At 38.2% G+C, this 144,179-nt stretch overlaps 1 protein-coding gene and 1 non-coding gene across 3 annotated transcripts; one reads left to right on the forward strand and one right to left on the reverse strand.

The window, feature by feature from the left end:
- Positions 1-4,444: 4,444 nt before the first annotated feature.
- Positions 4,445-74,042, reverse strand: ZMAT1 (zinc finger matrin-type 1). Of its 2 annotated transcripts, XM_037822514.1 has the most exons (6): positions 73,826-74,042; positions 46,535-46,641; positions 33,429-33,603; positions 22,028-22,132; positions 7,810-7,909; positions 4,445-6,654 (listed from the first exon to the last, which is right to left on the reverse strand). In XM_037822514.1, exons 1-6 carry the CDS (start codon positions 73,887-73,889, stop codon positions 5,346-5,348), a joined length of 1,860 nt encoding a protein of 619 aa, XP_037678442.1. In that variant the 5' UTR covers positions 73,890-74,042; the 3' UTR covers positions 4,445-5,345. The 2 variants fall into 2 exon arrangements, with proteins under 2 accessions (XP_037678442.1, XP_037678443.1); XM_037822515.1 differs by lacking the exon at positions 22,028-22,132.
- On the forward strand, positions 54,653-54,756 carry LOC119523871. Its single transcript, XR_005214680.1, has one exon. It is a non-coding gene; the product is annotated as a U6 spliceosomal RNA (small nuclear RNA).
- Positions 74,043-144,179: the final 70,137 nt, after the last annotated feature.

A 144,179-nucleotide genomic window follows, 5' to 3' on the forward strand; every position in this document is an offset into this window, starting at 1 on the left:
TCACCTGATTAGTTACTCTCAGACATACCTTAATTCTGCCCTTGCCTTGGGCAGTGCTGAAACCTGAGATTTCCTGCAGCTCTAATGAGCTATTGAAAAGTAAAAACACATAAAGAAATGGAGAGAAAGAAAAGAAAAAAGAAACCCTTTTCAGAGCCAGACCCCAGCTCGCTGGGTTTGCCAATTAAGAGCCGGAGTTGGTACCCATTTCTATGTGCCCCTTTTTCTTGGGGCCCAAGCTTTTCCAGTATTTTGAGCTCCTCCAACTCCAAAAGTCTCTGTTTTTTGTTGTTGTTGTTAGCCTCACCTCCTTTCTGCCATGGCGAAACCTCCTGGAACCTTTTGCGCTTGCTCTTATCTGTGCTTGGAGCTTTTATTCAGCAGTTGGAGCCTGGCTGAGCCACCCTCCTTGCTCCCAGCAGACTGCTTCTTTTTCCTGCAGGGAAGAATCTCCAAGGCAGCCTGCCATGCCACTGGCAGAGGGGCACAAGCCTCCATGGCTGGGTAGACTCACAATTCCTTGCTGTAATCTCAGGCATTCCACCCATTCCAGCCTGGTATACAATGTGTGTCAAGTCACAGAAAGTCCCCCAAACAGATGTTCCAGATAGTTCCTGGCTATTTACCAGCTTCCCTAGAGGAGTAACTAAATTATACCCCTCACCAAGCTGCCATCTTGCCCTGCCCTCAGAATGGCCTTTTGAAGACTCAATTATGGTGCCAACTAAGTGGCAATAACTTTCAGGGCTGGGGCAATGTTCTCCAGGAGGCTGGGAATGCTCTAAGTCAGCATCCACTTTGTGGTGCTGTTTCTCCCACAGCCAGGATTCACAGTCCAGGAGTCAAGGGGTTTCAATGGGAGCAGCACCATTATTTCCCCTAGAAATCCACTAGAAAAGTTTTGCTTCCTGTCCTTGCAACCTTAAGCTCTGCTGGTTTACAGATCTTAGTTCCAAAAGGAGTAGTGCTTCCAAGAGGAAACATACCAATTATTCCACTGAACTGGAAGACTGCCACCTGGCCACCTTAGGCTTCTCATGCCTCTGAATCAACAGGGAAAGAAGAGGATTATTGTACTGGCTGGGGTGATTGATCCTATCAAGAGGAAATAGGACTGCAACTATGCAATGGAGGTAAAGAAGAGTTTGCCTGGAATACAGGAGATCTCCTAGGGCATCTCTTAATATCATGCCCTGTGATTAAAGTCAATGGAAAAATGCAATAACCCAATCCAGGAAGGGCTTCCAATGGCCAAGAAACTTCAGGAATGAAGGTTTGGGTCAGCTGACCAAAGAACCATGGCCAGCTGAGGTGCTTGATGAGGGTAAAAAGAACATGGTATGGGTAGTGGAAGATAGTGATAGATATGAACTACGACCATGTGACCAGTTACAGAAACAAGGATGGTAATGGTATGAATATTTCTTCCTTGTTCTGTGATGAATATGTTTGTATATGTACATAAAGCAAATGATTTTTCTTTCCTATCTTATTCCCTTATCATATGACATAAGTTGCATTGTTCATGTTGTAGTAGTAAGTTATAAGGTATCAAGTTCAAGAGTGAATATTACCAAAGGACTCACACACTCAGGACAGTTGAGTATTGTTAGGTGAAAAATATGTCTTGTTTTTTATTTGGAGATTTAATATGACTTAAGGTGATGTGTATAGCTGCTAAGTTGACAAGGGGTGGACTGTGATATTTAGGTTCATGTGTCAAGTTGGCCAGGCTGTCTGGTTAATCAAGCATTAGCCTGTTACTATGAGGACATTTCATGGACTTAAATGATCAGTATGTTGATTTCATTTATGGCTGATTACATCTACAGTCAACTAAGGAGAATGTCGTCAGCAATGAGATGTCAGTTGAAGGCTTTAAAAGAAGTGACAATTTCAGCAGTCAGAAGAGAGAATTTTCATCTCTACTTCAGCCAGCTTCTACTGGGGAATTCATCAAAAACTTTCATTGGAGTTGCCAGCTTGCTGCCTGCTCTATGGAATTTGGAGTCGTGCATCCCCACAGTTGCATGACACTTTTATAAACTCTCATAATATTGACAGATATCTCCTGTTGTTTCTATTTCCCTAGAGAATTCTAATACAACAGCTAATAGGAAATTCCTTCTCTTCACAGCCCTCACTCTTGCGACTCCTCATCCTGCCACCCAGAGGAAATTAGCTTCCCAAACAAGTAACCATTTTCCTGCTTCTGTATCTTTGTCTATTGTGGTCCCTTTGCTAGGAACACACTTCCTGTTCCTTCTTTACTTTCTTTATAGAACTCACCCTTCTGCAGACTTTTGTTTAGCTGTCACTTCCTTTGGGAAGCCTTTCCTCAGTGTCCTTCTCCCATCCCATTAAGTTACTCACTGCTAGTATCCACAGCACCCTTCATCACTACTATTGTAGCATTCATCACAATTGCATTGTAATTGCCTATTTATTTGGTCCATTTCCTTGTAGGAAGTGAGCTGTTTGTAGAACAGAATCTATGCTCTTCATTTTCTTAAATCAGTTTTCTTCTTGACATAATGCTGGCAGTCAGCTTTTAATATTTATCCAATACATGCAATATAACAAGGAAGTCAATTCCACTTTTTCTGTAGCTCTAATTTTTGAAAATTATTTTCCAAATTCAGCCAAAATTTTTCTCCTCATATCTTCTACTCATATCAAGATATATCTCGGAAGCAAGTTGTTATTAACTTATTTATTCTGAATAATGTCTTCTATGCATTTGCTTAATATCATATATGATTTTTATGAGAATATTAGTCTTTCAAGCCAAGCATATAATAAAAACCCCAATATTGTTTTCACATATATCTTAATGTCTCCTCAAATCTGTTTTTGTATTGTTTTCCACACTCAAATGGAGGATTTAATATTTATACTATTAATTTTCATCTTACTATATTTGACATTCAAATCCAAAATAGATCCTTTGGCTCCTGTATATATATTTAAATATCCTGATTTATACTCTTTTAAATATCCTGACTTACACTCTTACCCCCAAGTGCTCCCTGAAGGATTATCAGAGGAAGAAGTTGGGAGCAAAGCAGATATGCCAAAGTAGAGCTCCTGTCCCTCACTGTAGCTTCAACTGAGTAATTACCCTCTCTGGTTAAGATAAAATTTATTTTCAGCAAAATAAAATTCTGTCCTAAAATTTTTGAAAACTCTTTTAGAGCAGAGCACTAGTGACTTTCCCAAGGCTGTAATCAATACTACACCCTTATGCCTCCTATGCCTCCTTATCCCCTACCCATATCACCCTATTTAAATAGTTTTAATCTTGAAAATTTCCATGAGTTATGCCGTATATATTAAAGTTGTGTGCTGATAATTTTAATGAATCTCTGTGTTTAAATTATTTTAGAAAGATCACAGGAATTTGGTATCTTATGGTATCATATTCTTATGATACATAGGTTTGCATTTTCTTCCAAGCCTTAAACATAAAATGGACTTCTGCAACATAATTTATCAATTCTTAAAATGCTGACAATCTAATTGAACTTGACTTGCACTTTCTGTGAAAAAATGTGCATTTTGAGGGGGTATTCAGAAGAGACAAAATTTATTATTTTTGTGGTTGATAGCTGGCAACCTAACTTGCTCTAACCTGGTTCTTTTTTTCCCCTCTTCATCAATATATCAGATGTGTTAAAAAGAGGGGAAGTGATATCATGGGCTTCTACAAAATAATCTTATAACAGCATTCTTATGGAAGAAAAGTTTATTTGGGAACTATCTAATTCTCTTTGGTACTAGTTATTCAATCAAGTATGAACCCAATGAATCATATTATGCTTTAGCTCTTATTTACCATTTTATCTAAATTTCAAAGAAAAAACAACTATTAAATGTCTTGTCAAAACACATATATGTGACCATCTATGTTTATTTACTTTTAAAATAAGATTAATACATCAAGGGGATACTTTCGGTTATTTTTCCTATTCTTGGTGACACCATGTTATATTCTATTTCCACAATGTCACATTGTAACTTGATGGCACAACTGAGAAGAGAACCCAGGGATTTGGATTTCCAGACCATTACTCTTCCTACTATACCATAGTGATACTCAAATGCTTATAGGAGGTGCTTATCAAGAAAGGGGAGCACCAGAGTAAAAAATTGGTCAGGATGAAACAATTTAAAGGTAATACATCCTCATGGCCCTCTACCACTTATGAATTATTCCTTCTTCAGCTTCTCCTAGTTAGTAGGTCATATTTTTCTAACATAAAACTGGGCCCAAGACTGAATATCAGCTTCTATTAAGCAAGATGTAGAAGATATGAAATTATTACAACTTTATAGTATGATCTTCCCAGAGGTCCTAAGTACAAATTGCTTAATTACTGCCCCTCTAACTCCACAAATAAAATCATCTCTGAATGGGAAATGATCATTTACATAAAACAGTATGTAGAAATTAAAATACTTTAATATGAACAATTCAGAATATAGACTGATTTTATCAGTACTTTTGAAAGCTTTTAAAAACTATATATCTAAACTTATTGTAAGTTGTTTCATTTTCACTTTCAGAACTAGAAAATACAAAAATACACTGAAAATTATATTTAACAAAGAAAAAAATCAGTCTAAATTGCTCCATACATTTTCTTTGGACAAAACCAAGAAACATAAACAAACACACAACAACAAACAATAAAACACCAACACCAAAACAAATCCAAACAAGGAATGAAGTGTGCGATGCCTGGGAATTCTCCCATTTAAAATAAATGATCTCCCAACAGTAAATAATTCACTATCACACCAATTTGATGAATAGAGGTAGAGACACTCTTATTAAGGGAAATTACATTATATGTAAGAAACATGTGATTTTTCTTTTTTTCTTTTTTTAGAAAATGAGAAAAAGTAATTTCCAAGTTGGTGAAAAAGCATAATGAATATTTTCACTTCACTTCATTTTTGTTAGAAGTTAAAGTATCTGTCCACCTGGGAAAATTCAAATAACATGAATTTCCTGAAACCAAACTAATAACCTATTTCTTCAATTCAATCCTGGAGGAACAGAGCTAAACAGTTCAAAATTGAAGAATAGTTTCATCCCAAAGCATTGACTCTTCCATCTTTTCATCAGCAGGTTTTATTCTCTCATTTCTGTGTCTATGCTCTTCTTTTTCAGAGGCTAGGTTTAGACTTTTTATTTCTTCTTTTAATGCTTACATTTTCCTAAGTGATATTGATTGTATCACTTCTTTTCTTTGTCATATGCTCATCTTTGTCTAAATCCATATCCTTAAAAATTAACTGATTTCTTCAATTCATCCTTAGGGTAAACAAAACTAAAAAGTTCAAACTCCAAGAATAGATTCATCCCAAAGCATTTCCTCTTCTGTCTTTTCTTCAACTGGTTTCTTTTTCTCTTTTCTGTGCTTACGTTCTTCTTTCTCAGAGGCTACATCCCGGCTTTTTTTCTTCTTCCGATGCTTAAGCTTTCCTGAACCAAACCTGACTTTATCCACCTCTCTTTTCCTTTGTTGGATGCTTCTGTCTTTGTCTAAATCCATATCCTCATAACTCTTTTTCCTTTTATGCTTGGACTGCTCCTTTTCTGGCTTTTCTTCACCCTCCTCCAGATGTCTCCTTCTCTTCTGATGTCTCCGTTTATGACCTGCTTGATGATCACTGGTATTGTTTTTGGAGGAGAGGTGCTTATAAACTTCAGCTTCTACACCGTATAGATCAGAATTATTTTCTTGCTGACTAAGGCTCAGGGGTACTGGTTTTTCTGAGAAATAGTCTCTGGTGAGTTGACAGTAGTGCATAGAGTCTAGCTTCTGTTTGCTGTCATGAGCTGGTAAGAAATGAGGTAACTGGTTTTCCACTGCTTGTGAAATATTGTATGGTCCTGGGTAGGTCTGGAAAGTCTCGAATGGGAGTCTTTGCTCAAACATTCTATATCTGGGCCTGAAATCAACCATTTCTCTGTACCCATGGGTTTCCATAGTGCTATCTCCCATCTTTCTGAAACAAGTCTTTGGCTCTAGTCCTCTGGCTTTCTGCACTTTGATGTAATCTTCTAGTTCATCTTGAAAAGGGTCATATGTTCTCTTTGAATGAACTGGTAACCAATGAGGTAACTGTTTTTCCCCTGGTGAAGTACTATATGGTCCTTGGTGGGTATGGGAAGTCTCAGACATGAATCTTTGCTCAAACATTCTATTTCTAGGTCCAGAATCAACAACTTCTCTACACCCATGGGTTTCCACAGAGTTTTCTCCCATCTTTCTGAAACAAGTCTTTGGCTCTAGTCCTCTGGCTTTCTGTACTTTGATGTAATCTTCCAGTTCATCTTGGAAAGAGTCATATGTCCTTTTTGTATGAGCAGGTAAGCAATGAGGTAACTGGTATTCCACTGCTTGTGAAGTACTGTATTGTCCTGGGTAAGTCTGGAAAGTCTCAAACATTCTTTGTCTGGGTCCAAAATTGACCACTTCTCTATATCCATGGGTTTCCAAGGAGCTCTCTTCCATATTTCTGTAACAAGTCTTTTGTTCTAATCCTCTGGCTTTCTTCACTTTGATGTAATCTTCACTTTCATCTTGGAAAGAGTCTTGTTTGTTCTTTGAATTTTTCACTAGATTAATATTAAGGGATTCTCTGCAAAGAAGATGGCAGAAAGATCTTGTTACTAGATTATTATATTTGGAATATTGTCTTTGCTTTCAAAAAATTTAGCCTCAAAAACCAAAACAAAAAAAGCCCAAATTTTAAAAGCTCACCTCAATATAAAAAGTATAAATCAATGACTTTTTATGATAAAAACAATCACCAGGGATACTCAAATATCTCTTAGACACCTCACAAGTTTTACAGAAACTTTCTTAGGACTGGGATTAAAGGAAGGATGGGTACTTAAATTGTAGTACTAAAATTGCAAGGCATGTTGGGATGTGTAATGCCCTGATAGATGGTCTGATCAGAATGTCATTTTATTTTTAAGTTTTGATTAGTTAGTTCCTTGTAAGATAGCTATTTGTTCTAGAACCCTGAGATATTTTTTAAAAGTCTAAATGAAGGTTAATTGGTTGAGTCAGACAATTTAGTTCCCAAGTGTTCAAACTCAAATAGTATAACATTTTACTAGAATAAAATAATGTAACAGAAATAGTATGTTTTGATTTAAAAAGGAACAAAGCAAATGCACCATTGTTAAATCCCTTTTTGTTCTGCTACCTGACTTACCCAGTGCCCAATTGTCCATTCATTCCTCCCCTCCTTAAAATAATAGAAAAGAATGAACCAAACATTAATTGAGCTCCTATTATGTGCTGGGCCAGTTACCTTACACATTATTTCATTTCATTGTGATACCCTCAAAACAGAATTGTCTAAAGTTACATACTTGGTAGAAAGATGGATCTGATCTTCCAATCCAGATCTAACAGCAAGACATCCATTCTCAACCACTATACCTCACTGGAAAAATTGTGATCTGACCACTGAATCACTGGATTAAAACCAGGGATTCTCTGAATTTGTATGGTTAGTCTTAAAGCACCCCTTTAACAGCCTTCCAAAGAAAGACAATGCTGTCTGGTTAGAAAGACAAGTTAGCCAGCTGTGTCAGTACACTATCATGGCTAGGGAGCTCCCTGTGGAATGATAAAATGTTTTATGTTACAAGTACCACCAAACATATCCAGGATCAACTCATAAGAAAATGAATGCCTAAAAGTTTGCAAAATACACGCAGGGGCATTGACGGAGTCCCTGGTCTTTCATGTTATAAGAACATTTGGCAAAAATACTTACTTAATTTGATGTTCATTTCCTTGCATATGGGATTGGAACATTTCTAAAGATGTAAAGGTGATACTACAAATATGGCAAATGTAGGGTCTCATACTAAATGCTGAAAAAACAGAGAGTTGAAGTTAAGGTCAGTATGGATAAACTTATAATCACATAATGTTAGAACTGGACAGGAATTTATTAGAGATCATCTACTCAAACATTTCCAACTTACAGAGAGGGCCCAGTGAGTTCAAACAACTTGGCAAAAGTCACAGCCAGTTGGCAGTAGAGTTAGCCTCTCAGAGCCCATGTCTCTTAATTTAAAGCCTAGAATTCTTTCCACTACACCACACTGCTTCTCTAGCCCTGATCTCTTTCCTAAGAAACTGCTATCTGCCTGCTTCATGTTGCTATATGTTTGTCCAGCAAGCACCTCAAATTTAACACACCCAACCAACTTTTGTCCCTTAATCCCACAACCAACCTCTTCTTTGTGCCTAATTCTCTTTCCAACCAACCAAAACCTGAATATTAAAGACAAATAAAAGCAAATGTTTACTGTCTTACCTAAAATCAGCATACTGTATTGGTTTACCAAAAGTAATTTCCACAGACATGTGGTTTTAGAAAGGAGAGAGACTGAGATGCATTATCAGGAAAAAAGCTGAAAGCAAAATTCTAAAACAAAACTACTGGTTACCACTTTTATAAAGTCAAGAACTATAGATTAGGAACTGTATACCAGCTAACTCCCTATTCTGCTCCTGAGGGAGAACTGGAAGCAAAGGATAGTTTTTATTTTCTTAATCTCACCATTCTTCCACTTTCTCTTTGGACAGAAAAGGCAAGTTACTAAATTTGGTAAGCCTAATATAAAAATGATCCCTCCCTAAGGAAGAGGAAATAAATTGGTGAGGAGACTTTAGGGACAACCAAGGTCATCTTCTTTTAAATCAGACGGCAACCTAATCATTTAAAGCATGATAAATTAATCATTACCAGGTATACTGGTCTTGGTCAAGTAAAGACTATTCACAGAAAGAGAAGACTACTGTACAGGGGAAAGAAAAATTCTGATTCTGAAGAACATGAGGAGTCTGCTCACCAGTGATATATACTCTATTGTGGACTCAGGAGAGCTCATCAGGTTTAGCAAAAATCTGTATGATTTCTCAAAACTATCCTTTCTTTCTGTCTTCTAATTTCATGCTCACTAAGTCACCTTCTGATTGTAATTTTATTTCCCACATTCTTTGATACCAAGAAGAGAATTCCCTAGGTGATATGAAACAAAACAAAACCTGGGAAATGAAAACATATATCTCTTCCTCCTGTAAATCAATACCAGAATGACAATATGTTCACTTAAACTAAAATGTCTCCCAGACTTCTCTGATAAGAATCAACTGGGGTATTGGTTTAAAATATAGATTTCCATACTCCTCCCTGGAGAACTTGATTCTCTGTTTCTGGAAAAGGACCAGGGGATTTGCAGTTTAACAAATATCCCAGGTGATTATTATTGGGGAATTTGGAGGAAATATACTACGGGACATACCTTTTTAGTTCCTGGGTTATTTATCAGCCTCTTTCAAACTTGTTTGTGGTTAGTGAATCTCTAATTTGAGGCTGATAGATTCTTACAATTCTAGACATCCTGAAAACCTAAGTTGATTAAACCTAGACTGTGCATCCTCACAAGAACCATTTTCAAGGAAATAATCACTAACCTTATTTTACAGGTTTGGAAATTGGGGCTCAAAAGAACTTGGTGAATACTATACGTGTTGGGGCACCCAAGTTATGCAAGAGAAACAGGAGTCCTTGTTTCCCCTAGATTAATGGTTTTCAATGTTGGTTACAAAAGTGAATCATGTGGGGAACTTTAAAAATATTCATGTTTTGTTTCCACATCAGACCAATTAAGTCAGAAGCTCTAGGGATGGAGCCAGGCTTTGGTATTTCTTGAAAGCTTTCCAGATGATTTTACTGTGCAGCCATACATTTTGGAGCACAGTCCTAGATTATAGAGCCAGTGACCTTCATTATGATTATAAACTTAGATTATAGTTCAGAGGTTTTAAATGATGAAATTTGCCTCAGGTTTATAATTTTAAAGCATATTGTGTTCTCCCCAGTTCCTCCTTTCTTTCTCCATAATGACATCAGAAATAAGATTCTATTATAGACAATATTTGATTTGGAGGAGCTGCAGATCATGTATGAAAGAGCAAGGGGCAGTTCCAGAACTGTGGTCTGATTATTTATTACCTTGGCTCTTGTCTTTTTCATGCAGTGATGTTTTTGATCTTTGTCTAGGATACAGATATCTCAGAAAATAATACATACTGCCCAGAAGGTCAAAATTTCTGGTATAATTCTCCTGGAACCTGCCTCTACTATGTTTCTCTGTCCCTTCATTCTCCCATCTCAGAGACTGTTCGTTGGCTCTATCCAGCTTCACTGCTCTCAGCTCTGTTAAAATTCTTTTTTTTTCTGAGTTCTCCCAGAAATTGAGGCTTCTTTGCATCTTGTACCTTTCATAGTTTTCCAAAACTTAACACTTGTGGGCACACTCTTATCCTAATCAACAGCCCTATCTCATAACTCCCGGGATTAACGTTCTTAGTTTTCAAAGCATGAATAGGAAAAATGCATGCATGTCGAACACTATTTTTTAATCTTCGTTCCACATCAGAATCACTTGGGGAGTTAAAAAAAGAGAAAACAAAACATTAATGCCTAGGTCCCAGAGATTTTAATTTAACTGACTTAAAGATGGCCTGAGCATTGGAATTTCTAAAATCTCCCTGCATGATTCTAACGTGTAGTCAAGGTTGAGAACCATTGTTCTAATATCTTCAATGAAATAATCAATTGAGAGCTATATGTAAGTAAAAATGCAAAAATGTAAGTAACATGGAATTTATCTTATGAAGAATAATAGAAAGCATCCAATTTACATGTTTTTAAATTATGAAAGAATAAAAACATTTCTAAAAAATAACATTTGTTGAGGACAGGTACTGCATATCTTATTTCATTTCATCCTCATTCAATCCTGAGAAATACCACTGTTTTCATTTTATACCTGAGAAATGTGAGGTGCAACTGAGCAAGTGTCTTCAAACATATCTCCAAACCTATGCATATCCCTCTACACCACACTGCTTCTCAATAAACAGCCAACACGAATTGAGAAAAAGCTATGAACTCATTATCATATAAAGCACTGAGAAGGATAGTTCAGAATAAAATATAATCTCTTATCAGAAAGAAACTATTTCAGTTGAGGGGCAATAATTGAATACAGTTGTCAATGCACAGTAAAGCTTACAGGAATTAGAGAAAGGGAAGAAAATCAAGAGCCAGAGCAGTGACAGAAGTTGTGATGGATCTTTGAGGCCAGGAAAGATTTGAATTGTATAGAAAGTAGATTAGAATATCCTAAGGGATAAAAACAATATCAGTTATGGAAGAGACAGAAATGAATAAGAAATGCTGAGTTCAAAATCTCTTCAACAAACACTGAGCACATACATGGCACCAAATATCATGCCCACAGATCCAGTCTGGGGAAAAAAGATACATGAACAGAGGATTTCAATCTCATTTGGTGAAAGGTAAGAGAGATATGCATCACAAAGAAGCAGAGAAACTTAGGCCAATATGGGGGTCTGGAGAAGGCTACAGGAATTGCTGATGATTTAGCTAAACTTGGAAGGAAGATAAATGGTTAACTTGTTGGGGATCCAAGATGGCAGATTAGAAGAGACAGAGCAAAATTCTCCTCTGTGAAAAACACTAGATAAATGACAGAGTGCTCCAGAACAGCAGTTCCAGAGTACCACTGACTTGGCAGGGACTTCTATATCCATAGTGAGTGCGTACTCAGAGAAACCAAGAGGCTGCATTTAAGATGGATGAGTGTCCAGCCCAGAACATGGCCAGGGAATGGACAGCTGAAGATGGCTGATGGCACAGAGGGGAGTAGCCTTCCATGCCCTGAGCACCTCCTCAGTACCTGGGGTGATACCCTTCACAAATCTGTGCCAAGAGCCCCTGTGCCAAGAAGTGGCCATTGGAAGAGGCAGATGATTGTGAAAGGGGGTGGCTTTTCATGCCCAAGGCAGCCATCATTGCAGCTGGCTGGGAGACAACCCTTCATATCCCTGTGGCCAAGAGCTTCCCTAAGGGAAATTCTGGATTTGGCAGGCTTGTGATGGCATTCACTCTCCCTCCATGGAAGCCAGCAGTGTGCACAGTCTAGAGTCAGGGGTGCTGCAGGGAAGTGCCAGGAGCCCTCCCACAATCCCAGGGACTCACGTGTGCAAGGCAGAAAGGGGCTGTGGGGCATTTGAGCAGGAAGGTGATATGCACAGCTCTGCAGCCCCAGAGTACTCCACCTGCAGCCCTGGGAATGGATGGGATCACTGTGTCCTGGAGCAAACTCCCTACCAAACTGCACAGGGCACAGCCCCCACCCACAGGGCTGGCAGTCCCCAGTGTGCATGGAAAATTGGTGGACTGATTGGACTTCCACATGGTTTGGACCCCTACACAGTACACAGACAAAGTTGGGGAGAACTGGCTTGAGGATAAGAGGTGGCTTGGGAGCACCATCTGCTGGTAGATCAGGGAAAGTGCACTCCACCAAGCTGTAGTTCTGTCAAATTATAGATAAATGTTCAAATAATCCAGCATATCCAAAAAAAAAAAAAAAACCTTATCAAGATAAGGAAATGCCAAGAGGCCAAAACCAGAAAATTATAAAGCATATGAAGAAACCAGAATACATGGACAACACAAGTGTCCAAATTAAAAAGCCAGAGGAGACACAGAACTTGGAGCAATTAATCCAATTAATTAATTAATTAATCTGAGATTAGCTCTGCCCTCAGCACCCCACAGGTCCCTGCAGCTCGGATGAACAAAATTCTCAGTTTCCTTCAATCATCAGAAATGGATGTACACACAAACATCAACATTATGGCTCAGGATATAAAGGACATGAAGAAGACCCTAGAAGAGCATAAAGAAGAATTTTCAAGAGAAAATAAAAAAATAGCAGATCTGATGGCAATAAAAGATACTGTTGATCAAATTAAAAATATTCTTGAGACACATAACACCAGATTTGAAGAGGTAGAGGAATGAATTAGTGAGGATAGGATGATTGAAAGTGAAAGGAAAAAAGAAGGAATAGTGAAAAAAATTGAAAAATTTGAAATGGATCTCACAGAAATGATGGACAACATGAAGTGCACAAATCTAAGAATCACTGGTGTTCCAGAAGGGTAAGAGAAGAGTAAAGTGCCAAGAAGAGTATTCAAAGACATTGTTCGGGAAAACTTCCCAACCCTTCCAAATGCATAAATATGCAAATCAAAGATGCCCAACAAACTCCAAATAGAATAAATCCAAATAAACCCACTCTAAGACATATTCTGATCACACTGTCAAATGCTGAAGAGAAGGAGAAAGTTCTGAAAACAGCAAGACAGAAGCGATTCACCACATACAAGGGAAACAACATAAGACTAAGTACTGACTACTCAGTGAGCACCATGGAGGCAAGAAGGCAGTGGTATCACATATTTAAGATTATAAAAGAGAAAAATTGACATCCAAGAATACTTTATCCAGCAAAACTCTCTTTCAAAATTGAGGGAGAGCTTAAAATTTTCACAGACAATGTTGAGAGAATTTGTTAACAAGAGGCCTGCACTATAAGAAATACTAAAGGAAGCTCTACCAGCTGAGAGAAAAAGAAAGGAGACAGGAGTCTGGAAAAGGGTACAGAACTGAAGAGTTTTAGTAGGGGTACCTTAAAGGAAATATAGAGAGGGGAAAAATACATCTGACAAATAAAAACCAATGGAAAAGATGGCTGATTCAAGAACTGATTTCACAGTAATAATACTGAATGTGAATAGATTAAACTACCCAATTAAAAGATACAAATTGGCAGAACGGATTAAAAAATAGGAACCATCAGTATGTTGTTTACAAGAGACTTATCTTAGACCAGTGACACAAAGATATTAAAAGTGAAAGGATGGAAAAAATATTCCATGTAAGCCACAGCCAAAAGAAAGCAGGGGTAGCAATCCCAATTTCAGATAAAACAGACTTTAAATGCAAGGATGTCATAAGAGAAAAAGGACTATACACACACACACACACACACACACACACACACACACACACACGGGACAATTCACCAAGAAGAAATAACAATCATAAATGTTTATGCACCCAATCAAGGTGCTCCAAAGTATGTGAGACAAACATTAGCAAAACTGAAGGAAGCAATAGATGTTTCCACAATAATTGTTGAAGATGTCAATACATCAGTGTGCCAGTTTGAATGTATTGTGTCCCCCGAATGCCATTATCTTTGTGGTCTTGTGGGACAGACGTTTTGGTGCTGGTTAGATTTGCTTGGAATGTGCCCCACCCAGCTGTGGGTGGTGACTTTGGTGGGATACTCCCATGGAGGTGTGATCCCACCCATTCAGGGTGGGCCTTGATCAGTGGAGCCATATAAAACATGCTGACTCAAAGAGACTGAACGGAGTGCAGCTGTGAGTGACGTTTTGAAGAAGAGCAAGCTTGCTAGAGAGGAATGTCCTGGGAGAAAGCCATTTTGAAACCAGAACTTTGGAGCAGACGCCAGCCACATGCCTTCCCAGCTAACAGAGGTTTTCCGGACGCCATTTGCCATCCTCCAGTGAAGGTACCTGATTACTGATGTGTTACCTTGGACACTTTATGGCCTTAAGACTGTAACTGTATAGCCAAATAAACCCCCTTTTTATAAAAGCCAGCCCATCTCTGGTGTTTTGCATTCTGCAGCATTAGCAAACTAGAACAGATTTTGGTACCAGGAGTGGGGTGCTTTTGCTGTTGAGTTAGCAAATACCAAACATGTTGGAACGGCTTTTCAAATGGATAAGGGGAAGATTCTGGAAGAATTGTGAGGAGCTTGATAGAAAAGGCCAAAACTGCTTTAACGAGGCTGTTTGTGGAAATATGGACTCTAAAGATACTTCTGATGAGGCCTTGAACAGAGATGATCAATGTGTTGCTGTGAACTGGAAGAAAGGCGATCCTTGTTTTAAAGTGGCAGAGAATTTGGCAAAATTGAGTCCTGGTGTCAGATGGAAGGAAGAATTTAAAAGTGATAACCTGGAATACTTAGTTGAGGAGATCTCCAGACTACATGTGGAGGATATACCCTGGCTTCTCCTTGCAGCTTATAGTAAAATGCGAGTGGAGAGAGATAAACTTAGGACTGAACTCTTGGGTTCAAAGAAACCAGAAGCTGATGGCTTGGAAAATTACGAGCTTCCAGGGGGTGGAATCCCAGAAGCTACAGCCCAACGTGAGGATGTAACCAAACATGGAACCCAGCCACCATTTCAGTACAAGCCAAGATTGGAGATGGAATTATCCAGAAAGGATTTGTGGAAACTCCTATTGTCTGATGGCTTTGACCCCTGTGTGCTTCATGCAAAGCCAACAGAATTTTTGCGAGAACTTTATAGACAGAGCCGCTGCCAGTCTGGACTGGAGGAGACAGACAAGGAACAAATTGCAGGACAAATTTCTTCAAAGACAGAGCCATGGAGGTTGAGGTCTGGAGTCAAGAGGCCTTGGGCTGGGAGAGTGGAGCAGCCCACACTCATGGAAAGGGTGAGTTTGCCCCGGAGGTCGAGGGTGGGCATTCCACCTCGATGCTCTGGAAGAGTTTTGCCACCCGAGGTCCCAAAGAGGGTGGAGCACATTCCCAGGGAATTGGGGAGAGCCTGGCTGCCACCACACTGTTCTGAAGGGGTTGAGCGTGTGCCCCAGAGATGGAAGGGAATCCGGGAGCTACCCCGATGTTTGAGGAGGGTGGGGCCGAGAATATGGTCTCCCCAATGTGTGGGTATGTTGGAGCACTCACCTAAGCGTTTGGAGAGGAAACGGCTGCTGAAAAGGCCCTTAGAAAGGGTTAGGCTCCCGCTCTCTCAAGCCCCAAGGATGCAACGTTGTTCTGTTAATGACTCTCAGACTTTGAAATCTAATGGAGTTTGTCCTGCAGGTTTTAAGAACTGTTTTGGTCCTGTTAACCCTGTTTTCCTTACGGCAATGGGAATGTTTATCCTATGAATGTCCCTCCTTTGTATATTGGAAGCATATAACTTGTTCTAAGTTCACAGATCCACAGCTAAGGAAAGATTGTGCCTTGGGACTGACCACGCCTAAATTGATTTTGATGGGATTTTGTGCTTAACTATTGTTACTGAAATGGTTTAAGTTTTTGTGATATTGTGATGAAATGAATGTATTTTGTATTTGGAAAGATAATGTCATTTTGGGGTCCAGGGGGTGGAATGTGCCAGTTTGAATGTATTGTGTCCCCCGAATGCCATTATCTTTGTGGTCTTGTGGGACAGATGTTTTGGTGCTGGTTAGATTTGCTTGGAATGTGCCCCACCCAGCTGTGGGTGGTGACTTTGGTGGGATACTCCCATGGAGGTGTGATCCCACCCATTCAGGGTGGGCCTTGATCAGTGGAGCCATATAAAACATGCTGACTCAAAGAGACTGAACGGAGTGCAGCTGTGAGTGACGTTTTGAAGAAGAGCAAGCTTGCTAGAGAGGAATGTCCTGGGAGAAAGCCATTTTGAAACCAGAACTTTGGAGCAGACGCCAGCCACGTGCCTTCCCAGCTAACAGAGGTTTTCCGGACGCCATTTGCCATCCTCCAGTGAAGGTACCTGATTACTGATGTGTTACCTTGGACACTTTATGGCCTTAAGACTGTAACTGTATAGCCAAATAAACCCCCTTTTTATAAAAGCCAGCCCATCTCTGGTGTTTTGCATTCTGCAGCATTAGCAAACTAGAACAGATTTTGTGCTTAACTATTGTTACTGAAATGGTTTAAGTTTTTGTGATATTGTGATGAAACGAATGTATTTTGTATTTGGAAAGATAACGTCATTTTGGGGTCCAGGGGGTGGAATGTGCCAGTTTGAATGTATTGTGTCCCCCGAATGCCATTATCTTTGTGGTCTTGTGTGGGGCAGAAGTTTTGGTGTTGGTTAGATTTGCTTGGAGTGTGCCCCACCCAGCTGTGGGAGATAATTTTGATGAGATGTTCCCATGGAGGTGTGGCCCCACCCATTCGGGGTGGGCCTTGATCAGTGGAGCCATATAAATTAGCTGGCTCAAGGAGAGGAAACGGAGTGCAGCTGTGAGTGACGTTTTGAAGAAGAGCAAGCTTGCTAGAGAGGAATGTCCTGGGAGAAAGCCATTTTGAAACCAGAACTTTGGAGAAGACGCCAGCCACGTGCCTTCCCAGCTAACAGAGGTTTTCCGGACACCATTTGCCATCCTCCAGTGAAGGTACCTGATTACTGATGTGTTACCTTGGACACTTTATGGCCTTAAGACTGTAACTGTATAGCCAAATAAACCCCCTTTTTATAAAAGCCAGTCCATCTCTGGTGTTTTGCATTCTGCAGCATTAGCAAACTAGAACAATCAGTCTCTCCTATAGATACATCAACCAGACAGAAGACCAATAAGGAAATTGAGAATGTAAACAATGTGATAAACAAATTAGACTAAAGAGACATATACAGAGCATTACATCCTAAATTACCATAATATATATTCTTCTCTAGTGCTCATGGAACTTTCTCCAACATAATCATAGGCTGGGGCAAAAAATAAGCCTCAATAAATTTAAAAAGTTTGAAACTGTTTAAAGCACATTCTCTGACCACAATGGAATGCAACTAGGAGTCAATAACCATCAAAGATCTAGAACATTCACAAATATGTGGAGGTTAAACAACACACTCCTAAACAATCAGTGGGTCAAGGAAGAAATTTCAAGAGAAAATGCTAAATATCTAGAGATGAATGAAAATGGGAACACAACAAATCAAAACTTATGGGATGCAGCGAAGGAGCTATTGAGGGGGAAATTTATAGCTCTAAATGCATATGTTAAAAAGGAAGAAAGAGTTAAAATGAATGAAATAAACAACTGAAGAAGTTAGAAGATGATAAGCAATCTTATCCTAAAGCAAGTAGAAGAAAAGAAATAACAAGGATTAAAGAAGAAATAAATGAAATGGAAAAAAAAAACAATAGAGAGAATAAATAAAACCAAAAGTTGGTTCTTTGAGAAGATCAACAAGATTGACAAACCCTTAGCTAGACTGAGAAAGTCAAAAAAGGGAGACCAAAATAAACAAAATAATAAATGAGAGGGGACATTACTGCAGATCCGGAAGAAATGTAAAAGATAAGAGGATACTATGAACAATGGGACTCCAACAAGTTAGATAATTTAGTGGAAATGGATAATTTCCTGGAAACACATGAACAACCTAGAATGACCTGAGAAGAAATAGAAGACCCCAACAAACCAATCACAAGCAAAGAGATCCAATCAGTCATCAAAAAGTTTCCTAGAAATAAAAGTCCAGGACCAGATGGCTTCACAGGGAAATTCTACAAAACTTTCCAAAAATAACTGACAACATTCCTACTTAAAATCTTTGAAAAAATCAAAGAAAATGGAACAGTACCTAACTCATTTATGAAGTCAATATCACTCTAATACAAAAATCAGATAAAGATGCTACAAGAAATGAAAACTACAGGCCAATCTCCCTAATGAATATAGATGCAAAAATTCTCAACAAAATACTTGTAAATCTTATCCAAAGACACATTAAAAGAATCATACAGCATGACCAAGTGGGGTTCACCCTGGGCATGCAAAGGTGGTTCAACATAAGAAAATCAATGTAATACAACACATTAACAAATCAAAAGGGAAAAATCAAATGATCATCTCAACAGATGTTGAAAAAGCATTTGACAAAATTCAGCATCCTGTTTTGATGAAAATCCAAAAGGTAGGAAGTGAAGGAAACATCCTGAATATGATAAAGAGCATATATGAAAAACCCACAGCCAGCATAGTACTCAATGATGAGAGACTGAAAGCCTTCCCTCTAAGATTAGGAATGAGACAAGGATGCCTACTGTCACGACTATTATTCAACATTGTGCTAGAAGTTCTATCCAGAGCAATCCAGCAATACAAAGAAATAAAAGGCATCCAAAATGGAAAGGAAGAGCAATCCAGCAATACAAAGAAATAAAAGGCATCCAAAATGGAAAGGAAGAAGTAACACTGTCATTATTTGCAGATGATATGATCTTATATTGGGAAAACCCTGAGAAATTGATGACACAGCTATCTGAGCTAATAAACAAATTCAGCAAAGTGGCAGGATACAAAACTAATCCACATAAGTCAGTAATGTTCCCATACAAAAGAGATGACCTAACTGAAGAGACACCCAAGGAAAAATTCCATTCTCAATAGCAACTAAAATATCAAGTACTTATGAATAACCTTAACCAGGGATGTAAAAGACTGCTACACAGAAAATTACATAACTTCACTAAAAGAAATAAAAGGGGACCTAAAGAGATGGAAAGATATTCCATGTTCATGGATAGGAAGGCTAAATAAACATCATTGTCAATCCTACACAAACCGATCTACAGATTCAATGCAATTCCAATCAAAATTCCAACAACCTACTTGGCAGACTTGGAAAAGGTAGTTATCAAATTTATTTGGAAGGAAAACAGGCCATGAATTGTTAAAAACCTTCTTAAAAAGAAAAACAAAGCGGGAGGACTTACATTTCCTGAATTTGATGCTTACTATAAAGCCACAGTAGTGAAAACAGCATGGCATCGGCACAAAGATAAACATATTGATCAATGGAATTGAACTGAGAATTTGGAAATAGACCCCCAGATCTACAGTTGACTGATTTTTGATAAGGCTCCCAAATCCACTGAACTGGGACACATGAGGCTGGGAGAATAGGATATCCATATCCAAAAGAATGAAAGAAGACCCCTAATTCACACCCTATACAAAAATTAACTCAAAGTGGGTCAAAGATCTCAGCATAAGAGGCGGTACCATGAAACTCCTAGAAGATAATGTAGGGAAACATCTTCAAGACCTTGTATTAGGAGGTCACTTCTTAGACCTTACACCCAAAGCACAAGCAATGAAAGAAAAAATAGATAAATAGGAACTCCTCAAAATTTCAAGCTTCTGTGCTGCGAAGGAATTTGTCAAAAAGATAAAGAGGCATCCAACTCCATGGGAGAAAATATTTGGAAATTGTGTATCTGATAAGACTGATATCTTGCATATATAAAGAAATCCTACAACTCAACAGCAGTAGTACAAACAGCCCAATTATAAAATGGGCAAAAGTTATGAAAAGACATTTCTCTGAAGAGGAAATACAAATGGCTAAAAAACACATGAAAAAATGTTCATCTTCACTAGCTATTAGGGAGATGCAAATCAAGACCACCATGAGATACCATCTCACACCAATGAGAATGGCTGCCATTAAACGAAGAGGAAACTACAAATGCTGGAGAGGATGTGGAGAATTTGGAACTCTTATTCATTGCTGGTGGGACTGTATAATGGTTCAGCCACTATGGGAAGCAGTTTGGCAGCTCCTCAGAAAACTAGATATCGCATTACCCTATGTGCCAGTTTGGATGTATTATGTCCCCCAAAATGCCATTATCTTTGATGCAATTTTGTGGGGGCAGATGAATTAGTGTTGATTAGGTTGGAAACTTGGCTTGAGTGTTTCCATAGAAATGTGACTCAACTGGGCGAGACTTCTGATTGGATAATTTCCATGGAGGTGTTACCCCATCCATTAAGGGTGGGTCTGAATTAAATCACTGGAGCCACATAAAAAACTGACAAACAAAAGGAACTCAGTGCAGCTGTGAGTGACATTTTGGAGAGCAGCTAAGAGTGACATTTTGGAGAGAACTGCAGCTAAGGGAGGACAAAACACCTCAAGCGCAACATTTTGGAGAACGCCATTTTGAAACACAACTTGGGAGCAAGTGGACGCCAGCCACATGCCTTCCGAGCCATCAAAGGTTTTCCAGATGCCAATGGCCATCCTTCAGTGAAGGTACCCTGTTGTTATACCTTACCTTGGACACTTTATGGTCTTAAGACTGTAACTTTGAAACCAAATAACCCCCCTTTACAAAGGCCAATCCATTTCTGGTATTTTGCACAGTGGCAGCATTAGCAAACCAGGATACCCTACGATCTAGCAATTTCACTTCTTGGTGTATACCCAGAAGATCTGAAAGCAGTGATGTGAACAGATATTTGCACACTGATGTTCATAGCGGCATAGTTCACGATTGCCAAGAGATGGAAACAATCCAAATGTCCTTCAACAGATGAGTGGAGAAATAAAATATGGTATATACACAGAATGGAATACTATGCAGCAGTAAAAGGAATGTGGTCTTGAAACATATGACAACATGGATGAACCTTGAAGACTTAATGCTGAGTGAAATAAGCCAGACACAAAAGGAGAGGTATTGTATATTACCACTAATGTGAAGTCTGTGAAAAACGTAAAATAAGTGTCTTCTAATGTAGAATACAGGGGACCTAGAGACAGTCAGAAGCTAGTGAAGGGGGAATGATAATCTAATATGTACAGATATGAAAATGAGGGTGATCTTAATGGCATGGGAATAGTCAGGTGTGACTATGGTTTGTTAATGGGATTGCAAGTATCAGTGATGTATTGAAGGCGAACATGTTTGTAAATGGTTGTTTAAAGGCATGTAACCCATAGAGTACCACCACAAACCTAAATAAGTGTTAGCATGATATACTTAAGGTATGACACTGGTGCAGAGCGTTAACAACAGTGGTATGGAAAAACTACCTATTATGTATTAAATACCAAATTTATTAGGAATATTTTACCAACTCTACACTAATACTACAGATGAATAACTAGCAGCTGATAAAAGCTCTGGGATGTATTATGTTATGATAATTGTTTAAAGTTAAGACTGATAATGATTGTACAACTAAGTGAAGATAATGTAGGAAACTGACTATCCTGGGATAGAGTATACATTAAGTGAAGTTAGGAAACCCACTACGTAATAAATCAAGCCCTCGACTTGAGGCTTGCTGTTGTGAAATTTAGGGTTATAAATAGGAGGCTGAGCCCTCCTCTAATTATGCCTAAGAGGCACCTCCAGGGAACCTCTTTTCTTGCTCAGATGTGGCTTTCTCTGTCTAAGCCCAACTCGGCAAATAAATTCATTAACCTACCTCCACTACGGGGTACATGACTCCCAGGGGTATGATTCTCCTTGGTGACGCAGAACATGATTCCCAGGAATGAGCCTGGCCCTGGCAGTGAGGGATTGAAAATGCCTACTTGACCAAAAGGGAGAAAAATAATGCTGAGGTCACAGTGGCTGAGAGATCCCAAATACTTTCAAGAGGCTATCCTGGAGATTTCTCTTATGCAAGCTCCAGCTAGACATACCGAATGGTCACAGTATGCCATGCCTTTACCAAAAGTAGTCCCCAAATACCTAGGTATGTACCTGAGACTCTATAAAAGATTCACTCAGTAAGTTTTATCTTTCATAAACTTAAATCCACCCCAGGGTTCATATACCAGACAAGTCCTAAAACTCAGAGGCATCGGCCTCTTTAAGATCAACAATCAGATGTAACCCGTTTCCCCATAAGGTTGACATACCCTTTCAATATGAACAAGTTAGGGTGCTCACTGCTTAGACACCCCTGAAGATGGAGAAAGAGATTACATGAGAGGAAGTGGTGGTAACAAACAAAATAAGATTTAACAAAGGTCTATGAATACTGAACATTTATATAACTATATATATATTTTTGGAATGGCTGGAAGGAGGTAAATGACATAGTGGAACTGTAACCTATAGCATCCTTTGGGATTTGCTCTACAGCTGTTCCTTGAATTGTGCCTTGAAGGTCTTCACCTTTCTTTGTATACCTTCTGTTGCATAATAGGGAAAGGACTGAGACTGTGGAACTGTAATTCATATCAGTTTTTGAAATTACCTGTATAACTTCTTGTTGAGCTGTACATTGAGAGTTAACGCCTTTCTGTATTTATGTTACATTTTATAATAATGAAAATGGCTGAAGTTATGGGACTCGGACCCATGACATTCTTTGAAATTTGCTAACTACTTGTGAAATCATTCTTTGAAGCTTATCACTGTTATGTATATGTGTTAAAGTTCACAATAAAAAAAATTTAACTTGATAAAAAGGGTTGAGAGGATCCCAGGCAGAGGAAATAGCATGAAAAACGCACAGAAGTGTTTACGAAACTTCTTACAACTTGGAAATATTGGAGAATTGAATACAAGAGGAGAGATGGGAGAGGGCAAAGGAGTTGGATTAAAGAGAGGCTTATATATTATGCTAAGGATCCTAGACTTTATTCTGTGAGTTGGGAAACCTTGAAGTGCTTTAAGCTGTAAGTGACATGGCCAATTGTGTGTTATAGATAGATTTCTCCTCTAGCTGCAATATGGAGTATGAATTTAAGAAGAGCAAGCCTGGAAGTAAGGAGACCACAGTTATGAGGCAACTATAATTGAGCAGGCAAGAGATAATGAAGGACATGAATGAGAAAAGTCATAGGAGGGATAGAGAGGAGTGGAGAGACTGGAGAAATATTTAGCTGTAAAACTGGAAGAACTTAGTGCCTTACTGAATATGTGGGATAAGAGAGAGGAAGGAATCTAGAGGAATCTAAAATAAGTCTAAGAATCCTGGTTTGGAAACTGGGTGGGGGTGGTCCTATTAACTGAAATTGGAACTTCAGAAAAAAGTGTTGTTTTAGAGGGTGGGGGAGTAAACAATAGTGAGTTTGATTTGGGATACACAGTATGAGGTATCTGTGGGAATTCCATGTAAATATTTCCAGCAGGCAGTTAGATATAGGCATTTGAAAGGCAGAAGAGAAGTCAGAGAGATTCTGGGGATGTAAATACATGGGGGTAGTTAAAACAATCACATTGAATAAGTTCTCCTGAGGACAACATATGGGTGGGCACAGGAATAGCAACATAATGATACAACCTTGGAGAGTGCCACCCTTTAAACTAAGGTGGAAGTGGAGGAGGAGCCCATGAAAATTCCATGAAGTAAAGGACACAGAGTTACAAGGATCAACAGGAGAGTGTAGTGTCATAGGAGCTAAGGAAGTATAGATTTTTAAAGCAGAATGATTGATGAATGTAGTTAAAAGTAGCAGAGAGGTCCAAGAGTGCAAGAACTGAATGACATCCACTGGATTTGGAAATTAGAGATCACTAGGACCCTGTGAGGAGCAGTTTCTGTGGAGGGTACAGTGGGGTGTGGAGGGCTGGAGGATGTGTGCCAACAAATGGCAGTAAGTTGAAAAGAAGTGAATTAAAAGTGAAGACAGTAAAGGAGGCAGGGCAAGATGGCGGCATAGAGAGGTGTGGAATTTAGTCAGTCCTCTAGAGCAACTAGTAAATAGCCAAGAACAACTAGTAAATACTCTGGAACAACTGTTGGGGGACATTCATGACTGTCCACACATCATAGACCAGCCTGGAATGGATGGAATGGCTCAGATCTCAGCATAAAAGGTGTAAGAAAAAACTGTGGAACCAGCACCCCTCTTCCTATGACAGGCTAAGCTGCAAAACTTAGCTGTGGGAGAAAGAAGCAGTCCCTATCGGAAGCAAGTGAATGTAGCTCAACCAAGCTCCAACCGCAGTTTTAACTAGCAAATGTGGACTGCTGAATACAAGCTACAAACACAGACAAACCCCTAACAAGCAGCAAGATACCCTGAGGTCTCTCCCAGTGGAGAGCAGGTGGGGCTGATGGAAAAAAAAAATACAGAGGCTTTTGGATATGGCTGAGCTTAGAATACTGTAAAATGGCTGCTTCCCAAGAAAAGGAGCAGAGAAGACCTGTACTATCTCTGGCCAACAGGTGTAACTGGGGGGCCAGGGACTGACTCTGAAAAGGGGCTCTCTCTCCTTTTTTTCCTCTCTCAATCTGAGTGGCTCACTGGAGAAAGCCTCAAGCATTTTCAGTTCTCCTGCATGCTGACCCAGGCAGGGGTGAAGTGAACAGAGTCAGAGAAACAAAGGAGTAATTCAAGTGCAGAAGATAACTCCCTAGGGGGTGTATCTTCCCTAAGAGGAGGTGGGGGGTGGTGGGGGGTGCCCAGCTCAAGTGGCTGCCCTCCCTGCAGAACTCAGACCAAGGGCCTGGGGAAAAACAAACAATCAAACCAGAAACAACTTAAGCATGGCTTGTGACACCCTCGGTCTCTGGCCAGAACTGGGTCCAATGTGAATTAAAGGGACCACACTGCTTTACACCAGTGGGGAGCGATGGGCTGACAGACGCCACCTGCTGGGCAGGTTAGGAAAAGCACATCTAGAGGCCTCACAGGAAAATCTGTCAATCTTCTAGGACACACCCTCAAGGAAACCTGATACTGAATATAGCACCCCCCCCCCCCAAGACCTGAGCCTGTTCTGGTCTGGGAAAATCTGATGGGGATAATCAAGGAAACCAGATGCCTAGACAACGGAAAACTACAAATCACACTAGGAAAAACAAAGATATGGCCCAGTCAAAGGAACAAACTTACACTTCTCCTGAGATATAGGAATTGAAACAACTAATTAAAGATCTTCAAGTAAATATGCTAAATAAATTCAAAAACCAGTTCAACCAGTTAAGGTAAAATACGGCAAAATAGATGAAGGATATAAAGAAAACACTGGGCAAAATTAAGGAAGAATTTGAAACTTTGAAAAAACAATGGGCAGAAACTATGGAAATGAAGGCCACAACACAAGAGATGAAAAATACAATGTAGACATACAACAGCAGATTTTCAGGCAGAAGAAAACATTCAGGAACTGGAGAACAACACACCTGAAATCTTACACACAAAAGAGCAGATAGGGAAAAGAATGGAAAACTATGAACAACGCCTCAGGGAACTGAAGGACAACATGAAGCACACGAATGTATGTGTCATGGGTGTCCCAGAAGAAGAGAAGGGAAAAGGGGCAGAAGCAATAATGGAGGAAATAATCACTGAAAATTTCCCATCTCTTACGAAAGACATAAAATTACAGATCCAAGAAGCCCAGCATACCCCAAACAGAATAGATCCAAATAGACCTAAGCCAAGACACTTAATAATCAGATTATCAAACGTCAAAGACAGAGAATCCTGAAAGCAGCAAGAGAAAAGCGAGCCATCACATACAAGGGAAGCTTGATAAGACTGTGAAGATTTCTCAGTAGAAACCCATGGAGGCAAGAAGGCAGTGGTGGGATATATTTACAATACCAAAAGAGATATCCACCAACCAAGAATTTTATATATGGCAAAACTGTCCTTCAAATATGAGGGAGAGTTTAAAATATTCTCCAACAGACAATGAGAGAGTTTGTGAACAAGATACCTGCTCTACAGGAAATACTAAAGGGAGTTACAGATAGATAGGAAAAGACAGAAGTGAGAGGTTTAGAGCACAATTTTGGGTGATGGTAGCACAATAATGTAAGTACACTGAACAAAGATGACTGTGAGCATGGTTGAAAGAGGAAGGTTAGCAGCATGTGGCACACCAGAAGGAAAGAAGGAAGATAAAGACTGGGACTGTATAACTTAGTGAAACCTAGAGTGGTCAACAGTTGTGATAAATGTACAAATATATTTTACATGAGGGAGAACAAATGAATGTCAACCTTGCAAGGAGTTTATAATGGGGTGCTATTGGGGAAAAAATAGAATCAATGCAAACTAGAGTCTATAGTTAACAGAAGCATTATATTATGCTTCCTTTAATGTAACAAAGGCAATATACCAAAGCTAAATGCCTGTAAGAGGGGGATATAAAGGAGCGGTATGGGATTCTTGGCATCGGTGATTTTCTCACTTTTTTATTGTACTTTATTTTAATTTTATATTTTGTTGCTTTTTAGTTGTCATTTTTTATTTCTTTTTCTCTTTCTTTTGTCCTTCTACTTTTTTTGACTCTTCCTCCTTCTTTGTGGAAGAAATGGAAGTGTTCTTATATAGATAGTGGTGGTGGTGGTGAATGCATAACTATGTGATTATACAGGGAACAATCGATTGTTAACTTAGGATGGAATGTATGGTGCGTGAACAAAGCCATCTTAAAAAAAACGGGTTGATGGATGAACCTTGAGGACATTATGTTGAGTGAAATAAGTCAGAAACAAAAGGACAAGTATTGTCTGATCTCACTGATATGAACTAATTATAATATGTAAACTCAGAGACATAAAATATAGGTTACCAGGATACAGAATGAGGCTAAAGAATGGGGAGTGGTTGCCTAATATGTGCAGAATGTTTAACTAGGTTGAACTTGAGCGTTTGGAAATGAACAGAAGTGATGGTAGCATGTTATTGTGAGAATAACTAACAGTGCTGAACGCCATGTGAATGTGGTGGAAAGGGGAAGTTTAGAGTCATGTACATCACCAGAAGGAAAGCTGGAGGTTAAAACATGGGAATGTATAACACAGTGAATCTTGTGGTAGACAATGTCCATGATTAACTGTACAAATATTAGAAATTTCTTTCATGAAGTAGAATAAATGTATGACATTATATGTAGAAATTAATAGAGGGGTATATGGAGAAAATGTACCTATTGCAAACTATGTACTACAGTTAGTAATATTTTAATATTCTGTCATCAACAGTAACAAATGTATTATACCAATACTATGAGTCAATAATGGAGGGGGGCCAATTAGGGATATGGAGGATTTGAGTTTTCTTTTTATTTCTTTTCTGGAGTAATGAAATGTTCTAAAATTGAAAAAAAATTAATTTTGGGGGTGAATGCACAACTGTATAATGGTACCGTGAACTGATTTTACATTTTGGATGATCCTATGTTATGTGAATAATCTCAATAAAATTAAATTTTTTAAAAAAAGTGAATACAGTAACACTTGCAAAAAATTTTGGCTGAGAAGGGAATTGGAGAATGTAGTAGCTAAAGGGGAACTCAAGATTAAAGGAGGATTTGGTTAAGGCAAGTTACTTGGTAATCTACATTTGATAGCCAAATATTTCTTGATGAAATAAGAAAGAAGCTTCTCTGATGAGTGTCAGAAGGGAGAATGTAGGGCAGGGGAAGAGAGTCTTGGAGACTCTCTTGGTGTAGGTTTAAAATCATTGCTGAAGGGAAAGTGTAGGAAAGGATTAAGTAGGGCTAAAGACCCAAATGAGGCTGTATTCCAATATTCTATAGAGGTACCCAATCTCCAGCCTTACTTAATTTTCCTTAGTAGCACCCAGTAACTTGGATGTAGAAGTAGAAAAGGTAGACCGTTGGATTGACTCAGGATTAAAATCTTGCTACTAGGGAGTGAGAGAATAATAAGGTATAAATAAAGCCTTCCAGAAGGTTGTTAGAGAGTTAAGGTGTGAGTTGATGGTAGTGGAAATGGAATGGAAGGGTACAGAAAGGAGAAACATGTCTAAAAATGTCTCAAAGATTCAGATTTGGGTGACTGAATAAATAATGTTCTACTGGAAAAGACAGAAATCTTGAGAAATTCAAGTTGATTTTAAAGAACATTATTAATTCAGTTTTAGATATATTGAGTACAGGTGAAGGTGAGACATCAAAGTGCAATAATGGGGCTAGATTTTAATGAAATAAACAAAACAAATACAATAAATAAAAATACATACATACTTTAAGTCCATATCATTATGGTAGCCATTCCTGTGGTAATAAGATCTGAGGCTGGATGAAGGACATGAAGAAAACAGTGAGAATGATGAAGAGAAAGAGATGAGCTATGGGGAGAAACATATAAAACAGATGGGAAGAAAGGCAGAGACAGAAAAAAGGGAGGAAATGGGTGAACAGTGAAATAAAGGTGTTATATGTTAATTTTTTTGTCTTACTACTTGCTTACTTGTATGTAATGTGGCTTCTGATGTTACCACTCTTTTTTGAAATTATCATTAGCTAATTTACCACTATTATAAATTCTCCAAATAATCTTTTTAACTAGACTTTTTAGTTGAAGGCTAGTGTAAAATTACCCTAATGACTGGATTAAATTATGTTGATGATCAGCCTTCCCCAACCTCCCCCCACCGAGATAAGAATTTCACCAAAATCCTCCTTCCCTTATTCTAATAGCCTTGAAATTTCAGATCAAAGTGCTAAAATAACTGCTCCTTCAGAAGTGACCAGAGTGCACAAACTTCTCATAGGTAAGTTCAAATTTACCTAATGCCATTAAACTAGAAGCCACTTATTTAAGATACTCTCAGCCCAGCAATAGCAAAAATACCCTAACAAGAGGAAGTTTGTCATTTCCACAAACATCTACTCCTATATCCAGAAACTCTACCACTTCTATTTCTCCACTTGTCTAAATCAAATCCCTTAAAATCTTAGCTAAAAACATAGATTTCTATGTAACCTTTTAGAATATGCTGAAAAACACTGAATAGGAAACTGAAATAATACACTCAGAGTAAGTACTCAATAAATAAAGATTAAGTAATAGTTCACTGATCCATATATTGAATAATCTTTGGTGACGAAGACCTACTCTATGCCATGTTCTATCCTCAGCCCTGGAAATATAGGTGTGTTAGATGAAGTTCCTTTCTTCAAAGACTTTACATTCTAATGAGAGAAAAAGACACATGGAGAGATAATTAGATATTCAGGTTAAGGAAGCACAGAAGATTAGCCTTGAAGGAAGAGAAAAGGCTTCCAGGGGAGAAATATATTAAAGAATAAGTAGGGGCTAGCCAGGAGAAAATGGGTATAGGACTATTCCAGGCAAAGTGGGTGGCATGAACCAGGGCAGAGGCAAGAAACTGGGTAATGGTTTCTGAAAACCATACGTAGTATGTAGGTACTGATCCACACAGATCATCACAGGAGGTAGCAGAGGTTAAGCCTGGAGAAGGTAGGCAGGGAATAGATAGCAGAGAGCTCAGGAGCTTGGATTTTATGCATAGAAAATTGAGAAACAATGAATGATTTTAAGCCTGGGAATGACAAAGATTTGCACTTTAGGCAAAATATCCTAGTGGTTACAATTAGCATGGATTTGGGGAAACAAAACTGGAGGCAGGGTGGGTAGTTAGGAGGCTGTGGCAATATTCTAGGACAATGCTTCTCAAAATTTATGGTGAGTATAAATCACCTATAGATCTTGTTAAATGTGCATTCTGATTCAGTAGGTCTGCAGTCAGGCCTGAGATTCTTTTTTTATTTCCTAATAATGCTCCCAGGTGATGCCAATGTTGCTGGTTCACAAACCTTACACTTCGAGTAGCAAAGCTATAGGAAACATGTTGAGGGCTTGAACTAGCGTGGGAGGAACAGGGCTGGAGATAAATAAGGGGACAGTAATAGACAGGAGTTAAAACAATCATGGCTTGGTGCTTCATTAGATATAAAGAGTGAAGAAGGTGCTGGTAGAGGATTCACAGTTAACTGCACGTTTCTAACTTGAACAATGGAGTGGATATTACTGCTGTCAACTAAGTTAAAGAATACTGGAAGGTAGAGTGGATTTGGAATGAGATAAAATTTTCCATTTCAGACAAACAACATTTGAAATGGTTATGAGACATCTAGGTAAAGCAGTCTAGCTGCCAATTGCATACGTGAGACTAAAGCTTGACAGAAAGGTCTTCTACATACAGAGGATAGATTAAACTAGGGAAACAGATTAGATTATATTTGTAAAGTGAGGAGAGCAGTGGGTCAAGAATGGAACCATGGGAATATGTATAATTAGGTAACAAATTTTAAAAAAGAGCCCACAAAGAAAACAGGAAATAAATAAGAAACACAGAAGAAGAACCAGAGTATAAAAAGTCACATAAGACAAAGAATAGAGCTTCAATGAGAGAGTAATGAACACTTTTCTACGAAGCAGAGGTCTATTATGGAAAGAACTGAAAAAACCAGTGAGTGGAGGAATAAAAGTGGGTAAAAGAGTATGAAAGGGTAATAAAGTACACTAGTAGTGAGAAGGTGCCTGTAGGGGGAAAAATTAAAAAAAATGGTTAGAAGAGCAAGTGGATTCCATCAGTCAGGGTAATTCTCTTTATTGTGTCCGAATTCTTGCCACTCTTTCTTACCTCCAAGCGCTTTGTTCATCCTATCTCTCTTTACACAGAATGTCCTTTCCACTTCTATCAATCTAATTCATACACTTACCCCATGAAAAAAAAATGACCAGTTTTTTTTTTTTCACTCCTCTGTTTACCTACATTCTGAAAGCAAAAATCTCTATTGTAGCCTCTTGCAATTAAGGGTTATTAAACCAACTGGCTTATACACTTGCTATTTGGGGGCAAAGGGTATATCTTCATTTGTATTCCCAAGAATGACCAGCTTAGCAACCAAAAGACACTTAAAACCATACTTAATGACCAAATGATATAACCATAAGACACTAATTTAGAATACTTTCTTATGTACCTATGATAACATGAAACCATAGGAATGCCTGTATTTGGTTCTAAAACAGGTGTTATCTAAACCTTTCTGGGTCTCATTTTCCAGAAAGCAAACAGATATAACTAGACAGACTCTAAAGTCCTTACTTACCTAAAATTCTATGACAACTTGAACACTACCAACCTTTTACTCAATATGAGTAAAATGTTATATAAATAAGCTAGTATGTTTTTCAAATGTATAAATTTCCTGTGAAGGAATTTGGGGGATATTTTCACTGTTTACCATTTGCATTTGATTCTGCTGGAAGAGGTTACCCTCCTATTTTGTCTATAAATTTATTTCTAGCTTCATTTCTTTTGTGTTTTTTCCCAACATACTCTTGTTGGGCCATTAATGGAATATTAAAAGAAGCAGAACAAAGCTTGCAAAATTTTTTGGATTATTTAAATCCAAAGCACTACTGGAAGAGGAAGGCACAGTCTTGTCTTTAATTGCACATGGAGGAGACTTGACAGGAAGGGGATTCAGGAAGGTTGACTCTGCAAAAGTGGTAAAAGGTACATCTGCTGTAATAGTCATTATAAGTGATTAACTTTTGTTCAGGTACTAGAGTTGCGATCATAATAAAGTATTAGGGAAATTTGGAATTCTTTAAAAACCTACTATCTTTGGACTTTTTCCACAAAGTACTGCTGGATAAAGGTATTCAAATTAAAAAGAATTTCCTTTTGTGAGAATGGAAATTTGAATACAAGTTTGTCATGAAGTTTCTCCAATAGAGATATGGGAAGGAAAGAATATTCAGGATCAGGCACTGCCTAATTATATTCATTTGAAGAATCAATAAAAGCATAAGAGCTGTCAGGATGATTTTCAAAACTAGTGAGGATAAAACAGATAGTACTAACTTCTAAGTTGGTGTCTTTCTTGAGTAGCATAGTAAGTTATCTATTCAGTCTAGATTTGTGATATTAATATCAGAATAAAATTTATGCAATTGTTTAAGGATATAAAGTTATATAGGGTTCTACAATTCCAGTTATTTCATAGCTCTTTCACTCTGAGCCCATATCAATGAATTTGGGGGACTGAAGATAAGGCTTTAAAAGATGCTTTTTTCTGGTAGGGCCCACTGATTCTGTCTCTCTTCAGAGTGATGGTTAGAAAAACACACAGAAAAATAAGAGAATATAATAAAGTTAAAAATAATTATGGTTTCATTTATTAAGAAAAAAAGTTTTAATGTTTCTTGTGGCATTGTCCTTGTTGAAAGACAAATGCCTCTATGAGTTGGAAATTAATGTTGGTAAATTTTCCATGAGAGGCATTACAACATTATTCTTAAAGTGTCAAACCTAATATGAATGTGGTAAATTATTTGATTCACAGGCATAATCACCCTATTCTTTGTTCTAGCACATAAGTTTTTCAAAGTATAGGTTGGATTATTCAGGGTATACTCTTCTATTTCAGGAAACTATGGATCAGATCTCTCATATGTAATGGTGCCCACATCACTGGAAGGAGGAAATAGGCAACATTTATATTTCTCTGTATCTTTGAGATCTAGCATAAAATAAGTATTTAATAACCAATGATTGACAATGATAGTAGTACCTTATCTGTATATTTACAGGGATAAAGGAATGGACTGTCAGGCTAGAAGGAGAGCAAGTAACACGTTTTTGTTTTTGTTTGTTTGGCCTATAGTTATAGTCAGAAAATGCTGCATTCATAACCATACTATGGGGAAAACATTGGACTGGACATACATGAGATAATATTTTGGAAAATGTTAAAGCAAAAAAGGAATGAGTTAGATTCCAAGGGGAAGAAGTAAGAAGGAGCTAAGATTTCATGATTTGATTCGAAACTGGCAGAGCTCAGGTTGCTTATTGCTATTTCTTTATAGCAGTATAGCAAATTACTTGCTTTTATCCGGATTTAATAAACTTAAAGGGAGAGGTCATAACATTTCTTAAAATTCAGCTAGCAATTATAATCTCCATATTAAATGACAAGGACATGAAAAGAGATCAACTGGGCAGAAAAATAATAATGAAGTTACTGTCCCAGATTGAATCCTCCCTAATAAAAATGGATGGCAGAATTGAAAAAAAAAATGAAAAATAGTTCCTATATTGAAGATAAAGAGGTGACCAGAACCTTACACTTATCTGGCTGAAATCCTGATGGAGATATTTGATCATATTCTTCCCTTAATTCTTTCAGCTTTCTAGCATGGACTTCTCCCACGTAGTGAGACTGAGCAACAGCTGGGGAACTAAAAATCTTATTGCAGAGATCACAAAAATTGTTTCTGTTCACTACTCCACTCATATGCACCTGAAATAAGAACAATCTTGTTAGAAAGATTCAGTAACTCAAAATTTAGAATTATGACATCAACATAGACCACACGCCTGAAAAGTCATAACATGCATCTTCATTTTCTTATCACACACTTCACTTTGTTCCCAATGCATTTGAAAATAAAATCTAACATTCTGAGCATGTTTTTCACTCTGAAAAAAGATATAACATGACTTTACTCAGTAACAAGAGTCACCTCGAATTTATATCTATCTGAATTTGAAGACAGCACTCATGAGTTTTAATATATTTGGTCTGTACCAAGCTTATGAAGAATTTCATATGCTTTCAAATCTACAATTTAGAATTCAATAACTTCTAGGCTCTTGTTTGTGGCAGCGACTTCTAGTTGCTGGCAAATATCAATTTTCTTGTTTTTCCTTAGGTTACAAATCTCGGGCAATGTACCCACCTAAAAGACTACATTTTCCAGCCTCCCTTTCAGCAAGATGTAGCTATATGACTAAATTCTGGACAATAAGAAGTAACCCAAAGTGTTGGGTGGAACTTCTGGGAAGAGTCTTTAAAAGGCTGGGTGGGGAGAGTGTTGCTTTTCTTCTTTCTTCCCTCCTGCTGTTGGAAATAAGATGCAAATGTCGGAGTTCCAACAGTTATCTTGGATCATGAGGGAACCTTGAGGATGGAAGCGAGTTCATCAGAGCAGATACACAGAAAATGTCTAGGTCCATGAAGATGTCATGGAGCTGTTATATCAACCTTGCATTGTCTACATCCCCAATTTTTTTTCATGAGGAATTGAACCCTCTTGCGTTTAAACTATATTAGAAACAATTTTTGAACAAATGCATAACCAAATATATAAGAAAAACCAAAATGTTGGTGTAGGGAGAAGGGAAGCTAACATTTCCTGAGCTTATACTTTGAGGCAATCACATTCTCATCACAGAATTTTAAATTATTAAATATATCCAGTATATAGAAAAGGACAGGAACTAATGTAACAGAAACTCATACTCACCACCCAGTTTTAACAGATGTTAACATTTTCCTATATTTCCTTCATATCTCATTTTTCAAAGAGGTCTGATTTTACAGATAGAGCTAAAGTCCTATGCCCTCATTCCCCAAATTGCTTCCTCCTCTCACCTTCACCACAGTAATCAATATCTTAAAGCTAGTGTATATATTTCCTTTCATGCATGTATTCTTTTACTAAATATGTATATAATCATAATCAGAATTACATACTATTGCCTTTTTTAAAACTTTACACAAATAGATGAATTCTACACATTATCCCTTTTCAACTTGCTTTTTTCTTACTCAACATTAGAAATATAAGATTTGTCTATATTGATACATTATAGTTCACTTATGCTAAGTGCTGAATAATATGCACCTCAATATGCTACCTTTTCTGTCCTCTATTGAGGTCAGTTATGTTTCTATTTCTCTTGCTATTAAAAGTATTGCTGAGAGTAAGGAGCTAAGATGGCGGCATAGAGAGGAGTGGAAGCCAGTTACTCTCCCTGGAGCAATTCATAAAGGACAGAAAAATTAGTAAATAACCTGGAATAACTGCGTGAAGACAAACGTGACCGTCCACTCATCATACACCAACCTGAATTGGGAGGAATGCCCGAGATCACAGCATAAAATCTGTAAGTAAAAACTGTGGGCCCGTGCTGAGAACAGAGAGCCCCTCCCTCACGGAAGCTTTGCGGTGCTAGAGAGCAGCAGTTTATTCTCTGAATAAGCGAGTGTACCTCAGCCCAACTCCAACTGGGGTTTTAATGTTAACTTCCCAATACAGACAGCGAATCCCCAATAAGCAGACAGAGGCTTTTGGTGACGACTGACCTTAGGAAAGTCAGGTGACATATCTGTCCCAGGATGGGGAGCACAGAGAATCAGGTGCTATCTCCGGCCGATGGGTGAATCTGGGGGCTCTCTGGCCCCTTCTATCTCTGTCATCCTGGGTGGCTCAGTGGAGAAAGCCTAAACTGTTTTTGGCTTGCAGTGCTCTGCAGTAGAGAAAGCCTCAGCCATTTTAAACTCACGGCACTCTGACCCAGACAAGGGTGGAGATAGCAGAGTCACAGAAACAAACTATTTATATGCAAATGACCTCTCTCTAAGGGGCATAGCTTCCCAAGAGGAAAGAGGAGAGGCCCAGATCTACTACCTGCCTTCCATTCAGAACCAGACCCCAGAGCCTGGGGGAGGAGAGCCGTGGGCCACACCCCCTTACACCAGCCCGTGACAGGCTGACAGGTGCACCTGCTGGGCAGAAAAGCACAGGGTGTGTCAATCCTCTAAGACATGCTATCAGGGAAACTGGATACTGAATATTTCCTCCTTCAGTGACCTGAGCATGTTCTTGTCTGGGAAAACCTGATTGGGGTGGCCTAGGAGTTCAGATTCCTAGGCAACAGAAAACTACAACCTACACTAAGAAAAACGAAGTTATGGCCCAGTCAAAGGAACAAACTTACACTTCAACTGAGATACAAGAATTTAAACAACTAATGCTAAATCAATTCAAAAAGTTAAGAGAAGATATGGCAAAAGAGATAAAGGCTATAAAGAAAACACTGGGCGTACATAAGGCAGAAATCAAAAGTTCAAAAAAACAACTGGCAGAATCTATGGAAATTAAAGGCACAAAACAAGAGACAAAAGACACAATGGAAACATACAACAGCAGATCTCAAGAGGCAGAAGAAAACACTCAGGAACTGGAGCACGAAACACCTGGAAGCCTACATGCAAAGGAGCAGATGGAGAAAAGAACAGAGAAATATGAACAACATCTCCAGGAACTTAAGGATGAAATGAAATACAAGAATGTCCATAGCATTGGTGTCCCAGATGGAGAAGAGAAGGGAAAAGGGGCAGAAGCAATAACAGAGGAAATAATCAATGAAAATTTCCCATCTCTTATGAAAGACATAAAATTACAGATCCAAGAAGCGCAGCATACTCCAAACAGAATAGATCTGAATAGGCCTATGCCAAGACACTTAATAATCAGATTATCAAATGTCAAAGACAACGTGAGAATCCTGAAAGCAGCAAGAGAAAAGCGATCCGTCACACTCAAAGGAAGCTTAATAAGACTATGTGCGAATCTCTCAGCAGAAACCATGGAGGCAAGAAGGAAGTGGTGTGATATATTTAAGATACTGAAAGAAAAAACCACCAGCCAAGAATCCTATATCCAGCAAAACTTTCCTTCAAATATGAGGGAGAGCTCAAAATATTTTCTGACAAACAGACAATGAGAGACTTTGTGAACAAGACACCTGCCTTACAGGAAATACTAAAGGGAGCACTACAGAGTGATAGAAGACAGGAGTGAGAGGTTTGGAACACAATTTTGGGAGATGGTAGCACAGCAATGTGAGTACACTGAACAAAGATAACTATGAATATGGTTGAGAGAGGAAGGTTAGGAGCATGTGGGACACCAGAAGAAAGAAGGAAAGACAAAGACTGGGACTGTGTAACTTGGTGAAACCTAGAGTGTTCAACAATTGTGATAAAACATACAAATATGTTCTTTCAAGAGGAAGAACAAGCAACTGTCAACCTTGCAAGGTGTTAAAAATGGGGAGGCATTTGGGGAGGGAGGCAATCAACATAAACTAGAGACTATAATTAACAGAAGCATTGTATTACGCTCCCTTTAATGTAACAAGGCAATATACCAAGGTAAAGGCAGAGAAGATGCGGGGATAGGGGAGGGGTGTGAGACACTTGACATTGATGGTATTGCCTGACTCTTTATTCTACTTTGATTTAAGGTTATCTTTCCTTTTGCTGCTTCCTAGCTGTCATGTTTGTTTTTTTTTTTTTCCTCTTTCTTTTTTCTTTTTCTTTTGCCTCTCTACCTTCTTTGACTCTTCCTCCTGCTTTGTGGAAGAAATGTAGATGCCCTTATTTAGATAGTGGTGAGGGTCATGAACACAGAAATATGTGACTGTACAGGTAACCATCGATTGTTTACTTAGGATGGAATGTATGGCATGGGAACAAAACCATCTTAAAAAAAAGGGGTTGATGATGAAAACTTGAGGGCAATAGACTGAGTAAAATAAGCCAGACACATAAGGACAAATATTATAGGGTCTCACTGATAGGAACTAATTATAATATATAAACTCATAGACATGAAATATAAGTTACCAAGATATAGAACAAGGCTAAAGAATGGGGAGCAGTTGCTTAGTATGAGCAGAATGTTCAACTAGGATGAACTTAAATGTTTGGAAATGAACAGAGGTGATGGTAGCACATTGTGAGAATAACAGTACTGAATGGTGCATGTATGAGGTGGAAAGGAGGAAGCTCAGAGTCATATATGTTACCAGAAAGCAAGTTGGAGGTTAAAAGATGGGAATGTATAAAACTGAATCCTATGGCGGGCAATCTCTGTGATTAACTGTACAAATATTAGAAATCTTTTTCATGAACCAGAACAAATGTATGACAATACAACAAGAAGTTAATAATGGAGGGATATATAGGGAAAAAATATATATCTATTGCAAACTATTTACTCCAGTTAGTAGTATTTCAATGTTCTTTCATAAGCAGTAACAAATGTACTATACCAATACTACGAGTCAACAATGGAGGGGGGTGGTTAGGGATAGGGGAGGATTTAAGTTTCCTTTTCTTTTTTTTTTTTCCAGTCCTTTGTCTTTATTTCTTGTCTGGAGTAATGAAAATGTTCTAAAAATTGAACAAAAATTAATTGTGGTGATGGATGCACAGCTGTATGAGGGTATCGGGGGCAATTGATTGTACACTTTGGATCTTTGGATACTTGTATGGTATGTGAACAATCACAATAAAAATTAAAATTAAAAAAAAGTATTGCTGCAATGAATATACTTAAACATATCTCCTAATATACATGCTCAAGAGTTTCTTCAAAGTTGGTAACTAGAAGTGGGATTTTTGGCTTATAGGATGTGTGGATTTTCAGCTTTACTAGGTATTATAAAATTGCTCTCCAAAATGTTGAACCAGTTTACATCTCCAAATGCCATACACGTGTCTCTCCATATTCTCCTAAAGTGTTGTAGCTTGTCTTTTCACTTTGTTTATGATGAATTTTTTTTATTGTGATGGTTCACATACCATACAATTATCCAAAGATCCAAAGTGTACTATCAATTGCCCCCGGTACCCTCATACTGCTGTGCATCCATCACTACAATTAATTTTTGTTCAATTTTTAGAACATTTTCATTACTCCAGAAAAGAAATAAAGACAAGGAAGAAGAAAAAAAAATGAAAAGGGAATTCAAATCCTCCCATATCCCTAACCAGCCTCCCTCCAATGCTGACTTGTAGTAATGGTATAGTACATTTGTTACTGTTTATGAAAGAACGTTGAAATACTACTAACTGTAGTATATAGTTTGCAATAGGTATATATTTTTTCCCTATATGTCCCTCTATTATTAACTTCTAGTTGTATTGTCATACATTTGTTCCAGTTCATGAAAGAGATTTCTAATATTTGTACAGTTACTCTCAGACATTGCCCACCACAAGGTTTACTGTTTATACATTCCCATCTTTTAACCTCCAACTTTCCTTCTGGTGACATACATGACTCTGAGCTTCCCCGTTCCACCACATTCACACACCATTCAGCACTGTTAGTTATTCTCACAACGTGTGCTACCATCACCTCTGTTCATTTCCAAACATTTAAGTTCATCCTAGCTGAACATTCTGCTCATATTAAGTAACCATTCCCATTCTTTAGCCTCGTTCTATATCTTGGTAACTTACATTTCATGTCTATGAATTTACATATTATAATTAGTTCCTATCAGTGAGACCCTGAAATATTTGTCCTTATGTGTCTGGCTTATTTCACTCAGTCTATTGCCCTCAAGGTTTTGTCATCAACCCATTTGTTTTAAGATGGTTTTGTTCACACACCATACATTCCATCCTAAGTAAACAATAGATGGTTCCCTATATAGTCACATATTTATGTGTTCACCACCCTCACCACTATCTCAATGAGGACATCTACATTTCTTCCACAAAGCAGGAGGAAGAGTCAAAGAAGGTAGAGAGGCAAAAGAAAAAGAAAAAAGAAAGAGGGAAAAAAAACATGACAGCTAGGAAGCAGCAAAAGGAAAGATAACCTTAGATCAAAGTAGAATAAGGAGTCAGACACCACCACCGACGCCAAGAGTCTCACACCCCTCCACTACGACCCCCTCTTAACTACATTTACCTTGGTATATTGCCTTTGTTACATTAAAGGAAGCATAAAACAATGCTTCTGTTAATTATACTCTCTCGTTTACATTGATTGTATTTTTCCCCCATACCTCCCTATTTTTAACAACATGCAAGGTTGACATTTGTTTGTTCTCAGTCGTGAAAAAACATATTTGTACATTTTATCACAATTGTTGAACACTCTAGGTTTCACTGAGTTATACAGTCGCAGTCTTCGTCTTTCCTCTTTTCTTCTGGTGTCCCATATGCTCCTAACCTTCCTCTTTCAACCATATTCACAGTTATCTTTGTTCAGTGTACTTACTTTGCTGTGCTATCATCACGCAAAATTGTTTTCCAAACCTCTCACTCCTGTCTTCTCCTATCTGTCTGTAGTGCTCCCTTTAGTATTCCCTGCAGGGCAGGTATCTTGTTCACAAACTCTCTCATTGTATGTTTGTCAAAGAATATTTAGAACTCTCCCTCATATCTGAAGGACAGTTTTGCCGGATATAGGATTCTTGGTTGGCGGTTTTTCTCTTTCAGTATCTTAAGTACATCACACCACTTCCTTCTTGCCTCCGTGGTTTCTGCTGAAAAATCCGCACATAGTCTTATTAAGCTCCCTTTTTTTGTGATGGATTGCTTTTCTCTTGCTACTTTCAGGATTCTCTCTTTGTCTTTGTCATTTGATAATCTGATTATTAAGTGTCTTGGCGCAGGATTATTCAGATCTATTCTGTTTGGAGTATGCTGCGCTTCTTGGATCTGTAATTTTATGTCTTTTGTAAGAGATGGGAAATTTTCATTGATTATTCCCTCTATTATTCCTTCTGCCCCTTTTTTCTTCTCTTTTCCTTCTGAGACACCAATGATACATACATTCTTGTACTTTGTTTTGTCCCTAAGTTCCCAAAGATGTTGCTCATATTTTTTCATTCTTTTCTTCATCTGATCCTTTGAGTGTAGGCTTTCAGGTGTTTTGTTCTCCGGTTCCTGAGTGTTTTCTTCTGCCTCTTGAGATCTGCTGTTGTATGTTTCCATTGTGTCTTTTGTCTCTTGTTTTGTGCCTTTAATTTCCATAGATTCTGCCAGTTGTTTTTTTGAACTTTTGATTTCTGCCTTATGTACACCCAGTGTTTTCTTTATAGCCTTTATCTCTTTTGCCATATCTTCTCTTAACTTTTTGAATTGATTTAGCATTAGTTGTTTAAATTCTTGTATCTCAGTTGAAGTGTAAGTTTGTTCCTTTGACTGGGCCATAACTTCGTTTTTCTTAGTGTAGGTTGTAGTTTTCTGTTGCCTAGGAATCTGAACTCCTAGGCCACCCCAATCAGGTTTTCCCAGACAAGAACATGCTCAGGTCACTGAAGGAGGAAATATTCAGTATCCAGTTTCCCTGATAGCATGTCTTAGAGGATTGACACACCCTGTGCTTTTCTGCCCAGCAGGTGCACCTGTAAGCCTGTCATGGGCTGGTGTAAGGGGGTGTGGCCCATGGCTCTCCTCCCCCAGGCTTTGGGGTCTGGTTCTGAATGGAAGGCAGGTAGTAGAGCTGGGCCTCTCCTCTTTCCTCTTGGGAAGCTATGCCCCTTAGAGAGAGGTCATTTGCATATAGTTTGTTTCTGTGACTCTGCTATCTCCACCCTTGTCTGGGTCAGAGTGCCGTGAGTTTAAAATGGCTGAGGCTTTCTCTACTGCAGAGCACTGCAAGCCAAAAATGGTTGAGGCTTTCTCTACTGAGCCACCCAGGATGACAGAGATAGAAAGGGACAGAAAGCCCCCAGATTCACCTGTCAGCCAGAGGTAGCACCCAATCCTTTGGGCTCCCCGTCCCGAGACACATACTGCCCCTGACTCTCCAAGGTCAGTCGTCACCAAAAGCTTCTATCTATTTGTTGGGGATTCGCTGTCTGTATTGAGCAGTTAACATTAAAGCCCAGTTGGAGCTGGGCTGAGGTATATTCGCTTGTTCAGAGAGTGATTCTCTCTAGCACCGTGAAGCTTCCATGAGGGAGACGCTCTCAGCTCAGGTCCACAGTTTTTACTTACAGATTTTATGCTGTGATCTTGGGCATTCCTCCCAATTCAGTTTGATGTATGATGAGTGGACAGTCATGTTTGTCTCCCTGAAGTTATTCCAGGTTATTTACTAGTTGTTTCTGTTGTTTATTAGTTGTTCCAGGGGGACTAACTAGCTTCCTCTCCTTTCTATGCCACCATCTTAGCTCCTCCGTATGGTGGATTTTTTGTCACATAAATTTGCCCTCACAGATATTGACTTATTTTAAGGCTATTGTAAAGAGTTGTATTTGTTGTAGATATAGGTGAATAGACCAATATAATAAAACAGAATAACATGTATGTTAGAGGAGCCACTACAAATAGCAGGGAAAAGATGGGCTGTCCAATAAATAATACTGGCACAACTGACTATCTATGAAAAAAAATGTTGTCACCACCCCCATATACAAAAATCAGTAACAGATGGATTAAATACTTTAATGTGAGAACTAAAACTTTTAAGAGATTTAGATGAAAAGAGGGAAGTATCTTTATGGCACAAGTATAGAGAATGGCTTCTTTAATACAAAAGAAGCATAAATACAAAGGGAAGTATTAACAAATATGATCTCATTAAAATTCAAAACTTCTGCAGCACTGTCATATATTACATGTACGGTAAATACTATACTGAGATAGTCTGGCAGTATGAACCTAGCTGTATAGGAAAGAAAAACAAATCACCATTTCAACTAGAATATTTAAATGGAAATGCTTCAAATCTATGGAAAGTCATGCATATTCTGATTTGGTGATTTAACAAGCTTAAGCCCCAAATTATAGATGTCATTGGAATTGAAATTTAAAATTATGCTAAGCACCTACATAATATAGTATTTTATAGCCATTAATATAGAGAACAGAAAAAGATTTAATCATGTGGCAAAATGTCTAGAATATGCTCTTATATGAAAAAACAAGTACAAAACAACATATATGATTCTCTTTTGTGAAAATGGGTATACGTGTTTGGAAAGCATATTGGAATCACATAAACAAAAGAGAAATTAAATGATAGTTGGCTATAAGTGGTAGAATTATGATTGATTTTTATTTTATTATATTTTGGGGCATTTTCCACACAGAGTAGTACTTTATAATCCCTCCAAAAGACTATTTGTAAAATTTAAATTTAAATGGAGCCAACCCCGGTTATTATAGGGCCACTTGATTGTCTGTATCTCTTTACTAATTCCAAATATTTGAGCTATGGGGTCTGAGGATGTACTAGGCATTCTCAAATATTTGATTTCGCTTAATTCTAACAATTATAGTAAGAGAGATTTTACTACCTCTGTCTTGGTTTCCCAGCTGCTAAAACAAAACCTTATAATGGTTTGGCTTAAACAATGGGAATTTATTGGCTCATGGTTTTGAGGCTAGAAGTCCAAAATCGAGGCATCAGCTTTCTCCCCCAAAACTGTGGTGCTCTGGGGTTGGCTGCCAGTGATCCTGGGTCCTTGACTTTTCTGTCACATGGCAATGCACATGTGGGTGCCTTCTTTCTCCTCTGGGTTCCACTGACTTCCAGCTTCTTCCTGCAGCTTTCTTTATGTATGTCTAAATTTCATTTTATTTAAAAAGGACTCCAGTAATGCGAATTGAAGCCCAACCTGATTCAGTTGGGCCACACCTTCACTGAAGTAACATCTTCAAGAGATCCTGCTTAAAATGGGCCCATGCTCACCAGAATGTAGACTAAGACCAAGAACATGTCCAAACTGTGGTAGAAAATTCCATCCACAACAGTCTGCCTTCTGGACCCCAAAAAGACATGTACTTCCCACATGCAAAACACAGTCATTCCATCAAAACATCTCAAAACCTTAAGCCATTTTACAACAATGTTAAATATAAAGTTTCATCAAAATCAGTTATGGCTGTGGTTGTCCTGGGGCAAAATTTCTCTGAATGATGGACCTGTGTAAACTGGGAAAAAGTTATCTGCTTCCAAAATTCAATGGTGGGACAGGCATAGGAAACATATTCCAATCCAGAAAAGAGAAATTGTAAAACTGTAAGGAAATCAGAGGTCCTGGGTCCCAAACAAGTCCAAAACCCAGAAGGGCAAACTCCATTAGATATCAAGGTCTGTAGCTTGATGCTTTATCCTCTGGTCCTGATGGAATGACAGCTTTGCCCCCAAGCACTTGCTCAGCAGCCATGCTTTCCCTGAACAAGGCTCCACCCTCTCTCACGAGCATCAAAATCAGGCCAGGGTCTCCGCAAACCTAGTGCATAGGCCCCACCATCTCCAAGCAATGGGGTGGTGGCACTCTCCATGAACACTCGAGTGCAAGGCCTGTCCACTCCAAGCATAAGGGCAGATGGCCTGCCTCCTCCAAGCGCAAGAGTAGACCCACACTTTCCACATATGTGGGTGGGCCTGCTCTCTTGGCCTGAGATCTCTTCAGTCCAGACTTTGCTTCCATAGTTCTGCCCTTGAACTTCCTTCAATTTGTCCCTTCTCTGTCTCTTTCAGTCCAGGCTGGCAGTGGTTCTGCTCATACAAATTTTGAAAAAAAGCTTGTTGGCTTTGCGTGCATTTTAAGGGGGTCCAAACCATGAGACAAAATAACTTTCCAAAGATCCTTCCTTGATAACTGCATTTCCAATCCTGACTTCCACTAAAATGGCTGAATACACGATCAGTGACACCATCTTTAGCAAACAGTTACTCAGTTAACCCTCATATGGAGCCCTGTCCTCTGGGGAGTAACTTGCTGAAAGCACAGGGAGGGCTGTGTTAGAGCTCCTTCTGGCCCTCATCTCACAGTACACTACCTGGATAAGTTGAAAATTTTCAAAATCATCAATTTATGTTTCCTTTGTGCTTAAGAGTTTAATTCTCAGCTATATCCTTTCTTCTCACATTTTACTATAAGCTGCAAGGAGAAACCAGGCTACACCTTCCACACTTAACTTGGGAATCACCTTGGCTAAACATCCTAGTTCATCGCTGACAAGTTCCACTTTCAGCATCAGAACACAATTTCATCAAGTTCTTTGCTATTTTAAAACAAGGACCGCCTTTCCTCCAGTTTCCAATAACATGGTCATCATTTCCTTCTAAGGCCTCAATGGAAGTATCTTTAATGTCCATATCTTTAAAGCAATCAAGAATCTGTTTTCTATCAAGTGCCTTGCAATTCTTCCCAATTCCATCCATTACCCCATTCCAAAGCTGTTTCCAAATTGTTAGGTATTTGTAATAGCAGCACCCCACTTTCTGGTACCAAAAACTGTCTTGGTTTCCTAGCTGCGAAAACAAATATACAATGGGTTGGCTTAAACAATGAGAATTTATTGGCTTACGGTTTTGAGGCTAGGAGAAGTCCAAAGTTCGAAACCTTAGCAAGGTGATGCTTTCTCCCAGAATACTGTGGCATTCTGGGGCTGGCTGCCGGCAATCCTTGGTCCTTGACTTTTCTGTCACATGGCAATGTATGTGACGGTGTCTTCATTCTCTTTGGAGTTCTGTTGATTTCCACTTCTTCCTGTGGCTTTCTCTAGGTCTGAATTTTATTTTGCTTATAAAGGACTCCATTAATCCAGATTAAATCCCAACTTGATTAAGTGGGGCTGCACCTTAATGAAGTAACATCTTTGAGAGATCCTATTCAAAATGGATCCACACTCAACAGAATGCAGATCAAGATAAAGAACATTTCTAAACTGGGGTACACAATCCAATCTACCATACCACCATATTGCAGGGTGAAGAAACATACTCGGGTGAAGTGACCGTCTAGTGTCATACAACTACTCAGTGGTGGAGTTAAGACTTGAATAGAGGTCCTCTTAATTGACAGTAAATATACTTTCTGCATCTGTAATTACAGCAATTTAATCTCAAATAACATAAAGACTATAATATGGTTATCAATAAGACTAGCAACGAGAAAACTAGATGAGGTGGTTAAAAATAGAGCTGGCATTATGTAGCAATTAAATAAATTCATCTAGTACTTTTGGTAACCCAGATACCAGATATGAAAGAGATATAATAACTCATCCAATGATGCAGAAATGTGTGAAGCAACACCAAAAGAAGGGAAAGAAGTCTGGATGTGAAATCAGAAGAAGTAAGTTTTAGAATTAGTCATGCCAATGACTAGACCCTCTGGGTCTGTTTTCTAATCTATAAACTAAGGGAGTAAGAATATTAAACATTCTGTCTTCTACTGCTAGATTTCTATGGTTCTGTGCCTAAAAACACGTGGCTACAGCAAATGTAAGGCTGATTCATATTGTTTTTACAGCCTTACTTGAAGACTGTGAGGTTCTACAACATCCATTGATTCACATTAATAGTTTCTTGCTCAAGCTTTATAATGACTCCCCTATATTTACTACAAGGGCGAAGGATACAGTGGCTTGATGGATACAAAGGTAGGCAGAATGGTGTGAAGAAAAAAAAAAAGCTTTGGCGTAAAAAAGACCCAAGTTTAAATATTAATTCCCCAAACTTAAGGTAGCAAGTTACTTTCCCTCTCTGAGCCAGTCTCCTGATCCATCGAAGGAAAATAATACCACCTTCTTCATAGGTTTACATAAGAATCAAGTAAGATGACACATATGAAGTTTACCTGCTTTAGGGTCCTCTTTCAAATTTTCAACCTACCTCATAATGTGAAATCCTTTGTGATTCAAACTGTAACACCACTCCACATACTTTACAAAAGTTTTCTGTAAAAAGTTCAACCTTTTCCTGTTCATTCCAAATGGCATCTATGAATGAAATAAAGGGAAACAAAGCAGTATATCACATTAATGAAAATTTAGAGGTAATATTTTCATTCTCCAACTACATATGATTTCATACACCACCTCAAATCTGAGTGCTTGTGAAGATACAGTAACAGCTTTTTGCTAATTGAGTATGGTAATTTAATATGTACACATTAAGTATGGCTCCAATGTCTTATATGGTAAGAGTTATTTATTTAGTATGCCAAGTTTAGGCAATACTATTCTAAAGGAAAAGTTATGGGGGCACCAGTAACTTTATGGGCTTCATGGAATGATGTGTGGCACCAATATTGAAAAGGCTCAAAGAAACCCAGCCTTGGTATTTTGTTTTACAGCAGATAATCCTAACAAGTGCATTGTTTTAGATTGTTACTGATCTCTAGCTATGGCTCCAACGTTACCTGAAAATCACATGAAACCACAAACCATCATTTCCTATGGTGAGAAAATATATTACATAGTTATACAAACACCAGTATGCTCACATGGCTAAAGAAGTCACACACAAGCCCTTCAAAGCTATAAAGTAATGTTCATATACTAACAACTAAAATTTTAGCTACAGTGTTTTCTCACTGTAATAAATAATCCATGTAAAACTATCTGCATTTACACCTGGGTCCACACTTCTATCTAAAAATTTTAATGGCTGAAAAGTATTCTGCTAAAATCTACTAGTTTATCTACACAATGTAAATAACAAAACCTCAAAATTTATTTGGTATTTGGTGATTTAACTGAATTAATTGAAACCACATACACTTTCATGGAGAGAAGCCAAGACATAGTTAATGAAAAACATGTTGTAGAACAACAAATATAATAAAATCAATCTCCAACACTAGCAAAAATTAAATACACACATGAATTTGTAAATGCATAAAAAATGTAAAGCAAACTAAGGGACGTGGGGCAAGTAAAGGAACAAGGGGAGAAAAGTTAACAGTTTACTCTCTGTACAATTCTGTCGTTTTAATTTTTATATAATGCTTGCATGACTTTCTAATTAAAATCATTACAGATATTTTATTTTAAAATTTATGTTGTACATCTTTATCTAACCTTAATTTAATGGACTAAAAAAGCTTACTTCAAAAATTACGGGTTCAAATAAGAATAACTGCAAATCAGAAATATGTCAGAAATGACTTGAGAACAGTCAAAAATGTATGTCTATAATATGTAATTTACCTTCTGAATTATTTTTAAGGTTGTTTTAAAATACATGATTTATATGTGACTCTAAAGTTAGAAATACAAAAAGGTTAACTAGAAAGTATTTTAGGACCTCCCTTGTTTCAGAATTGACTAATATGTGCAATAAGAGCATGGTGGTGTGATCCAGAATTTCCCATTAAAAAACTATAATAAGAATTAAATATCATTTGGTGGCAATATAACTTATTACAAAAGGAAAGTTTCTTAACTCAGCCTTTCACTATTGGTGTCCCAGATCATTTCCACTGAATCCATGAGGTTACTCATGTCCTCCATAGCTTTTCCTTTATAACAGTATTGCCTAGAATATTGCCTTTGACTCATTTCCTTAACAAGTTCTTCATCTGTTTTTCTTCTTTTTCTAAAGCAATGTTATTGAGATATATTCACATACCTTACAATCATCCAGTGTACAATAAATTGTTCACAGTATCATATAGTTGTACATTCATGATCACAATCAATTGTTTGAACATTTTCATTACTCCAAGAAATAAAAATGAAAATAAGAATAAAAATAGAAGTATGAAAGAACACCCAAAACATCTCATACTCCTTTCCCCGCCTAGTATTCATTTACTGTTTGTCCTCTTTTTTCCTATTCATCAGTCCATACACTGGATAAAGGGAGTGTGAGTCACAATCATACAGTCACACCATATAAGCTATATAGTTAGACCATCATCTTCAAGAATCAAGGCTACTGTGTTGCAGTTCAACAGTTTATTTCCTTCTAGCTATTCTAATACACTAATAACTAAAAAAGGATAGCTATAAAATGCATAAGAATAACCTCCAGAATGACCTCGACTCCATTTGAAATCTCTCAGCCACTCAAACTTTATTTTGTTTCATTTCTCTTCCCGCTTTTGGTCAAGAAGGCTTTCTCAATCCCACGATGCCAGGTCGAGGCTCATCCCTGGGAGTCCTGTCCAATTGTGTGTGTGTGTGTGTGTGTGTGTGTGTGTGTGTGTGTGGTGGGTCAGTGAGTTTACCTGCAGAGTTGGCTTAGAGAGAGAGGCCACATCTGAGTAATGAAAGAGGTTCTCTGGGGGTGACTCTTAGACACAATTATAATTAGACTTAGCCTCTCCTTTGCAGAAATAAGCTTCATAAGAGCAAACCCCAAGATCAGGGCTTGGCCTACTGCAATGGTAGTCCCAATGCTTGTGAGAATATCAGGAATTCCCCAGGTGAGGAAGTCTGATATTTCCAAATTTTCCCCAGTCCCTCAAGGGGGCTTTGCAAATACATTTTTATTCTCTGCCCAAATTACTCCGGGATGTATTGGGGCTTCATGCTAACCTGTACAAACAAACCAGCTCTTACCCCCTATTCAAGGTTCCATGTAATTACGGTGTTTGAATAAACTGACCATACAAATTAAACTATATAGCGTGCTACAGAAAATACAGGTTTTCTACCAAATAAACATCTCTTCTTTTGGTCTCACATAGGAGTTGAAGTTTTAAAACACACTCAGTATCATCCTCTTCCCTTTAGTCTGGCTTACTTTAGTCCTAACCAAGTCCTAGATTGTAAGCTGTAAGCTTTACTATAAGCCTTCCCCTGATAACCTATGTTCTCAGATTCAATTCTAAGAGTTTTCACACTACAGTTAGTCCATATTAGTAATGTGTTATAATGTTTATCTTTTTGATTCTGGCTTATTTCACTCAACATACTGTCCTCAAGGTCCATTCACCTAGCTGCATACCTCACAACTTCATTTCTTCTTGCCACTGCACAATATTCCATTGAATGTATACACCACAGTTCACCATTCCATTTATCGGTCAATGTACCCTTAGGTCACCTCCATTTGTTGCAAATTGTTAATACTGCTGCCATAAACACCAGTGTGCAATGTCCATTCATGTCCCTGCACTCAGTTGTTCCAAGTATATACCCAATAACAGGGTTGCAGGACCATATGGCACCCCCATAGTTAGCTTCCTGCGGAACCACCACACTGCCCTCCAGATGGGTGCACCATCCTACTTCCCTACCAACAGTTAATAGGTACATCCCTCTCTACACATTTTCTCCAGCACTTGTATCCTTCTGTTTATTTTTCAAACAGTTTTATTTACATACCATACAATCCATTTTAAGTAAACAATCAATGATTCCTGGTATAGTCACATAGTTATGCATTCACCTCCACAGCCTATATAAGGACATTTCCATTTCTTCCACAAAAAAAGAGGAAAAGGAGAAAAACATGCAGAATAAAAATATAAAGGTTAGAAGAAAAATAAAAATAAATTAAAATACAATGAAAAGGTCAGACAACACCACTACCAAAAGTCTCGTATCACTCCCTTATAAACTCCCACCTACACGTTTAGCTTTCATATATTGCCTTGGTTACAATTAATGGGCATATCTTACAATGTTACCAGTAACTATAGACTCTAGTTTGCATTGATTGTATTTTTTCCCTTGTTCCATCCAATTTTCAACACCTTGCAATGTTGACATTTATTTGTTCTCCCTCTTTTAAAAACGTTCTTATATTTGTACATTTAATCACCATCACTGACCCTTCCAGGTTTAACTAAGTTATACAATCCCAGTCTTTATCTTCTATCTTTCCTTCTGGTGTCATACATGCCCCATCTTCCACTTTCAACCATACTCACATTCATCTTTGTTCAGAGTATTTACAATATTTTGCAAGCATCACACAGTATTATGCTATACATTTCTGGATCCATACAATCAATCCTCTTTACCCTTATGTACTCCTTCAGCATCAAATGCCCAGTTTCTAACCTCTTTCTATCTCCTAATAATCTGTTTTATCACCTTTAACTCTAAAAATTTCACTCATCAATGTTAGTTTGTATTAATGAGTCCATAGAGTACCTATCCTTTTGTTTCTGGCTAATTTCACTCAACGTAATGTCTACTGTCTACTATTTTGACTTTGGGAATTTATATTTTATTTTATTTTATTATTTATTTTATTTTATTTTCCCTCTCTCTTTTTACTCTCATGATAGTCTTCATTTCTAATCTCTTCTCCAAACCACTCGCCTGTCTTTTCTTATCTGCTGGTAGTGCTCCCATTAGTGTTTCTTGTAGAGCAGGTCTCTTGCTCACAAACTCTGTATCTGTTTGCCTGAAAATAGTTTAAACTTTCTCTCATTTTTGAAGGACAGTTTTGCTGGATATAGAATTATTGGTTGGCAGTTTTTCTTTCAGTATCTTAAATATATCATGCCACTGCCTTCTAGCCTCCATGGTTGCTACCGAGAAATCCATACATAGTCTTATCAAGCTTTCTTTGTATATGATGGATCACTTTTCTCTTGCTGCTTTCAGGATTCTCTCTTTATCTTTGACATCTGATAATCTGATTATTAAGTGTCTTGGAGTGGGTCTATTTGGATCTATTCTGTTTGGGGTATGCTGCGCTTCTTGGATCTGCAATTTTATGTCTTTCATAAGAGATGGAAACTTTTCAGTGATTATTTCCTCCATTATTGTTTCTGTCCCTTTTCCCTTCCCTTCTCCTTCTGGGACACCCATGACACGTATTTTCATGTGCTTCATGTTGTCATTCAATTCTCTGAGACCCTGCTCATATTTTTCCATTATTTTCCCTATGTGTTCTTTTTTGTGGAGGATTTCAGATGTCCTGTCTTCTAGTTCCTGAATCCTTTATTCTGCCTCTTCAAATCTGCTGTTTTATGTCTCCACTGTGTTTTTTATCTCTTCTATTGTGCTTTTCATACCCTTAAGTTCTTCCAATTGTTTTTTTTTCACATTCAAATTCTTCTTTTTTTTCCAATGTCTTCTTTATGTCCTTCATCTCTTTCGCCATATCTTCCCTTAACTCGTCGATTAGACTTTTGAATTGATTTAATTTGTTTGAAGATCTTTAATTAGTTGTTTCAACTCCTGTATCTCATTTGAAGTGTAAGTTTGTTCCTTTGACTGGGCCATATCTTCGTCTTTTCTGGTGTCATTCATAATTTTTTCGTTATCTAGGTATCTCGTGTCCTTGATTACCCCAATCAGATTTTTGCAGACCAGATGGGCCCAGGTCTTAGGGAGAGGTATAATCAGCATCAGGTTTCTCTGAGGACGAAACCCAGAAGGTTGTCAGACTTTCCTGTGAGGCCTCTAGATGCTGTGCTTTTCCTATTCTGCCAAGCAGGTGGCCCTTGTCAGCCCACACTTCCCCGATGGCATAAAGAGGTGCATTGTCTTTGTCAGTAGACCCTGTCCCTGCCAGAGGCTGTGTCAGAAGCCAAGCTGAAGCTGTTTCTGGTTCTCCCCCTCCAGCAGGCCCTAGGGTCTGAGTTCTCTGAGGGATGGCATCCATTTGAGCTGGGTCCCACCTCCGTCTTTTCTTAGGGAAGATAAGCCCTTCAGGGATTTATCTCCGCCATTTGGCTTCTTCCTTTGTCTCTCTAACTATATAAGCTCCACCCTTGCCTGGGTCAATGCTGACAACTGAAAATGCCTGAGGCTTTCACTAATGAGCTACTTAGAATGAGAGAAGAAAAGGAAAAAAGGGACTCTCCTTTGCAAAGCCAGTCCCCAGCCCCCAAGTTACCAGTCAAGAACCAGAGTTGGTGCCCAGTTCTATGTGCCCCTTTTCTTGGCACACAGCCCTTTTTCAGTATTCTGAGCTCAGCCAACTCCAAAAGCCTCTGTTTTTATTTATGTATTTTTTTCTGTCAGCCCTGGATCCTCTGTGCCAGGAGAAACCTCCAGGTTCCTCTCCTACTTGCTCCTGGTTTATCTGTGCTTGTAGTTTGTATTCAGTAGTCCAAATTCATCAACTAAAACCACAGTTGGAGCTTGGTTGAGCTACCTTCCCTTCCTCCTAGTAGACTGCTGCTTTTCCTACAAGGTAGTGTTTCAGTTCGGCCTACTGTGCTGGTGGGGGAGGGGCGCCAGCTCCACAATTTGGGGAGCTTTACTTACAGTTCTTATGCTGCAATCTCAGTCATTCCAACCATTCCAGACTGGTGCACGATGTGTGTCCAGTCACAGATGTCTCCCAACAGTTGTTCCAGAGTATTTACTAGTTGTTTCTGGCTATATGCTAGTTGCTTCAGAGGACTAACTAAATTCCACACCTCCCTATGCCATCATCTTCCCCTGCTTCCTATTTTTCTTTATTAAATGGCATAATACTCCCAGTTTCAAAATATCAGCCACTCTTTCCCCCAACAAATCACTGATTCATGTTAATTCTAGCTTATAATATTCTTTCACATTTACCTTTGCCTTTTAATTCCCTGTAACACTACCCTAGTTCAGGCTCTCAATGCCTTTGGGCACTACTGAGCTTTGATATTAATTGAGCTTTGTTTCAAGGTACTGTGGTAGATACTTTTGAAGGAGATAGGAAAAAAGAATGAAAATTTGAGGGCTGTCAAACAAGAGAAGAGATTATCCCTTTCATCCTTAAAACAAATTTGCAAGGGAAGGGGCATTTTCTGCATTCTGAAGGTTAGGAATCTGGAATTGCAAAAAATCGAAATAACTGGGCATGTGTGTTTCTTGGTGGAGCTGGAACTTAAACTTTGTTTTATATTGATTCTTTCCATTATACATATATAAGTGAGCCATGCATGGGAAATGACAGAGTAAGTAAACAAGACACTTCCTAATCTCAAGGAATTTACAATTTAGTAAAGAGGATGAGATATAAATGAAAAGAACTATGATCTAAGACCAAAATGATGTAAGTGCTATAAGACATAAAAAGGTACCATTTCTTTCTATTGAGTAGTTTGAAGAAACCTTTGTAGAAGAGAACAGATTTTGAAGTAAGTTTTAAAAGATGTGCAAAATTAAGATTTAAAAGCAGTGGAATAAAGGTATTTCAAAGGAGGCAAGACTATGAAGGACAATGATGGAAAGGGAGAATGGGGCCAAATCATGATAGACTTGGTTTGGTCATTTGGATTTAACTCCATGTTCAACAGGAAAAGAGAAGAGATGTAAAATGGGGCTATCAGTTAGAAGTCAGTTGTAAGCAAGAGGTCCTGAGGCCTTAACCAGAAGAGTGGCAGTGAGAGCAGAAAGGAAGGGAAGAATATAAGAGGTTTATCTATCAAAATAAGAGGGTGGAAAAGTCTGAGTTTAGAACTTAGTATGAATACGATCTTCAGATCTACTACATTCAAGCTTAAGCATTGCTGTTCCTGATGCAAGAAGTTGAGGTGTGTGGGTATAATATAATGTATGTTTGATGCTCTGACTTCAGTATATCAAAAATTAAAATATGGACTTCCAGGGAAGATGGCAGAGTAGGGAGAACCAAGACTCAGTTCTCCCACAAAAAGAACTACTAAACAGGCAGGAACTGTCTGAAACAACTATTTTGAAATTCCAGAGGCCAGAACACTGCAGAGCCTCCAGGGAAAAGTGGAAGCAAGAGGAAGATAAGTTAAAGAACTCTAAATTGCTTTCACCACAGGCAGCTACAAGCGCCCATCCCCCATTATCACAACAGACTGCTGCAGGATCCAGTCCCTGGCTAGCTGCTGGTGACAGAAAGGGACTTAAAAATCGTAAACCCCAAGAAGAGGGGTGGGAGCAGCCAATCAGTGATTATGGCTTTTGATCAGTGAATTTGGATTGCTGGGTCCCAGTTCTGAGAGCAGCTATTGTTTCAACCTGCTTCAGACAAAGATGGTAGCCACCACTGCTTCAACCCCAACCAGACAAAGACAATGGCAGCCATCGTTTCAACTGTCCTCAGACAGGGGTGGAAGTGGTGGAGATTTAAAGATGCAGCACTGTGCTCCATTTGGCAGCACATATACTTAAATTGGAATTATACAGAGATTAGCATGGCCTCTGTGCAAGGATGACACACAAATTCGTAAAGCCTTCTATTATATAATATAAATATATTTTAACCAAAAGGGGGAAGAGAAATGAAACAAGGTAAAGTTTCAGAGGCTGAGAGATTACAAATGAAGTCAAGAGGTCATTCTGGAGGTTATTCTTATGCATTATATAGATAACGCTTTTTTAGTTTTTAGTGTACTAGAATAGCTAGAAGGAAATACCTGAAACTGTTGAACTGCAACAGTAGCCTTGTTTTTGAAGACAAGTGTATAAGTATACAGCTTATACAGTATGACCATGTGATTGCAGAAAACTCTGTGGCTCACAATCCCTTTATCCAATGTATGGACAGATGAGTAGAAAAACGGGGACAAATGAGTAGAAAAATAGGACAGATGAGTATGAATAATGGGGGGCGATGGGGGGAGATGGGCTGCTTTTAGGTGTTCTTTTTTACTTTGATTTTTATTCTTATTTTTATTATTTTTTTGGAGTATTGAAAATGTTCAAAGATTGAATGTGGTGATGAATGCACAATTATATGATACTGTGAACAACTGATTGTACACTTTGGATGGTTGTATGGTATGTGACTATATATCAATAAAATTTTAAGAAAAAAAGATGCAGCACTTCCTCAGGGTTGCAGAGGACAGTTAGCTGAAAGGCTGCATTTTCTGGGAAGGCCAGGAAAGCTCAGCTTTTGGAGCATTAGAGAAGCTTTTGGCACTCTTCCTGATCCCCTCTTCAGGGCACTCTGGAGTCAGTCTGCACCTCCTTCATGGATCCTTGGTCCTGTTTTGGCTGGGAAAGACTGACTTGGCAAAGTACTCTCCATTGTGCCCCTCCTCCCAGAATTTGCCCTCCAGGCAAAAGCAGCATGACACAATGAAAGGAGTATAAAAAACTTTAGATGCAGTAGACTGGGACAAAGCCCTGCCTGTGTCAAATACCAGAGAGAGGGAGGTCTGTCTCCTGGGAAACTAAGAGGAGAACAAACTGCTGTAAACAGGGAAAATCCAAAAACCCTAATAAACAAGAGCCTAGGACAAGATAGAGGCCCAGAAAAACAGGGAAAATCCTGCACAATGAAATTGCCTTCAGCAGAACTTCCTAATATGAGGGCTGAACCTGAAGAAAACCTCTATCTTATCAACAACTGGTTACACAACCAGGAAACAGACATCACAGGGAGTAAATCCTAGCATTAACATTTTTAAATATAAAATGCACAGTGTTCAACAAAAGAGTGCAATACAAACAATGGAATAGGAAATGATGACCCATCCAAAGGAAGAGGATAACAATACAGAAAATACCAACAAAGAAGACAAGAATGTGGACATACAAAACAAAGCCTTTAAAAAGGTGATCTTAAAAATGCCCAAGGACATGAAGGAAAGTACAATGAAAGAAATAAAGAATATCAGGAAATCAATGAACAAAGTAAGACTCTAAGTAAAGAGAAATTTTAAAAAGGAACAAAAGAATTACTGGAGTTGAAGACCACAGTAACTGAAATGAAAGGTGTTCAGAAGAAGAGTTACAAGAACAGATTGGAACTGGCAGAAGAAAGAATCAGTGAACCTGAAGATAAGACACCTGAAACAAGTCAGGCTGAGGATCAGAAAGGAAAAAGAATTATCAAAAGCAAAAATAGCCTAAGACAGCTATGGGACACAATTAAGCACACCAATATATGTATTATGGGAGACCTAGAAGGAGAAGAAAGAAAGGGGCAGAAGGAATAGTCAAAGAAATAATGATAGACTTATCAAACTCAGCAAAATACGTGAATATGCGCATCCCAGAAGCTCAGAGAACACCCAACAGGTTAAACATGAAGAATGCAAAAGACCAAGGAGAGAGTTCTGAATGCTGCAAGAGAAAAGCAAAGTGTTACATACAAAGGAGTCCCAATTAGATTGAGTTTGGATTTCTCATCAGAAACCATGGAGGCAAGAAGACAGTGAGTTGAAATACGTAAAGTAGTGAAGGAAAACAACTGCCTGTCAAGAATTTTAGATTCAGCAAGACTCTCTTTCAAAAATGAGGGAGAGATTAAGACATTCTCAGATAAACAAAAGCTGATGGACTTCATCATAACTAGACTGGCCCTACAAGCAATGTTAAAGGAAGTTCTTCAGATTGAAAGGAAAGGACACTAGACGTGGTTCAAAGCAGCATAAAGAAATAAAGACCTGTGATAAATCTGCAGTTAACCACATGGTAACCACAAAGAAAACAGACAAAAACTTCTCAGATAGAAGTGAGAAGGCACTCAAAATGGTACAACACAAAAAAGCAAATAAATACAAAGCAGGCATTAATGGAAGTGAGGGACAAGAAAAATTATATGGCTTACAAAGGCTAACTGCAAAATGACAGAAGAAAGTCCTGTATTATCAGTAGTGACTTTAAAAATAAATGGATTAAACTCTCCAGTCAAAAGGCAGAGATTAGAAAAATGGATTAAAAAAAAGCATGCCCCAACTATATGCTGCCTGCAAGAGACTCATCTTAAGGTCAAAGATACAAATACACTGAGGGTGAAAGGATGGAAAAAAATATACCATTATACCATGCAAGAAGAAACCAAAATAGAGCTGGGATAGCTATACTAATATTGGATAAAAGAGACTTTAAGTCAAAAACAGTTAAGAGGGACAAAGATGGGTATTAAATACAAATAAAGGGGATAATTCAACAGGGAGATTCAACAATTATAAACATTTATGCACCTAACAACAAAGCCCCAATACATATGAAGCAAATACTGCCAGGTTAGAAGGGAGACCTTGACGGTTCTACATTAATAGGAGATTTTAATACACCACTCTCAATAATTGCTAGAACATCTAGTCAGAAGATCAATAAAGAAATATAGGACTTGAATGATACACTAAACCAACTAGACCTAACAGACATATATAGAACACTGCACCAAACGAAAACGGAATACACATTCTTCTTGAGGGCACATGGATCATTCTACAGGATAGACCTGATGTCGTGTCACAAAACAAGCCCTCAATAAATTAAAAAATATTGAAATCATACAATGTATATTCTCTGACCACAACAGAATGAAGCTAGAAATCAATAACAGAGGGAGAAAGGGAAAATTCACAAATATGTGGAAACTAAACAACATACTCTTAAACAACCAATGGATTCCTCAGAAAATGAGAAGCAAAGTTAAGAAATATCTTGATGTCAATGAAAATGAAAATACAACATATCAAAATGTATCAGATGCAGTGAAGGCAGTGCTGAGAGGGAAATTTATAGCTCTCAAGCTTACATTAAAAAGAAGAAAGACTTCAAATCAGAGACCTGATCTCAAAACTGGAAGAACTGGAAAAAGAAGAGCAAATTAAACCCAAAGTGAGTGGGAAGAAGGAAAAAAAGAGAGGATATAAATAACAAAAAATCAGAAATGAAAAGGGGACAGTACTATTGACCACAGTGAATAAAAAAGACTACAATAGAATACTATGAAAAACTGTATGCCAATAAATTAGATAACCTAGATGAAATTGACAAATTCTTAGAAACACACAAACTACCTACTTTGTCTCAAGAAGAAAGAGAAAACCACAACAAACAAATTACTAGTAAAGAGATAGAATCAGTAATAAATAACCTCCCAGCTTTCAGTTCTTCTTGGTATATTCCTAGTAGTGGGATTGCTGAATCATATGGTAATTTTATACTTAGCTTTCTGAGGAACTGCCAAACTGTCTTCCACCACTGAACTATAAGAGGTGAATGTGGTTAAAAGGGGAAACTTTAGGATGTATATATTACTAGAATAAAAATTTAAAATAAAAATTAAAATTAAAAGATAAACAAAGGACTATACTACACAGTAGTAGAAGATGGACTATAGTTGATGGTACAAGTATAAGAAGGTTCTTCCATGAATTATAACAAATGTACGATACCAATACAAGGTGGTAATAATAGGGTGGCATATAGGAAAAATACACCTAATGTAAATTATGGATGATAGATAATAGTACAATTTTAATAATCTTTCAATTGTAATAAAGGTAAATTACTGTTAAAAATAGTACAATTATTAAAAATGCTATCATCAATTGTAACAAATCTTCCACACCAATTCAAGGTGTAGGGAGTGGGGTGGTATATGGGAAAACTGTATTTTATGCATGATTGTTTGTAAACCCACAATTTCTTTTATAAAACCACCACCACCACCACCACCTTACCAAAAAAAGAAAAGCCAAAGATCAGATGGCTTCACAGGGAAATTCTACCAAACATTCCAAGAAGACTCAACTCCAATTCTGCTTAAACTCTTCCAAAAAATGGAAGAGAAGGGAACACACCTTAACTCATTCCACAATGCCAATATCAACCTCATACCAAAGGCAGATAAAGATACCTCAAGAAAAGAAAACTACAGTTCAATATCTCTTATGAAAGTAGATGCAAAAATCCTCAACAATATACTAGCAAATCAAATCAAACAGCATATTAAAAGAATTATACACCATGATCAAGTGGGATTTATACCTGGTACACAAAGTTGATTCAACATAAGAAAATCCATTAATGTAATATACTGCCTTAAGATAATGAAGGAAAAAAACACATGATCATCTCAATTGATACAGAAAAAGCACTTGAAAAAACACAGCACCATTTCTTGATAAAAACACTATGAAGACAGGAATAGAAGGAAACTTCCTCAACATGATAAAGGGCAGCACTGCGCATTAACATTGCACTGGAAGTTCTTGCCAGAGCAATCAGGCAAGAAAAAAGAAATAAAAGGCATCCAAATAGGAAAGAAAGAGGTAGAACTTCCCCTATTTACAGATGATCTGAGCCTATATACAGAAAATCCTGGAAAACCCACAACAAAGCTCCTAGAGCTAATACATAAATTCAGCAAAGTGGTGGGGTACAAGATCAACCCCTAAAATCAGTATTGTTTCTATACACAAGGAATGAACAATCAGAACAAGAAATCAAGAAAAAAATTCCATTTACAACAGCAACTAGAAGAATCAAATGGCTAGGAATAAATCTAACCAAGGACGTAAAGGACTTGTAAACAGAAAACTACAGAATTGCTAAAAGCATTACACAAAACCTAAATAAATGGAAGGATATTCCGTGTTCATGGATTGGAGACTAAATATGGTTAAGATGACAATATAACCAAAGCAATTTGCAGATTAAATGCAATTCCAATAAAAATTCCAACAACCTTCTTTACAGAAATGGAAAAGCCAATCACCAAATGTAAGAAGGAAGAGAAAGGGGCTCTGAAAACTAAAGCCATCTTGAAAAATAAGAACTAAATTGGAGCTCTCACACTTCCCAAACTTAAAACTTATTACAAAGCCACAGTAATCAAAGCAGCATGGTACTGGCACAAGGACAGACATATAGAACAATGGAATTGAATTGAGAGTTCAGAAATGGAATCTCACATTTATGGTGAATTGATTTTTGACAAAGCAGCAAGGGTCACTCAATTGGGAAAGAATAGTCACTTCAACAAATGGTGCTGGGAAAACTGGATCTCCATTTGCAAGAAAATGGGGGACCCCCTACCTCACACTACATACAAAAATCAATGCAAAATGGATTAAAGACCTTAATATAAGAGCTAGAACTATCAAAGTCCTAGAAGAAAACATTGGGAAGCATCTTCAGGATCTTGTGTTGGGCAATGGTTTCTTAGACTTTACACCCAAAGCATAAGCACCAAAAGAAAAAATAGATAAATGAAACTTCATCAAAATTAAAAATCTTTGTGCCTCAAAGTAGTTTATTGTGAAAGTTAAACGACAATGGGAGAAAATATTAGAAAAACCACATATCTGATAAAAGTTTAATATCCTGAATATATAATCTTTCAAAACAACAAAAAGACAAACAACCCAAATAAAAAAAGGGAAAATACTTGAACAGACATCTCTCCAAAGAAGATATACAAATAGCCAGAAAGCACATGAAAAGATGCTCAACACCCCTAGCCATCAGGGAAATGCAAATCAAAAACATAATGAGATACCATTTCACACCCATTAAAATGGTTGCTATTTAAAAACCAGAAAATAACAAGTTTTAAGAGGATGCAGAGAAATACAAACACTCATTCATTGCTTGTGACAATGTAAAATGGAACAGCCACTGCAGGAAGACAGTTTGGCAGTTCCTTGGAAAGCTAAAGATAGAACTATCATATGACCTGGGAATCCCACTACTAGGTATATACCCAAAAGTATTGAAAGCAGGTTCTTGAACACTTATTTGCACATCGATGCTCATAGAAGCATTATTTACAATTGCCAAAAGATGGAAGTAACTCAAGTATCCATCAACCAATGAATGGATAAATGAAATGCTGTATATACATACAATGGAATATTATTCAGTCATGAAAAGGAATGAAGTTCTGATATATGTGACAACATGGATGAATCTTGAAGACATCTTGTTGAGTGAAATAAGCCAGACACAAAAGGACAAACATTGTATGATCTCACTGTTTTGAAATGGAAAGAATAAGCAAGCACATAGAATCTAGAATATAGGTTGCCAGAGGATTGGGGGCGAGGGGATAGGGAATGGGAAGTTAAGGTTTAGGATGTACAGAGTTCCTATTTGCATGACAGACAGGTTTTGGTAATGGATGGTGGTGATATTAGCATAACATTGTATACGCAATTAATGGAATTGAAATATATATGTGAATGTAATTAAAAGGGAAATGTTAGATCACACATATGGTAACATAATAAAAATGCTTAAAAAACCTGTGAAACTACACAAACAGTGAACTCTAAGTTAAACCATGGGCCTTAATTAGTAGTACAATTATAAAACTGTGCTATCATCAATTGTAATGCATGTTCCACACCACTGCAAGCTGTTGGTGGTGAGGTGGTACATGGGAATCCTGTATTTTATGCATGGTTGTTCTGTAAACCCACAACTTCTCTAATGAAATTTTTTCTTTAAATTAAAATACAAAAAAATCTGAAATTAAAAGGAGGATATTGGAGTGATGATTTATATTTAAAATTTACTTAAAGTGATTTACCTTAATTTTTAATGAGCTCTCCTAATCTGTTTGAATACGATTAAATCTATACTCAAATTTGCAGGAGCAAATCTTCTTTAAAAAATTATTCTTAATCAGACTTTCACATCAAATTGTATTCCTAGCTTTTCAAAATCATACATGCTGAATTAAAATCAGTATCTCTGTGGGTGGTCCAATCCACCCCCAAGTGATTCTGTTGAAAACCATGCCAGGAACCACTGTCCTTCATGACAGTCTCAGACCCTTATACATAATAACTAGCCAATATCTATTTGGTGACTGGGTTGATTGATACAAAGACGTCATCTAGGATGGTACTTATCAATCCTGTCTGTGTTTTAGGCTATCCTGAAGGGATTTTTGAAAGGAAGGAAGCAAGCAAGCACAATCCTTGGCATTACTTCCAAATATATTCCTATCTCCAGACTTGAGGCCCAAAAACCTGTGTTTTTTTTTGTTTTTAAACAGCCAACTTAGTGGATATAGTTCAACTTTTCATCATGGTAGTTTTCAACCTTGGCTGCACATTTGAATTACCTAGATTGTTTTTAAAACATACCAATGTCCAGGCTCCACCCCAGACCAATTAATCAGAATCTCTGGGAATGGTTCTCAGTAATGTTTGTTTGTTTTGTTTTTTAAAGCTTCCCAGGTGATTCTGTTGCACAGTGAGGGTTGAGAACCACTACTATCTTTTTACTAGCCAAACCTTTCTTCACATGTTTTGGTTGAACTGAAATCTGTTTTCCTAGAGCAGTGGTTCCCAAACTTTAGTGTGCATCAGAACCAACTGGAGTGATTGTTAAAACATATTACTGGGCCCCACTGCCAGAATTTCTGACTTAGAGGTCTGGGTTGGGACCCAAGAATCTATATTTCTAAAATGTTCCCTGGGGATGCTGGTCCAAGGAACACACTTTGAGAAGCACTGTCCTAGAGTTTCTGCTGGTCTTAGTTCTATTTCTTGAAGCTATAGTATGTATAATCCTTCTTCTAAAATGGCAATCCTTCAAGATTTTAAAAACTGTATTATGTCTTCATTCCTCCCCCCACCCTTTCTAGCCCATTTAGGAGTTAATCCCAGTTCCTTCTTATGGCATAATTTCTAGTTCTCTCACTAGTTTGCCTAAATCCCTGGAATTCATCAAGTGTAACCTAAAAACAATCACCCTAATGGGGTCAAAACAACAACAATGTAAAATGGGATCATCACACCCTTATTTTGAATATTTCTCTTCTATTAATTTAGCCTAAGATGGCTTCACCATTTTTTTACATGGCCACATCACATTGCTGACTTATGCTAAGTTTTGACTGAAATACATGGACCTGAAACTGGTTAAATCATGTCCCTTCAGGACACAGTTGTACAGAAACTTTCCTGGACCCAAACAGACCCAATATATCCTTATATTTGTCCCATTTCAATTTCATCTTGTTAGACTGAACATTAGCCTTTTAAGAACTGTTGACAGGAAGCTTGTGGAAGGTGCCTCTCTACTGTGAAAAAATATGTATTATTTCTCAGAGGCCACTCCACACTGCCAAATTCTACTCAAGCTACATTTCCCCCAAATTTGACATGAACGTGATGATCTCTACTTTCCAAAAGTAATATCTGAGATTTGGACAGATTATGCAATTTTCCTGGTCATACAGCTAATAAGTGTCAGAATCAGGATTTAAATCTAAATCTGCCCAAGATTTCCCTTATTGCTGGTTCTTAAACAAAAATCTTTCCCTCTCTAGGAAATGTATGTCTGATTCTCAAGAAATTCTAAATAAATGTTCTACCCTACCCCAGCTCCCACTATTTCAGACATGATTTTTGGACTCCAAGGAATAAATTGCCTATAACCAATTCTGAAAGTGGGAGAGAAAACGTGATAGCACAGATGTTTTTCAGTCTGTCTCAAGGCCTAGAGGGCAGGCAGGCCTCAGGGGGTGGATGTTAAATTAGAGGTCAGATGTGCTGATGATATTGACTATTAGGAAGATGTTTTGGGCAGGAATTGTTAACTGAGCACTTACTACAAGCCAGGAACTAAAGTCAGCATTCTGGCAAAGAACTGAGACTTGGGAGCTGATTCTGGTAGCATTTGGAGCCAAGGCATAACTGAAGAAAGTTGGCGATTTCTATCTTCCTCTCTTTCCTTTTCTTTTTTTACACACTTTCCATGTATTTTCTCTTCCTTGACTGATTAAAATATGAAACAAATGTGTTTTTATTGGTTGACTATAAAATGTGGATTTATAGTCATCCTTAATTCCAAAAGCAGTAAGAGTTTTAAAAGCACTAGAATGAGAGGGATTGTATTATGGTCCCTGCTATTAACCACCTGTATGACTTAAAACATATCAGGACCTTTCAGATTTATGTTTCTGGAGTTTCTTGTGTACTTGATGACAAGTGGGTTGATGGCCAACAATAGAAAAAGGTTGTATTTTGGATAGAATTATACATGGAAGCAAAATTTTGGTAGGGCACTCAGAGAAGGACCCAAGTATCCTCAGCTGCTTTCAAATAACAGGACTATAAAGAAATAAAAAAGATAATTAAAAGTTTTAAGCAGCTATAGGATTAATTTCAGTCCTTTAAGAGCCTATGAAGTAAAAGGGCCCCAACATTTCTTTCCCTACCCTGCCATTATATATGCATTTCCTGGTCTATGTCCTAACCCTAATGCCAGTTCTGTCTGAAATATTTCTTTGCAAGAACACATGCAGCATTTCTATTGCCAAGTATCATATTTTTGTCATTACAGCCAGTGTAAAAAAGCTTTTGTGCAAGATTAGAGTATTATTTTGGATACGATTTAGGTGTAACTCAGTTTTCTACCCCTAACCCACCAAATTCATGAAAGATGATCCTTTATCTTTCCATCTAATTCAATAAGAAGAGTTAAGAGAGCTAGTGTTAAAAATACAGATTGCACACAATAAAATATCAAATGACAAAATTCTGAATACTGTGAAGTATGATTTCATCTCTCATCTGCAGCAAATAAACTTCTTTGAATATGATAAGGTAAATACTTTATGGTTGATCTCGGGCATATTTCTAGAATAATAACTCTCAACTGTTTTCAATTCCTTGGCATATCCGCAATATTTATGTCATTATAAACTCGGAAAAGAGAAATGGATAGGGGAGCAATGTTTTATACCCAGAGTTATAGCCAAGTTTAGCACAACTCGGTAGAGAGATCTTAATGACACAGTGGTGTGCTCTCAAATGTAGACACTATCTAAACTATACCATACCATACTATCTTCAAAACAAAGATTTTCTGATGCTGATACTATTTCTCTGAGCTTTAACATAAAACAAAAGCAATGGGGAATAAGAAAGTGCCATCAAAACCTAAGTTTAAAAAGGGAACAGAATCAAAGTCTGATAATGGAGTGAGGGCTTAAAATGATGGATATGGAAAAGATAAAATAAAACCAATGTTTAATGGATGGTCTCACTTACACTGACTTAAGGTATAAAGGTAAAACTGATTTGCAAGGCTGTGCTTTGTGGTCATAATAAACTGTTCTTCCTCATTAGCTGTTAAAAAATGAACCAAACTTTTAAATAGGTTATTTTCCAGAAATTAGATATGCCAAAGTTCTTCAGAGTGAAGAAATATGATCATATAACAAAACTATAATCTATAGCACTGCATAGTAGGCAAAAAATAAGCTTTTGAGTCAGTCAAACAGATTCAAATACGGTCTCTATGCCTAACTACATCCTTTAGCACATTTTTTAACCACTCTGAGCCAGGGTTTTCAATTAGAAAGTTCAGAAATACAAGGTCTCTTCCAGGATTTGATGAATATTAAAGTTAATCAAATTTTTAAAATGTTCAATATACATAGGTACTATATAAAGTAGGTTTTGTTTACTAATTCAGAAACTTTTAACTTTTTACTTGATATTATATAAAATCATTTTATTGCTGACCAGGGTTATTTTAGAGATTATTTAGTCCAGGGTTTCCCAACTTTGGCACTATTGTCATTTTGGGTCAGATAATTCTTTGTTGTGAGGGCTGTCCTATGCACTGTAGGATGTTTAGCAGCATCCCTGGCCTCTACCAGCTTGATGTCAGTAGCATTCCCCAGTTCTGACAAACGAAAACATCTCCAGACATTGCCAAATTTCTCCTAGGGGCAAAGTTGCCTCCAGTTTAGAACTGATCTAATTTAATGTCCCCATTTCATAAATGAGGAAGCTGAAGTCCAGAGAGGTTATGGGGAAACAAATGGATAAGGGGAGATAAAATTTAAAAGGGTATGGTTCTAGAATCAGGAGTATTTGGAACATAAAAAAATCACAGTAGTCTGGGAAAAGACAATAGCAGAGAGACATTCTCAAGTCAGTGAAATAGAAGTATGAATACAAACAACTCACATTCTATGGACCTAGGCATTAATCTACACTGGTATAAAAATATTCAATTCAGCTTGTAGCAAAATATATGTCTTCAATTATATAAGAAGCAAAGAGGATTCACTTGACAGAAACTCACTTTCTAGCGACCTTTGTTAGAATGGGTGTACTCTAAATAGCTGCACTATTATACTGAAGTAAAATACAATTAACTTCTCCATCCAAAAATGCAATGCAATAATGAAATCCAAATTAGCATATTTGAAACTTTCTCCTAACTAACAGTACTAGATAACACTAAGCAATTTAGGATGAAATAGATTTTTGTGGCAAAAGGGTAACATTTATGGATTGAGTCAGAAAAGAATAATGCATCCGTGCCTACAATTTGGTCCACCTCAGCTTATGGAATCAAAGACCATACTAGATCTCTGAGGAAAGTAACCAGAAAATTATCACATTTCTTCAATTTGGGATAAGAGAACTTTATTTCTCTTTTACTCCAATTGAACGTTGTTTGGTTACCCTGATAAGAAGTTTAAGCTTCTTCAAATTAGATGGCTCTACTTTAGATATAACTGGCTACATTAAATAAAATGTATCTTACTTGCATTTGTTAAATGACAGATTTAGCGTACGAAACACCAAAATTCCTCCTCAAGACAACCCATCAGATGTTTGTGGCAAGAACTTACTATTAGTTGTTTTTAATACTTTGTTAAAGTGGGAATTTCACAGTCCAACTGATCTTGCAAGAAAAAGATCTAGCATTGTAAGAAAAACTCTTGTGTATATCCTATTTTAATAAAGGGACAAGAGTTGAGATAATCCCAGAAGGATTGGCTGCAATACTGTAAACATACATCTCACTCCTAGTCACAGATTTAAAGTTAGACATTAAGGAATTTGAGTAATTATAATTTTAATTGTGCAAAAAGCATATGTACTATGCTCCATGATTACATCTTTAGAAAACACCTCCCTCAAACATTCTTGGTTAAAAAAAAGAAATTTTGGAGGAGAAAAAGCTGACATGACCTTTGCAATCTTTTAATACCATCATAACCTTAGGAAAGAACGAGCAGAGAACAGCACTAAGTTACAGGAAACTAGGAAACTGTTTCATGCTGTTAACCTAACCAAAGGTTTCAACTCTTTTTTTCTCTAAAAGTCACAGCCCATTTAAGGAGTTTTCAGAGGTCTTAATTATGCTAGAAATGCAGATCTGTAACTTTCAACACTATGAACATTCATAACTAAAATGTTGGCTAATGTCCTTACTTTTTCAGGTTATGAGATCAGTACCTGACCTATATGAGAAGCTTGGCAAGGTTTAGCAATTTTACACTGATACCACAGTCTAAAAAATAACGAAGTGTTTCCTACAGCATATTAACAATTACAAAATACAACGGAATTAATGAAAGAATTAATTGGACATACTATTTATGTGCTTAATATTTACTCTGTCTTTATTTAAACTAGGTCCTCCAACTTCATTATCACAAGCATTCAGTGGCTAGCTAGCTCAAGAGTCATGCTTGTGAATACAAAAACAGAATTAATGTTCTGTGTAAATCTATTAATTTACTTGATCCTGTGACAGCCACTTTGCATCAGAAAGCCACCAAATACATGACATTCCTTCAACAGGTTAGTAAATGTAAATGGATCAGCAAAGGCCGGTTAAAATGGGGAAAGAATCAAAGTTCCTATCTTAACAGATGTATGATGAATTTAGTAGGGGACATGCTTAAGTTGGTCTTTGTAACAAGTTTAGTCAGTATTTTCACATACTGACACCTACTACAAAGACATAGGATGAGAGACTAACATATTATCATTAACCTCTCTCCAGACATCCCCCACCTGCCAAATACATAGAATTAAAATTAATTCTAAGTTTGCTAGTTATTTCTCCCAGATACCTACATTAGATTTACAATATGATGTGCTTTCATGTGCCTACAGATTTATAATGGTACATTCTAAATAGTCCAGAAGTTTGACTAATCATGTTTAAAACTGCATTTTTCCCATTTATTTTGTAATCTTACTAGAGCTGTGTCTAATTTGTCTATATATCCTCAGCACTGAGCAAAATGCTTGGTACATACATATACAGGTGCTCAATAAATTATTCCTGAATAAATGAAAGAAATGCTATTAACTAGGTTTTCTTATGATGGGCTTATTATCATTTGACTTAAAACTTTACTTAATAATATGGAAACAAAGGGAAGTATTGTTAGGAAATTCCTATGCAGATGGAGTAATGATTATATAAAAAGCCAGAAATGTCCTCCACTCTAAAAGAGAATCCATTTAATAATTTCTTTTCCATAAAAGAGGTAAATAAGCAAGAGAATTTTTATTTATTTTTGCTTTGTTTTTTGCAATGATTACATCAGATGATTACTGGGTGAAAATTCATTTTTGAACCATTAAATATTTTTGAAAATCTTCACTGAATGAATTATGAAGTATCCTACAAAATCTCATGACTTCTCTTACCGTGAATTCTGGGTGTGTGTATCTTTTCATGTGGACATTTCTTTAGTTTCTTTTTTTTAAGGTTTATTGCTTAATTTCCCATTTGCAACCTTTGAAAGCTTCTATTCTTTCCTGCTTAACAGTATTTAAACTCCGTTGAAATTTGCACATTATCAACCCTTATACAGTTGAGAGATCCTCAACAGTGTTAGCTATAGTTAAAAATGGATCAGCAAATGCTTTTTCAAACCACTTTGAATTGTCCTAATAGGAGTGGACTTTTAATAATTGGAATTTTGACAATTCTTTGACACATTTTAGAGCAATCTCTAACTAAGACTTTAAAAACAAAGAAACAAAAGATATTGGCACACCACCAAGCAACATTTGCTTTTCTTCATCCACTATCACAACTAGCAACTACTTATGGCCTTTACAAATATCTAAACAAAAATATTTTGAGGCTTAATAGTGTTTTGGACAATGCAATATATCAAATATTCACCATTTGTCAAGTGAATAGGCAACAGAGTTTTCATTTGGACTGAACAGTTAATAAAGGACATTTACCTAAAATGAAATGACATACTTTTTTAGTTAATTATATTTTATCATATGCAATGAGTTGTCTCAACACTAACTCAGTACAAATTTCACTGTGTTGTCAGCCAAGGTTTCTTGAGGTTTGTGAATTAATATTCTAGTACACAGCCATGGAAATGCCATGGAAAGAACATAAATGCAGAACTTCTAAATCAAGGTTCTTGTTTTCAGATCTGAAATCAAACTCCCAGTTTGGCTAGTCCAATTCCCCTATTTCAGAAATGTCAAACCCAAATGCAAGAATCTCAGTACCTTTTCAGGGTCACACATTCTAGTGGATACCAACCTAGCAACAGAACCTACGTTTGATGCATCATTTTCCTACTCCAGTGCTCTCCTCATTTTCCCACCTAGCAATAGTATAGATAAGGTATTGCTGCTACTTTATGAATGTACATTTCTTAAAACCTTTAATACTTGCCTATGTTCAGAGATCCTGCAACCAAACCAGTTGCAGAGCCAGGCAAAAAGCCCTTTTTTAACATGAGACATTAGTCCTAAATTTTATTATGAACAGGACATGATAACCAAATTGGATTTTTCATCTTGACACCTAGAAGACTGCTCTGGCCTACTTGCTGGTTATAGATCAGCAATATTCCAGATTTCATGTTTTCATCCCAGAACAATAGTACAAATCCAGATCAGCAATCTGACTGAAGAAGCTACAGTCTTTCATAGGTTGCCTTCAGTAAGAGTTAATGACTAAAACATCATATTACACTATATTTCTAACTTCCATTTTTAGTGAGTGGCATTTATGTAATGTGCTTATTACAATATTGTAAAGGGTTGTTTTACTGCTTTGCTGTTCCTCCAAAGTGAAAGACTCGAAGGGTCATGGAATAGCACTCAAAGATATATAATTTAAGAATGTGAAGAGAAAATTATTTTTATGGGTTATTTTAATGGGGTTACCCCTCTTAGAAAAAGGAACTTAAATTATTCTACCCTGTTTGGGAGTCCACCATCTTTGACTTCACAGGCAAGTAGCAACATAAGGTAAAACAGCAAATACTGGAAATTAAGGATGAAATTTACGATGGCAAAATGCTTTACTGTAATCTTCTGTGGTCGACTTGGTCTCCATCATTGTGCCGGTTTGAATGTATTGTGTCCCCCAAATGCCATTATCTTTGTGGTCTTGTGTGGGGCAGACCCTTGGGTGCTGGTTGGATTTGCTTGGAGTGTGCCCCACCCAGCTGTTGGTGATAATTTTGATGAGATGTTCCCATGGAGGCTTGGCCCCACCCATTCAGGGTGGGCCTTGATCAGTGGAGCTATATAAATGAACTGACTCAAAGAGAGGAAAGAGAGTGCAGCTAGGAGTGATGTTTTGAAGAGGAGCAAGCTTGCTAGAGAGGAACGTCCTGGGAGAAAGCCGTTTTGAGGCCGGAGCTTTGGAGCAGATGCCAGCTGCCTTCCTAGCTAACAGAGGTTTTCCGGAGGCCATTGGCCATCCTCCGGTGAGGGTACCCGATTGCTGATGTGTTACCTTGGACGCTTTGTGGCTTTAAGACTGTAATTGTGTAGTGAAATAAACCCCCATTTTATAAAAGCCTATCCATCTCTGGTGTTTTGCATTCTGCAGCATTAGCAAACTAGGACAGATTTTGGTACCAGAGAAGTGGGGTGCTTTTGCTGCTGAGTTTGCAAATACCAAACATGTTGGAACGGCTTTTTAAATGGATAATGGGGAGTTTCTGGAAGAATTGTGAGGAGCTTGATAGAAAAGGCCAAAACTGCTTTAAAGAGACTGTTTGTGGAAATATGGACTCTAAAGATACTTCTGATGAGGCCTTGAACAGAAATGATGAATATGTTGTAAACTGGAAGAAAGGTGATCCTTGTTTTAAAGTGGCACAGAATTTGGCAAAATTGAGTCCTGGTGTCAGATGGAAGGAAGAATTTGAAAGTGACAACCTGGAATACTTAGCTGAGGAGATCTCCAGACTACATGTGGAGGATGTATCCTGGCTTCTCCTTGCAGCTTATAGTAAAATGCGAGCAGAGAGAGAAACTTAGAACTGAACTCTTGGGTGCAAAGAAACCAGAAGCTGATGGCTTGGAAAATTACGGGCTTCCAGTGGGTAGAATCCCAGAAGCTACAGCCCAAGGTGAGGACAAGCCAAGATTGGATAAGGAGTTAAGCAGAAAGGATTTGTGGAAACTCCTATTGTCTGATGGCTTTGACCCCTGCATGCTTCATGCAAAGCCAACAGAATTTTTGCGAGATCTTTATAGACGGAGCCATTGCTGGTCTGGACTGGAGGAGACAGTCAAGGAACAAACTGAAGGAAAAATTTCTTCAAAGACAGAGCCATGGAGGTTGAGGTCTGGAGTCAAGAGGTCTCGGGCTGGGAGAGCAGAGCAGCCCACATGCATGGAAAGGGTGAGTTTGCCCTGGAGGTCGAGGGCGGGCTTTCCGCCTCGATGCTCTGGAAGAGTTTTGCCACCTCAGGCCCCAAAGAGGGTGGAGCACATTCCCAGGGAATTGGGGAGAGCCTGGCTGCCACCACACTGTTCTGAAGGGGTTGAGCGTGTGCCCCGGAGATGGAAGGGAATCCGGGAGCTGCCCCGATGTTTGAGGAGGGTGGGGCCGAGAAGGTGGTCTCCCCAATGTGTGGATATGTTGGAGCACTCACCCAAGCATTTGGAGAGGAAACAGCTGCCAAAAAGGCCCTTGGGAAGGGTTAGGCTCCCGCTCTCTCAAGCCCCAAGGATGCAACATTGTTCTGTAAATGACTCTCAGACTTTGAAATCTAATGGAGTTTGTCCTGCAGGTTTTAGGAACTGTTTTGGTCCTGTTAATCCTGTTTTCCTTACTGTTTCTCCTTATGGCAATGGAAATGTTTATCCTATGAATGTCTCTCCTTTGTATATTGGGAGCACATAACTTGTTCTAAGTTCACAGATCCACAGCTAAAGAAAAATTATGCTTTAGGACTGACCATGCCTAAATTGATTTTGATGGGATTTTGTACTTGACTATTGTTACTGAGATGATGTAAGTTTCTGTGATATTGTGATGAAATGAATGTGTTTTGTATTTGGAAAGATAATGTCATTTTGGGGTCCAGGGGGTGGAATGTGCCGGTTTGAATGTATTGTGTCCCCCAAATGCCATTATCTTTGTGGTCTTGTGTGGGGCAGAAGTTTTGGTGCTGGTTGGATTTGCTTGGAGTGTGCCCCACCCAGCTGTCGGTGATAATTTTGATGAGATGTTCCCATGGAGGCTTGGCCCCACCCATTCAGGGTGGGCCTTGATTGGTGGAGCTATATAAATGAGCTGACTCAAAGAGGAAAGAGAGTGCAGCTGGGAGTGATGTTTTGAAGAGGAGCAAGCTTGCTAGAGAGGAACGTCCTGGGAGAAAGCCGTTTTGAGGCCGGAGCTTTGGAGCAGATGCCAGCTGCCTTCCTAGCTAACAGAGGTTTTCCGGAGGCCATTGGCCATCCTCTGGTGAGGGTACCCGATTGCTGATGTGTTACCTTGGACGCTTTGTGGCCTTAAGACTGTAACTGTGTAGTGAAATAAACCCCCATTTTATAAAAGCCTATCCATCTCTGGTGTTTTGCATTCTGCAGCATTAGCAAACTAGGACAGTCATCTAAGAAGCATTTCAAAAACTGCTTTAAAATACATTTCAATGGCATATTTCAGTTTGCTTTTAGTAGGCTGTTTACAAATATATAGTACTCTGTGTAAACTAAACACCACTTATACTGACACAGTCAAGAAATAGTTTTTTATGTTAGGAGTAATGTGCATTGGTAGGTAAAACAGCACTTATTAAAGCACATACCACCTTAAGATGGGCCTGTAAACCTTGTTTTACAGTCACGCTCTCCGAACAGCCAAGAAAAACTCTCCGAAGTGATTCCTGAAATCTGTGCTTCTGCCACATTCTTCCTCTTCTTTCCATAGTTGAGCTCCCTCTACTGGACCCTAAGATCCTAAAATCCAACAGATCTTACTTTAAAGTTCAAGCCTACACTCTCATCTCCCCAAATTCCTAACCCTATCTCTCCTTAAATATCGTACTGCAGGTTACTACCCTGCAGGATGTTGAATTTCATCAAAGGGAGGTTTGCTCCCTCCTATTTCTTTGGCCTTTTGTCTTTCCTCTGTCTTTTCTACATCAGTTCCTCTTCTGTTTCACTGACCCTCTAAGACCACCACACTTTTACCTCAGCTCCTCTCTTTTTCCAAATCACTGCCCTCAGCTTCTGATAACATCCTAAGGCGTCCTGGCTGAGAGAGAAATTGTGGTACTTTTTTCCCTTCAACTTCTGCCTCGTGACTACCTATATTTCCTTTTCCTGGGGACCCCCATCGTTTGCGGGGGACAGAGGTAGGGAAGGCCCCCTCTGCTTCAGTCCATCTTGCACCCTAGGGGTTTATACGGCGGGGCGGGGCGAGCTTGGCCTTTACTGCGCCACAGCAGGTGGGGGGGTGGGGCGGTGGCGAACCGCGCCCAGCTCAATCTCGGACCGGGTGAAAAAAGGCAGCGACGTGGATGGGGACGCCCCCGCACCCCGGGACGGGAACTCACCTTCTCTGAGGCAAGGGCGGGTGTCTACTTTAAAACTACTGCCCCCCCTCCCCGCCGCCGCCATAGTGGAGCCGCCAAAGCCGCCGCCGTCGCCACAGCCACCCGCAGGCGGGCAGGCAGGGGTGGAGGTGGCGGAGGCAGACACAACCGCTGCCGCCGCCGCGCAGGCGGTGTAGGAGGAGGAGGCGGCAGAGACGGTAGCTTCCTGAGGGGAAGACTCCACCGCCGGCGGGGTAACCGTGTTCGACGCCGCCGCCATCGCAGCGACGCGCGGACAATTGCTCTGGAGCCTCGCTCCCGTTAAGTTCCCTTAGCCCCGCCTTCCACTTAGCCCCGCCCCTTTCGCCCCTTTTTTCTTCAGCGCTAGCCTCGTTCTCGCTCTTTCTGTCCACCAATAGGAAAGCTTTAGATACGCAATCCGCTGTCTCCCCCCTCCCCCACTCTTGGCGTCACCCTGTGTCCCTTTGGAGGGGAGGCAAAGATGGCAAAGGGCAAAAAGCGCGGGATGTTAAAGCACGTGGGCCTCATAAAGTGAGGCCTGTGCCATCGTAGGAGTTAATCTAAAATGAATTTAAGAAAAAAAGTGTAGAAACTTATTGATCCCACCCCCAAAATATCCCTAAAATGCTGTTGGCTCTTTCTTATAGCCTTAATACATGGAATAGAATTAAGCAGAACACTAGGTTCTTGACACATTGCCATCATTTGTCCATAAAGAATGGATTATCTATCGCTCTACCCATCTATAATATAACGAACACCTGTGAATGAGTACCCAACAAAACAACTCGACTACTACTGCTAATTTAAATTTTCTTACCATTGCTGTCCCCCAAAGATACCACTATCCTGATTTATGTGCATTATTTTCTTGCTCTTTTTACATGTATTCTTATGAGATATGTGTACACCTGAACAATGTTGTTTAGTTTTGTCTTCAAATTTTACAAAAATGTGTATCTTTTTCTAGGTAGCATACTGTGACTTGTTTCTCTCACTCAACATCTTATTTCTAAGATTAATGTTTGTTGTACCATGTAGCTGTATTTATTCATTGCCATTGCTCTACAATATCCAGTCCATTTCCTTGTTGATGGACATGTCTCTTCTTTCCAGTCTCACTTCTGTTGTGTTATTTCAATTCCAGCCTCACTTCTGTTGTGTTATTTCAAGTTCTCATCATCTCTTGTCAGAATTATGGCAGCTGCACCATTAGTCATCTTTTCTCTGGTTTCAATCCCTCTAATCTATTTCCATTTTGCTGCCATTCATCTCTGTCTCCATTGCTTATTGGATAAAGTCAAAGTCACAGTTTTGCACTAATAGCATTCCCCCCTCCTTAATCTCATCCCTCCCACTGCCCCCATCTCCTGAGTCCGTTTTTACTTTACGACTCAGTAATATTAAATCTTCTTAAAGTTCCTCTGAATAGGATGCTGTTTCATGCCTTAATGTTATTGTAAATGTTCCCTCTTCGTAGTTTTCTCCCACATTAGGCACCTGCCTAATGAACTCCTATATACCCCTTGAAACCCAGACATCACCTCTTCCAGGTAACCTGTTCTGTCCTTGCTTATGGTTAATCCCACCTTCCTGTGTGCTAAAACTCTATCTTGTCCATGTTGGTATTGTAATGAATTGTTCTTTGTGCCGCTCTTCTCAATAGCCTGGGGCCGTTTTGAGACAAAGCAGTTTTTCTTACTTTTGATTCCTCATGCTCCATCATAGTACAGCAAAGCAGTGGTCCCTAGGCCACATCTAGCCCACAGTACAATTATTTCTTTACTTCTTTGTCAACATTGGAAAGGGACATTTCATGCAAAAGAAAAAAAAAACAAAACTCTTGAATACATTTGACAATGTTGCAGGGCTTACATTCCTGACTGGCAACAATTGGCTGGAGCTGAACAGAAAATTAAGAGACTTGGAGTGCTGGGCTTTTAAAAACAGATATTTATGTTGTTTATGTGGCTCAGTGATATGCCCAAGATTACCTGAGGCAGTGGGTGGTTTCTCTAGTCTCCATTTTGTCCTTTTGTAAATTAGTGCAAATTTCACTGATCAAATAAACTACTGGGTGGACTAGGCACAATAAATGTTCTGCTAAAATAGCCAGTAGGACAAGGTAAGAATCAAAAAGGGATATAATTTTATTCCTCCGCATATGAGGGGCGGAGTGGGGGAGAATCGTTCACAGCATTGTTCTTCAAAATACAAATCACAGTCTACTTGCATAAGAACTCTTCCATCAAAATCTCTGGGGGAGTGTGTATCACTCAGGATTCAGTCAGCAAAAGAGAAACGACACTATATATTTCAAACAGAAAAGATTTAATATAAGGAATCAGATACTTTAAAAAAATCTGAATGGCTAGACTAGGAGTAAAACTCAGGGAATTTTTCCATATATTGTCAGCTGGCATTGAATGAAGATAGAAGCCATTCTTTACGTGGACTCCAGCAGATGTAAAATATGAGTTTTTGTGGAGGCTTTAGCATTCTTCTGCAAGTTTTATCCCCGAAGACTTTGGAGGATCTGTGAGATTAGCAGTGGTTCTCTGCAGTTGCCATCCCTTTGGACTATAGCAGTCAAAACATGTTTGTTAAATGATGGAAGAGCTTCTTCTTTATTAGGTTCCATGGAAAATTCTGTGTCTGCTGTTCAATCAAACAGTAAAACTAGGGGAGAGGATAGTGCATGAAATAAAAGGAAGTGGTCAGTTAATTTTCTTCACATTCCTCAACACTGTTTGGTGACTTGTCTTAACACAAAAATGCCACCATTTCTCAGTCATACACTCTGGCAATGAGCACACATTTTCTTTTCTTCCTGTTATACTTATCATTGTTCTCTGTGACAGTAATGTTGCTAAGTGAATGCCTGAGTAATTTCTTTCACAGGAAAGAAGAGGTGGGATGTGGCTGAGTAGCAGCTGATGAAAGCTTGTTATGGGCCAGATGCTTCCCATAATTTCCAGTCTTCTCAAAAAAATGATGTTATATTGGGCTCATCAATTACACTTAAAGAATGCAAAACTCAGCCTTTTGGGAGCAACTAACTTCTCCATGGTTGTTAATGTAGTGAGAGAAATGGTCTGTTTACATCATTACACTGCAGTGAGTGGACCATACTGGATGAAATTAATTTTAACTGCAAACACTCCAAATCTTAGAAAGGAGACTGAGGACAGCTGGGTCTGAGGTAAGGTCAGAGGTGCTACAAAGAAATAAAGGAGCATATCTTTGCATACCTGAGAAATCAATAAAAAAACAAAAGCATACCAGTGGTCCCTTCAGTGTTTTCACAGTGAAATATAATACAGTTTATTTGGAATAATATGGGGAAATTAGAAAGCCATTATCACCAAATAAAATACATTTAAAGTCTTGTGAAATGGAAGTAATAACTAAAACATAATTTAGTGGCATATAACTAATATCATTGGCAAAGAAATGAATCTGACTAGCTAAAAGAGTGATGTTCAAATTTATAAACAGATAAAATTATTGATAATTTTCACCTTTGTTTATCGAAGGTGAAAAACATTGGCAAACATCTAAAGTTGTTCAACAACACTAAAATTAAAGAAAAGCAAATAGTCACATTGAGAAAAACAAAAAGACATAAAAAGGTATGCAAATATGAGTCAATTTTGAACAAATATATTTTTATACATGCAAACATGTAGATATAGCATTTGAATTTTATACAAACATGTAAATATATCTGGAAAATATATACAAAAATACCAATCTTGATAGCTTGTGGTGAATCAGGGTTAAGTTGGAAATATATTTAACTCATATTTTTCTCCATTGTTTAAGAAGATATAGTAGTGGATAAAATTATGATAGTATAGAATATACATGGTTGAGAATTTATGTTACAGAAATGTGTTTTTATTGACAAAAAAGTTAAATATTTATCATTAAATGAAAAGGAGGTTATATGGAGCTTTTACAGAAGATTTATATCTGTATGCCTAATGTATTTGTCTCATTTTTTTCTCTGCTCCCCACCTCCATTACACAGGTGAAGAAACACACAGACACACACACACATACAAGACACACACACTGCTTTCTTGTCAGCTTAAAGAGGGTCTAAAGGGAATGTCCTACCATGTTATTTAGCATCCAGGTCTGCTTGAGTCACCTTAATACTTCCTGTGCTACATAATGTCTAAAGAGTTCCAGAAGGTTCTCACTGTTTGACTTCAACTATAAGGAGTGCTTTCCTGTAACCTAAGTTTCTCTTCTATGATTGGCTGGGGAATAACATGGTTAGGCATTGGTTATCTAATCACACAATGGAGTTTGGAGTCAAGGAACAATTTCAGCACCCCATTTCATCTTGTTGCATGTTATCCATCCTCTTTATATCACCATGCAGCTATGCTAGAAGAGACATTAGCTGCCCTCCTACATGGTGTCTAGAGATGTTTTTTCAGCTGGAGACTATTCTCTGCATTCAAGTGACAATGATGTTAAAAATATGTGATTATACAAGTAATAGCGTGCATTAAAAGATTTTCTTTAGATTTTGGAACCAATCCTATCACCCAGCTAATATTTTTTTTCCAAATGTAAAGGATGTAAGAATAAATGTTGTAGTCATTTTTTTTTTTTTGTTATTGATAAAGAGTGTATTTCACGTGGTCATTCTGAAAAGACTTAGCACAATTATGGATGATATTTTATGCTACAAGAATGTCCTGAGAATTTAACTTGATAGTATCTGGAGTGCATGCTCACACACATGTGTGTGTTTCTCTGTGTGTGTTTGTCTGTGAGCATTTAATAGCCCAATCCAGGTCTCTGAACATCCCTTCAACAGAGCCACTGACCATGAGTTTTCTTCAGGAAAGTTTTTTTTCTTCAGGAAACCTGTATTTTTAAATAGCTTCACCCTGGAAGTGTTTGGAGGAGGGTCTGAACATTATTACAGGGTCTTGTATTCGTATTCCAAAACTACTCAAAGCATCATGAGACATTTAATTAATTATAATAATAAGAGTTGGCATTTTTTGAGAACTGAACATGATGCCAGGAGAGAGGAAGTGGCCTACCTCAGGTTCTACAAAGGCTTTGACCATGAGGCACACATATGCTGACTCTCACTTCAGTACTCAATCCAACAGACATACTTCCCTGAGTATTTTGTCTTATCAGTCTCCAGGGACTGTATACATGCTGAGTCCCGAGAGGGAAATTCTACAAAAAGTGTAGAGAGTAAAGGTTCTCACGGTTCTTCTCCAAATGGACTTGTGCCGGTTTGAATGTATTATGTCCCCCAGAAAAAGCCATATTCTTTGATGCAATCTTGTGGGGCAGACATAATAGTGGGGATTAAGTTGGAACGTTTGGATTAGGTCGTTTGCATGGAGATGCGCCCCACCCAACTGTAGATGATAACTGATGGGATATTTCCATGGAGGCATGGCCCCACCCATTCAGGGTGGGCCTTGATCAGTGGAGCCATATAAATGGGCTGACAAACAGAAGGAACTCAGTGCAGCTGTGAGTGACATTTTGAAGAGGAGCTACATCCAAGAGGGACACTTTGAAGAATGCACTGGAACTGAGAGAGGAGCTTCAGCTTACAGAGACATTTTGAAGATGGCCGTTGAAAGTAGACCCTTGCTCCAGAGAAGCTGAGAGAGGACAAATACCCTAAGTACAACTAAGAGTGACATTTTTGAGGAACTGCAGCCTAGAGAGGAACGTCCTGGGAGAAAGCCATTTTGAAACCAGAACTTTGGAGCAGACGCCAGCCATGTGCCTTCCCGGCTAACAGAGGTTTTCCAGACACCATTGGCCAGCCTCCAGTGAAGGTACCCAATTGCTGATGTGTTACCTTGGACGCTTTATGGCCTTAAGACTGTAACTGTGTAACCAAATAAACCCCCTTTTTATAAAAGCCAATCCATCTCTGGTGTTTTGCATTCCGCAGCATTAGCAGACTAGAACAGGACTCATGAGACTTTACTTGACTAACTGAACACTGGAGGGAAATCACTTGGGAATTTTTAGGCCTTTGGATAAGGTCATAGTTGGCATTGATGTCTGAAGAGCTGAAGCATCTTTATGGCCCTCTGTTAGGGAGAATATGAGGGCTAGGTAATAAATGGAATTCCAGCCCAGGTCTGACTCACTGTACTTCTACTGATACCATACAGGTCTGGCTCACAGTAGTTCTACTGAGTCCATGAACCAATACCCTTGTGATTTTCCTAATCTAGTTTATAATTAGAATGAAAATACATAGTAGGTGGCAGAACCTTGCCATTAGCTCTTTAGTCTGTGAGAAGCTATCTTTCTGGGGAAACCCAAAGGCAAGCCTCTGAAGCTGCTAGAATTCAAGCCAAGATAGTAATTAAAAAAAAAAAAAAAATATTGAATCCTGTGTGGACTGGCAGAGATTTTTACTATCCTTAAAGATTTAAAGCATGCAGGGGTAGTAATACCTATCATTTTCCATTTAATCTATCAGTCTGGGACATAAAATCCAGATGGTATATGGAGGAGGAGAGTGAAATACCACAAACTCAGGCAAGTATTAGCCCCAACTGAAGGTGCTGTAGTGAATGTGCTAGAGCAGTTTAACATGGCTTCAGGTTATATAGTATGTGGCCATGGATTTGACAAATGAGTTCTTTCCCATGCCCACCATAAAGAAGAACCAGAGGCAGTTAACATTCATGTGATTCAGACAAAATTATTCACTTATGGCTTTGTCCAAGGGTTATGTTAAAAAATCCACTCTTTGTTATTATACAGTTTGAAGTGCTATGGACCATCTGCATGTGGACATTCTGAAGAACATCATTTTGGCCCACCATATAGATGGTATCATGTTAATTCAATCAGATGAGAAAGAATTGGCAGGTACATTTGAGTCCTTAGTAAAGCATATGTGCTCCAGAGAGTGGAAGATAAAACCATCACAGATTCATGTCAGTGAAGTTTTTAGGGTTTCAGTGGTTTGGTCATACTGGGACAACACAAACATGATACAGATTACATTATACCTTTTTTCACCACCTACCACTAAGTAGGAAACACATCACCTGATGGACCTCTTCAGATTATGGAGGCAGCAGATTCCAATTTAGGAATACTACTCTTATCCATTTACTGAGTGGCATGCAAGGCTACCAGCTCTGAGTGGGGCCTAAAGCAGAAAAGAGCTTTGCAGCAACTCCGAAATTGAGGTACAAACAGCCCTGCTGCTTGGGCTCTATTATCCAAGAGATCCTATGGCATTAGAGGTACATGTGGAGGGAATGGAAGCCATGTAGAATTTATGGCAAGCCTCACTAGGATATTTACAACATAATCCCTGGTGTTCTGAAGCAAGGGTATGCAATCTTGAGTGAAGAATTAGATACTATTCTAAAAGGAGCCCCTGGCATACTGTTGGGCCTAGGTAGAGATAGACACCTGATCCTTCAACACCAAGTGAACATGCAGCCAAGATTTCCCATCACAAGCTGGATACTGTCAGACCTACAAAGTCATAAGGTTAAGTGTATCCAGCAACAATCCATTATAGATTGGAAGGGGTAGTTATTGGACTGGGCATAGGCAGGTCCAGATAGCATTATTAAACTCCTTGAGCAGGTTTCTCAGACTCTCAAGTTACTATCACTCTTATACTAGAGCTTCAGGTCTCAGCTCGCACTTAGGGCTATCTGGGATGACCAGCTGATGGAGAAGGAAAATGACTGAGCCTTATTCATGGATAGATTGGCTCAGTGTGTGTGAGTGCAAGCCAGAAACAGAATGTTACTGCACTAATATCCACTCAGAGGTGGCCCTAAAAGACATACATTAAGGGTAAAACTTTCCAATGGTCATGTCTTTGGGCAGGGCACCTGGTCATTTGCCTTGATTCATATTGGCCCACAGTAAGAATATATATGAACTCACAGGCAGTGGCAAATGACTTGTCAGGTTGGTCAGAGTACTGGAAGGGGAAATATTAGAAGATTAGGCACATAGAAATCTGGGGGGGAGGCAGGCGGATGGACCTATGCAAGTAGGCAAAAAGTGTGAAGATTTGTATATTACATATTAACACCCACTACAGAGTGTCTACCACAGAAGAAGTGCTAAAGAATGAAGTAGACAGAATAACTCAGCCAGTTGACATCAGCCAGTTCCTGATAGCAACCGCTACAGTGCTAGCAAAATGTGTGCATGAAGGGGGTATACATTCATGATAGACATGAAGGTTATACATGGGCCCAACAGCATGGGTCTCCTGAATCCATTTCTCTGTATAGAGGTCCCATTACTGTGTTCTATTCCTCTATAGCAGCTCTTATTTTTGGACCTCAATGGGAAATTTTTTCTTAAATCACACTATACAATAAAATTAGGAATTATGAAAGCACATGAAAGAAATGACAATATTTTCTCCCATACCAACTCCATCAGGTAACTCATCCTATAATCTATGCATCTTGAAGATAATGTGAAATGCCCCCCCCCCATATACCCCGTCCCTAAAAGATTAGATATAACTTAACAAGGAACAAAGCCAGGACTTTGGCTGCTGGAGAGAACAGTTATGGAGTCAGGAGACCTCTCTGGGTCCCAATGCCAGATCAGTCCACAAATTCTGTGACAACATTGGGTAAATTCCTTCACCTCTCTTCTTTACCTCACCTATCAGCCTAAATTCACCTTCCCTACTTCTTGAACATCCAGGATTATAAAAGAGGAATGTGAGGATTAGATGGATTATTTTAATTAAATGCCCTTTGGTTCCTGGCATTGAAGCATGAGGTACCAAGAGGAAGCTTCGGGCTAATTACTAGCAAAAGCAGCACCTTAGACTCAATAACCCTGTGTACAATTTCCAGTTTTGTGGGAAAGATGTGAAAGTGCTTTAAAGTTTCCTGAGTTAAAGTTATTGGTTATCACTTTACTACAAAACAGAACCCAGGTTAGCATTGTATCCAATCAACGTTCACCAAAGAACCCATCAAACCAATGTGTGTCCCTTAACTTAAGAGACACCACTCGTCTTCCTCATTTATCTATAGTGTCTTCCTTCTCTCAACTGGAAGCCCCTTTCCTATACTCAAGTAGCAATTAAATAGTGAGGTGTAATTCTCTCCTTCCTCACAAATATGAGAATTTAAAATGCAAACAGGATTTCTCTTCAAAATAGACATTCATTCCCATGAAATCATATACCTATGCCTTAAGGTTGACAATGATCAAGACATTGCTCACAAAACAACCAGTATGTGACCAATAGAAGAGAACCACAGTTATTTCTTTATAGTTGCAGTCAATATGTTCAGACTTTTTTTCCAAATGTTTTTTCCAACACAAAATCAAACTATGTTTTCCATTTCCAGAACCTATGTAATTTGCATGACACTTAAAATGTCTCTCCATAGCTTTCTCTATTATATCTCCATATTAGAGTATTAGAGTCTATTATATAGCAAAGATGATGATGACTTATGGAGTCAATTTCAATATCTTTATGGCTCTTACCTCAGGGGATCTTTTCAAAGACAGCTCTAAGGATAAAAGCAATAACATTGATAATGTCATAAGGATATGGATGACAATATCAATTTTTCCATACAGTGGCTGCTTTATCCAAGACCTTGTCTAGTAAATGGAGATGATAATATTTATATCACAGTTATGCTGTAGAGTATAATTGAAGTTATTTATGTCAAGGAGTAAGCATGATGACTGGCACACAGCAGTCATGCACTGTTCCCTGGGTATCCTAGAGTACAAGGACTATGTAAGTTGATTTAGTTTCCTAGGCTTCCTAAAGCAAATACCATGAAATGGTTTAGTCTGAACAATGGTAATTTATTAGCCTACAATTTTGAGGCTGTGAAAATATCCAAATAAAGCCATCATCAAGGTGATGCTTTTTTCCGGAAGACTGGCTGCCAGCAATCCTTGGTTCCTTTGTCACTGCCAAGGCACCTGGCAATGCCTACTGGTCACTCCCTTCTCTTCCAGGTTTCATTGATTTCAGCTTCTTTATTCTGTGACTCTCTCTCTCTGTATTCATTCCATTTATAGAGGACTCTAGTAATAGAATTAAGACCCATCCTGAATGAGGTGGGTCACACGATAACTGAAGTAGCCTCATCAAAAGGTCCAAACACACAGGAATTTTAAGAACATGTTTTTCTGGGGCACATACAGCTTCAAACCACCCCATTCCACTCTCTGGATCCCGAAAAGACATGTTCTATCTATATGTAAAATACGTTAATTCCATCAAAATATCCCAAAAGCCTTAAGTCATTTCAATAACAATGCTAAGTACAAAGTCTCATCAAAATCGGTTACAAATTGGGCACAAATCGCCTAGTCTGTGGACCTGTGAAACCTAAAGAACACATTACCTGCTTCCAAAATACAAATAATGGACAGGTATAGGACAAACATTTCCATTCCAGAAGTGAGAAATTGGAAGGAAAACAGGGGTCACAAGCCCTAAACAACTCCCCAAACCTCCAAAATCCATTAGATTTCAAGGCCTAAGAATTGTCTATGGAATGATGTTTTTTCCTCAGGGTCTGATGGAGCGGCAGCGCCACTCATTTCAAGTGCTTATGCAGCAGACTTGCTCTCCCTGAACCCTGGGGTGAAGGCTCCACCTTTTAGAACACTGGGAGATAACTCTTCCTGAACAATGGGGCAGAAGGCCTGCCCTCTCCAAGCTCGGGGTGTGACTCAACCTTTTCACATGCATGGGTGAGTCCGCTCCCTTGGACCAAGAAGATGCCTTTAGTACAGATCTCAGCTTCCATGGTTCTGCCCTTGAAGTGATTTTTCCTTGAATCTGTCCCTTTTAGTCCAGAATGGCAGTGGTTCCTTCTATACAGATCTCACAAAAACTTGTTGGTTTTACATGTAGTACACAGGGGTCCAAACCTTCTGACAGTAGGACTTTTCACAGATCCTTCCTGGATAACTGCACATCCAATCCTTGCTTGCACTGAGATGGTTGACTGGATCCACATTCAATTAAACCCTCACATGGAACATTTTCAGGAATGCAGAATTTCCCAAAACAATGATTTCTGGTTACTTTTCACCCAGGATTCAGTTCTCAGCTAATCCCCTTCCTCAAACAGACACCAGGCTATACTTTTCACATTTAATTTGGAAATCTCAGTGAAATATCCAACCTCATAGCTTTCAAATTCTCCCATCTATCCGACAGAACTCAATTTTTTTTTTAAATTCAGTTTTATTGAGATATATTCACATATCATACAATCATCCATGGTGTACAATCAACTGTTCACAGTACCATCATTTAGTTATATAGTTTTCTTTAAGAGTGTCAAGTTTTATTGTTGTTCCTCAGCTCTGTCCCCCTTCTGCCACCACAGGAACTGGACTGGCTGAGGCTCTGAGCCCAAGTCTTAGCACTCCCTTGCCCTTTGAGCACATGCTGGCGCTCAGCCCAGACCTGACATAAGCCCTTGGCCTCCTGCATGATGTAGACTACACCCACCCTCAGCACTAATCCCACACTGGGGGTCACCCCAATCTATTTTTTGAACATTTTCCTTACACCAGAAAAAGTAAAAATAAGGATAAAAAATAAAAGTAAAAAAGAACACCCAAATCATCCTCCCACCCTATTTTTAATTTAGTTTTTGTCCCCATTTTTCTACTCATCCATCCATACTCTGGATAAAGGGAGTGCGAGCCACAGGGTTTTCACAATCACACTGTCACCCCTTGTAAGCTAGATTGTTATACAATCGTCTTTAAGAGTCAGGGCTACTGGGTTGAAGTTTGGTAGTTTCAGGGATTTATTTCTAGCTATTCCAATATATTAAAACCCAAAAAGTGTTGTCTATATAGTGCATAGGAATGTCTACCAGAGTGACTTCTCAACTCCATTTGAAATCTCTCAGCCACCTATACAAACCTATACAACTTATACAAACCCATCAGATCTCACTTCCTATTCAAAGTTCCATGCAATTGTGGTGTTTTAACAAACTGTAGAAGTTACACTGCTCATAAAATATAGATTCTGCACCAAACAAGCATCTCTTCCCTTGGTCTCACATGGAAGCCAAAGCTCCAAAACAGTCAGTTTTGACCTTTACCCTTTGGCCCAATTTGCCCTACTCTTAACCAGATCTTCTTCATTCATATCTCTACTTGAAGTCTGGGCTCTTTTTCAGCTTTCTTTTTTTTAACAGTTGCTGTATGTGCTAATACTGACGTTCATATCTGCCAAGCTCTACCTCTGAGTTTCAGGTGTCACACAGATACTGAACCTTCCAGAGACAATCTTGTTGTACACAAAGGGATCAGCATCTCAGAGTTTTGAGATACCCATTACAATTCAGGAATGGATGTGATTGCTGCGGGAGCTTACAATCTAGGGACCATTACAATAAGCATTCCCCTGATAAGCTCTGCTGTAAGATTCAATTATGAGTTTACAGATTGCAGTTAGTCCATATTGGTGAGGCATTATGGTGTTTGCCTTTGTTTCTGGCATAGTTCACTCAAAATGCTGTCTACAGGATCCATTCACCTCGGTGTTTGCCTGTCTCACAGCTTCACTCCTTCTTGCAGTAGCTCAATATTCCATTGTATGCACACACCACAGTTCACCATTCTGTTCCTCAGTTGATGCACCCTTAGGCCACCTCCACCCCTCGCAACTCATGCATACTGCCTCCACAAACACCAGTGTGCAAATGTCCATTCACATCCCTGCTCTCAGATCCTCCAAGTTTATGCCCCCTAGTGAGGTTGCAGGACATTATGGCACCCACATTCTTTGCTTCTTGTGGAGCCACCACATTGTCCTCCAGAAAGGCTACACCATTCTGCCTCCTAACCAACAGTAAATATGTACATCCCTCTTTTTCCATGTTTTCTCCAGCACTTTTATCCCTATTTACATTTTTTCTACAATTTTATAGAGCTATATTCACATACCATACAATTATCCACAGTGTACAGTTGTTCACAGTGTCATCAAAGAGTTGTGAATTTATAACCACAGTCAGCCCTTGAACATATTGATTACTATGAAAAAAAATTTTTTAACGAATAACAAAAAAGGTAATAAAAAGAAAAATAAAATATCATACAATACAATATAATAGTAGGGTCAGACAACAACACCAAACCAAGAATCCCATATCCCTCCTTAAATCTCCCCTCTCATACACATTCAGCTTTGGTGTATTGCCTTTGTTACATTTAATGGAAGCATAATACAATGTTACTGTTGACCATAGACTCCAGTTTGCTTTGCTTTATTTTTTTTCCCAAATACGATCCCCTTTCCAACACTCTGCATGGCCGACATTGATTCATTCTCCCACATGCAAGAACATTTTTATATTTGTACATTTAGTCGCAATCATTGACAACTCCAGGTTTTGCTAAGTCAAACAGTCCCAGTTTTTAGCTTCTATCTTTAACTGAGGTGTTATACATGCCCCTAGCCCAATTTTTTCAGCTTTACTCATGGGTAACTTTGTTAAGTGTTCTTTCAATATTGTGCTACCATCGCAGAGTATTATGCTATCTATTTCTGAACCTAAACAGTCAATCCTGCTGCACATTTTGTAGTCCTTCAGCACAAATGCCTGATCTCTACCCTCTGGTAGCCTGTGTTATCAGCTTTTAACTCTCAAAGTTTGCTTATTAATGTTAGTTCATATTAGTGAGACCATACACTATTTGTACTTTTGTTTCTGGCTAACTTTGCTCAATATAATGTCCTCAAGGTTCATCCACTTCTTATATGTTCCGTGTCTTTGTTCTGTCTTGCAACTACGTAATATTCCATCATGTGTATGTACCACAGTTTGTTTATCCGCTTGTCTGTTGGTGGGCACTGGGCAATTTCCATCTCTTGTCTATCATGAATAATGCCGCAATAAACATCCATTTATAAATGTCCATTTGTGTCTTAACTTTCAGTTCCTCTGAGTATACCTAGCAGTGGAATAGCTGGGTCATATGGCAAATCTATACTTAACTTCCTGAGGAACTGCCACACTGTCTTCCAGAGTGGTTGCACCATTCTACATTCCCACCAACAGTGAACAAGTGCACCTCTTTCTCCACATCATTTCCAGCACTTGTAATTTTCTGTTTTTTGGATAATGGCCATTTCTGGTACATGTGAGATGATATATCATTGTGGCTTTGATTTGCATTTCCCTAATAGCCTGTGAAGTAGAGCATTTTTTCATATGTTTTTTACGTATTTGTATTTTCTCTTCAGAAAAGTATTTGTCCATGTCTTTTGCCCATTTTTAATTGGGTTGTTTGTCTTTATGTTGTTGAGTTGTAGGATTGCTTTACATATTCACATAATTAAACCCTTATCTGATATGTGGTTTCCAAACATTGTCTCCCATTGTGTAGGCTACCTTTTCATATTTCTGACAAAGACCTTTGATGTACAAAAGTGTTTAATTTCCAGGAGATCCCATTTCTCTATTTGTTCATTGGTTGCTCGCTCAGGGTGTGAGTTCTAGGAAAACACCTCCTGTCACAAGATTTCTAAGATATTGCCCTACATTTTCTTCAAACAGTATTGTGGTCTTAGCACTAATGTTTAGGTCTTTGACCCATTTTGAGTTAATTTTTATATAAAGTGTGAGATAGGGGTCTTCTTTCATTCTTTTGGAAATGGATACCCAGTTCCTCAAACACCACTTATTGAAGAGGCTGCTCTGTCCTAGTTGCTTTGGCTTGACTGCCTTATCAAAAATCAATTGTCCATAGATGCAAAAGTCTATTTCTGAACATTCAATTCAATTCCATTGGTCGGTATATCTATCCTTATGCCAGTACCATGCTGCTTTGAGCACTGTAGCTTTGTAATATGCTTCAAAGCCAGGTAGTGTGAGACCTCCCACTTTTTTTCTCTTTCTCAAGATATTTTTGGCTATTTGGGACACCTTGCCCTTCCAAATAAATTTGGCTATTGGTTTTTCTATTTCTGCAAAGTAAGTTGCTGGGATTTTAATTGGTATTGCATTGAATCAGTAAATCAGTTTAGGTAGAATTGATGTCTTAATTATCTTTAGTCTTACAATCCTTGAACACGGTATGTTCTGCCATTTTTTAGGTCCTGTTCAATTTCATTTACCAGTTTCTTGCAGTTTTCTCTATATAGGTCTTTTGTGGCCTTCATTAAGTTTATTGCTAAATACTTGATTGTTTTGGTTGCTATTGGAAATGGAATTTTTTTCTTGATTTCTTCCTCTTGTTGCACATTACCTGTTTATAAGAACACTACAGATTTTTACATACTGATCTTGTAGCCTGCCACTTTGCTGTATTCATTGAGTAGTTCTAATAGCTTTGCTGTAGATTTTTCTGGATTTTCTACATATAGAATCATGTCATCAGCAAAGAGTGAAAGTTTTACTTCTTCACCTCCAATTTGGATGCCATTTATTTCTTTTTCTTGCCTAATTGCTCTAGCTTAAACTTAAAGCACAATGTTGAATAACAATGGTGACAGTGAGCATCCCTGTCTTATTACTAATCTTAGAGGGAAAGCTTTCAGTCTTTCCCCATTGAGTATAATGTTAGCTGTGGGTTTTTCATGTATTGCCTTTATCATATTGAGAAAGATCCCTTCTATTCCTGTCCTTTGAAGTGCTTTCATCAAGAAAGGATGTTCAATTTTGTCAAATGCCTTTTCTGGGTCGATCAAGATGATCATGTGGTTCTTCTGCTTTGATTTATTGATGTGGTGTATTACATTAATTGATTTTCTTTTGTTGAACCAACCTTGCATACTTGGAATAAATCCCACCTGGTCATGGTGTATAATTCTTTTAATGTGCTGCTGGATTCAATTTGCAAGGATTTTGTTAAGGATTTTTGCATCTATGTTCATTAAAGAGATTGGTCTATAATTTTCTTTTTTGTAATATCTTCATCTGATTTTGGTATTGGGGTGATGTTGGCTTCATAGAATAAGTTGGGTAGCTTTCCCTCCTCTTCATTGTTTTTGAAGAGTTTGAGCAGGATTGGTACTAATTCTTTCTTGACTGCTTGGTAGAAATCACATGTGAGGCCATATGATCCTTTGCTTTGCTTTTTTGGGTGGTTTTGATGACTGACTCAATCTCTTTACTTGTGATTCATTTGTTGAGGTCTTCTATTTCTTCTCAAGTCAATGTTGGTTGTTTATGCTTTTCAAGGAATGTGTCTATTTCATCTAAGATGTCTAGTGTATTAGCATACAGTTGTTCATAGTATCATCTCATTATCTCCTTTGTTTCTTCAGGATCAGTAGTTATATCTCCTTTCTCCTTTCCCATTCTGATTGCATTTATTTGCATTCTCTCTCTCTCTCTCTTTCTCTCTCTCTCTCTGTTATCCTAGTTAGGGGTCCATTCATTTTGTTGATTTTCTCAAAGTACCAACTTCTGGTTTTGCTGATTCTCTCTATTGTTTTCCTGTTCACAATTTAATTTATTTCTGCTCTAATTCTTTGCCATTTCTTTCCTTCTGTTTGTTTAGGGTTAGTTTGCTGTTCTTTTCCTAGTTCCTCCAGGTGAACAGTTAATTCCTCAATTTGCTCTCTCTTCCCTTTTAATATTTTTAATACAAGTATATAGGGCAAGAAATTTCCTTCTCAGCACCGCCTTTGCTACATCCCATAAGTTTTGATATGCTGTGTTTTCATTGTCATTTGCCTCAAGGTATTTACTAATTTCTCTTTTAACTTCTTCCTTTACCCACTGGTTTTCTAAGACTGTGTAGTTTCACCTCCATATGTTTGTGAATTTTGCAATGTTCTGATTGTTATTTATTTCTGTGTTCATTCCATTATGATCTGAGAAAATGTTTTGTATAATACCCATATTTGTAAATTTGTTGAGACTTGCTTTGTGAACCAACATGTGGGGAGCCCTAGAGAATGTTCCATGAGAACTTGAGAAAAATGTGTATTCTGCTGTTGTAGGGTGTAGTGTTCTATAAATATCTGTCAAGTCTAGTTCATTTATCACACAATTCAACATCTCTGTTTCCTTATTCATCCTCTGTCTAGATATTCTATCTATTGATGAAAGCAGTGTATTGAAGTCTCCAAATATTATTGTAGAGGTGTCTACTTCTCCTTTCAGTATTCTCAGTGTTTGCCTCAGGAATTTTGGGGCACTATAGATTAGGGTATAAATATTTAGGATTGTTATGCTTTCTTGATGAATTGACACTTTTATTAATATATAGTGTCCTCCTGTGTATCTTTTAATTGTTTTAGTTTTCAAGTCTAATTTGTCTGATATCAATATAGCTACTCCCACTTTTTTTCTGGTTACTGTTTGCATGAAATATCTTTCTCCAACCTTTCACTTTCAGCCTACTTTTGTCCTTGTGTCTAAAGTGAGTTTCTTGTAGAGAGCATGTGGATGGGTCCTGTTTTTTTAATCCATTCTGCAAGTCTGTGTCTTTTTATTGGGGTATTTAATCCATTAACATTTACTGTTATTACTGTAAGCGCAGTACTTTCTTCTACTATTGTGTCTTTTGAATTTTATATGTTATGTCTTATTTTTTCTCTCTCTCCTCTTACTCTTCTGATAATCTTCATTTCTACACTCTTCTCCAAACCTCTCTCTCCTGTCTTTTCCTATCAGCCTGTAGCACTCCCTTTGTTATTTCTTGTAGTGCTGATCTCTTACTTGCAAACTCTCTCAGTGTCTATTTGTCTGAAAATATTTTAATCTCACCCTCATTTTTTGGAGGACAGTTTTGCTGGATATAGAATTCTTGGTTGGCAGTTTTTCTCTTTCAGTAACTTAAATATATCATACCACTGTCTTCTTGCCTTGGTGATTTCTGCTGAAAAATCTGTACATGGTCTTATCAAGTTTCCCTTGTATGTGATGGATTGCTTTTCTCTCACTGCTTTCAGAATTCTCTCTTTGTCTTTGACAGTGGACAATCTGATCAGTAATTGTCTTGAAGCATGTCTATTAGGATCTATTCTGTTTGGGGTGTGCTGTATTTCTTGAATCTCTAATTTTCTGTCTTTCATAAGAGTTGGGAAATTTTCAGTGGGTATTTCTTCTATTATTCTTTCTGCCCATTTATCCTTCTCTTCTCCCTCTGGGGCACCCATAGCACATATATTTGCATGCTTCATTTTGTCACTCAGCTCCCTAAGACCTTCCTCATATTTTTCCATTCTTTTCACCATCTGTTCTTTTGTGTGCATGAATTCAAATGTCTTTTCTTCCAATTCACTGATCCTTTCTTCTGCCTGTTCAAATCTACTGTTTTATCCCTCCATTGTGTTTTGCATCTCCTCCATTATGTCCTTCTTTCCCATAAGTTCTGCCATAAGTTTTTTCAAGTTTACAAATTCTTCTTTATGGTCATCCCGTGTCTTCCTTATATCCTTCATATCTTTTGCTGTATCTTCCCTCAGTTCATTGAATTGATTTTTTAATTGATTTAGGAGATTTGTTTGAACAGATTTAGTTAGTTCTTCCCTCAGTTCTTTGAGTTGATTTAGCATTACTTGTCTCAACTCCTGTATCTCAGTTGAACTATTAGTTTGTTCCTTTGGCTGGTCCATATTTTCATGTTTCCTAGTATGGCTCATTATCTTAAGCTGTCTCAGCATCTGACATTCTTGATTAGTTTATTCTGGAGCTTGTTTTCACTCTTTCACCTAGGGTTTTCTTGTTGATTTGCTTTGTTCTCTAACCTTTGGTGTTCAGTTCAACTTATTTTAGACCTCTAACTTATGTTCTGTTTAGTTGATCAGAGTTTTTTTACCTCTTGTTTTTCTGTTTCTTGCCCTGCCTCTATGTAGCCTTTCTGTGAGAGGGTCTCCTCAGATATGGTTAACCCCAGTTAGGTTTTCCTAGTCCAGAGAGGCCCAGGTCTCAGTAGGAAGATATGGAGTTCCCCTGAGAATGAGACCCTTCTGCAAAGCCTTTAGACTCTGTGCTTTTCCTATCCTGTCCAGCAGGTGTTGTTTTCCAACCTGCAGCCCCCCCACCAGTATATGTAGGTGTGGAGACTTTAGTTCTCCCAGTGACTCTGACATTGCTGGGTGTGTGACTGACAATTTTGTTTCTGAATTCCAACCCCTGGGATCTGAGTTCCCTGAAGGAGGGCTGCAAATTTAGCTGGAACTCACCCTCCTTTTCTAGGGGGTGTTATGCTCTTTGCAGAATTCTCTCCCCATCTAGAGCCATAGCTTTGTCTCTCAGAGCTATCTTAGCTCTGCTCTTTCCTGGGTCCATGGTCCAATTGCAAGTCTTTGATGCTTTCTTTAATGGGCTACTTAGAATAGTTGTTTTTTAAAAAAAGAGAAAAAGATAAAAAAAGAAAAAGGGAAAAGAAAGGCCCAGTATAGAATATTTCAAGAAAAGCCCTTTAGTCTTGTTATCTCTTCTTATTGGATAGTTTCTCTGAGACAACTGTAATTCCCCCCTTGCAGGGGCCGGGTTGACACAGGAGTTCTGATGGGCTTTTGAAATGCAAAAAGATAAGGAATTGGAGAGCTATTGAAGAGAGTACAAGAAACCAGAAAAGCTGGCTTTTCAGAGAAGGGTCTTGGCTTCCTGGGTTTGCATGTGCACCTGATTCTGTTTGAGCCCAGCCCTTCTTCCTTTTATGTTCACCCACAAGTCCAAAAGTCACTTTTTTTTTTGCTGTTTTTAGTAGCCCTGTCTCCTCTCTGCCAGGCTGACTGCTCCCAGATTCTCCAGTGTCTGATCTCAGTTTATATATATGGTTGGGGTTTTTGTTCAGCAGTATGAGTTTTGTTAATTGGTTCTGCAAGTGGGGCCAGGTTGAGACTCCCTCCTGGTTCCCAGCACTGATGGCCCTACCTCCCTCAGGAAACCAGCCACAAAACAGTCTGTTGTACCTGGCAGGGAGGGACATGGGCCCCCTGGCTGCAGGATCTTATGGATTTTGCTGATCTCAGCTGCTCTACATGTTCAAGACTATGAGGCATTACTGATAACAGTTTTCCATGAGGTATCTGTTCCACACAGTTTGTGACTGAACAGAACACAATTATACCAAGTTCTCTGCTGCTTTAAAACAAAGATTGCCTTTCCTCCAGTTTGCAATAACACATTCATCATTTCCTTCTAAGGTCTTATTTGAATTACCTTTGGCATCCATGTTTCTACAGTCTCTTCAAAGCATTCTAGGCCTTTCCTATTAATTGCCTCACAATTTTTCCAGCCTCTACCCATTACTCAATTCCATAGCCATTTCCACATTTTTTAATATTTGCAATAGCAGAACCCCATTCTCCTGGTACCAAAATCTATTTTAATTTCCTAAGCTGCTTAAAACAAATACTGTGGAGGGGAGGGGGCCCACAAGGGAGGAGAGGCCATCAGTGCTGGAAACCAGGAGGGAGAACTGCAGTTTCAGAACTGATTAACAAACTCAGACTGCTGAAAAAAACTCCAACCATAGATAAACTGAAACCAGACACTGGAGAATCTGGGATCAGTCAGCCTGGTGGAGAGGAGATAGGGCTAGCAAAAACAGCAAAAAAGAAAACAAAAACAGACTTTTGGAGTTTGGGGTGAACATAATATGGAGATGGGCTGGGATCAAACAGAATCAGGCACATATGCAAACCTAGGGGGCCTGAGGACCTTCTCTGGAAAACCAGTTTTTCTGGTTTCTTATTTGCTCCTCAATTGCTCTCCAACTCCTTGTTTTTTGCATTTCAATAACCCATCAGAGCTGCAAGGATGGAATTAAAGCACTTTTCTTTAAATAGTCTATACTGGCCCCTTCTTTTTCTTTTTTCTTTTTTTTGTTTTTATCTTTTTCTCTTTTTTAAAAATAACTGTTCTAAGTAGACCATTGCAGAAAGCCTCAAGGCTTGCAATTTGGGCCCAGGCAAGATAGCTCTGAGAGGCAAAGCAATAAGTCTAGTGGGGAAGACAATTCTCTAAAGACCATAACTTCCCCAAGAAAAGGGGGTGTGGTCCAATTTGAGTGGCAGCCCTCCTTTAGGGAACTCGGAAACCAAGGGCTGAATTCAGAAACCAACTTCAGTCAGCCATGTCCCTGACAGCATCAAGGTTACCAGGAGAACTAAAGGCTCCATACCACCTTATGCTGGTGGGGAAGCTGCAGGCTGGTAAGCACCACCTGCTGGATAGGATAGGAAAAGCCCAGACTCTAAAGGCATCACAGGAGGGTCTCATTCTCAAGGAAAATTCATACCCTCCTCTGGAGGCCTGGGCCTCTCTGAACTGGGAAAACTTAACTGGGGTTGACCATATCTGAGGAGACCCTCACACAAAAAGGCTACATAGATGCAGGGCAAGGAACAGAAAAACAAGAGGTGAAAAACTCTGTTCACCTAAATAGAACCTGAATTAGAGGCTTAGAATAAGCTGAACTGAACACTAAAGGTTGGAGAACAAAGTCAACCAAAAAGAAAACCCTAGGTTAAAGAGTGAAAACGAGCTCCAGAATAAACTAATCAAGAAATTCAGATGCCTAGACAACTTAAGATAATGAGACATACAAGGAAACATGAAAATATGGGTCAAAGGAATAAACTAATCATTCAACTGAGATACAGGAGTTGAGACAAATAATGCTAAATCAATCCAATGAACTGAGGGAAGAACTAACTAAAGCTGTTCAAACAAATCCCCCAAATCAATTAAAAAATCAGTTGAATGAACTGAGGGAAGACATAACAAAAGAGATGAAGGTATAAAGAAGACACTGGATGGCCATAAAGAAGAACTTGTAAACTTGAAGAAACTTTTGGTAGAAATTATGGAAATGAAGGGCATAATGGAAGAAATGAAAAAGACAATGGAGGGATACAATAGTAGATTTGAACAGGCAGAAGAAAGGATCAGTGAATTGGAAGACAAGACATTTGAATTCATGCACACAAAAGAACAGATGGTGAAAAGAATGGAAAAACATGAGCAGAGTCTTAGGGAGCTGAGTGACAAAATGAAGTGCATGAATATGCATGTTATGGGTGCCCCAGAGGAAGAAGAGAGGGAAAAATGGGCAGAAAGAATAATAGAAGAAACATTCACTGAAAATTTCCTGACTCTTATGAAAGAGAGAAAATTACATATTCCAGAAGTACATCATACCCCAAAGAGAATAGGTCCCAATAGACCCACACCAAGACACTTACTGATCAGATTATCCAATGTCAAAGACAGAGAATTCTGAAAGCAGTGAGAGAAAAGCAATCCATCACATACAAGGGAAGTTCAATAAGACCATGTACATATTTCTCTTCAGAAACCATGGAGGTGAGAAGACTGTGGTATGATATATTTAAGAGACTGAAAGGGAAGACCTGCAAACCAAGGATTCTATATCCAGCAAAACTGTCCTCCAAAAATCAGGGTGGATTAAAATCTTTTCTGACAAAGAGACACTGAGAGAGTTTGTGAATAAGAGACCAGCGCTACAAGAAATGCTAAAGGGAGTTCTACAGGCTGATAGGAAAAGACAGGAGAGAGATGTCTGGAGAAAAGTGCAGAAATGAAGATTATCAGGAAGGGTAAAAGGAGAGAGAGGAAAAAATAAGGCATGGCATATAAAATCCAAAACACAAAATGATAGAAGAAAGTACTGACCTTACAGTAATAATATTAAATGGTAATGGATTAGAGTCCCCAATGAAAAGACACAGACTGGTAGAATTGATTAAAAACAGGATCCATCTGTATGCTGTCTACAAGAAACTTGCCATAGACACATGGAGAAAAAACAGGCTGGAAGTGAAAGGTTGGAAAAAGATATTTCATGCAAAAAGCAACCAGAAAAAAAGCAGGCATAGCTATATGAACATCAGACAAATTACATTTGAAAAGTAAAACAATTAAAAGAGACACAGAAGGATACCATATATTAAGAGAAGTATCAAATCATCAAGAAAGCAATGCAATCATAAATATTTATGCACCAAGCCAGAGTGCCCCAAAATTCATGAGGCAAATGCTGAGAACACTGAAAGGAGAGGTAGATACCTCTACAATAATAGTTGGAGATTTCAATACACCACTCTCATCAATGGATAGAACATCTAGAGAGAGGAACAACAAGGAAATGGAGATGTTGAGTTGTATGATAAGTGAACTAAACTTGACAGATATTTATAGAACACTACACCCCACAACAGCAGAATACACATTTTTCTCAAGTGCTCATGGAACATTCTCTAGGATACACCACATGTTGGGTCAAAAAGCAAGTCTGAACAAATTTACAAATATGGATAGCATACAAAATACTTTCTCAGATCATATAGGAAAAAAGTTGGAAATAACAGGCAGAACATTGTAAAATTCACAAGCATATGGAGGTGAAACAACACACTCTAAGAAAACCAGTGGGTAAAGAAAGAAATTAAAAGAGAAGTTAGTAAATACCTTGAGGCAAATGACAATGAAAACACAACATATCAAAACTTATGGGATGCAGCAAAGGTAGTGCTGAGAGCGAAATTTATTGCCCTAAATGCTGATATTAAAAGAGAAGAGAGAGCAAAAAATTGTGGAATTACCTGTTCACCTCGAGGAACTAGAGAAAGAACAGCAAACTAACCCCAAAGGAAACTGAAGGAAAGAAATAGCAAAGATTCAAGCAAAAATAAATGAAACTGAGAACAGGAAATCAATATAAAGAATCAACAAAACCAGAAGTTCAACAATCAACAAAATTGATGGACGTCTAGCTAGGGGGGCGGGGGGGAGAAAGAGAGAGAGAATGCAAGTAAATGCAAACAGAATGAGAAAGGAGCATAACTACTGACCCTGCAGAAATAAAGGAGATAATGAGAAGGTACTATGAGCAACTATTTCCTAATAAACTAGATAACAGATGAAATGGACAACTTTCTAGAAAAGCATAAACAACAAACATGGACTGAAGAAGACATAGACAACCTAAACAAACCAATCACAAATAAAGGGATTGAGCCAGTCATCAAAAAGCTCCCAAAAAAGGAAAGCCCAGGGCCAGATTGTATCACATGCGAATTCTACCAAGCATTCAAGAAAGAGTACCAATCCTGCTCAAACTCTTCACAAAAATTGAAGAGGGGGAAACTATTCAACTCATTCTATGAAGAAACATCACCCTAATACAAAAATCAGAGAAAGATACCACACAAAAAGAAAATTATAGACTAATCTCTTTAATGAATAAAGATGCAAAAATCAACAAAATCTTCACAAATTGAATTCAGCAGGTCATTAAAAGAATTATACATCACAGCCAGGGGAGTTTATTCCAGGTATGCAAGGCTGCTTTAACACAAGAAAATCAATTAATGTAATACACCACATCAATCAGTCAAAGCAAAAGAACCATATGATCATCTTGATCGATGCAGAAAAGGCATTTGACAAAATTCAACATCTTTTCTTGATGAAAAATTTCAAAGGATAGGAATAGAAGGGAATTTTCTCAATATGATAAAGGCATTATATGAAAAACCCACAGCTAACATTGTAGTCAATGGGGAAATACTGAAAGATTTCCCTCTAAGATCAGGAACAAGACAGGGATGCCCACTGTCACCATTGTTATTCAACATCATGCTGGACATTCTAGCTAGAGTAATTAGGCAAGAAAAAGAAATGAAATGCATCCAGATTGGAGAGGAAGAAGTAAAGCTTTCATTCTTTGCCACTGACATGATTCTATATGTAGAAATTCCAGAAAAATCTACAGGAAAGCTACTAGAACTAATTAATAAATACAGCAAAGTGGCAGGCTACAAGATCAACATGCAAAAATCTGTAGTGTTCTTATACACAAGTAATGTACAACAAGTGGAAGAAATCAAGAAAAAAATTCCATTTCCAATAGCAACAAAAGCAATCTAGTATTTAGGAATAAATATCACAAAGATCACAGAAGACCTAGACAAAGAAAACTACAAGAAACTGCTAAAAGAAATTGAATATCTTTGGATAATTGTATGGTATGTGAACAATCTCAATAAATGAAAAAAATTTTAAAAAAAGAAATTGAACAGGACTTAAAAAAAATGGAAGAACATACCTTGTTCATGGATTGGAAGACTAAATACAAATAAGATTTCAATTCTACTTAAACTTATTTATAGATTCAATGCAATACCAATTAAAATTCCAACAACTTACTTTGCAGAAATATAAAAACCAATAACCAAATTTATCTGGAAGGGCAAAGTGCCCCAAATAACCTAAAACATCTTGAGAAAGAAGAACAAAGTGGGAGGTCTCACACTACCTGACTTTGAAGCATATTACAAAGTTACAATGCTCAAAACAGCATTGTACTGGCATGAGGATGGATATATCTAACAGTGGAATTGAATTGAATGCTCAGAAATAGACTCTTGCATCTATGGACAATTGATCTTTGATAAGGTAGTTAAACCAAAGCAACTGGGATGGAGCAGCCTCTTCAAGAAATGCTGTTTGGAGAACTGGGTATCCATTTCCAAAAGAATGAAAGAAGACCCCTATCTCACACTTTATATAAAAATTAACTCAAAATGGATCAAAGACCTAAACATTAGTGCTAACACCATAAGACACTGGGAAGAAAATGTAAGGCAATTTCTTAAAATCTTATGATAAGAGATGGTTTCCTAGACCTTACACCCAAAGTGCAAGCAACTAAAGAGCAAACAGACAAATGGAATCTCCTCAATATTAAACACTTTTGCACCTCAAAGGACTTTGTCAAAAAGGTAAAAAGACAGCCTACACAGTGTGAGACAATATTTGGAAGCCACATATCAGATGAGGGTTTAATATCCTAAATATATAAAGTGATTCTACAACTCAACAACAGAAAGGCAAACACAATGAAAATTTGGGCAAAAGACATGGACAGACAGTTTTCTGAAGAGGAAATACAAATGGCTCAAAATATATGAAAAATGCTCAACTTCACTGGCTATAAGGGAAATGCAAATCAAAACCAAAATGAGATATCATCTCACACCTATCAGAATGGCCATTATCCAAAAAAACAGAAAATTACAAGTGCTGGTGAGGATGTGGAGAAAGAGGCACACTTATTCACTGTTGGTGGGAATGTAGAACAGTGCAACCATTCTGGAAGACAGAGTGGCTGTTCCTCAGGAAGCTAAGTATAGATTTGCCATATGATCCAGCTATTCCATTACTAGGTATATACTCAAAGGAACTGAAAGTTAAGACACAAACAGACATTTGTACACTGATGCTTATAGCGGCATTATTCACAGTATCCAAGAGATGGAAATAGCCCAAATGTTCATCAACAGATGATTGGATAAACATACTGTGGTTCATACACACGATGAAATCTTAAGACATGGAGCATATAGTAACGTGGATGAACCTTGAGGACATAGTTGAGCAAAGTTAGCCAGAAACAAGAGGACAAATACTGTATGGTCTCACTAATATGAACTAACATTGATGAGCAAACTGAGAGTTAAAAGCTGATAACAGAGACTACCAGGAGATGGAAAGAGGGTAGAGATCAGGCATTTGATGCTGAAGGACTACAGAATGTTCAGCAGGATTGATTGTATACATCCAGAAATAGCATAATACTGTGTGATGGTAGCACAGAATTGTAACCACACTGAACAAAGATGTCCATGAGTAAAGCTGAAAGAGGTGGGCAAGGAGCATGTATGACACCTGAGGTAAAGATAGAAGATTAAGACTGGGACTGTTTAGCCTAGCAAACATTGAGTGGTCAATGATTGTGACTAAATGTACAAATATAAAAATGTTCTTGCATGTGGGAGAACAAATGAATGTCAACCATGCAGAGTGTTGGAAAGGGGATGGTATTGGGGAAAAAATACAATCAAAGCAAACTGGAGTCTATGGTCAAAGGTAACATTGTAATATGCTTCCATTAAATGTAACAAAGGCAAGCTACCAAAGCTAAATGTGTGTGTGTGTGGGGGGGTGTTTAAGGGAGGGATATGGGATTCTTGGTTTGGTGTTGTTGTCTGACCCTACTATTATATTGTATTATATGATATTTTATTTTTCTTTTTATCTTTTTTATTATTTTTTAAAAAACTTTTTTTCATAGTAATCAATCTGTTCAAGTGCTGACTGTAGTGATAAATGCACAACTGTATGATGATACCATGAACAACTCATTGTCCACTCTGGATAATTATATGGTATGTGAATATAGCTCTATGTTATTGTATGGAAAAATATAAACAGGGATAAAAGTGCTGGAAAAACATGGAAAGAGGAATGTGCATATTTACTGTTGGTTAGGAGGCAGAATGGTGTAGCCTTTCTGGAGGACATTGGATAGTTCCATACGAAGCTAAGTATGTGGGGGCCATAAGGTCCTGCAACCTCATTAAGGGGCTTTTACTTGGAGGATTTGAGAGCAGGGACATGAATAGACATTTGCACACTGGTGTTTATGGAGAGAGTATTCATGATCTGCAATGGGTGGAGGTGGCCTAAGGGTACCTCAACTGAGGAGCAGAATGGTGAACTGTTATGTGTGCATACAATGGAGTATTTAGCTACTGCGAGAACGACTGAAGTTGTGAGACATGCAAAAAGGTGACTGGATCCTGTAGACAGCATTTTGAGTGAACTACACCAGAAAAAAAGGCAAACACTATAATATCTCACCAATATGGACTAACTGCAATGTGTAAACTCAGAACTGAACCTTAGAGCACAGCAGGGGAACACTTATTTTAACTGTTCCTAGATTGTAAGCTCTTACGGCAGTCACATTTGTTCCTGAATTGTAATAGCTATCTGAAGATTCTGAGATGCTGATCCCTTTGTGTATAACCTGATCAATCCCTGGAACTTTGGGTATCTGTGTGACACATGAAACTCAGAAATAGAACTCAGCAGATATGAATGTCAGTGTTAGCACATATAGCAACTGTCAGAAACCTGAAAAAAAATCCAGACTTCAACTCGAGATGTGAATGAATCAGATGAGGTTAGGACTAGGGAAAATTGGGCCAAAGGGTAAAGGACAATACTGGCTGCATTTTAAAACTTCAAACTCCATGTGAGACCAAGGGAAGAGATGTTTGATTGGTACAAGATCTATATTTCCTAAACAATTTAACTTATACAATTTGTTCAAATACCGTAACTACATGGAACTTTTAATCGGAAGGGCAACCTGCTAGGTGTGCATAGGTTAGTGTGAAATAGTGACACATCCCAAAATAATTTGGACAGAGAATAAAAATATATATGCAGGGCCCCCCTGAGGAGCTGGAAGAAAATCCATAGGTGTTGGACTTTTTCACCTGGATTGTTGCTGATGTTCTCACAAACATCAAGGACTGGCAGTTTGATGTGCCAAGCCCTCTATCATGGTACTTGCCCTTATGAAGCTTGTTACTGCAAAGGAGAAGCTAAACCTGCTTATAATTGTACCTAAGAATCTCCCCCTGAGTACCTCTTTGTTGCTCAGATGTGGTCCTCTCTCTAGCTAAGCCAACTCAGTGGGTGAACTCACTGCCCTCCCCGCTATGTGGGATCTGACTCCCAGGGGTGTAAATCTCTCTGGCAACTGGGATATGACTCCCAATGATGAATCTGGACCTGACATCATGGGATTGAGAGCATCTTTACCAAAAGGGGGATGCAATATGAAATGAAATAAAATTTCAGTGGCTGAGAGATTCCAAATGGAGCCAAGAGGTCACTCTGGTGGGCATTCTTATGCACTATATAGATAATCCTTTTTATGTTTTAATGCATTTTAATAGCTAAAAGTAAATACCTGAAGCTATCATACTGCTAGCCTTGACTCTTGAAGATGATTGTATAGCAATGTAGCTTACAAGAGGTGACAGTATGATTGTGAAACCCTTATGGATCACACTCCCTTTATCCAGTGTAGGGATGGATGAGTAGAAAAATGGGTACAAAAAACTAAATGAAATATAAGGTGGGAGGTATGATTTGGGTGTTCTTGTTTACTTTTTAATTTTATTCTTAGTTTCACTTTTTCTTGTACAAGGAAAATGTTCAAAAATAGATTGGGGTGATGAATGCACAACTATATGATGGTACTGTGAACAATTCATTGTACAGTTTGGGTGACTATGGTATGTGAATATATCTTAATAAAATTGAATTAAAATCAAAACAAATACTGTGACATTGTTTGGCTTGAATAATGGAAATTTATTAGCTTACGATTTTGAGGCTGTGAAAATATCCAAATCAAGACATCATCAAGGTGATGCTTTCTTCCTGAAGTCTGGCTGCCAGCAATCCTTGACTCCTCTGTCACATGACAAGGCATATGATGGCACCTGCTGGTCTCTCTCTTCCTTTCTGGGCTTTGTTGATTTCAGCTTCTTGCTTTTCCTGGCTTTCCTTCTCTGTTTTCACTCCATTTATAAAGGACTCCAGTAATAAGATTAAGATCCATTCTGAATGATATGGGTCACTCCTTAACTGAAGTAACCTCTTCAAAAGGTCCTACTTACAATGTGTCCACATCCACAGGGATGGATTTAAGAATTCTTTTTCTGGGGTGTATTCAGCTTCAAACTGCCACATAAACTTTCTTCAGATTCTCTGTGCCTCTCATTGCTCCAGAGAAGATGGCAGCACAGCCCCACAAGTCAGTGCTGTTTGCATGTTTGGATATTTTTTGATCATCCATTGCACAGGCAGTTTTCAGAAAACTTGTAACTGATCAAAATATTTCAGATAAATGGAGGATAGACAGTGCTATAACATCCACTTATGAGACAGGAATCCCTCCTGATTTTTGATGGAAAATTTGCATGAAGGCACATATTATTCCTATGAATCACATTCCCTGGCAGTTTACCAAAGAAGACTTTGCCACATTTGATTATATATTATGTATGAATGAAAGCAATATGAGAGATGTGAATAGAAAAGGTAGTGAAGCTAAAAACTGCAAAGCAAAAATTGAACTACTTGGTAGCTATGATCCACAAAAACAACTTATTATTGAGGATCCCTATTATGGGAATGACTCCAACTTTGAGACTGTGTACCAGCAGTGTGTTAGGTGCTGCAAAGTGTTTTTGGAGAAGTCACAGTAGAGCTGCATAAATTCATTGCTTAAGACCAACAGTGGCTAACATCTTTACAGTGACATTCTTGGTTTTTCAGTCAAACCAGTGTTAAAAGTGTAATGTTTCATGGCTCAAGGCCACAACTTTTTTTAAATTGACTTATTTTTTTATCTTAAAAAATAATTGTATGTGGAAATCAATGCTGTGTTTGGCAGAAAAATTAATAAAAATCTTTGATTCAGACAGTTTGTGGGTACATTAAATGTTCTTAAACAAATTGGACCTCTTATCTTGTACCAATTACAAAAATGGTGGAACAAGCAAAATAGTAGAACCACAAAACATAATGTTTAGTTTGTGTTTTCTAACAATCATTTCTTTCCAATGTTTACCCTTAAGGTATTAATTCAGTGATGGCTACCATTCTGATATGCTTAATTATGATCTTAATTAGTAATTAAAACATCACTTTCAGGCCCAAGTCAATATCTGAGCCCATTGAGACTTTTAAATAATCTACCTCTTTATTAAGTTGATATGTATAACTTGATGAAAAAAGTGTACTCTATTCACCTCTATTACCTCTCTTTTCACCCCAGGACATTTTATTGAATTAGATACCCCTAATCATAGGAGTTCACAATCTTGATTGGTGGTATTTTCATTCACACATATCCAGAGTGCACACTTGTATGTTAGAAGGATAGGAAAGAAAATGATTTATGGAATAAATCTTTAGCTATTAGTCTTATTTTGTGTTTATCTCTAGTTTATTTCATGAAGAAGTCAAATTTTTGCTCCCATTTGAACCACCTTGACTCTGAAAATTTAATTATATCCAGAAAGGACACTGTATGCTGTTTCATCTTATGCTCACTTTGACAAATGTGTCTGTTTACATGCACATATAACCCAAAAGCCAAATATTACGTATTGGTTTAGATGGGAAAAATAGTTTAAAAAGCTGAAAAAAGAAAATTCTATTATGTTGAAGTCCTTAAATAATATATTAAGTGTTCTTTTATTAGTGTTTCATTTATGGGAGAATATAGGTAATTTCTGTGTACTTTGAGATAACTGTAATTTCAAATTCATTCGGATATATATAAGAAAAGATTGTTTTCAAACTAAACTGGGGAGTGTAAAAGTGCAGTTGAGAGGGAGGGGTGACATCATGAACATGGCAAAATAAGCAGCTACTGAAAACTGCAGACTCCTCTCCAGAGATTCAATGAGAAAAAAAACAATTCTGAGTTATTTGAAACTCTGGAGGAGGATATAGACTGGAGAAGGACCCTGCAGATGCTGAAATGAAAAAAGAGAAGAAATATCAGGTAGGAATCTTCTGTCACAGACAAGCCTCTCCCCTCCCCTCACTCTGGCTCAGTGCAGGAAAAGCACAGAATCAGCATATGGGAACCCTCCCAGCAGGTACAGAGATTTTAAAATCTCTCACAGCAGTGAGACATATACCCTCACTGTTTATAAAACCCAGGGAATGGGGGAGGACATTTCAAGGACCAGGTCAGTGGGGACAAAGAGACTGTAAAAACATGGACAAAGAATGTGTTTCCAGCCCTAGGTCTGAAAACCCTCCCCCCACCTTTGAGGGAAGCAGCAGCCAGTGGCCATTTCCTTGCCTTGGGGATGGCCAAAGTACTGGGCCAGCTGAGGGAGTACTCTGCCAAAGGCGTAGCCCCACATTGAGCCAGATTTTGGTTGGCCAAGTGAGGGCATGGAAACCCACAGTTTCAGCTCACCTGTGTAGACACAGCTTGTGCTCTGAGGCAAAGTTACTGAACAGTGCCATCTGCTGGACAGTCTGGAAAGTGCAAGGGAATAGAAACACTTAAAAAGATGCTCCAGACCCTTTATTAGGATCATAGGAACTGTTCTACATGCCCTGCACAGAAACCCAGCCCAGTTTTGGCCAAGAAATACAGACAACCCAACAGTCAAAGCAGGGCTCTAAAACAAATCTTGCTGACCATCATTAAACAGAGCACCACTGGAAGTCAGCAGATCTATATTACCACACTCAGTGAACCTGCTGGGGTGCCCAGTGCCTGCCTATCATCACTTAGGCAGGCCACAGTGGGTGCTTGATTTGGGGGGAAAACTGGGGGCAAAATCAATCTGACAACTGGCTAAAAAGAGAAACAAACAAATATAGATATCAAAGAAAACCAACAAGAAAACCAAAGGCAAAAGAGAGAAAGCAACCCCCAGAATAAACTAATCAAGAAAATCAGATGCCTAGACAGCAAGAATCACAAGCCACACCAGGAAACATGAAGATATGGCCTAGTCAGAGGAGCAGGCTAACACCTCAACTGAGATTCAAGAATTGAGACAACTAATTAAAGATATTCAAACAAATCTTCAAAATCAAATCATCATTTTGAAAAAAAATGTGACAAAAGGGATGAATACTATAAAGAAGATACTGGGTGACCATAAGGAAGAATTCTTAAGCTTGAGGAAACAAATGGCAGAACATATAGGAAGGAAAGGCACAATAGAAGAGATGAAAAATGCAGTGGAGACACACAACAGCAGACTTGGAGAGGCAGAAGAAAGGATTACCAGACTAGAGGACAGGACATTTGAAATCCTACACCCAAAAGAACAGATAAGGAAAAGAATAGAAAAATATGAAGAGTCTCATAAATGAATGACAACATGAGGCACATGAATATGCATGTTATAAGTGTCCCAGAAGGAGAAGAAAAAGGAAAGGCTGAAGAAATAATAATAGAGGAAATAATCAATGAAATTTCCCAACTCTTATAAATGGCATAAAATTATAGGTCCAAGAAGCACAGCATACCCCAAACAGAATTGATTCAAATAGATCTACTCCAAGACACTAATCAGATTGTCAAATGTTAAAGACAAATAAGAGAATTCTGAAAGCAGCAATAGAAAAGCAATCCATCAAGTACAAGGAAATCTCAATGAGACTAAGTGAGGATTACTCAGTAGAAGAAACATGGGAGGTGAGAAGGCAGTGGTATGATATATTCAAGATACTGAAAAGGAAAAACTGCCAACCAAGAATCCTATATCCAGCAAAACTGTCCTTCAAAAATGAAGGAAAGTTCAAAATATTGAAAGTTAAACAGAAACTAAGAGAATTCATAAACAGGAGACCTCCTCTACAAGAAATACTAAAGGCAGTGCTACAGACAGATAGGAAAAGACAGGAGAAAGAGGTTTGGAGAAGAGTGTAGAAATGAAGATACCAGGAGGATAGGGCATTTCATGCTGAAGGAGTACAGAATGTTCAACAGGATTGATTGTATAGATCCAGAAATGGATAGCACAATACTGGGTGACAGTAGCGCAATATTGTAAGAACCTTGAAAAAGATGACTGTGAGTACAGTTGAAATGGGAAGGTTGGGGGCATGTAGGACACCAGAAGGAAAGATAAAAGACAAAGACTGCAATGGTATAACTTAGTGAAACCTAGAGTGGTCAATGATTGTGATTAAATGTAGAAATATAAGAATGTTTTCACATGAGGGAGAACAAATGAATGTCAATTTTGCAAGGTATTGAAAATGGGATGCTATTGGGGAAAAACACTATTGATACAAACTTGAGTCTACAGTTAACAGTAACATTGTACTATGCTGCATTAATTGCAACAAAGACAATATACCAAAGCTAAATGTCTATACAAGGGGGATATAAGGGAGGGGTATGGGATTTTTGGCATTTGTGTTGTTGTCTGATCTTTCTATTATATTCTATTTTAATTTTATTTTTCCTTTTGTTACTTTTTAGTTGTCATTTTTTCTTTCATTTTCTTTTTTTTTTCTTCTTTTTGCCTCTTCCTCATTCTTTATGGAAGAAATGGAAATGTCCTCATATAGATAGTGGTGGTGAATGCATAACTATGTGATAATACAGGGAACCATTGATTATTTAGGAGGGAATGTATGATGTGTGAATAAAACTGTCTAAAATATAAGCAGAGGGATACTAGTGATGGAGAAAATGTGGAAAGAGGGATGTACCTAATCACCATAGGTGGGGAAGGAGAATGGTGCAGCCCATCTGGAGGGCAGTGTGTTGGCTCCATAGGTAGCTAAGCATGGGGTTGCCATATGGTCCTGAAACACTGTTATTGGGTACATACTTGGAAGAAGTGAGAAAAGGGACACAAATGGACATTTGCACAGTGGGGTTTATGGTGTCAGTATTCACAATTTGCAATAGATGGAGGTGGCCTAAGGGTACATTGACTGATGTACAGAATGGCGAACTGTCGTGTGTGCATAACCTGGTCAGTCGCTGGAACTTTGGGTATCTGTGTGACACCTGAGACTCAGAGCCAGAGTCCAGCAGCTATACATGTCAGTGTTATCCCATACAGCATGTTAAAGAGTCTGAAAAAGAAATCAGACTATAAATAGAGATATGAATGAAATGGACTTAGGACTAAGATAAATCAGACTGAAGGGTAAAAGAAGATGTTGATGGTGTTTAAAACTTCAACTTCTGTGTGAGATCAAAGGAAGAGATGTTTATTAGTTGCAAAATCTATAGTTTTTGTGGCATATTATATAATTTAACTTGTATGGTCAGAGAATAAAAATGTATTTATTTGCAACCCCACTTGAGGGACTTGGGGGGAATGAAAATATTAAACTTCCGCACCTGGGGAATTACTGATATTCTCACAAGCATTGGGGACTACCAATTTAGAAGGCCAAGCCCTCAATCCTGGGGCTTGCCCTTATGAAGTTTGTTACTACAAAGGCGAAGCTAAGCCTACTTAAAATTGTGCCTAAGAGTCACCTCCAGAGAACCTCTATTGTTCCTCATATGTGGCCTCTCTCTCTAAGCCAACTCTGCAGGTAAACTCACTGCCCTTCCCCTACATGGGAAATGAGTCCCAGAGGTGTAAATCTCCTAGGCAACATGAGACATGTGTCACAGGGATGAGCTTGGCCCTGGAATTTTTAGATTGAGAAAGCCTTCTAGACCCAAAGGTGGAAGAGAAACAAAGTAAAGTTTCAGTGGCTGAGAGATCTCAAATAGAGTTGAGAGGTCATTCTGGAGGTTATTCTTATGCATGATATAGATAGCCCTTTTTAGATTTTAGTTTATTACAATAGCTAGAAGGAAATATCTGAAACTGTTGAACTGCAATCCAGTATCCTTGATTATTGAAGATGATTGTTTAACTATATAACTTACATGGTGGGACTGTGTGATTGTGAAAACATTGTGGCTCCTACTCCCTTTATCCAGATATGGACAGTTGAGTAGGAAAATGGGGACAAAAAGTAAATGAATAATAGGGAGGGATGGGGGTATGAAATGTTTTGGGTGTTCTTTTTTTACTTTCATTTTTATTCTTATTCTTTTTTTGTGCTAATGAAAGTGTTCAAAAATTGTGGTGATGAATTCACAACTATATAATGGTACTGTGAACAATTCATTGTACACTGTGGATGATTGTATGGTTTGTGAAAATATCTCAATAAAATTGAATTAAAAATACAATTGACATAAAAAAACTTTCTTCAATCCTTGAAAACACTAGTGGGCACTTATTTAATAAACAACAACAACAACAACAAAATATAATTGGAATAGTATACTTGGTATTTATTGTAGAAAATTCGTTTGGAGGATAAAAAGAACAAAAAGAATCAGGGTGATTTAAATCATGTCCACAAATTCAGTGACATTCCCAATAAGAGGTGGGGTTTAAAGGTGTTTCCCCTAAACCTCGGCAAGCCTGTGACTTACTTTTACCATTAAAATATGGCAGAAGTGAAGCTGTGGCAGTTTCATGGCAAAAGCCTCCAAAACTGCAGCCTCCATTTCCTTTCTCTTGGGTTGCTTGCACTTGGAACCTAGTCAGCATGTTATAAGGAAGCCCAGGCCAATGGAGAGGTCACATGTAGATGTTCTAGCTAACAGTGTCAGCCAAGGTCCCAGCCAACAGCTAGCATCAATCAGATGACTCCAGATGATACCATCCATCAGTTATCAAGTCACTCTGAATCTCTGAGGTTTTCTAGCTGAAGCCTTGGTTATTGTGGAGCAAAGAAAGCTATCCCTGCTCTGCACTGTCAGAATTCCTGATCCACAGATTTGTTGAGCAAAAGAATATGTTTTATTTTTATGCCACTAATTCTGTTATGTTCCAGCAATAGATTACAGATACAGTAGTTATCAAAGTGACCTTTTATGTGAGGGAGGAGGCAGAGTGAGGTCAGTTTCTGAAGGCATCCAATGGGACAAACATTCTCCTTAGGTTTTCTCATTTTCTTCTCCCAAAGATCAGGTGAGGAAGGTTTCATTACTCTAGTTTTGAAGATGGGCAATCTCTGAGTCGCAGGATGTAAGTCACATTTCCTTGGAAACATACACACACACACACACACACACACACACACACACACACACACACGAATGTAGAGACCATACATTTAAATATTACTAGTGGTTATCTTGTGATGTGGCAAGACAAAAGAGAGCAATACAAAAATTTCCTCTTGTAAAGGAATTTTGCCCAAAATATATTACATTTTTCATCAGGATGAGAAGCGATATAAAATTTTAAAACATGATAAATAGGGGTGTGAATTGTATCAGAAAAAAGATTTTGTGTAAATGTATTTCTTTGCACCCAAAGCTGTTAAATATATATCATTGACTGAATATATGCAGTTACAAGTTTTTACAGGACTACATTTTTTGTTCAAGCATATATTATAGTATATTTATAGTATTTAACTATAGTATATATATCTTTAAATAATATATCATAGTATATAATGACATATATTCCTAGTATGTCTCTAGCTCCTGAACACTGGCTCTCTCTCTCTTGCTCTTCCACTCTCTTTCTCTCTTAAACATACACACACATACATACATACACACATGGCTTTCTTGTCGGCTGAGAGAGGGGCTAAAGTAAACATCCTGTCATATGATTTAGTGTCTGGATGCTCTGCCTGATTAGCCTGTACTGTATAAAACTCCCAGAAAATTCCCTCTGTAGGGATTCCTTCAACTACTACCCTCTCCCCATGAAACCCCTGCTACCTACTATGTGATGTCTGAGTTGCAAATATCTTACTATGTGGCACTGACCTATGATTAAAAACTATTTATTGCAATCTATTTTTAATGTAGGTCATGAAAAATTATGCAAAATAAAATTATAATTAATATCCATGCTCATCAATAACCCTGTTTTTCCTTTCTTACATTATTAATAGGAATGCAAATCATAATACAATTTAGCATTTACTGAGTAGCTACATTATTACATGGTGCTCATAGGGCTGGTGAATGTAAAAGGCCTGTGGTTGGAACAAGGAGGACACTGTGTGCAGGGACTTGGTTTCCCTAGGAGAGTGGCCAGAATCCTGACTGAGGCAGTAGGTTCCAAGATGTCAACCACCTACAACCAAAACTAACCAGTTGCACTTCAGCAGTCCAAGGAATTTCCCAGACAACCCACTTCCATAGTGTCTATAATGAGTCTGTTCTATTACAGCACCAGAGAGAGGGTACTGTATAGGGCAAAATGCATTAAACTGCCCCTGTTTCCAACTAATCTTTATTCTCCCTCTGGTTGGCTGGGAAGAACACAAATGATGAGATATTCAGTTAACACATATTGAGAGTAAAACTTACTTCGTTTTACCCTTTGCTATACTCTTATGTAGTGTGCACTCATTTCTATTCTGCAGATGAGGAAATAGATTCTCAGGGAAAATACATAACTCTGGGCAGTTATCATGCAACTAGGAAGAAGTTGAACTCAGGCTTTTATAAAACATTTCTATATATTGGATCTGTTTTAGAACTTCCTATTTTGTTTCTTTTACCTTTTGTTTTAATTAAACATTTTACTTTGAGATAATTGAATACTCACACATTGTAAGAAATTTCTTACACAGATTGTAAGAAATGATACAGAGAGATCCTCTGTACCCTTTACCCATTTTCCTCCAACGGTAACATCTTTCAAAACTATAGTACAATATCACAACCAGGATATTGGCATTGATAAAATCCACCAGCCTTATTCAGATTACTCCAATTTTACTTGTCCTCTTGTCTCTCTGTGTGTGTGTGTGTGTGTGTGTGTGTGTGTGTGTTTAGTTCTATACAATTTTATCATGCAGCTGATAATCGTGTGTCAAAAAGCATAGTAAAGATACAGAACAGTTGTCACCGAAGTAATCCCTCATGTTGCCCTTTCATAACCTCGCCCACCTCCCTCGCTCCTCCTCTCTGTCCCTAAACCCTGGAGATCACTTATTTGTTCTTTATCTCCATAGTTTTATAATCTTAAGGATGCTATATAAATGGAATCAAACAGTGTGTAACCTTTTGGGAATGGATGTTTTGACTCAGCATAATGACTTTGAGATCTATCCACGTGGTTGAGTATATCAATACTTTGTTCCTTTTTAATGTTAAGAAGTGTTCCATGCTATAGATATAACATAGTTCGTTTGCTTACTTATTGAAGAACATCAGGGCTGATTCACATTTTGGGCTATTATAAATAATGCTTCTAGGAATATTAATTTTCAGGTTTTTATGTGAACATAAGTTTTTGCTTCTCTGGGATAAATTCTCAAGAGTGTGATTGCTGGACCATATGGTCATTGTATGCTTAGTCTCATTGATGAATCTGAACTGAGTTTTTTGTAAACAGCGTATAGTTGGGTTGTGCTTTTCCTCCACTCTGCCAATCTGCCTTTTAATTGTGCATTTAGGACATTTACATTTAAAGTAATGATTGTTATGTTAGAGCTTAAGTCTGCCATTTTATTGTTTTCTGTGTTTCTCATTCCTCTCTTTCCTTGTTGTGGGTTACCTGAACAATTTTTAGGATTCCATCCAGATTTATTTATACTGTTTTTGAGTGTGCCTCTTTGCATAGTTTTCAGAGTGGTTGTTCTGGGTATAAATATATATGTATATTAATTTTTTATATTTTACTATATTTTTCACTATGTTTATGTATATAACATATATATAAGATTTACATTTTACCATTTCAACTGAACTGTGAACACATTTTCATTTTGGTCCCTTTACCTTCAACAATTTATTTCAAACGTCATTATCTTCTGTAACATATGGTGTTATAATTTTTAATCATCAAATTTTATTTATAAATCTCAAGAGGACAAGGGTATTCTTTGCATGTGCCCATATTTCTGCTCTTTATATTGCCTTTCTTCCTTCCTGCTGCTCTGAGATTCCCTTTTATTATTTCCTGTTTGAAGAACTTCCTTTGGCCAATCTTTTAAGAGTAAATCTGCCAATTCTTTTAGTTTTCCTTCACCTGAAAATGCCTTTATTTTTCCTTCATTCCTAAGGATAGTTTCATCACATATAGAATTCATGGTTGACAGTTTTTTAGCACTTGAAAAATGTTGTGCCACTTCCCTTGTGGTTTCAGATAAGAAATCCCTGTTATTCAAATTTGCTCTCATATAGCTAATGTGTCATTTATCTCTAGCTGTTTTCTATATTTTTTCATTGTCTTTGGTTTACTTTTGATGTATCTTGGCATAGATTTCATTGGGTTTAGCCTGTTTGAGACGTTTTCAGCCATTAGTTCTCTGAATACTCTTTCAGACCCACTCTCTTTCTCCTCTCCTCTGGGACCCTGATGGCACAAATGCCAGATATTTTGGTATTGCCCCACAGATCTCTGAAGCTATTTTTTTCCCCAGTATATTTTCTTTTTTTTCCAACTGGGGAAATTTTTTTGATCTGTCCTCATATTCACTGTTTCTAGCTTTTGTCATCTCCAATTTCCTATTGAGAATATCTAGCAAGTTTTTTTTCTGTTATTTTATTTTTCAGTTCTATCATTTCCATTTGGTTTTTTATAGCTCCTATTTCTTTACTGAGTGTGCTGGTTTGTATATATTATGTCCCCCAGAAACAGCCATATTCTTTAATGCAGATGTATTAGCGTGGATTAGGTTGGAACCTATTGGTTCAGTATTTCGCATGGAGGTGTGGCCATGCCCATCCAGTGTGGGCCTTGATTAGTTTACTAGAGCAACTGAGAATGACATTTTGGAGAGCAGCTGGAGCTGAGACAGACATTTTGAAGACGGCCGTTGGAAGCTGATGCAGACATTTTGGAGAACGCCATTTTGAAAAGCAACCTGGGAGCAAGCAGGTGCCAGCCACGTGTCTTCCCAGCTAACAGAGGTTTACCCGACACCACTGTCCATCCTCCAGTAAAGGTACCCAATTATTGATGTGTTACCTTGGACACTTTATGGCCTTAAGACTGTAACTGTGTAACCATATAAACTCCCTTTTATAAAATCCAATCCATTTCAGGTGTTTTGCATTTCGGCAGCATTAGCAAATGGAGCACTGAGATTTTTCTTTTTTTCACTTGGTTCAAACAAATTTGTAATAACTTGTTGAAATATGTTCATGATATCAACTTTTGATCCTCATCAGGTAATACCAACATATGAGTCATCTCAGTGTTGGCATCAATTGATGTCTCTTCTCATTCAAATTGTGATTATCCTTGTTCTTGGAATGTTGGCTGGTTTTCAATTGTAACCTGAGTATTTTGTCTATTATGTTTGTAGACTCTGGGTCCTATTTAAATCTTTTACCTTAGCAGGCAATCATTTTTGTGGGCTGTGCTTCCAATGGCAGTTTAATCAGAAACTTTGTGGTGTGTTTTTGGTCTGCTTGGTTTACCTGGGGCTGCCAGAGTTCCCACCTCCCTAAGAAGGCAGAAGGACTTTCCCCAGACTGGGCCACCTGGTACCTCAAGATGAGGAATGGGAGTTTCAGGACTGTGGGGATGAAGAGCACTCCTTGGGTCTGGCTGCTGGTTGTGGTGGGTTCTCCTTTGTTTATGCTTGACCACCCAGTGTCTCTCTGGTGTCTCTGGGTGGGGAGGGATATCTCATGCCCAGCAGGAAAAGAAAGCACTTGCCTTAGCTGCTTATCATCAAAGGGACTCCCAATCAGTCCTCCTTCCTGATATTGCTGTGCTCAACTGGTGTTGGATGGATTCCCATTTGAGCCACCTTCTACTGCTATGTTGGGGGCCAGGAAATGCCAGGACTGGCATTGGGTGAGGAGTTTCATAAGATATCCTACTGTTATGTTGTTTCTTCTCTCCTGGGGTCTCTAACCCATCTGCTTCCTCTTTCAATCTTCCAGAATTCTTTGGTTGCCTCTTGCACCATACCCAGGGTTTATAGTTGCACTTACTGTGGAGGAGCATGGAGAAATTGTTCTACACCATCTTGTCTGAATCAGAAGTCTCTTTAACTTCTTGCCTTATGTCAAATCATTCATCAGTATCCCACAGTTACCACATTGTAATTTCACAAGCATGTTTCATATCAGGCAATGTAAACTCAGCAGCCTTCCTTTTTCTCCTTTTGTTTGGCTGGGAGGAGTGATATTAATGTTAAATTACTCTTCTGACCTATTACAAGGTCTATCATTCCAATCAGTTTCCTGACTATGTCTTCATAACCCTGGCTCCAGAATACTTCTGTATCAAAGAGCCAAAAATGAATTTGTGAAAGTGTCTGAAAGAAGTCACACTTACTCTCATCAATTTATTCAATTTATGTTCTGGTTTTATGGCTACTTAACAAATTAACCCAAAACATAGTAATTATTATGACTACTTAACAAATTAACCCCAAATGTAGTAATAAGACAATAGTAATAATAACATTTATTTTCCTCACAGATCTAAAATTTTGGCAAGGCTTGTTCAGAGAAGATGCTTTGTATGATTTCAATCTTTCTAAATATATTGAGACTAGTTTTGTGATCCAACATGTGGTCTATCCTGGAGAATGATCCATGTGCCCTTGAGAAGAGTATATATCCTGCTGTTTGGGGGTTGCAATGTTCTGTACATTTGTTAGTTCTAGTTCATTTATTATATTATTCAAGTTATCTGTTTCCTTATTGTTCTTCTCTCTAAATGTTCTATCTATTGATGAGAGTGGTGTATTGAAGTCTCCAAATTTATTGAACAGGTGTATATTTCTCCCTTCAGTTTTTCCAGTGTTTGCCTCATGTAATTTGGGGAACCATGGTTAGGTGCACACATGTCTATGATTGTTATTTCTTCTTGGTGGATTTCCCCTTTTATTAATATATGGTGTCATTCTTTGACTCTTGTAACAGCTTTCAACTTAAAGTCTATTTTGTTCAATGTTAATATAGCTAAACCAGTTATTTGTTGGGTACTATTTGTATGGAATATCTTTTTCTACCCTTTCACTTTCAACCTATATGTATCTTTGGTCTAAGGTGACTCTCTTGTAAGCAACATATAGTATGCTCATGCTATTTTATCTATTTTGCCAATCCATGTCTTTGATTGAGGTATTTAATCCATTAACATTCGGTGTTATTACTGTAAAGGCAATACTTTCTTCACACATTTTGTCCTTTGATTTTATATGTCATATATATTTTTGTCTCTCTTTTCCTTTATTGCAATCTCCTTTTGTGTAAAATTGATGTTATATGATATATCTGACTGACTCATTTCTCATTGTCTTTCTGTATATTTTCTAAATACTTTCTTTGTGGTTACCATGGGGTTTGTATTACAAAACCCACAACTGTAACCTAATAATTTGAAAAGATACCAGCTTAGCTTCAATGGCATACACATTCTCTGCTCCCATATCCCTCTGTTTCAGCACTTTATGTTGTTTTCATTCCACACTACCTCTTTATATTTAGCATGCCCATTATTATGAAATATGCCTTTCTATTGTTCAATTGTATTCTGACTCTTACAGGAATTAAACAGTAGAGTTGTATATTGAGGATACAGTACTACTGGGTTTTGCATTACTCTTTTAGTTACCTTTACTGGAGACCTTCATTTCTTCATACCACTCCAAGTCATTCTCTCCTGCCTTTTTCTTTCAACCTGCAGAACTCTCTTTAGCAATTCTTGTTGGGAAGGTCTTTTTTTATTGTGATTGTTTACATACCATACAATTATCCAATGATCCAAAATGTACAATCAATTGCCCCCGGTACCATCATACAGCTGTGCATCCATCACCACAATTACTTTTTTTTTCAATTTTTAGCACATTTTCATTACTCCAGAAAAGAAATAAAGACAAAAAAAGGAAACTCAAGTCCTCCCATATCCCTAACCACCCCCCTCAATTGTTGACTCATAGTATTGGTATAGTACATTTGTTACTGTTTATGAACGAATGTTAAAATACTACTAACTCTAGTATATAGTTTGCAATAGGTATATTTTTCCCTCTATGCCCCTCTATTATTAACTTCTAGTTATAGTGTCATACATTTGTTCTGGTTCATGGAAGAGATTTCTAATATTTTTATAGTTAATCACAGACATTGCCCACTACAAAGTTCACTGTTTTATACATTCCCGTGTTTTAACCTCCAACTTTCCTTCTGGTGACATACGTGACTCTGAGCTTACCCTTTCCACCACCTTCACACACCATTCAGCACTGTTAGTTATTCTCACAATGTGCTACCATCACCTATGTCCATTTCCAAATGTTTATGTTCAACCTAGTTGAACATTCTGCTCATACTAAGCAACCATTCCCCATTCTTTAGCTTCATTCTATATCCTGGTAACTTATATTTCATGTCTATGAGTTTACATATTACAATTAGTTCATAACAGTGAGACCCTGCAATATTTGTCCTTATGAGTCTGACTTATTTCACTCAATATAGTGCCCTCAAGGTTTCTTCATCAACCCATTTTTTAAAGATTTTTTTTCACGCACCATACATTCCATCCTAAGTAAACAATCAGTGGTACCCTGTATAATCACATATTTATCTATTCACTGCCATCACCCATCACCCACTATTTATATAAGGACATCTCCATTTCTTCCACAAAGCAGGAGGAAGAGTCAAAGAAGGTAGAGATACAAAAGAAAAAGAAAAAGGAAAGAGAGAGAGAAAAAAAAACATGACATCTAGGAAGCAACAAAAGGAAAGATAATATTAAACTAAAGTAGAATAAAGAGTCAGACTACATTACCAATGCCAAGAGTCCCATAACCTCCCTTATGCCTCCTTCTTATATGCATTTAGCCTTGATATATTGCTTTTGTTACATTAAAGGAAGCATAATACAATGTTTCTGTTAGTTATAGTTTCTAGTTTACATTGATTGTATTTTTCCCCCAATACTTCCCTATTTTTAACACCTTGCAAGGTTGACATTCATTTGTTCCCCCCATGAAAAAATGTATTTGTACATTTTATCACAATTGTTCAGTACTATAGGTTTCAGTCAGTTATACAGTCCCAGTCTTTATCTTTTCTCTTTCCTTCTGGTGTCCCACATGCTCCTAACCTTCCTCTTTCATCCATACTCACAGTCATCTTTGTTCAATGTACTTACATTGCTGTGCTACTATCTCCGAAAATTGTTTTCCAAACTTCTTACTCCTGTCTTTTCCTATCTGTCTGCAGTGCTTCCTTTAGTGTTTCCTGTAGAGGAGGTATTTTGTTCACAAACTCTCTCATTTTCTGTTTGTCAGAGACTATTTTGAACTCTCCCTCATATTTGAAGGACAGTTTTGCCAGATATAGGATTCTTGGTTGGTGGTTTTTCTCTTTCAGTATCTTAAATATATCACCCCACTTCCTTCTTGCCTTCATGGTTTCTGCTGAGAAATCCACATATAGTCTTATCAAGCTTCCTTTGTATGTGAAGGATCACTTTTGTCTTGCTGCTTTCAGGATTCTCTCTTTGTCTTCGACGTTTGATAATCTGATTATTAAGTGTCTTGGCGTAGGCAATTTCAGATATATTCTGTTTGGGGTATACTGCACTTCTTGGATCTGTAATTTTATGAATTTCATAAGAGATGGGAAATTTTCATTGATTATTTCCACTATTATTGCTTCTGCCCCCTTTCCCTTCTCTTCTCCTTCTGGGACACCCATGACATGTACATTCCTGCATTTCATGTCATCATTCAATTCCCAGAGACATTGCTCATATTTTTCCATTCTTTTCTCTATCTGTTCTTTTGTGTGTAGGCTTTCAGGTCTTATTTTCCAGTCCCTGGGTATTTTCTTCTGCCTCTTGAGATCTGCTGTTTCATGTTTCCATTGTGTCTTTCATCTCTTGTGTTGTGCCTCTCATTTCCATAGATTCTGCCAGTTGTTTTATCAAACTTTCCATTTCTACCTTATGTATGCCCGGTGTTTTCTTTATAGCCTTTAACTCTTTTGCCATATCTTCCCTAAACTTTTTGAAGTGATTTAGCATTAGTTGTTTCAATTGCTGTATTTCAGTTGAAGTGTAAGTTTGTTCCTTTGACTGGGCCATGACTTTGTTTTTCTTAGTGTAGGTGTTAGTTTTCTGTTGTCTAGGCATCTGGTTTCCTTGGTTACCCAATCAGGTTTTCCCAGACCTGAACAGGCTCAGGTCCTAGAAGGAAGAAATATTCAGTATTGACACACCCTGTGCTTTTCTGCCCAGCAGGTGGTGCCTGTCAGTCTGTCACTCCCAACTGTTGTAAGGAGGTGTGTCCTGTGGCTGTTTTCCCCCAGGCTCTGGGGTCTGGTTCTGAATGGAAGGCAGGTAGTAGAGCTTGGCACACCTTCTTCCTCTTAGGGAAGTTGCAGCCCCTAGGGAGCTTTCATTTGCATATAAATAGGTTCTTTGTGTCTCTGACAGCTATCTTCACCCTTGTCTGGGTCAGAGTGCTGTGAGCTGAAAATGTCTGAGGCTTTCTCTCCTGCAGAGCACTTTGAGTTGAAAATGGCTGAGGCTTTCTCCACTGAGCCACCCAGGTTGAGAGAGAGAAAAAGGGACAGAAAGCCCCATTCCAGGGTCAGTCCAAAGCCCCCAGTTTCACCCTAGGCCAGAAATAGCACCCAGTCCTCTGGGCTCCCCCTCCTGAGACAGAGAAGTCCCCTGGATATTCACGGTCAGTTGTCACTAAAAACCTCTGTCTACTTGTTGGGGATTTGCAGCTTGCATTGATCAGTCCACATTTGCCAATTAAAACCCCAGTTGGAGCCAGACTGCAGTATATTCACTTGTTTGGAGAGTGTTCCTCTCTATCACAGCGAGGCCTTGCAGTTCAGGCTTCCATGGTGGAGAGGGCTCCTGGCTCGCATCCTCAGTTTCTACTCACAGATTCCACGCTGTGATCTCAGGCTTTCTTCCCAATCCAGGTTGGTGCACGATGTGTGGACAGTCATTGGTTGTCCCCCAGCACTTATTCCAAATCATTTACTAGTTGTTCCTGGTTGTTTATTAGTTGCTCTTGGGGGACTAACTAACTTCCACTCCTCTCTATGCAGCCATCTTTTTCTGTCTCTATTTGGGAAGGTCTTTTATTGATGAACACTCTCAGTTTCTGTTTATCTGTGAATATTTTAAATTTTCCCACATTTTTGAAAGACAGTTTTGTTGGATAAAGTTTTTTTCTGTGGCATTTTTTGTCTTCTGATGATAAATTAGAACTTAGTCATATTGAAGATCCCTCGTATTTGATGAATCACATTTTTCTTCCTGCTTTCAGAAGTCTTTCTATAACGTTGGCAGTTGACATGCTGATTAGAATGTGTTTCAGAGAAGGTCTATTGCAATTTATTCTGTTTGATGTTTCTTGTGTCTTCCTGGACATGTATATTTATGTTTTTCATAAAAGCTGGGAAATTTTTGGCCATTATTTCCTCAAATATTCTTTCTGCCCTTCTCCCTTCTTTTCTCTTTCTTGGACACCCATGATTCATATCTTTGTATGGTTCATGCTGTCACTCAAATCCCTGAGACACTGTTCAAATTTTTCTATTTTTTTCTCGGTTTGTCTGACTGCATGATTCTGATTGTCCTGTCTTCCAGTTCACTGATTCTTCTGTTTGTTCAAATCTGCTGTTGTTTGCCTCTAGTGTATTTTAATCTCCATCATTGTGCCTTTTATCCCCATAATTTCTGTTTTGCTGCTTTTTAAACTTTAAAATTCATCTTTATACTCACATATTGTCTTCTTAATATCCTTTAGCTCTATATCCATGTTGTTTTCCTTCATCTCCTTGAATTGATTTAGGAAATTTGTTTGAACTTTTTTGATTAATTGTTTCAAATTCATTGTCTTCTCTGAAGTTTTAATTTGTTCCCTTGACTGAGTGATGTCTTCCTGTTTCTTAGTATGGCTTGCATTTTTTTTGCTGATGTCTAGGCTCTAATTATATTGCAGTATTAATTCTGAAGGTCAGTTCTTACTCTTGCTATGGTTCTACTGTTGATTGGCTTCGTGTTAAGGCTTTTCTTTGACACTTGTTCCAACTTTTTCTGTACCTTTAGAGTTGCCCATGTTTAGTGTTCAGATTTTCTGAAGTCTTCTTCATCCAATTCTAGCCCTGTGTTCTGGTTTGCTAAGTTGCCAAAATGCAATATGCCAGAAATGGACTGGCTTTTATAAAAGAGATTTATTAGTTCATAAATTTACAATTTTTTAAAAAAATGAATATGTCAATTTATCAATTTATGGTGAGAAATAATCAGAAGGCTGCTTGGTGGGCATAGAATACAAGGATAAGGAATTGAGATGAATGATTCTTATTGAGTTGTTGGTCCAGAATAGTCACCTACACAGTTCTAAACACTGGAGGGTGTGTCTTTTTTTTTTTTTTTTTGGTCGTTTTTTTTAAACATTTCTATTTTCCTTTATTTATTTTTTTTGATTGAGATATATTCACATACCATGCAGTCATACAAAAAAAATCGTACATTCGATTGTTCACAGTACCATTACATAGTTGTACATTCATCACCAAAATCAATCCCTGACACCTTCATTACCACACACACAAAAATAACAAGAATAATAATTAAAGTGAAAAAGAGCAATTAAAGTAAAAAAGAACACTGGGTGCCTTTGTCTGTTTGTTTGTTTGCTTGTTTCCTTCCTGTATTTTTCTACTCATCAATCCATAAACTAGACAAAGGGGAGTGTGGTCCTTATGGCTTTCCCAATCCCATTGTCACCCCTCATAAGCTACATTTTTATACAATTGTCTTCAAGACTCATGGGTTCTGGGTTGTAGTTTGATAGTTTCAGGTATCTACCACCAGCTATCCCAATTCATTAGAACCTAAAAAGGGTTGTCTAAATTGTGCGTAAGAGTGCCCACCAGAGTGACCTCTCGGCTCCTTTTGGAATCTCTCTGCCACTGAAGTTTATTTCATTTCCATTCACATCCCCCTTTTGGTGAAGAAGATGTTCTCCATCCCACAATGCCGGGTCTACATTCCTCCCCGGGAGTCATATTCCATGTTGCCAGGGAGATTCACTCCCCTGAGTGTCTGATCCCACGTAGGGGGGAGGGCAGTGATTTCACCTGCCTAGTTGGCTTAGCTAGAGAGAGAGGGCCACATCTGAGCAACAAAGAGGCATTTGGGAGGAGGCTCTTAGGCACAATTATAGGGAGGCCTAGCCTCTCCTTTGCGGCAACAGTCTTCCCAAGGGCAAATCCTGTGGTGGAGGGCTCAACCCATCAAACCACCAGTCCCTTATGTCTGTGGGCATGTTAGCAACCATTGTGGTGGAGCAGGCCAATACCCCTGCATTCTCCACCAGTTCCTCAAGGGGGCTCTGCATATTTTTTTCCTTGTTTTTTTTTTTAACTTTTTTTTTAAATCAACTGTATGAAAAATAAAAAAAATAAAAAAAATTTAAAAAAACATACCATAAAAGAACATTTCAAAGAGACCATAACAAGGGAGTAAGAAAAAGGCAACTAACCTACTCTAACTACTTTACTTCCAACATTTTCCTACTCTACCCCAAGAAAGTAACCTAATATAGCAACATTTCTGTGAACTTGTTCCTACTATACCCATCAGAAATTAACAGACCATAGTCATTCCTGGGCATTCCAAGAACATTAAATTTACCCATGATAGCTTATCTGTTCTTATTGGATTATTGTTCCCCCTTCCTTACTAACTCCCTATCGCAAGTTCCCCTACATTCTACATTATAAACCATTTGTTTTACATTTTTCAAAGTTCACATTAGTGGTAGCATATAATATTTCTCTTTTTGTGCCTGGCTTATTTCACTCAGCATAATGTCCTCAAGGTTCATCCATGTTGTCATATGTTTCACGAGATTGTTCCTTCTTACTGCCGTGTAGTATTCCATCGTGTGTATATACCACATTTTATTTATCCACTCATCTGTTGAAGGACATTTGGGTTGTTTCCATCTCTTGGCAATTGTGAATAATGCTGCTATGAACATTGGTGTGCAGATATCTGATCGTGTCACTGCTTTCTGATCTTCCGGGTATATACCGAGAAGTGCAATCGCTGGATCGAAGGGTAACTCTATATCTAGTTTTCTAAGGAACTGCCAGACTGACTTCCAGAGTGGCTGAACCATTATACAGTCCCACCAACAATGAATAAGAGTCCCAATTTCCCCACATCCCCTCCAGCATTTGTAGTTTCCTGTTTCATTAATGGCAGCCATTCTAATTGCTGTGAGATGGTATCTCATTGTGGTCTTAATTTGCATCTCTCTAATAGCTAGTGAAGCTGAACATTTTTTCATGTGTTTCTTGGCCATTTGTTTTTCCTCTTCAGAGAAGTGTCTTTTCATATCTTTTGCCCATTTTATAATTGGGCTGTCTGTACTATCGTCATTGAGTTGTAGGATTTCTTTATATACACAAGATATCAGTCTTTTGTCAGATACATGGTTTCCAAAAATTTTTTCCCATTGAGTTGGCTGCCTCTTTACCTTTTTGAGAAATTCCTTTGAGGTACAGAAACTTCTAAGCTTGAGGATTTCCCATTTATCTATTTTTTCTTCTGTTGCTTGTGCTTTGGGTATAAAGTCTAGGAAGTGTCCGCCTAATACAAGGTCTTGAAGATGTTTTCCTACATTATCTTCTAGGAGTTTTATGGTACTTTCTTTTATATTGAGATCTTTGGTCCGTTTTGAGTTAATTTTTGTGTAGGGTGTGAGGTAGGGGTCCTCTTTCATTCTTATGGTTATGGATATCCAACTCTCCCAGCCCCATTTGTTGAAAAGACCATTATGACCCAGTTCAGTGACTTTGGGGGCCATATCAAAGATCAGTCAGCCATAGATCTGGGGGTCTATCTCTGAATTCTCAATTCGATTCCATTGATCTATATGTCTATCTTTGTGCCAGTACCATGCTGTTTTGACAACTGTGGCTTACTAACAAGCTTCAAAGTCAGGGAGTATGAATCCTCCCACTTCGTTTTTCTTTTTTAGAGTGTCTTTAGCAATTCGAGGCATCGTCCCTTTCCAAATAAATTTGATAACTACCTTTTCCATGTCTGCAAAGTAGGTTGTTGGAATTTTGATTGGGATTGCATTGAATCTGTAGATGAGTTTGGGTAGAATTGACATCTTAATGACATTTAGCCTTCCTATCCATGAACATGGAATATTTTTCCATCTTTTAAGGTCCCCTTCTATTTCTTGTAGTAGAGTTATGTAGTTTTCTTTGTATAGGTCTTTTACATCTTTGGTTAAGTTTATTCCTAGGTACTTGATTTTTTAGTTGCTATTGAAAATGGTATCTTTTTCTTGAGTGTCTCTTCAGTTTGTTCATTTCTAGCATATAGAAATATTACTGACTTGTGTGCATTAGTCTTGTATCCCGCTACATTGCTAAATTTATTAGGTCTACTACCTGTATTGTCGATTTCTTGGGGTTTTCCAGATATAAGATCATATCATCTGCAAACAATGACAGTTTTACTTCTTCTTTTCCAATTTGGATGCCTTTTATTTCTTTGTCTTGCCAGATTGCCCTGGCTAGCACTTCCAGCACAATGCTGAATAACAGTGGTGATAGTGGGCATCCTTGTCTTGTTCCTGATCTTAGATGGAAGGCTTGCAGTCTTTCACCACTGAGTACTATGCTGGCTGTGGGTTTTTCATATATGCTCTTCATCATATTGAGGAAGTTTCCTTCAACTCTTACCATTTGAGGTGTTTTTCTCAAAAAGGGTTGTTGGATTTTGTCGAATGCTTTTTCAGCATCTATTGAGATGATCATTTGATTTTTCCCTTTCGAATTGTTAATGTGTTGTAATACATTGATTGATTTTCTGATGTTGAACCATCCTTGCATGCCTGGAATGAACCCCACTTGGTCATGGTGTATGATTTTTTTTAACGTGTCTTTGTATTCAATTTGCAAGTATTTTGTTGAGGATTTCTGCATCTATATTCATTAGGGAGATTGGCCGGTAGTTTTCCTTTTTTGTAGCATCTTTGCCTGGTTTTGGTATTAGATTGATGTTAGCTTCATAAAATGAGTTAGGTAGTGTTCCATTTTCTTCAATGTTTTGAAAGAGTTTAAGTAAGATTGGTGTCAGTTCTTTTTGGAAATTTTGGTAGAATTCCCCCGTGAAGCCATCTGGCCCTGGGCATTTATTTTTGGGAAGCTTTTTGATGACCGATTGGATCTCTTTGCTTGTGATTGGTTGGTTGAGGTCTTCTGTTTCTTCTCTGGTCAGTCTAGGTTGTTTATATGTTTCCAGGAAATTGTCCATTTCCTCTACATTATCCAGTTTGTTGGCATACAGTTGTTCATAGTATACTCTTATAATTTTTTTAATTTCTTCAGGATCTGCAGTAATGTCAACTTTCTCATTCATTATTTTGTTTCTATGGGTCTTCTCTCTTTTTGATTTTGTTAGTCTAGCTAGGGGCTTGTCAGTCTTGTTGTTCTTCTCAAAGAACCAACTTTTGGTGATATTTATCCTCTATTGTTTTTTGTTCTCTGTGTCATTTATTTCTGCTTTAATCCTTGTTATTTCTTTTCTTCTACTCGGTTTATGATTGGTTTGCTGTTCATTTTCTAGCTTCTTCAGTTGATCCATTAGTTCTTTGATTTTGGCTCTTTCTTCCTTTTTAATATATGCATTTAGTGCTATAAATTTCCCCCTCAATACCACTTTTGCTGCATCCCATAGGTTTTGGTATGTTGTGTTCTCATTTTCATTTGTCTCTATATATTTAGCAATTTCTCTTGCTATCTCTTCTTTAACCCACTTATTGTTTAGGCGTGTGTTGTTTAACCTCCAGGTATTTGTGAATTTTCGAAGTCTCTGATAGTTATTGACTTCTAATTGTATTCCATTGTGTTCAGAGAATGTGCTTTGAATAATTTCAATCTTTTTAAATTTATTGAGCCTTGTTTTATGTCCCAGCATATGATCTATTCTGCAGAAAGTTCCATGAGCACTAGAGAAGAATGTGTACCCTGGTGATTTGGGATGTAATGTTCTATAAATATCTGTTAAATCCAATTCATTTATCAGATTGTTTAGGTTTTCAATTTTCTTATTGGTCTTCTGTCTGGTTGATCTATCTGTAAGAGAGAGTGATGTGTTAAAGTCTCCCACAATTATTGTGGAAACATCAATTGCTTCCTTTAGTTTTGCCAGTGTTTCTCTCATGTATTTTGTGGCCCCTTGATTTGGTGCATAAATATTTATGATTGTTATTTCTTCTTGTTGAATTGCCCCTTTTATTAGTATGTAGTGGCCTTCTTTGTCTCTCAAAACATCCCTGCATTTAAAGTCTATTTTATCTGAGATTAATACTGTTACTCCTTCTTTCTTCTGGCTGTAGCTTGCATGAAATATTTTTTCCATCCTTTCACTTTCAGTTTCTTTGTGTCCCTGTGTCTAAGATGAGTCCCTTGTATGGAGCATATTGATGGTTCATTTTTTTTTGATCCATTCTGTGAATCTGTATCTTTTAATTGGGGAGCTTAGTCCATTTACATTCAACGTTATAACCGTGAAGGCTTTTCTTGAATCAGCCATCTTATCCTTTGGTTTATGTTTGTCATATATATTTTTCCCTCTCTCTATTAATATCCTGTAATGTACCCATACTGAATCTCTTTAGTACTGAACCTTTCTCCATGTCTCTCTCTCCTTTCTTTGTTTCTCTGTCTGTAGGGCTCCCTTTAGTATCTGAAATAGGGCAGGTCTTTTATTGGCAAACTCTCTCAGCATTTGTTTGTCTGTGAAAAATTTAAGCTCTCCCTCAAATTTGAAGCAGTGCTTTGCTGGATAAAGTATTCTTGGTTGGAAACTTTTCTCACTCAGAATTTTAAATATGTCATGCCACTGCCTTCTCGCCTCCATGGTGGCTGCTGAGTAGTCACTACTTAGTCTTATGCTGTTTCCTTTGTATGTGGTGAATTGCTTTTCTCTTGCTGCTTTCAGAACTTGCTCCTTCCCTTCCGTGTTTGACAGTGTGATCAGAATATGTCTCGGAGTGGGTTTATTTGGATTTATTCTATTTGGAGTTCGCTGGGCATTTATGATTTGTGTATTTATGGTGTTTAGAATATTTGGGAAGTTTTCCCAAACAATTTCTTTGAATACTCTTCCTAGACCTTTATCCTTTTCTTCTCCTTCTGGAACACCAATGAGTCTTATATTTGGATGTTTTATTTTACCTTTCATATCCCTGTGATCCATTTTGATTTTTTCAATTTTTTCTCTATTCTTTCTTTTGTTCTTTCATTTTCCATTCTATGCTCCTTGAGGTCATGGAATCATTGTTCACCTTCCTCTAGTCTTGTACTATGAGTACAAGAATCATTTTAATTTGGTCAACACTTTCTTTAATTTCCATAAGATCATTGATTTTTTTATTTAGTCTTGCAATGTCTTCTTTATGCTCTTCTAGGCTCTTCTTGATGTCCTTTATATCCTGTGCCATGCTCTTCTTCATGTCCTTTATATCCCATGCCATGGTCTCGTCATTCATCTTTAGTTCTTTGATTAGTTGCTCTAGGTACTGTGTATCCTCTGATCTTATGATTTGGTTGCTTGGGCTTGGGTTATCCATATCGTCTGTTTTTTTCATATGTTTTAAAATTTTCTGTTGTTTTTGGCCTCTTGGCATTTGCTTAACTTGATAGGGTTCTTTTAGGATTTGTAGACCAATAGAAATCCTTATCTCTAATTGTCTGATCTACAGCTTCATGGAGTACACTTTCTCTAACTAACCAGCAGGTGGCATCCACGAGCCACCTGTTCCCCTCAAGCCAGTTCTCCCATGCTTTTCCTTTATGGTGAGTGGGGGAGTGAGTCTTATGGGGTCCAATTGGTGTACCAAGCTTGCGTGTGTATTTGGTATTGCCCGCCCTGTATATGGGGCATATGTCTGGGCAGTCAGGGAGGTGGGGAGGCTCTAACAATCAAATCTCCCTGGTGTTCCTGGAGTTTTAAAGCTGCTGCAATAGTCTAATCTTTCAGTTCAGTCCTGCCACAGTTTGTCTCTGCCACTGACCCACAAATCCTTGGTATGGCCCCTGAGACTTGAGAGTGGGTCCCTCTTCCAGGCTGTGCACCCCCTGGTCCTCTGTTGAGGGATGACTGTGCTATGTTACAGGTGAGTGCTGTCCCCCCAGGGCAGTTCTGGGCTGCAGGGCTGTGTAGGGAGGCTCCCAGTCTGCTTAGCAGATGCCCCCCTTTTCTTGGGAAGTTGTGGTGTTTAGTGAATTTTCTCAGCCACTGGATTATTGCCTTTTGTCTCAGAGCTCTCTTAGTTCTGCTCTTGTCTTGACCTGGCCAAATTGCAAGTCTTTGAAGCTTTCTGTATTGGGCTTCTTAGACTAATTGTTTTAGAAAAAGAAAAGAAGTTAAAAGAAAAGGGGCCCTCTTCGCAGATCTAATGGGTTATTGAAATGCTAAGAGACAAAGCAATTAGGGCCATTAAGGAAAAGTCCAGGGGGCAGAGAGATCAGTTTTCCTTCGGGATTTGCATATAAGCCTCAGGGCCTGAGCTCTGCCCTTCCCCTTTCTATGTTCCCCAGAACTCCAAAAAGCCCCTGCTTTTCTTTTTGGGCTTTTCTTGCTGTTTCTTGCTATCCCTATCTCCTCTTTTCTGGGGTAGCTGCTCTCAGATTCTCTGGTTTCTGGTCTCAGTCTATCTATGATTGGAGTTTGGATCAGTAGAATGAGTTTCCGATAAGAGCCGCCACTGCAGTTCTCCCTTCTCATTCCCAGCACTGACGGCCCCTCATCCCATGGGACTGAGCCTGGCAGGGGGCGGGGCGCAGGTCCCCTGGCCACAAAAACTTACAGATTTTGCTGATCTCAGCAGTTTGACATGTTCATGAGTGTTGTATGAAGTATGCCCAAAGTCAAATTGCTCTGCAGTGTCCAGTCCACGCAGTTCCTGGCTTTCTACTTACTTTCCTGGAGGAGTAACTAAAACATACACCTCACCAATCCACCATCTTGTCCCGCTCCAAATTTACAATTCTAAGGTCATGAAAGTGTTCCAGTTAAGGCACCAATAGGATGATACCTTCTGTGAAGAAAGGCCAATGGCATCTGTGGTTCATCTGTCTCATGGGAAGGCACATGAACAGAGTCTGCTGGGCCTCTCATGGGATTAGCTCCTGGTTTCTGTTGCTTTCTCCTTATGTCTCTGGGCTTCTGTCTTAGATTCTCTCACTCAGCTTCTGTGCATCCTTGCTTGTTTTTCCCAGGGCATTCCCCTCCGAGTGTCTGGCACACCTCTCTTAGCTTATCCAAGGAAAACTCTGGATTTTGTATCTCAGCTGGTTCCAGTTTCAATGGCTGTCTCCAACATGTCTCTGAGCTCTCCCCAAAATGTGTATGCCTTTTATCCTCTGATAGAGGACTCCAGTAAACTAATTAAGACCCATATTGAATGGGTGGGGTCACATGTCCATGGCAACAACCTAATCAAAAGGTCCCATCCATAATAGGCCTGCACCCTCAAGATTGGATTAAAAAAAACATGGCTTTTGCAGGGTACATAATAGATTCAAGCCAGCACACCCTGGATATGCAGTAGAATCTTTAAGATTGCATTTTTGTGCAATTGTTTCACCACCAGGAGAGAGCTTCATTTCCTCTCTTCTTTATCTGGGAATCTTGATCTGTTCTTGTTATTTTTGTGCAGAATTTTTCTCCACAGCTCCTATGATTTGTTTAAATTCTCTCTCTTACTCAGTGCTGCCTTTTCCTTATAATATTAAGTTCTGGGCCCCATTCTGTCTCACATCATCATGTCTTACAGGATTTCAGTCTTCCCTCTTGTTATGTGAGGATTTTCTGCTTCTGGTGTCTTCCTCAGAGTATCCTGCCCCAGGAACCCAGTTGGGATCAATTCAGAAAGGTGGGTCAATCCAGAGAGGTCTGTTTTTTGTTGCTTAAATAGCCCAGCCAAACGAGACTGGATTGAGTGTGCACACATTTTGCCAACAGTTCTGCTGAGGTCTTTCTTTTACCTACACTCATGGACCCTTTTGTAAATGTGGTGCCCCTGAGATGCTTCTGTTTTGCTCTGGGTCTCTGTTGACTTGGGTTTCTGTGCCTGAATATGCATGTGGTCCTAACTTGCTTTTGTGAGTAGCCCTGTACTCTGAATCCTCAGTAGGAGGGTCCCAGGCCATGTTGCTGCTGCACAACTACCAAGCTGCATTAGATTGAGTGAGGGGGAATGGTCCAAACTGGCATGTCTGGGATGGAAATCTCCTACTGGATCTTGGAGATTATTTTTCTTTTTCTTTGATTCACCATTTGTGGAGTATTTCTCTAGTCTCTATCATCCTCCAAGTTCCAAGAAAGTGGAATTTGTCCCATAATTAGTTGGTCCAGAGGGGAGAATTTTCTAGGGGATACCTTACATCATCATGTTGATGATATCACTTCATCTTTCTCTTTTAATCCTGAAGATAAAGATTCAAGATAGGTACTATTAATCCTTATCAGAGATGAGGAATTTAAATGGGTATTTAAAATTAAATTAATTAAAATAAATACAATTTAAAAATTCATTTCTTCAGTCACACTCACCACTTTAAGTGCTCAATATCAACATGTGGTTAGTGGCTACTATATAGGAATGTGCAGATTATAGAACATTTCTATTATCAGAGAATGTTCTATTTGACAGCATTACTCTAGATGTTAAACAAATTGCTCCAGTTTCACAAGCTTGTTATGTATGGCAGGGTCTCCAAATCTAGAATAACTCTAAAGCCTAAACTTTTCCTACTGTATCTTACTGCATCTTGGATTTTGAATGGTCTGTATCTCAAATCTCTCTATAAACTGGCAATCACTGTGTCCTTGTAAATCTTTCAAAATTTTACCATGAGCTGTATTAACTTTTTAATCATAAAAATAATTTAAGTTTAAAGATAAAATAATGAAAAACAGTGGACAAAATTGTCCATGTATTCCTCAAACAATACTTGATATATAAGGAACTGTTCTTTTTAAACTGTAGAGAGATGGGTAAATGATTGCTTGGAATTATCATAGAAAAGAATATAAATACTCTATAAGTGTATAAGGGCTTTCCTACATTCTGGTAATTTCTGTTACCTTTTCTCTATTGGTTCTGTGTAATAGAAACTTCACATATAGAGTGGGAATTTATCAGATGGCCAAATGGAGGGGCAATTCTCATTATGAGAAATCAGTGCCCAAATAATATTTTTGGCTTGGTCATTATAGGATTCTCTGTGCCTCAGTCTCAGGAAATAGCCACAGACATAATGAACAAAGTCCTTAACCCCATGGAGCTTATGTGCTAGTGTGGGAGATAAGAGGTAGTAAACATATAAAGAAGTAAAATCTAGAGTATGGGAGATGGTGTGGGTTCTCTGGAAAATCACATTGTGGCAGTTAAGAGCAATGAGTTCAGAGCCATGACAGTGGGTTTCAGTTCCAGTTATGCCCACTCAATGACCTTGGGAAAGGTATAACTTCTCTGTGCCTCACTTTCCTCACATCTGAAATGGTGATAATAATACCTCCTTCATAGGCTTAATGTAAGTAGTAAATGTAAATATATATTGTGATTCCAGTTTTGCAAAGTTAGTTTGTGTCTGCAAAGAAGTATACACCAAGGTGTGATTACCCATGCAAGAGATTTATTGTATGAGGGATCAGGAGAAGACAAGGAGAACCTTCAGATTGCAATGCAGATCTTACACTTGTGGCAGGAGAGAGAGAAGGAAAGAGAATTGGGTGAGAAGAATCAGACTGTAGCACAGTTCCAAGAAAGGTTCACCCAGGCCAGTTGGAAGTCCTTGAGCCAAAGTCACCCATTGGAAAATTCCCACATCCCTTAAGAATGTGCCTGTATTTGTATTTGTATCCCTGGCACGTTCAGTCATTGGCTGCGACCAGCCCGTGGAAAAAGTGATCTTGATGCAAACAAGAAATGGACCCAGAGGATCAGTAACTGGGGCCATCATTCAATTATACTTCCTGAAGTAGGAGATGTGAGTGTCTCATTTACATGTCTGTCACCCAAGACAAAGGACTAATATGTTGAAATACATATATACATACAATCTTGGCAGAATGAGCAGGGCGGTGTGTGCTTCCTGTGGGTTGTGGCAGAAGACAAAGTTGAAAACCAGTTTTTACCTAAGAGTCTCAGTAAAAGAGTTGCTCAGCAGGGGCCTAGTGCAGTACAGAGGAAAAACAATCAGAGAAGTCTAGAGAGTACTAGCTGGGTAAGGTTCAAGGGCTGTGAGAACAACTATGGCTGTGGGGTAGAGGCCTGGGTCTGAAAGTGAACCAATATGAAAGGTATGTTTTTGTCATGAAACAAAACTGTGCATGTGTGTATGTGTTCACACACGTGTGTGTGTGTGTGTGTGTGTGTGTAGAAAAAGGTCTTGATGCACATCAAACAGATCATTTCCATTACTTTTGGGGAATGGGCTGCTCCACAAAATTCAGTCAAATTACATTATTGGTGATCTCCACTCCCACCACTCTAAAACAAGCCCAACACCTATTTGGCCTGTTTGGTTTCTGATGGCAATGTATTTCCCAGTAAACAATTTTTATTAAAATCTATTTATTCAGCCCCTAAAAAGTCAATTCAATTCAAATTGGGTCACCCAACAACATACCCTTGAGGCCACCCAAAAAGTGATTCAACAAGCAATTCCACTCATCCCATCCAGTGACTACTTCACCATGGAATCATTGGCTATGACTAAGCCTCCTGGATTCTCTGGGCCACATGGTAATGGCTGATAACTCCCTATGGGTTTCTGATGAGAATGATTACCCTCAGCAGCCAAGAGATTTATTCCTCTTATAAACACAACTTTTAGAAGCTTATTAAGCTCTTCTTGTGACTGAAGCCATCATGAACTCAACTGCCCATTTTAGCCTAAGTCATGGAAGTGACATCTTGAGGGTTCCACGTAGCCACTGAAGACTCCTTATTATAAAGGGAATGTTTCCTATAGGATAGAGGGTGGCCTAGACCACTGGGCTTATACAAACTACAGGAAGATGTAGTTTTTTCCACCCTCAGTCCCTTTCCCGGCCCACAGATTCAGGAAAGACTGCCCATCTGTTGATCCTGTTGTTCATTGGAGTGTGTATGTGTGTGTGTGTGGGGGGTGCTGGTATAAACTGAGACCAGTGAAAAAGATGTCCATTATTTTGCAAATGATGGTGTGCCCATCATACAGCATGCAGCCTGCTGGAGGGCCACCAATTTCCATCCCATGACAGGGATATACCTGACAAAGGGATCTAAAGGTCAACCCAACTCAAAGAGTTAAGCACAGTCATTTGGGACTGGAGAATTACCTCAATAAAGCTATGTCTTTTGTTCATATTTTTATAACTCCTGGGCTGTAGCTAACTGGTATCACTGTTTGGTCCAGTCCATGGCCTCAAAATAGATTTCACATTCAGGATTGTCCTCTACGGGGCCCTCCACTTTGGAAATATGTTGCTGTTCAGGCCTCACTTATTACAGTTAAATTTTTTGATGTCTTAGCTCATACCAAGATACCGACAAAGGAAGCTCATTTTAATGGTATACCTGACCAATTTGCTAGTATTTCTCAAGCAAATTCAGGTACTACCCTCATGACCTTGGCTCAATGTGTCCATAAGACCTGCAGTCATCACAGGACCTGGGCCCTTTAACTTTGGGCTTAGCACCATGACAACCCCATGGCAACCCCATGCCACTTCCCCAATGCAAACCCGAATGTTCTAAAGTGACCATTGTGCTCCGAATTGCTATTAATTTCATGGTCAGTGGGTATCCATACCAAGGTGTGAATGTTCATTCTGTCACTGGAAAATTGATTTTATTGGACTGTTGCCCCAATCTACTGGTACAAATCACTGCCCTGACAATAATTGGTATTTATATGAGCTTATTCGTGACTTATCCTTCCTGTTATTCTACTGTTTGCACCACTACTATCAGCCTCACCAAAACTTTGATAGTTATCTTTATGCCCCAGATTTCACTGACTCTGATCCAAATACACCCTTTACTGCTCATCCAGGTCAGACATTGGCTTTACAACAAGGCATCCCTTGTAGCTCCCAATTTTCCTATTGTTAACAGGCAGCAGGCCTGATAAACATGATGCCCTACTAAAAGACATCATATTCAAATTACAAAATGGAAGTGGTCTCTCAAATGAGTCTCTCTTCTCACTGCCTTAAGTAATGGAACTCTTATTGTAAAGGTTCCTAGATTGTAAACTCTTAGAGCAGTCACATCTATTCCTGAGTTTTAACTGTTATTTAAGAGATGTTTATTTGGTACAAAATTTATATTCTCTGTAGCACACTACATAATTTAACCTGTATGGTCAGTTTATTTAAACAACATAATTACATGGAATCTGGAATAGGGAATAAGATCTTGTTATTCTGTACAGGTTAATGTAATATCCCAAAACAACTCTGAGTATTTTTGGCAGAAAATAAAAAAAGTATTTGCAAAGTCCCTTTGAGGGACTGGGAGAAAATGTGGAAATATTAAAATTCCCCACCTGGGGAATTCCTGATATTCTCACTGGCATTAGGGACTCCCAATTTAATGTGATCTCTGAGAGTTTGACTCTTCATTTCATCCATCAACAATCTCCCATCTTCATTTCCTTCCCTATCCTGCCAATTCTTAACTTTATTCACTTTTTTTGCCAATACACTCAGCCCTCTATCCTTCTTGATCACCCTGCCCTCTTGCTTGGCATCATTCAAATCCTTAATTCATTCATCTGTCTGTTTCTTCTCTACTTTTCCTGAGAGCAATAATCATGGTTAAGGAAAACAGCATATCTCTGAGCACATGGGCCTCTACAAACTCCACAGGAAGGAAAGCATTCTGAGTATAGATTTATGAGGGACTGAAAGGGCTAACATTTTGAGCAGAGATGACAGATATGGAGCTTGTTGGAATTACCTGATTTCAAAGTTTTAGGTGGAGCTCAGGAGTAAGTGTGGTCCTAGGTGGTTGTGGTGGATTTTACTGTGTACCCCAGTTTGGACTTATTCTTGGTCTTGATCTGCATTCTAGTGGGTGTGTACCCATTGTAAATAAAGTCTCTTCAAGATGTTACTTCAGTTAATGTGTGACCCCACTGAATCAGGTTGGGTTTTAATCTGGATTACTGGACTCCTTTTTAGCAGAATGAAAGTCAGAGAGAAGCCATGGGGAACAGCCAGAAGCTTGAAGTCAACAGAACCTAGAAGAGAAAGGGGAAGACACTACCATATTCATTGCCATGTAACAGGAAAATCAAGGAACCCCAAAGCTTGCTGGCCAGCCACAAGATGTCAACTCCAGAAAAAATCCTTCCAGCTTCAGAAACCATGAGCCAATAAATTCCTGTTGTTAAGCCAACCCAGTGTATAGTATTTGTTTTAGCAGCTGGAAAACTAAAACAGTGGCACAGGATAGAAAAGCAGATAGAGAAGGGCTTTGCTCCAAGATCTACTTAGAACATTGACAAAAAGTTTGATCTTGTTTAGGACCTGGAGCTCAAGTCTGGAACAAGGTTTAACAAGAAAAGGGAAAATAAAGCTAATAAAGCCACAAGTGTGGGATTATTGGTTCTCCCAGGTTACAGGGAGCAGAGTCTTTGAGGCCTTTAACCCCTTGAGAAAATGCCTATCCTCCAAAAAGAGGATGTAAAACCTAATAAATAGTTTTCAAGATAATTCCATTTTATCTATTTTAACAATCAAATTTGCACCATTCAATCAATTGCTCTGGAATCTTTTTAAATAGACTTCTGGTAAAGGAGTGGGTTGGTCATGAAATCACATGTAGTGTGTATCTCAATAAGTATATATTTAACTCTTGATTATCAATAACTGAGGAAAGGAAAGATGATAGTATGAGCAATTCCATATGATACATGATAAAAAAAATCATTTCTAGTTCATTTGGGGGTGTGCCAGCTTGGATATATTATGTCCTCCAGAAAAAGCCATGTTCTTTAATGCAATCTTGTGGGACAGACATATTAGTGTTGATTAGGTTGGAAACTTTTGATTGTTTCCATGGAGATGTGACTAGTAACACCTTTGATTAGGGTGTGACCTGTTGATGGATTGTTTCCATGAAGGTGTGGCCCTGCCTATTCAGCTTGGGTCTTGATTTATAAAAGCTCAGAAACAGAAGGACTTCAGAGAAACTGCAGCTGAGAGACACATTTTGAAGAAAGCCATTGAAAGCTCATGCTGACATTTTAGAGAACACCATTTTGAAATGCAACCTGGGAGAAAGCAGACACCAGCCATGTACCTTCCCAGCTAACAGAGGTTTTCTGGACACCAATGACTTTTGTCCAGTGAAGGTATCCTATTTTGATATCTTCCCTTGGACACTTTATGGCCTTAAGACTATAACTTTGTAACCAAATAAACCCCCTTTATAAAAGTCAATCCATTTCTGTTATTTTGCCTAATGGCAGCATTAGCAAACCAGAACAAGGGGGAAGTCTCTCAGAAACATACACATTCAGTCACCCACAATTGATGTATAACTTTTGATTTTAAACTTCTTAACTTAACATTAGGTGCAATGGTCCATGCCTACATCAAGTGGGCAGACTCATGTTTAGTGGAGATAATCAAAGACATATAATTAAATATTGATTATGTTAGCACATTAGATTGTTATTCAGTTTTGTGTTTGTTGGAACACAGGCCTTTTAGTTGGAGATGGCTACCAAGAGCAAATAGATTTTAATTGCCTTTCAGCCAATACCTGACTCTCTGATTATCCACTTTACCAGGTAGTAGGAATAAAATATACCGAAGACAAAACTCATTAACTTAAATTGAGCTAAGTCAAACAAGATGGAAACCAGCCAATGGGTCCTCAGCCATGCAGGACCTCATGATGCAACAATCTCAGGAGTCCACAAGACCAGAGAGCTAAAGAAAATAAGCAGTGAGTCCTTGATGCTTGATCCTAAATGTGTTCCTATATCTATCTCTTCAGAATGCTGGGGACTCATTGATCAGTGGTGAACCATCACCAGACATGAGTGGCAGTATGCAGAGGTCTGGTGAAAGCATCTTCAGGGAGACAGGAAATCACATTTTTAATATCATATAAAGATTAAATTAGTGTGAAAAGGAAAGCAAGACTCCATTTCAACAGAAGGTGTCTTAGTCAAAGGCAGCCCCCTTCCAGGTGTACTAAGGTAATGACTAAGCAAGCAACTTACAGATGTCTGCAGCACATGTGCCCAGGCATCTGAAGAGACCACTCTAAGTAAAAACATACCTATACCCAGCCACTATTTCTTCTTTCCTTTCCCTCCACATCAAATTTAAGCAGCATCTGCTGACATTGCCATTATTGAAGTGATAAAAAGCAAAAGGATGTGGAGAGTGGTGATTATCTGTACTCATAGGTCTACTTAGAATCCTAATATATCACAGCAGCTGCAGACAAATTCCCTTATTTTATAGATGAGGGCAGTGACACCTAAAGGGATGAAGTGACTTTCCAAAAGTTTCATGGCACTATGGTGACAAACCAAAGATTAGAACTCATGATACCCACGTTTCACCAGATTACACTGTCCTCACTTGTTTTTTTTTTCAGTTTGCTCTTGGGTATGTAGTGCATGGGAAATGAGAAAAATCAGAGTAGTCATAAAGAAACTGAAGTTGGCATATATTTCACATTATCCTTGTTTCACCAATTTTAAAAGCTAGATTCCAGCCCCTAATAAAATTTTACACTGGAATATAAAACAGATTTGTGAACCTGTAGAAAAATTTGAGCAATGAAAATTTAGAACATACCTCAGTACACTGTAAAAATAATCTTTCTAAAAGAATGATGCTTTTGTTGAATAAGTAAACGTTCATTAAAACAAAACACTTGCATAGTATCTGATGGTGTCCTACTCTATAAGATGGTGAAATATGGATGAAAGGAGAGTTGAGTTGACTCTTGGCCTGATGAATCACTACACGAAAATTACTGCTAACTCTCCCTGTCAAACATTCTGGGGTGAAGTCTCTAGTGTAGCACTAGTGGGCCCTGTCTTTAGGCTCTTCCTGTTCCAAATGGTTATTCATGACTTTGAAAATGATGGAATTTATTCTTATAGGTGTAAAACTGCTATAGTTAGTGGCAGAATGATTATTAAATAATCAGGCCCTGTTAGACATATATTAAGTCAAGCAATGAGAGCCAGGAAGTGAAGTCCAGTACAGATATATTCTCTCCTTCTGAACCAGGCTGGGAAACTGCTACTTACTAAAAGCACAAGTTCCCTGCAAAATCTTGAGAAGTAAAGGGAATATTTAGGTGAATATTATAGGAATTTTGTACCTATAGTTCCTGAAGAATATGAAGTATTATAATGGAAGTGTTCTACAAATACAGTTTAGGATATGGAATATCAGAGCCATCCAAGTATGAGGTTGTTCTCTAAAAGGTGTCTCTGGAATAGGCAGGCTGAAGCATGGATTTACAAGTGATAACTAGTAAGATTGTGATTACTTCTAACTTCAGAATGATTTCTGACCCTCAACTTTTCTTCCCTTCCTTGTATTTATATTCCTAGTTAGGTCTTGATACCCAAGAGAGTATGTATGCAATCTTCTTTATCTTTCTCAATCAATGGCATGCTTTCATATAGGCAAATGACTCAAAACTAGGAAAAGCACTATAAAAAAATGACAGGATCAAATATCTAAATAATCTTGAATTTGGTATGCTAGACCTATCTTTAAAACAAACAGATGGGATCAAAGGTGAATATCTGACTTTAGACTGAAAAACTATTGCAATATGGAAAAACTGGGAGAGTTCTGACTAGGTAGCAGTACCCATGAGTGAGTAAGATATGGGAATTTTAGTTGACTGTATTTGCAATGTGGCTTTAAATTAGTACGAGGCTTTGCTGAAGAAGCTAAGGCACACAAGGGCTAAATTGGAGCCCAGCATCTGGAACCCATGAGGAATTGATGGCATTAAACCTGGACTGTTATACTCCATTCAGGGCACCATAATTTTAAAATGTGATGACCAAGGGTGGTAAGGAACCCCTGGTCAGGTGCATTTCTGTTTGCTGTTGTGGTCACTCCTGCTTCCCACTCCCCCTTTCCTCTCACCTCTCCCACTTTTGTGCTGTCCATCTTTTTTCTCCCTCCCTTTTTACTCTGCCTTTGGAAGACTGAGGCTTCTCCTTAGTTAAGAGTCCCCAAGGGGATCTCTTCCCATAAGGAGCCCTTCTGGAACAAGCAGTCACATTAAATATAAAACTCTTACTTTTCCCAGATTGAAGGGGAGGGTGGATGGGGGCATGTTTGAGTCAAGGAGATTAGAATCAGGGTTTTATGGTTGGACCCTCCCTCAGAGTTGCAATGCTAAGTGTTCTGTGATCCCTTATAGTGTGAATAGTGGCACCAAGTGGGTTTCAGGGTATGAGGGTGGCCTTTTATACGTTAGTGGCTGCTATCCTCTGGAGAGGATGGGACCCTTCCCTGGATGCCAGTGACTAGGCTGAAACAGGGAGATTGTTATAACAGCAATAGTAACAAAAATTTTTTTGAGTGCTTACATATGTTATCTAATTTAATCTTTACAGTAGCTCAGTCAAGTAAGTGCTTTTAATATTTCTATTTTATAGAACTGGAAGCCTAATCTTAGAGAGGTTACATAGACTATCAAAGATCATACAATTAGCTAATAAGAGGATGGTCTGACTGGGGACAGAATTTCTGCCCTTATCCATTGTGCTATATAGCCAAGTTTTTAATTGGATATAAATCCTGAAGGTCCCTAAAGAGGTATGTATCAATGATAATTTTCTGATTCTGGTAATTTTTCTGTGGTTATGAGAGATGCTAACATTTGGAAAATATGGGTGAAGTACATATGAGAATTCTCTATTTGCAATTTCTTGTAAGTCAGAAATTTTTTAAAATGAAAGTCTTTAAACAAGTCTAAAAACAGGAAACAAAAATAATGTGATCACAAGATGGCTTTGGAAGCTGAATGGTTATAGAAAAAGAGGGAATAATATGGCATGAGATTTGGGCAACTCTCTGAGCCTCAATCTTCTCTTATCAGTGACATGATGGATACCCTGGAAAGAGGGGTGGCCTCTGAAGTCAGTCAGACTTGGGGCCAAATCCTTGCTCTAATGTCTAGTAACTAAATTTTGAGCAACTTCTCTAACTTCTCTGATCCTTTATTTTCTTGTGGGAAAAGGTAATAAAATACTTAGCTACTGGTATATTTTATTTAGAATAAAGACTACTATTTTTCTAAAAATGAAAGTGCTCATTAATAAAATATTAAAGAAAGAAGCAGTTGAGCATCTTTTCATATGTGTATGAGCCATTATATTTCCTCTTTTGAAAAGTGTCTATCCATGTCTTTGGCCAGTTTTTCAATTGGGTTGTTTATCTTTTTGTTGTTGAGTTGTAACATATCTGTTCTGGTTTGCTAATGCTGCCAGAATGCAAAACACCAAAAATGGATTGGCTTTTATAAAGGGGTTTATTTGGTTACAGAGTTACAGTCTTAAGGCCATAAAAGTGTACAAGGTAACACAGCAGCAATCAGGTACCTTCACTGGAGGATGGCCAGTGGTGTCCGGAAAACCTCTGTTAGCTGGGAAGGCACATGGCCAGCGCCTGCTCCAAGTTCTGGTTTCAAAATGGCTTTCTCCCAGGATGTTACTCTCTAGGCTTCAGCTCTTCAAAAATGCCACTCTTAGTTGCACTTGGGGCATTTGTCCTCTCTTAGCTTCTCTGGAGCAAAAGTTTGCTTTCAAAGGCCATCTCCAAAATGTCTCTGTAAGCTGAAGCTCCTCTCTCAGTTCCAGTGTGTTCTTCAAAGCGTCCCTTTTGGCTATAGCTCCTCTTCAAAATGTCACTCACAGCTGCATTGAGTTCCTTCTGTTTGTCAGCTCATTTACATGGCTCCAGTGATTTAATTTAGACCCACCCTGAATGGGTGGGGTAATACCACCATGGAAATTATCCAATCAGAGTCATTACCCACAGCTGGGTGGGGCACATCCCCACAGAAACACTCAAAGAATTACAATCCGATCAACACTGATATGTCTGCCCACACAAGATTACATCAAAGAAAATGGTGTTTTGGGGGACATAATACATTCAGATGGGCACATTCCACCCCCTGGGCCCCAACATGACATGATCTTTCCATATACAAAATACATTCATCCCATCACAATATCACAAAAACTTAAATCATTTCCATAACAATAGTTAAGTACAAGATCCCATTAAATCAGTTACAGGTGTGGTCTGTCCAAAAGCAAAATTCCCCTCTGACTGTGGACCTGTAAACTTAGAACAAGTTATGTGCTTCCAACATACAAAGGAGGGGCATTCATAGGATAAACATTCCCATCGCCCTAAGGAGAAACTGAAAGGAAAACAGTTCACAGGACGAAAACAGTTCCTAAAACCTGCAGGACAAACTCCATTAGATTTCACAGTCTGAGAGTCATTAACAGAACAATGTTACATCCTTGGGGCTTGAAAGAGCCGGAGTCTAACACTTCCTAAGGGCCTTTGCAGCAGCCCTTTCCTCTCCAAATGCTGGGTTGAGTGCTCCAATATATAAACCCTTGTCTGATATGTGGTTTCTAAATAATGTCTCCCATCGCATAGGCTGCCTATTTCCTTTATTGACAAATTCCTTTGATGTGCAGAAGTATTTATTTTTCTTTCATTCCTTGTGTTTAGAGTGTAAGACTAGGAAACCAACTGCTACCATGCTGTCTTTAAGATGTTTCCCTACATTTTTCTTATAAGAGTTTTATATTCTTAAAAAAGAAAGTTTTATATTAACTCTAATATTTAAGTTTTTAATCCATTTTGAGTTAATTTTTGTATAAGGTGTGAGATAGAGGTCCTCTTTAATTCTTTTGATATGGACATCCAGTTCTCCAAGAACCATTTGTTGAAGAGGCTTCTCTGTCCCAGTTGAGTGGACTTTGCTGCGCTATCAAAAACCAATTGTCCATAGATGAGAGGGTCTATTTCTGAATACTCAATTCTATTCCATTGGTAAGTATATCTGTCTCTATGCCAGTACCATGCTATTTTGACCACTGTATTGTAATATGCTTTAAAATCAGGTAGAATGAGACCTCTTACTTCATTTTTCTTTCTCAAGATAGTTTTAGCTATTGGAGGAACCCTGCCATTCCAAATAAATTTGATTATTGGTTTTTCTATTCCTGTGAAGTAAGTTGTTGGGATTTTACTTGGTATGGCATTGAACCTATGAATGACTTTGGGTAGAATTGACATCATATCTAAATTCATTATTCCAATCCATGAACACAGTATGTCCTTCCATTTATTTAGGTCTTCTTTGAGTTTTTTTAGCAATTTTTTTTGTAGTTTTCTGTGTATAGGTCTTTTATGTCCTTGTTTAAGTTTATTCCTAAGTATTTCACTCTTTTGGTTGCTATAGTAAATGGAATTTTTTTCCTTGATTTTCTTCTCAGGTTGTTCATTACTAGTGTATAGAAACAACACTGATTTTTGCATGTTGATCTTGTAATGTGCCACTTTGTTGAACTTTTTTATTAGCTTTAGTAGTTTTGCTGTAGATTTTTCAGGATTTTCTACATGTAGGATTATGTCATCTGCAAACAGTGAAAGTTGTACTTCTTCCTTTCCAATTTGGAGGTGTTTTATTTCTTTTTCTTTCTTAATTGCTCTAGCTAGAACTTCCAGCACAATGTTGAATAACAATGGTTACAGTGGGCATCCTTGTCTTGTTCCTGATCTTAGAGGGAGAGCTTTCAGTCTATCCTCACTGAGTTTTATGTTAAGTGTGGGATTTTCATATATTCCCTTTATCATGTTGGGGAAGTTTCCTTCTATTCCTATCCTCTGAATTGTTTTCATCAAGAAAGGATGTTGAATTTTGTCAAATGTCTTTTCTGCATTGATTGACATGATCATATGGTTTTTCCTCTTTGATTTATTGATATGGTGTGTTACACTAATTGATTTTCTTGCATTGCACCTGCTTTGCGTACCTGAAACAAAACCCAATTGGTCATGTTGTATAATTTTTAAATGTGCTGCTGGGTTATATTTTCAAGCATTTTTTTGAGGATTGTTTTTAAAATTTTTTTTGAAATATATTCAGATACCATATAGTCATTCAAAGTATACAAAAATTGTTCACAGTTTCATCATATAGTTGTGCATTCAGCACCACAATTTTTGAACATTTTCATTCCTCCAAAAATAAAAATGAAAATGAGAATAAAAATAAATGCAAAAGAGAACATTCAAAACCTCCCATACCCCTGCTCCATCATTTATTTAAAAAAATTTTTTAATTGAAATATATTTACACACCATACAATCATCCAAAGTGTAAACAATTGTTCACAGTGTCATCATATAGTTGTGCATCCATCACCACAATCAATTTTTGAACATTTTCATTACTCCAAAAAATAAAAATGAGAATAAAAATAAAAGTAAAAAGAACACCCCAAATATCCCATATCCTCCACCTCCATATTCATTTACTTTTTGTTCTCATTTTTCTACTCATTTGTCCATATACTGGGTAAAGGGAGTGTGAACCATATGGTTTTCACAATCACATGGTCACACCATATAAGCTATCTAGTTATATGATCTCCTTCAAGAATCAAGGATACTGGAGGAGGCGGGGCAAGATGGCAGCATAGAGAAGAGTGGAAGCTAAGTAGTCCCCCTGGAACAACTACAAAAAACCAGAAACAACTAGTAAATAATCCAGAATAACTGCGGGGGGACAAATGAGACCATCCACTCATCATACACCAACCTGAATTGGAGGGAATGCCCAAGAACACAGCATAAAATCTCTCAGTGGAGAAAGCCCCAGTCTTTTTCAGTTTC

The sequence above is a fragment of the Choloepus didactylus genome, chromosome X (genome assembly GCF_015220235.1).
Source record: "Choloepus didactylus isolate mChoDid1 chromosome X, mChoDid1.pri, whole genome shotgun sequence".
NCBI lineage: Eukaryota > Metazoa > Chordata > Mammalia > Pilosa > Megalonychidae > Choloepus > Choloepus didactylus.

Excerpts from the sequence above, each read along its gene's own strand:
- ZMAT1 (XM_037822514.1), bottom strand. The coding sequence starts at position 73,889 with ATGGCGGCGGCGGGGAGGGGGGGCAGTAGTTTTAAAGTAGACACCCGC. Across the intron at positions 7,910-22,027 it reads TCATGTACCCCGTAGTGGAG|CATTTAGTATGAGACCCTAC; the intron begins GTAGGTTAATGA and ends CTGTTTTTTCAG. Across the intron at positions 6,655-7,809 it reads GGAAATGAACATCAAATTAA|AGAATCCCTTAATATTAATC; the intron begins GTAAGTATTTTT and ends TCTTCTTTGCAG.